This window comes from Medicago truncatula, chromosome 5, assembly GCF_003473485.1.
Source record: "Medicago truncatula cultivar Jemalong A17 chromosome 5, MtrunA17r5.0-ANR, whole genome shotgun sequence".
Taxonomy (NCBI): Eukaryota; Viridiplantae; Streptophyta; class Magnoliopsida; order Fabales; family Fabaceae; genus Medicago; species Medicago truncatula.
Genome location: NC_053046.1, coordinates 37,657,282 through 37,780,400, shown reverse-complemented (window position 1 = coordinate 37,780,400; position 123,119 = coordinate 37,657,282). Strand labels below are relative to the sequence as shown.

The 123,119-nt window shown below is 31.6% G+C and overlaps 12 protein-coding genes and 2 long non-coding RNA genes across 16 annotated transcripts; 6 read left to right on the top strand and 8 right to left on the bottom strand.

Moving 5' to 3' along the window:
* Positions 1 to 3,036: 3,036 nt before the first annotated feature.
* On the bottom strand, positions 3,037 to 5,201 carry LOC11435063 (GDSL esterase/lipase At4g26790). The gene is made up of 3 exons (XM_003616787.4): positions 4,751 to 5,201; positions 4,140 to 4,632; positions 3,037 to 3,516 (listed from the first exon to the last, which is right to left on the bottom strand). Exons 1-3 carry the CDS (start codon positions 5,117 to 5,119, stop codon positions 3,323 to 3,325), a joined length of 1,056 nt encoding a protein of 351 aa, XP_003616835.1. The 5' UTR covers positions 5,120 to 5,201; the 3' UTR covers positions 3,037 to 3,322.
* Positions 5,202 to 8,004: 2,803 nt separating this feature from the next.
* On the bottom strand, positions 8,005 to 17,831 carry LOC11434104 (GDSL esterase/lipase At4g26790). 2 transcript variants are annotated; one of them, XM_024783691.2, is made up of 3 exons: positions 17,378 to 17,831; positions 15,035 to 15,524; positions 8,005 to 8,430 (listed from the first exon to the last, which is right to left on the bottom strand). In XM_024783691.2, the coding sequence occupies exons 1-3, from the start codon at positions 17,750 to 17,752 to the stop codon at positions 8,222 to 8,224; spliced, it is 1,074 nt and encodes a 357-aa protein (XP_024639459.1). In that variant the 5' UTR covers positions 17,753 to 17,831; the 3' UTR covers positions 8,005 to 8,221. The 2 variants fall into 2 exon arrangements, with proteins under 2 accessions (XP_024639459.1, XP_003616833.1); XM_003616785.4 differs by having other exon boundaries at positions 8,016 to 8,415; positions 17,378 to 17,830.
* A 9,326-nt stretch (positions 17,832 to 27,157) lies between these two features.
* Positions 27,158 to 31,299, bottom strand: LOC11420754 (protein-tyrosine-phosphatase IBR5). The gene is made up of 5 exons (XM_003616782.4): positions 30,687 to 31,299; positions 28,855 to 28,954; positions 28,523 to 28,580; positions 28,200 to 28,306; positions 27,158 to 27,759 (listed from the first exon to the last, which is right to left on the bottom strand). Exons 1-5 carry the CDS (start codon positions 30,921 to 30,923, stop codon positions 27,449 to 27,451), a joined length of 813 nt encoding a protein of 270 aa, XP_003616830.1. The 5' UTR covers positions 30,924 to 31,299; the 3' UTR covers positions 27,158 to 27,448.
* Positions 31,300 to 33,500: 2,201 nt separating this feature from the next.
* Positions 33,501 to 37,535, bottom strand: LOC11431230 (tRNase Z TRZ2, chloroplastic). Its single transcript, XM_003616780.4, has 8 exons — positions 37,033 to 37,535; positions 36,072 to 36,234; positions 35,928 to 35,998; positions 35,414 to 35,509; positions 35,228 to 35,341; positions 34,615 to 34,683; positions 34,199 to 34,273; positions 33,501 to 33,818 (listed from the first exon to the last, which is right to left on the bottom strand). The coding sequence occupies exons 1-8, from the start codon at positions 37,426 to 37,428 to the stop codon at positions 33,729 to 33,731; spliced, it is 1,074 nt and encodes a 357-aa protein (XP_003616828.1). The 5' UTR covers positions 37,429 to 37,535; the 3' UTR covers positions 33,501 to 33,728.
* Positions 37,536 to 38,736: 1,201 nt separating this feature from the next.
* Positions 38,737 to 43,212, bottom strand: LOC11430477 (putative BPI/LBP family protein At1g04970). Its single transcript, XM_003616779.4, has 6 exons — positions 42,682 to 43,212; positions 41,326 to 41,465; positions 40,852 to 41,206; positions 40,410 to 40,658; positions 39,716 to 39,841; positions 38,737 to 39,152 (listed from the first exon to the last, which is right to left on the bottom strand). Exons 1-6 carry the CDS (start codon positions 43,099 to 43,101, stop codon positions 38,958 to 38,960), a joined length of 1,485 nt encoding a protein of 494 aa, XP_003616827.2. The 5' UTR covers positions 43,102 to 43,212; the 3' UTR covers positions 38,737 to 38,957.
* A 1,374-nt stretch (positions 43,213 to 44,586) lies between these two features.
* Positions 44,587 to 48,507, bottom strand: LOC11431170 (protein IQ-DOMAIN 1). The gene is made up of 6 exons (XM_003616778.4): positions 48,307 to 48,507; positions 47,795 to 48,082; positions 46,817 to 47,026; positions 46,209 to 46,322; positions 45,676 to 46,065; positions 44,587 to 45,010 (listed from the first exon to the last, which is right to left on the bottom strand). Exons 1-6 carry the CDS (start codon positions 48,373 to 48,375, stop codon positions 44,888 to 44,890), a joined length of 1,194 nt encoding a protein of 397 aa, XP_003616826.1. The 5' UTR covers positions 48,376 to 48,507; the 3' UTR covers positions 44,587 to 44,887.
* A 1,826-nt stretch (positions 48,508 to 50,333) lies between these two features.
* LOC11423092 (uncharacterized) lies at positions 50,334 to 52,482 on the top strand. 2 transcript variants are annotated; one of them, XR_003012195.2, is made up of 2 exons: positions 50,334 to 51,241; positions 52,050 to 52,185. XR_003012195.2 is itself a non-coding variant. In XM_003616777.4 (2 exons), the coding sequence occupies exons 1-2, from the start codon at positions 51,868 to 51,870 to the stop codon at positions 52,289 to 52,291; spliced, it is 333 nt and encodes a 110-aa protein (XP_003616825.1). In that variant the 5' UTR covers positions 51,800 to 51,867; the 3' UTR covers positions 52,292 to 52,482. The 2 variants fall into 2 exon arrangements, 1 of the variants encoding a protein (XP_003616825.1); XM_003616777.4 differs by lacking the exon at positions 50,334 to 51,241 and adding an exon at positions 51,800 to 51,958 and having other exon boundaries at positions 52,050 to 52,482.
* Positions 52,483 to 52,667: 185 nt separating this feature from the next.
* Positions 52,668 to 53,429, bottom strand: LOC11434103 (heavy metal-associated isoprenylated plant protein 47). The gene is made up of 3 exons (XM_003616776.3): positions 53,370 to 53,429; positions 53,198 to 53,273; positions 52,668 to 53,008 (listed from the first exon to the last, which is right to left on the bottom strand). The coding sequence occupies exons 1-3, from the start codon at positions 53,373 to 53,375 to the stop codon at positions 52,686 to 52,688; spliced, it is 405 nt and encodes a 134-aa protein (XP_003616824.1). The 5' UTR covers positions 53,376 to 53,429; the 3' UTR covers positions 52,668 to 52,685.
* Positions 53,430 to 63,291: 9,862 nt separating this feature from the next.
* On the bottom strand, positions 63,292 to 63,998 carry LOC112421700 (uncharacterized). Its single transcript, XR_003011909.2, has 2 exons — positions 63,659 to 63,998; positions 63,292 to 63,539 (listed from the first exon to the last, which is right to left on the bottom strand). It is a non-coding gene; the product is annotated as an uncharacterized lncRNA (long non-coding RNA).
* Positions 63,999 to 68,082: 4,084 nt separating this feature from the next.
* LOC120580513 (uncharacterized) lies at positions 68,083 to 68,647 on the top strand. Its single transcript, XR_005646245.1, has 2 exons — positions 68,083 to 68,141; positions 68,224 to 68,647. It is a non-coding gene; the product is annotated as an uncharacterized lncRNA (long non-coding RNA).
* Positions 68,648 to 74,558: 5,911 nt separating this feature from the next.
* Positions 74,559 to 76,528, top strand: LOC11434102 (DNA topoisomerase 6 subunit A). The gene is made up of 2 exons (XM_003616769.3): positions 74,559 to 75,147; positions 75,515 to 76,528. Exons 1-2 carry the CDS (start codon positions 74,941 to 74,943, stop codon positions 76,133 to 76,135), a joined length of 828 nt encoding a protein of 275 aa, XP_003616817.1. The 5' UTR covers positions 74,559 to 74,940; the 3' UTR covers positions 76,136 to 76,528.
* Positions 76,529 to 88,066: 11,538 nt separating this feature from the next.
* On the top strand, positions 88,067 to 89,154 carry LOC11425580 (abscisic acid and environmental stress-inducible protein). The gene is made up of 2 exons (XM_003616767.4): positions 88,067 to 88,231; positions 88,479 to 89,154. Exons 1-2 carry the CDS (start codon positions 88,120 to 88,122, stop codon positions 88,895 to 88,897), a joined length of 531 nt encoding a protein of 176 aa, XP_003616815.1. The 5' UTR covers positions 88,067 to 88,119; the 3' UTR covers positions 88,898 to 89,154.
* A 16,056-nt stretch (positions 89,155 to 105,210) lies between these two features.
* LOC11431229 (abscisic acid and environmental stress-inducible protein) lies at positions 105,211 to 106,109 on the top strand. Its single transcript, XM_003616764.4, has 2 exons — positions 105,211 to 105,374; positions 105,490 to 106,109. The coding sequence occupies exons 1-2, from the start codon at positions 105,263 to 105,265 to the stop codon at positions 105,858 to 105,860; spliced, it is 483 nt and encodes a 160-aa protein (XP_003616812.1). The 5' UTR covers positions 105,211 to 105,262; the 3' UTR covers positions 105,861 to 106,109.
* A 6,904-nt stretch (positions 106,110 to 113,013) lies between these two features.
* Positions 113,014 to 113,983, top strand: LOC11431169 (cold and drought-regulated protein CORA). Its single transcript, XM_003616763.4, has 2 exons — positions 113,014 to 113,167; positions 113,284 to 113,983. The coding sequence occupies exons 1-2, from the start codon at positions 113,059 to 113,061 to the stop codon at positions 113,661 to 113,663; spliced, it is 489 nt and encodes a 162-aa protein (XP_003616811.1). The 5' UTR covers positions 113,014 to 113,058; the 3' UTR covers positions 113,664 to 113,983.
* Positions 113,984 to 123,119: the final 9,136 nt, after the last annotated feature.

The window sequence follows — 123,119 nt, the reverse complement described above, 5'->3', positions numbered from 1 at the left end:
GTTGATTAGTTTTTTTTTTATTTTTTATTTTTTAATTAGGTGCGTTTTTGTGAAAAAGTATCTATAAAACATCTTATAACTAGAAAGGGACCTATAAATATGGAGACAAAAAATTTATACGAGGAGATGGATATTTTAAGTAGTCAAGTAGATATCGGGGTTGAGAAATGATATTTGTACAACCACTTTGTGATAATTTTTAGACAACTTTCTCTCTTATACTCATATTTTATTTTTACTCTCTTTTCCTTTTTCTCTCTCCATTGTTTTTGACCAATAAAAAGAGAAAAAATGAAGGTTGTCAAATAGGTTGTACAAAATGGTTGTTCAAATATCATTGCTCTATCGAGGTTAGGTTTTCTTAGTTAGATTCGTTTGTTGCTTTTCGATCCCCTATTTGCTCTTAATCCAGCAAAACAACATTCACGAGTCTTTCAAAACACAAAAAATTATTTTTTGAATGATTTGAACATTTGTGAGGGGTCAAGAAGGCAACCGCTAGTGAGATTTTATACTTCATTTTAGAGATAGATTTAGAATTCTGCTCATTATTTAAATGATTCCGTTCATTCCCAAAGTAAATGTCCATATTACCCCTGTGTGAGTTAACTTACGCTGCGTGAATTAACTCACGCTAGTTATAATTATGCAAAAATGACATTGAAATCCCAACGTGAATTAACTCACCTTAGTTTTCATGGCTTGATTTTTGTTTCAATTGGCACTTTAATTTTTGTTGATTGCTGGTCCATATCTTTTCACATTTTACTATTCCCCTACATGCCAGTGGATAATATATTAAGTAGGTTCCAACATTCATGGCCTCCCACATATTGGTTTCTTAGCCATCGACTTTTTTTTTATATTTTTTTTTTTTATGCAAAATGGTGGAAGCTTTTGTTAATTAATTTGAAAGTGAAGCATCATAGATAGTGTAGAGCACAATCGATTTAATGCTCTATTTTCTTGTTAGTGTGTGTTTGGATATTTCAAAAAGTTGCAGTGCTACCTTACGTTGGATAAAAGCTAGTAATCGGAGCTTTAGGAAATTGCGGTGAAAATGGTCTTAAACTTAAGGTAGCGGTGAGCTACTGGGTTACCAAACACCCACTTAATTTTATTGCTAATCCAAGATAGGGCCACATGACGCATGTTATATATATATACTAAGAACCCATGCCAGAAGTTTGTAGGGCTTTATATATTAAACCAGTTCAATTGTGTTGCCAAGGGTTTATTACCAAGGGGAATTATAAAAATGTGATGATAAGTGCCAAAACATAGCAATTGTTTTCTGACAAAAATTAAAATGCCACAACTTTTGTATGATATTGAAACAACATGACAAAATGCAAGCTAAAACTAACGTGAGTTAACTCATGCAAATTTAACACTAGTGCAAGTTAACATGTGTAGGGATATTTTGAACTTTTATTTTAGAAATAAGCGGAACCATTTAAGTAATGAGCAGAATTCATAGATTTACGTGTCAAAAGCAAACTTACGTTGAGTTTGATTATGCTTTGAAGATTTTCCTTTTTTCTTATTGGGCTTGGGTTATATCCACCCTTGTCTGTGTTTATAGCTTGGGCTATTTCTATTTTAACCGCAATCTTGCTACCAACAAGAAGACTGCTCTTGAGGCACCTATCAATACTCACAAACAGTTATTATTGTTTACTAAACGGCCATTAACTATTGTTTGCTTTAAACGGATGATAGTTACCACTCAACACTTTTTAAATCGGTGTAATCAATTTAAAATGTATCTTTAACGGTAATTAATTGTCGTTGCGGTGCATTTTAGGTAATTTATGGTGTAAAGTAGATTATGACCAAATAATATATCTAATGAAGAGTTACATCACTATGTTATTTGATGAAATCAATGTGAGTTCAACATTTTGAAAATGGATCTTACTTAAAGTGGTTGGACCTACGTTGATTTCATTTATTAAGAGAAAATGTTGAAAAGAGGATATTTGATAATGGGGGAGGATGGTGGCGAGTTTTACCCTTCCAATCCCCGTCACTGATTCTCATATACTTACATGTTACCCTACCCATACCCAACGGGGATGAGAAATTGAATCTCATCTCCGTCCTAAACAGGTTCGGGTATCCCCACCCCATCCCCGTACACGCAGTGAATATATATATATATTTTTAATGCAAAAAGAGAGAAACAGAGGGTATGAAATGTGGAAGGAGAATAGAGAACTCGAGTGAGTGGAGACACCCATTGACATCTTGACTACATGAATGAAATGGTTTAGGATTTGAGTTTTTATTTATATAAAAAGAGTAATCAAGTAATTTTCAACATTGCGGACGGATTTAGGTATGGGTTTAAACTGGGTATCTATATCCTTGTTATCCATCCGTACCCGTGTTTTAATCAGGAAAAACTCAAACTCATATCTAAACTCGTTCAAAATAGATAAAATCCATCAAATTAAAATGGGTTTAGACGGATAACCACGGAAATAGATTTTGATGTCATGCATACACTACACATCTAATTAATAATATATCTAGTCTAGTTATTTAAAGTATAAAAAGCTGAAATTAACAAATTTTGAACAATCAATGATTGGTCTCCACAAAAAAAACTAGTACTACCTATTCAGCACCCACAAAAAGTGGAACTGTAACTACAAGTATATATGCTATAGTTTATTACCGTCAATTGCAGCTCCATCATAACTCAAGTCCATAATGCATGAAAAATGTAGCAATAATTACTCCATCACATGGAATTGTAGTTTTGATGAAATGCTATTACATGGCCATTATCAAAGTATGGAGTTGCATTTGTTTAGCCATATTGAGTGTATTAAGCACTCCTAATTTGGTACCTCCGTCTATATTAAGTGATACAGTTAACTCTGTCATATATATCAATGCACAATTTTCATCTTAAATATCTTGAATAATCTATTAGAAAAAATTATGAAAATTTGATATTTTGAAAATAAATCAAACATCTCATATGCTATAATTTGTCTTTACATACTAGTAAAAAAATATTGTCAAAACATATTATTTGAATAGTATACATCTTCAAATTAAGTCATTTAAAATGCAATGAAGGGAGTATTATAGTATATGCAATCCGAAGAGATTGTTTGCGAGAGTTATGAAAACAACTTATAATATGTTTATTAGTTATTTTCAATTTATTTTCATAAACTCTCTAAAACAACTTTTATAGATAGCTTACAGTTAATACAAAAACAATTCGACTTTAGCTCTTTTTTTTTATTTTTTTATTATTGAAATAGTTTTAAAAAAACAATACATAATAAAGAAAATGAATGAATCACCCAAAAGCTGCTAGAAGTTTGGGGATTAAATAATTTGAGATAATACGATTTGTCTTCTCAGTAGGATGAAATGCATCCCAAAACATGTACTTGCTTGCATCTTTGCATGTCATTAGATTCATTTTATTGCATAAGTAGCTCATCTCAATTGTTCCAGTGGAACAACATGCCTTCTCTACCTCCTCAATTCCTACAAATTATATACACCATACTATCAATGTCATGATCTATGAAGCACGGACACGGATACCGGACACCGACACGTCGACACAGATAATAATATGAGAAAGGCTAAAATATGGTTTTAGTCCCTGCAAATATGCCTCGTTTTGGTTTTAGTCCCTGTAAAAAAAAATTTGTTTTTGGTCCTGCAAAATTTTTTGTTTTTGAAAATAGTCCCTAGGGACTATTTTCAAAAACAAAAAATTTTGCAGGGACCTTTTAATTTTTAAAAACAAAATATTTTGCAGGGACCAAAAACTACAAAATTGGTTCAGTTATAATGTGCCACGTATGCAAATCATCACAAAAGTGGGATCAGGGACTATTTTCAAAAACAAAAAATTTTGCAGGGGCCAAAAACAATTTTTTTTTACAGGGACTAAAACCAAAACGAGACATATTTGCAGGGACTAAAACCATATTTTAGCCTATGAGAAAATGATATAATTTAGTATAATTATATGTGTCGTGTCGGTGTCGACACCGATGCGTATCCGACACGGGATACGCCTAATCCAAGAAGTGTCTGTGCTTCGTAGGTCATGATTTTTATGTGTTTTTTTTACTAATTTACAAATAAAGAAAGCATACCATAGAAGGAAGGTCTTGTAATGATATCATTGAAAAGGTCATATACATTTGCTGACAAGGCCTTCAATTGTGGAAGCTCCTTATTTAACTTTGATATCATATTCTCCAATTTGACATTAAATTCCAAAGCCACTATATTGTATTTTTCATAGCAACGATGAAAGCCACCAAAAATATTTATAGCCCTTTCTAATGGAAGACACCCCATAGGAATAAGACCAGTTATGGCTAATTTCCTAGCACCAAGTGAGTATAATTGCCTAATGAAATTCTCAGCAATACCAATTAAATAATCTTGATATTGTGATATTGTGTAACGGAATCTTAGTGTTGTGAAACCATAGTAGTTTCCAAGGAAATCATTGGTTCCTAAACTTATTATGTATAATGCTTCACTTATGATTTCAATTGATTTCTCTTCACCTATATGGGCTTTCAATTTGTCTTGATATTCTTTGTAGAATTCTACTTCCTTCCATAGTGGTATCACATTCTGTGAGATGTTGTCAACCCATGTAATTAGTTTGTTTCATGTTATGAATTTGTATACATGATCATTGAATAATATATTTTATAAAAGAATGTTTCATAGACCATAATTAAACACTTACTAGTATAGCAGAAGTTGCATTATCATATCCAGTTCCAGCAGAGGCAAAGCAAACACCAGTGACAAAATCATCAATAGTATAAGCAGGATCCAAATATGCTGGTATAAGACTCTTAATACCAAAAGCCTCAGAAATGAAATCTGGTGGAATACGGCCGTTTGAAAATCGTCCGGTGGGGCGGCCACCATCGATGTCACGACCGTAAGGTCTAAAATTGCTCTTTAGAAATGTTGATATCATATTGTTGTTTCCAGAATCAACAGAGGAGTCACCAAACACAATTACTGCTGGTACATAATTTTCATTATTGCAAGTCACCATGATCATTTGAGTTATCAATATTAGCCATACGATGCATATGTTCCCCATAATAATAAGATTATGTAATTATTTGGTTTTAATTCTTTTGGAGAAGTTTTATATATGTATCGGGTCAGTCCAATAATTTTTAAAAATAAATGAGAGCAAAAGCAAAATTTAATATATGTAGCCTCTTTTTTTTTTTTCTACATGTGAGACATTTTTGTTTATAAAATATAATGAAAAATATTTTTTCATTATATTTTTTCGTTGGTATGTATGTGGCTTTTAACGTGTCTGAGTATACATAAAAATATTTTAATTTCTCAACAATGGTTTCATGGCCCTTGACCAATTTTTCAAGGTGTAAAATGTTATTAAATATCAATTTAATTTTTTTTTGAAAGGATTAAATATCAATTTAATGGACATACATAAATTAATTTTAAACTACATGTGAGAGATGCACGTTTTTTTTTTATATAATATCAATTTTAAAATATAGTTATGGAAGTAGAATGATTTGAACTCCGCGAATTCGAGTTACTGTTAAAAAGACAAATCTAAAGAGCACTGATACACACACATACCACCATAGGTGACATACACAATTATACCACCACATACAATTGTGACATTTGTCACGTGGTTCCCACATATAAAAAACTCAGCATTGTTGTTTCTCACTCTCTCTCTTCTGTCTCTTTCCTTCACCATCTCTTCTCCCTCTTTTCCTCACCACCGTCAGCCAAAACCCCACCCACCTCTCTCATGACCATCCACCGACCGGTGACCACCCACCTCCACCGTTGCCACCGTTGTTTGCAACCACTACAACCTACCTCTTCCTTCTTTCTTTCAGTGAAACATTCTGTAAGTAGTTAGGACAAAATGAAAGCACAACCACGTAAAGGGAACGGACAGATGGCTCCAGATCCTAGCATCAGGGAACCACGACGTGGAATGAGAGTAAAAATTACCAACAGAAGTTCACCACAGACTTTGGTAAATAGGCCACTGATTGACAATGATAGGTGTGGAATATTTTGGATGAAAATCAAGTCTCTTTCTCTCTCTGAGCTTAGTGTTTTCTTCTTAGTCTATTTGTACCTTCATTCTTCAATTGGCTCTGCCAAATTCATGTATTAGCATTCCATTTTTCAATTGTACTGTTAAATTTCAATTGTACTGTTAAATTGAAGAAATTAAGTACAATTTGCTTATCAATTACCCAATTACTTCCCTGTTTGTTTTTCTGATTTTCTAAAAACATAACACATTCACGTCATCTTTCCCCTTCCACCTACCTCTTCCTTCTTTCTCTCACCACCCACCGCCACCGCCGTCTCCATCCTCACTCACCATAGCCACCGCTGTTTTGCAACCCATTTATGTCTCTGTTCCGATTTGCAGATTTGTGTTACTTTTGTTGTGGATTTACATTCTTTTTTCCAAATCTAATGTGTGAAAGGGATGGCCGGAGAAGAAATGGGTAGAGAGAGGGAGACTCTGGCGACGGCAACAAGGTGGAGTGGGGCGGAGAAGAAACAGAGTTCTGTGAGTGAGAAAGTTGAGAGAGCGTCTTTTTTGTACAGAGAAAAAGAGTTAAGTAAAAAAAAAAAAAAAATAATGCCACGTGGGCAGTGGTATAAAGGGTGGATGAAAATGCGTTGTCAACGTATATTTTTCCAATCTAAATTCGGATGTTATGAATTAGTGTCATTAAAGGGAAATAAATTTAAATTCAAGAATAAGCACCTTGGGCTTTTTCTCAAGCTGGGTTTTCCTTTGAAAATTGCTTTTTTCCCCAACAAATTTGCTGATTCCCACCCGAAAGTTCTAAAAATAACCCCACGTAAGTTAACTCACATTCGGTACAAACCAACGTGAATTAGCTCACGTTGAATTCTGTTATAGAACTGCATATGCAGAACACAGAAGCCATTGTGTTTCAAACTCAGCTAAATCGAATTTTCTCCCAAATTGTGCAAATTTTATCAAACTCAACCAAATCAATTTCAACTTCTATTTCAATTAAAAGTAAGTGATATTATAATAAATAGACATTGACTTTTTTTTTTAATTTAAATGTTAGATTTTTTTATTTTATTTTTTTATAAAAGTTGTGGAATCTTAAAGTTGTAGGGTTAATTTGCATGTTAGATTTTTGCTTGGCAAAGATGAAATTAGTTAGAAATTGTACTTTAGATGTTGATTAAAGTAAGTTTCACTCAAATGTGGTAGTTTAGAGATTAAAATCACATAATGAACTCGTAATGTTTATGTTGAACTATAGATGTTTGATAAGATGTCTCAATGAAAGTTTGATTGATTTTTTCATTGTTTTATGTTTGTGAAGATATGTCTGACAGACCAAACAAACAGAGACTTGGCAAGGAGATGATGACCATGAGAGCACAGGCAGATAGGCAGGCTGCACGCCCTCCTATTAGAAGGGGACTCAGCGGCGGACGTCAGAGGGGGGAGGGGACGTCGTCCCAGATAATGGCCCTACACAACATCATGAGGAAACTCAACATGAGCAGCCGCAACATCAAGGGTGAGGCTGAGCAGCAAGCGGTGCCAGAGTTTGCACGTGGATGTTATTTTTGGAAGTTTGGGGGTAAAGTTGTTTGGGAGAAGAGCAATTTTATTTTTCTTTTGCTAATTTGTAAGCACAGACAACTTGGGTCCATTTTTTTTTTTCCATTTGGTTCTAGGCATGTTAATATAAGACGAGGGTTTTAGAAGGTTTTGGAGAATTTTTTAACGTGTTAAACGTCTTTCAAGCTATATAATTTGAAATTTGTAGTACGTGCGAGAAACCTGTTGGGTGAAAAAGTAAAGGATCTTAATACAAGGGTCATTCTAACATAATGCAAATCTGATTCAAGCCCTTGGAAGTGTGTTTAGAAAAACAAAATTGTAATGTGGGCGACAGTGAGAGAAAAGAGTAAGAAGAAAATTCAATGCTAAAAGCCACCCAACCATGCATATTAGTGGTAGCAAACTCAAGCAAATACTTCTGTTATTAAATACAAAGATCAAATGTGGTCTAAGACTAGATGGTTCACAATTAAGTTGTTTCTTTGTTACAACAATTTAATCATAATATAAAAGTCGACCAAATATATATTAAATGTCCAAATTAATTCAAAGGGAATGGATGGATCATCTAAAAGCTGCAAAAAGTTTAGGGATTAAATAATTTGCAGCTATGAGGTTTGTCTTTTCGGTAGGATGAAATGCATCCCAAAACACATATTTGCTTGCATCTTTGCATGTTAGTGGATTCTTCTCACTGCATAAGTAGCTCATCTCAAATGTTCCAGTGGAACAACATGCCTTCTCTACCTCCTCAAATCCTGCAAAAATATGTACTGTCCATATTATCAATGATTCAATGCCATACTTTAATGTGTTTTTCTTTGACTAATTTGAAAGTCAACTACTAATCCAATTTCATATAACTTACAATTTAGAGCAACAAGAAAAAGTTATATGAAATTACTTTTGGTTTGACAATAAAAAGCTTACTTGAATTGCCATTGACAAATTATATAGATTAATAGATGAAAATTGTTTGAAACTTTAAGGATGACAAACATCAGCCGCTAAAAGTAGAAGTACACGCACAATCCTCCTTGTTGTAACATAACAAGAGAAAATAAATATGGGCGTCTTAAAACTCAACACATTTTTTTTTATTTGCTAAACTGGTACTGATTAGGTCACCATCTAGGTTGTAAGATAAGGGTTGAGAAATTTTATTTTTGAGTAATGATATTTGAACAACAATTTTTTACAACTATCATGACAACTTCTTTTTCCTATCTTTCTATTGGTTAAAAACAATGGAGAGAGAAAAAGGATGAGAGAGAATAAAAACATAATGTGAGTATGAAAGAGAGAGTTGTCAAAAAGTTGTCACAAAATAGTTATACAAATATCATTTCTCTTTATTTTTTAGGGTAGTGTTAGGCGATGTTCACATTTTGATCAAATTTTAGATATCAATCCACCACTAACCACCTATCAAGGTGGTCCACCGTAACACTAACCTTTTTTGTGACGCGGCTACTAACCACTTTTTATCATGAGAAGGTAGTTACGAGTTAGACCATTTATAATGGTAAATCAAATTCAACAACCCTCAACATTCACTTTTTCAATTTCCAATACTCCACATCATTTTCTCTCTCTTAATTCAACACCCATTCAATTTTTATTTCTCCAATGGTTTTTTCATTTAACACTCTACCCCACCACCTTTTATTTCTTATTCTTATTTAATTTTATATTTTTGTTTTTATAATTACATAAAATTACAATTATCGATTATAATTAAATTAAAATTGAGAAACACTTAACATTTTTTTTTTTTGTAAAAACAAAATTTATTTAAATAATTTATTTTTATTTTCTTAACTTAAATTTGGGGTGTTGAATTGATTGTTAGTGGGATCCATTTCACTAAATAAAGACTAAAACTTCAAAAGAAAAGTTAATAGAAAGCTAATAATAAATTAAGAGAGTTAAAAACTTGGTTTTTTTTCTTGTGTCCAAATCAAATGATCCAAGTCTCTATTTATAGAGAAAAAAAATCACGAATTTTGGTAAAAAAAAAATAAAAAAAAAATTATTTTGCAATGAAATAATTGAATCCAAAATATTAAGATGATAAAAATCCAAGCAGCCAATCGAAACCAGCCACGTGGCCCCCTGCGTCAGAATTCAACATGTTTAATTCTTTCATCTACTCTTACCTCCACATCATTTTTTTTACCATTTTCAACACCCACATACAATGGTTTCAACGTATTGAAGCTTGGTTTCAATAAGTCATTGCACTTGGTCTTAGAGCATCTTATATGACTATTTTTTTAATTAGGAATCCATTTTGCGGTTAATACACTACAACTAAATAATCTCTACAATGTCACATCATACTTACACAACTCATACATGTTTTGCTTAAATAAGAAACAATTATGCAACAATATATTAAGCAACTCACACTTTCATTACATATTATATACAGGGGTTCAAACCCCGAATACTCTATTTTTCCACAATTAAATTGTGTGAGTTCTAGGCTCTAGCCACTAGGCTACTTGACAAAAAAAAAGTACTAAAAACATTCTCTTTTCAACATTCTTTCGAACACTCACTCTTTTATTGAGTGAAACAATGTAGGTTTCACACTTTGAAAAGATATCATACATAATATTGTAGAACTACATAATATTAAAGTGAGTGTTGAAAATAGAGTGTTTCAAAACTCCTATTCATTATAGGGCACGTTTGTTTTGGATTTTTTTTGAAAACAAATATATTTATTGATCTAAAAAATCACTTTTTTATTTTTGTAGTGTTTGTTTTAGATTTTTTATAAAATCCATTTTGTTAAAAAAAAAAAAAAATCATTTTTAGCCTCAAAATGAAAAGTTATTTTAAGTAGCTTTTTCAAAATCTATTTTTTTTTTAAACATAAGGAACTCAAGTGTAAGAGCTTCAAATCTTTAAAAAATGATTTTTATGATAGTAAAGAAACAAAAATAGCTTTAGATTTTTTTAAAAATCTCTATAAAAAAAATCTCTAGATTCTTTTAATTCAAAATCTATTTTTTTTTTAAACTGAAACAAACACACCCAAAATATTTAAAAATATATTAAACCCCATCACATAATGTATTGGTTGTTGGAGGTTGAGGAAAGGAAACAAATTTTCATCCCCATTAGCATCATATCTTAATTAAGATATTTCAACAAGTCATGTGCAACACACTTTACCACCTCTTATTCTTAAGAAAATATAAGGTACATGTTCATCATGATAAACTCTATATAATACCAAATTGGAGATGCTCTTAGGATTAGGATGCATGCTAAAAGAGGGTTCACCTCACTTTTTTTTTCCTTCTTTTTCCTCTTCTTATAAATGATTAGGATGCTAATGGTTCTTGGATTTTGAACCTAATTTAACTTGACAAATTTGATATCATATATGAGTTTTGATATATGTAGCATAAAATTGACTTATAAGTGAGTTTTTTTGTTCAATTTATAGTGAATGCTTAGGCAAATTAATCACATACTAGGCTCTCAATAATAGTAAAAACAATGACACTTTGTATGCATAAACACTTGAGCTTGTCTGCTAGAGAGGTGGCCTAGATAAATTTAATTCTATTGATGCCCAAAAATAAAAGCATACCTAATAAAACTTGAGTAGGGTACAACATTTATAAACTTTCCTTGCTGGCCACGTTTATAAATTTCAGCTAGTAGCTCTGAAGAACAGTAAATACAAACAGATCTTTTTCATGTTGATATTCACTGTATTTCAAAGTCATAGAGCAAAGGCCAAAGGCCAGGGGCTAGTAGTTTTCATGGACCACCATCTTAAGTTTAGGGCAAACCTACCTCGTGAAAAGGACGATAATTTGAAAACCACATGAATTGAACAAATCAGAGGACATCAAAATTAACACTCTTATGAATATTATTATGAGTGGATGTTCATTCCCTGACATTTTTTATTCATATGATTCTCATTAGTGGGTAGATATTTATTTATTTATATATTTTCAAGTAGTTTAGATGCTAGAATTTTACCTTTTTTTTTTTGAAGGATGCTAGAACTTTACCTATTAGGTGAATAAAAGGGGAATACAAGGCTCGAACTCTTACCCATGCAAATTGTGATGTTCTTACCCGCAAGGACACGGTGAATAGATACTTATTAGTTATTAGGGTTAATTAAGTTTTTAGTCCTTATAAATATTCACAGTTTTGTTTTTAGTCCCTAAAAAATAAAATCACACTTTTTAGTCCCTGTGACATTTTCCTTAAGCATTTTAGGGACTAAAACTGCTGATCTAAAAATTTTATAGGGACTAAAAATGCTGATGGAAAATTTTGTAGGGACTAAAAATGTTGATGGAAAATTTTATAGGGACTAAAAAGTGTGATTTTATTTTGTAGGGACTAAAAACAAAACTGTGAATATTTATAAGGACTAAAAACTTATTTAACCCTAGTTATTATTACTAGTGTGGTTTTTATTGTGATTGGTCCATTTAAAAATATTGCAAAATTATTTTATTTATTTTTTACAAATTAGCTCTCAATTTTTAAAAATTCATAAAAGCTGTCTGACTAAGTTTAAAAATTAATTTTTATTACTCTATTAAAAAATAAAGGAAAATCAAATGAAGCATTTTTTTTTTTTTTTTGGTAGATAGACGAAATGGCAAAGCCATTATAAACTCACACACACAAGTGGAGGTACCGGGGTTCGAACCCCGGTCATGGCATCCGGCCTAACAATTTCGGCATTTTGCCAGTTGAGCTAGGACTTCTGGATCATTTTAATTGTTTAAAATGTAACCTTTTTAGAATTTATTTATTGTAGTCAAGAACCTTTTTCGAATTTTATATTACAATATAAGAATATCAAGAAATATGAAATAAAAAGATGTAAAAAGTAAATATTCAGCAAGTTAAATTTTCTACAGTTTATTTTTGTAAAAAAAGAACGTTTATTTTGGAACTTTACCAAAATCAAATTATGTGAAATTTATTATTGCACACAATTGGGCATTAAATCAAAGGTCCTACCCCTGATCATCGCTGCCGGAATTTTCAGCACTATATGATTAGCTGTATGTATCCACAGGATAGCTGTGCTGCATTGATTGTGCAATTAACTTGGGGTATGTTTTGTTAAGACCGAATTTTGGAGGTGTAGAATTGATTCTAACATGTTTGATGGATAATACTTATGTGACATTGTGGTTGGTGACATTAGTGACATAATCAACCACAATGTTACAAGTGTACAAAACAACAAAAAATATTGTGAAAGAAAAGGAAGAAAGCCACATGTGACATTTGTGGTTGACCAATGTCTGTTGTGTGCAAGTGTGAGTTATATGTCCCACATCGGATAGAAAAGTAAAAGTTGAACACCTTATAAGTGAGATGACCCGTAAACCCATTGCCTTAAGGTTTTTGGTAAGAGTGTGGCGTCTCTCTCTTGTGTGGTTGTTCTATCCTCGATGTGGAAGGTCCCCCGAGCTCCCCTCAATGACCCAACAATGTCATTGAGGTAAGATTTGTTGTTCTTTCATTCTAAAATTGATTTTAATTTAACTAGTTTTACAAACACATTATTTTTAGTCGAAATCAATGTTAACTAAAATCAATTCTCTCCGGCTGATAACCAAACACATTCTTAAGATTCGAGGAGAGCCAACATATCAATGGATCGTTGGTGTATTTGAGATTAGGGGTGTTCAAAACCGAACCAATTCAATATAAAAACCAGAAATCAAACCAATCCAAACCGAAACTGCAAAAAACCGCATTTGGTTCAGATGTATTCAGATCAATTTTTAACTCAACCACATGGTTTGGTTCAGTTTGCGGTTTTGATTTTACCAACCGAACCAAACCAATCCAAACCACAATATAAGAAAAACACTATATATCACTTGGACCAATACTCATAAAAACTCAATGGAAACTTTGATACAATGACATATTTTTTCTCTTGTTAAGTGTCTTCTTGTTTTTTCTTTCAAAAATGTATTTATGTACTACTTGAACTCTTAGAGAATGATAAAATATTTAGTCTTTTGTATTTCTTACAAAATATGATTACTTTTGGTCTGCGTTTAAATTTGGTCTACGTAGTTGGGAACATTGTTGGATGAAAATAAAATTGTAATAATGTATGAAATTTAGAAAATTGCTGAAAATATGTTGTGTTTTAGCTTTTTAATTTGATTTTAATGTTGGGAAAAAAATTATTGTCTAATAAAACTGCACCAACCGATCCAATCCAAACCGCATTGGTTTGGTTTGAATTTTATTTTAAAAGTCAACCAAACCGAACCAAACCGCATACTTATTCATCTTACGGTTCGGATAACTTTTAACCTCAAAACCAAATCAAACGGCACCGCGAACACCCCTACTTGAGATATCGATAGGAATGTTATTGAAAACAACTAAACTAATAGTAGTTTAGGGTTATGCTAGTTTAATTTTCTTTATTGACATTCTAACCAAGTCCTAATGACATTTGATGTCATTTGATCATATCCTATTCTAAAAGGATAAACGATAATAATAATTTTGTTAAGGAAGAATGTGAAAATGTTATATGGATAAAAAATGTAAAAGCTTTTTTAAAAATATTGAAAAATCAATTTGCAAATATAATTATAGACAAAAAGTAAAATATATATCTAGTTAAGTCGATAAGTGTTAGGGATGCTAAATATGTGTTGGAATAAGAAGTGTATGTAAGAATCTCATATTAAATGAAAAATTGAATGTTGAGTGACATGTAAGTGAGATGAGTCGTATATCTAATGTCTGAAGATTTTCGGTGAAGATGTAATATCCAATTTCACTTGTGTGGTGGTTTAAAGGTCAATGTATTGATGATACTTTGGACCTCCTCGTGACTTAACAATGATATCAAGATCAATGGTTCAACCAACTCTTGTATAGAAAGTCTTCTTAACAATGGTGGTCAGACGATGTGTCCTAACGACAGACGACGATGCGTATGTGAATGAAAAAGTTTCCGCTTGGAAGGAAACATACATATCCATGGATGGACTGAAATTTGATAAAGAGATTGTTGATATATCAAATGTGAATAAGAGTCTTACGCTGAAAGAAAAAATGGATGTTCAACAACATAAAAGTAAAATAACCAATATACCTAATACATTTTGGACAAAGATGTGATATTAACAATGGACGTATGTAGTTGCTCAAAACCATGTGTGATGACCCAACTAGATCAACATCATTTTTTTTAACCTATGTGTGAGTTTGTGTATATTTGTGTCATAGTCATAGCCAAGAAAGAGAAGTGCAGCATATAACATACCATAATAAGATGTAGAATGAGCACAAACACATATGATATATATGTTGTGAGAACAAATAAAGAAAACATACCATAGAAGGAAGGTCTTGTAATGATATCATTGACAATCTCATATGCATTTGCCGACAAAGCCTTCAATTGTGGTAACTCCTTATTTAGCTTTGATATCATATTCTCCAACTTGGCATTAAATTGCAAAGCCACTCTATTGTATTTTTCATTGCAAGCATGGTCACCAAAAATATTTGTAGCCCTTTCTAATGGGAGACACCCAATAGGAACAAGACCAGTTATAGATAATTTCCTAGCACCAAGTGAGTGTAATTTTCTAACGAAATCCTCAGCAATATCCACTAGAAAATCTTGATATTGTGATACGGTGAAATGAAGTTGTCTTGTTGGGAAAATATAGTAATTTTCAAGGAAATCATTTGTTCCTAAGCTTATTAGGTATAATGCCTCACTTATGATTTCATTTGCTTTCTTTTTACCAACATGGACTCTCAATTTTTCTTGGTATTCTTTGAAGAACTCTATTTCCTTCCATAGCGGTATCACATTCTGTAGAAAAGTTGACATCCAATGTTAATTAATTAATTGGTTTATTATGAAAATAAAATAAGTCACCACTTTAGAAATAAATAAATAATATATCACATATCAATATCAGCTTATATTGTTTTTGGTTTTTTGAAACGAAAAATTACTATTTATATTTTTTACGTTTGAAGTCGAGATCGAATCATTAACCTCTTTATCGCTCTATATTTTAACTCCATACTCAACTCAACCACCAAATCATCCTTATATACACATTTTTTTTTACTAAAATCCTTATATCCACTTATCACCTATTGTATTTATTTATCAATGAACATTCACAATTCAAATAGAAGAGAAATCAATTTTTTTAATTATATTATATTTGAAACTAAAAATATTAACTTACGCTAATCTTAATATGTTAGCATTGAAAAGGAAATAGTCATGTCACATACTTCGATGGTTAGAAATCAGCACATATTTTTTTTATATATCTTTTAACCATAATAATACTTTTCTATAAATTTGTCTCTCAACACTACATGGTATCACCTTGTCATGTCTAAAGGTGGCATCTCCATTAGTTGTCATGAATAACGTCTTAAATTTCCTTCTTAGTTAAACAACCTTGCTTGTCCGTAGGTTTCAATGAGTGAATTCTCATCACATAGAAAGATATTAAAAAATTGGTAGATAGACAGGTAGAGAAACATAAGGAGATAGGTGGATTGCCTAAAAAAAAGGAAATGGAGTAGATGGTCAAATTTGAGAGTGAAAGGAACTTTACAATGAAACCATTGGTTCACTATTTTATTGAGTTTCAAAATGCTAATAATTGTGTCAAACTAAGGATTTGGATCCTCTCATGTTGCACATCCTGCCATAATCTTAACCATTCATTAACTTTTTTCTCTCTTTTCTTTACTGTTAGTTTTGCTTTTTATGTATCAATCAACCATTAAATTGAAAAAGGAGAGATGGCTGAACCAAAAGGGCAGGAGAGGATCCAAATCCGTCAAACCAAATATGACTCACTACCAAAAAAACCAAATAGGACATAATTATGAAACCAAATTTACACACACACTACCTATGTCCTTTTTTTACAATTACAACCTATAATTGTGCTTGAAAATAGGACATTTATATCTTTTCTTGTACTTTCTATAGGCTCCTTTTATTTATATTTTTAATTGAGAACTGCTATATCCAACGAAAATTGCATCACGAATGAATCACAAGAATTGCGACAACCAATTGAATTTGTTCATGAGCAGAAAAAATGTTGGTTGGGCTGTTAAGTTAGCATTAAACATTTTGCCACGTGCTTTTGGGATGATTTCGTTGTCTAATATCTCGCTATAAATATCTTTTCTCTTTTTAATTACATAAGTTATTTCGTTACCAACCTATCTCTAATTATGTTATATATTTTCATGCAATTTGTAATAAATATTATGGGTAAAACATAAATCTTAACAAGGATAATCTTGTAAAACAATGTCAATTAACAATTAATTTGATATTGTTATCAACTTTTTTTTAAGTTTTCCATTAATTTGTTTTGGGCTCTAATAATCCTTGAATACAGGTGATGACTGATGACAATGTGAAATTTTATTTAAGACATCATGCACATAAAATAAGGGAAGGATTAAATAAAAAATGGACAGTATAAAGTAGAGAGAACACATTATCCTCGTGAGCTTAACTTAATTGGTAGGAATATTGTATAATATATGCTGGGGCCGGAGTTCGAACCACGGACACCCCACCTCTCCATATTTAAAATGTGTGAGCTCCAGTCACTATGTTACTTGACAAAAAAAAAAAAAATTGAGAACACAGTCCAACACAAATAAAGAACTTACTAGTACATCAGAAGTTGCATTATCATATCCAGTTCCAGCAGAAGCAAAGCAAACACCAGTGACAAAATCATCAATGGTATAAGCAGGATCCAAGTATGCCGGTATATTGCGCTTAACGCCAAAAGCTTCGGCGATGAAGTCCGGTGGAGTACGACCGTTACAAAACCGTCCGGTAGGGCGGCCACCTTCGAAGTCACGGCCGTAAGGTTTAAAATTGCTCTTGAGAAGTGTAGCTATCCTATTATTGTTTCCAGAATCCACAGAAGAATCACCAAAGACAATTACTGCTGGTACATGATTTTTAGTCTTGCAAGTCACCATGATAATTTGGGTTATCAATATTAACCATGCTATGCATATGCATATAAGCCTCATGATAATAATGAAGTAATAATATTATGTACTATTTTTATTTTAACTCTTTTGGAGAAGCTATTCTGGCTTACACAGAAGGTTTAATATATGTATATATAGTAGTTGTTCAAGGTTAGTTAAATGTGATTAATGCGCAAGGAAAGTTTGGTTGGAGTTTTTAATGACCAGTTTGTATGTGGTTTTTATTGTTTCTTCTAGGTATGACTATAAACATTTAATTTCTTGTCAATGTCTCATCGCCCTTCACCATTTTTTAAGGTATGAAATGTTATGAAATACTACCTCCGATCCTATTTATAAGAGAAATTTAGGTCAACAAAAGTGAATGTATTTGGACTGAATTTTTAACTAGATACATCAACTTTTGTTGACCCAAAATTCTCTTATAAATAGGACCGGAGGGAGTATGATTTAATAGATAAGTTAAATTAGTTTTAAATATTCTCCCTACCAGATGACATACTTTTACATTGAATCTTTTCTCTCACATCCTTAAGCAATAAGCACTTGGCTATTAGACTGAACTCTAATGTCAATGAAGATTGATGTTCTCAAATCAAATGGTGCTAGGAAACAACAAAAAAAAATACTAATATAACCTCATCGGCAGTTAACTGTCGATGAGTTTTAACCGACGACCGATGGAATTTGTGGTTAACATTGTCATTTACTTTGTTTCTTAGCATTGTTTGGAGTATAGACAACAATAATCAATGTCAATTGAATTTGTTGAAAAACACATGAGAGTTTGAATTGGGCTTTCAAAATCTTTTCTTTTTAAAAAACTTAGTTAGCTTTTATTTTTTCCACCATATTGCATTTGAGAAATGATATTTGAACAACCTTTTTTGATAATTTTTGTGACAACTTAATCTTTCATATTCACATTTGTTTTTACTTTCTCTCTCTATTGCTTAGGTTTTTGTGTCAATACCTTAATTTCTTTGTGTAGTTTGGTTGTCCAACAAGTTGTCCCAACAAAGGGTTGTTCAAATAACATTCCTCATTGCATTCCTCATTGGATTATAAAATCTGAAAAGTTCTTTAACAGTTAGAACCTAGAGCACCTTGAAGATGTTTGTGTATTCTCTGTAAAACTAAATTTTAGATTTTATAATCTGAAACCCTTTTAGTCATTTCGGATTATATAATCTGAAATGTGTCCAACAACCCAGAAAAGTCTAACTTTGTAGTAAAAGAGATATATTTCAGATTATATAATCCAGAATGTCATAAAACATTTCAGATTATATAATCTGAAATGTATCAGTAAGGGACAAAACCTTGTTTTTTGGTTGAGACATGCATATGGTAAAAAATTGATTTCAAATGATATAAACATGGTACAAAATAAATACTTACATTAAAAATGATAAGAAACAACACAATTTTCAAACATTAAATTTAAAACTAAAATTATCCAAAGGTTACAAACCAAGTGTTCAGACATAAAATTCAAAATTAATGATTATCCAAAGGATACAACACCATAAAACTAAAAGTAAGCCCTACCATCCCCACCCCCAATAGCACGCCTACGGCAATAAACCTGCTCCCTATGAACCTCCTCCAGGATTGCTTCCAAATGACACCATTGTTCAGACCCTTGCTCCCCCACACCAATGGCCATTATGACATAGACATGGTCTCTGATACGACCCAACTTTTCGGTCAGCACAAGTACCCTTGTTCTCCATCCTGCTCACCATCAATCTTATAAAGGATCTCCTGCTTGGGTGGCCTCGGGACATGAACAACCTCGTCCGGAAGAATGGTATGTGGATGTGAGATAGAATAAAACCATCTGATGTATCCTTGTGACGTCTCCACACCAGTCATAGCTGCGAGCACAAAGTACTAAGGTGTCAGCATATGATCAACATGGTGCGCATAACGAAAGATTATCTCCGTTAAGATCGTCCGAGGAGATGCATTCTCGCATGAATGTCTGGGGATGGTCTGAACATACCCAAATTGGAAAAGCACCCGCTCCGGCAGATATCTCACCCTACGAGAACTGTATCTGAGCCATCCAGAGTAAAGGTCGACTCACTCGAACAGACGTGTCTGATGGTGTTCAATATACGAGGACATGATAACACCTGCCAGATCTAGCTGATCTAAATGCTTTTTGTATTTGTCTGGTAAAGACAAACCCCTAATTAAGCAATAGATGCATCAAGGCACATGGATGTTGATGGTCCAAATATCCACTTCATGCATCTCTGACGCCCATACCCTTGAAGTGCTTAAAGACCCAAGCTTGCAACAAAATCAACAACATATAAATATAAAAACAATTAAGACATCTAGATGAATAAACAGGCAGTCCATTATTATTTATTTACTTATACCTGCACTAAAGATAAGTATCCTCACAGATATTTAGTCTTATAATGGTAGACATTGTTAAGTTTTTTGTACAGGTGTGTAAGTGCATCAGTTCCCCATGCATAATATCACTTGTAATAATAAAAAAAAGTATATAATATTTTGACTATAATGTAGGAATTTGGTTAAGGACCGAGATGTGAAAATTGGCTATTTTTAGTTTACACGTGTAAATATTACTCCATCCGTTTCAAAATACATGTCCATTTTAGAAAAATTGCAGTAATCAAGAAACCAAATAAATTTTGTTATTTTTGATGAAAATATGTGTGTGTTTTCTATAATACCTTTAACCATTTATTATTTCATTTTATTTTTTTCTCTCTCTACAATAAATATGCAAGGGTATTATTGACAAGACAATACTTAATGTTGCATTGAAACTTGAAAGTGACAAGTATTGTGAAACAAAATTATTCTCTAAAATGGACAAGTATTATGAAACGGAGGGAGTACTAACTAATTTTGACTATAATGTAATTATGATCAATAATATTTTTGTGACGAGTATATTAAATGTGTAAGAGAATCATCCAATTTAATTTGATTCAGTCATGTGATTCAACAAATTTGTTGAATTACACGACTAAATCAAATTAAATTGGATGGCCGTGTAATTTAATGTATTTTACATGACTAAGTCAAATTAAATTGGATGACCGTGTAATTTAATGTATTTTACATGACTAAGTCGCCAGTGGCGGATCTTGATTTATTTTCTTAGGGGTACCAAACAGTTATGGAATATATATTAAAATGATTCAAATAATAGCAATAGAAGTCAAGTGCTCTAGTGGTATGTATTGCTTCAAAAATACCTGGTTGGTGCAGGTTTGAGTGCCATGTGGGACGTTATTTTTTGGATAAAAGATTAAAAATACATCAGAATATAAAAAAAGACACTTTCAAAGGGTTGAACATGCGACTTTCAACATATAGAGGCACCACTACAACCACTGAGAATTTATTATAAGTATGGGCATAATGCTATCAATATAGTAAATTCAGGGGATGCCATGACACCTGTCTGCCCTTGAGAAGATCTGCCCCTGTAAGTCGCGATTTATAACTTTTTTTTTTTTTATAAATTGAAAACATGAGAACGGATCCCCGACCCGGTTATTGTTGGTTCAAGAGATTAGGCATCAAGGGTTGTCAATTCCACAAGCACTATTTTTTTTAAGCAATGATGGGGTGCATAGGAGTTTCCTACCGCAACACCCAAATCATATATTAAGAAAGAAAAAAGTATAAAATAAAGGGGGACATAAACCGAAATTCTCTCAATAAAAATAAACCGAAACTCTGAACGACGAAAAAAAGAAAACAAAAAAAAATCAAATCTTCAGTTGTAAATCTTTGAGAGCACCTACCCTAAACAAGTAGCATAATTCCCTTTTTTAGCTTCAACCTGGAGCTTTTGCTTCATTCAATTTATCCTAATTTATGCTACCCCATGATTCCATAAGTACTATTAAGCTATAGTAACAAATAGCTAACATAAAACAGAGACATCAATCCTAATCCTAATAAATTGAAATCTACTTATTTGTAAGGGAGACGAGAAACTAGTTCCAGAAGCCATGCAAGCAAACACATCCACGTAGACAATGTAACAGCCTAATAAATTTATGATTTTTTGACCCTTTTTTTTTCTTCTTAAATAAATAATTAATTTTAAGATATATTAATTCTAAACTATTTCCTTTTTATATATGTATACCATTATAAATGCATGTATACAAGTGTGTGTACAAATATTTAATACCATTTATATTTGATAAGACTTCTAAAATAAAATATTAAATGAGTCTTGATAATTTTTATTTTTTTCTTCTTATAAATATGACTCACTATTTGTAAATTGAATTAGAGAATAGGATGATGGTGGCAAGAAATATGATCAAAATATATTGAATAAACCATCAATTTAATTATATACTATCATTTTCTCCCTAATTTTGTCCAAAAATCATACAAATATACTAAGTAATTTCCCTAAAAAAAAAAAAAAAAGTAGTCCCCTAAACTATATAAAATATACACATTTAGTCCTTAGAGTTTATAAAAACTGGTCAACTTAGACGCCCTAATATCTTAATAGTAGAGATCAATTAAATCGACAAATTTCATATGCTTTTAGGGGCTAAATTAGAGAGAGTGATGGTTTATTAAATTCTTCTCTATTTGTATTTTTGAGTGTGTAGATGAATCATTGTTGTCATCAATAAACATGTGCTTTATACACTTAAAAAAATCAAAACATCTAATTTATTGTAAAAATAAACTTCTAATTCATTTTAAGAAGGGACTAAGGGAAGATAATTCCTACTCAATTTTTGTATGCAACTTGAATCGAAGTTAATTAATTATTCCTAACTCTTTGTCTATAAACCACATGCATAATTTAGGGACTAGATTGTGAAATCAAACAACCCGCATTCAAGACCTATAATGAGATGCAATACACATGTGTGTGCATACATGTGCACACTAATAATATAGAACTTCTCACTTTCCCCTTTAAAATTGATGTTTTGAAGTGGAATGAATTGAATTAGGTATAGAAAATTAACATAGAAATATATGAAAGTTATCACTTTTTTTTTTTATTTTTTTTTTAATAAAAATGGGGGGAGGAGACATTATTATTAAAAACAACGGTATTATTTCTTAAAAAAAAAAAAAAACGGTATTATTAACCATTTTACTTCTGGTTGAGATTTGACATTTGAAGTTACAAAGTTGAGTTTTTACATCAAACGGTACTTTACGATTACAAAGTTATCTTAAAACATTATGGAAAATAAGCCCTTGCTTGAGCAACTCAAAATATCTAGGTTAGACAAAAACTCAACAAAGATGAGGCCAAAAGCTTGCCAAAGGTAAGTTGAGGATGAACAATCTCTAATACAACGACGAAGTGATTCCTCAGAAGGAGCAAAGTTCCGATGATTTATAAGAGACATGGTAGGGGACATGGTTGTTATAAGCCAGCCTAACAAGAAATTTGATTTTTTCTGGTAGACGAAGGTGCCAAATCCAAGACCAAGATATGGTGGCGGCATTTGCCCCATGCTTTTACAAGAACCAAGAAAAACCAGCTCTAGTTCTTGCAACTCTTTCAATTACAAGTGAAATCTATTGTAATATTTCCTTATACAAATTCAATTCTTTTCTTTTTTCAGATTCATTTTCCTATCTTTAATTTAGAAATAAGACAGCAATGACAATGATGTATATATGATCATCAATCAAATACTAACTACCCGGATGCTACGTTCATTTATAAAGGGGTACAAATTTGACCAAAAATTAAGTAAATTTGATACAAACAATTATTTGATAGGCAGTACAGTGAGCTGGTTGTGATTCATTTAATTTGTTGAGCAAGTTTGTTATACTATCCCCTAAAAAAAACATTGTTATACTGTGGAAAGAATAACGAAAGTTATTTTCTATTTGATTTGATTTGATAGTATAATTATTGTTATTTGACATTTTTGATTATTGTTGTTATACCAATTATTGCATTGATGCTTTAATAAATGTCTAGATGTAACAATAAAGAGACCAATATTAGAGACTCATTAAGATATTATAACTTCAGAAATTAATTTTAGATACCGATTGTGTTTGGATAAACGGTAGAGACTAGAGAGTAATTCAAGTGATTTAAACATGGAGAAGTGGGGTATCTGGGGTTCGAACCCCAACCAATACATATTTTATGTATTGTCCATACCCACTAAGCTAAATTCACGATAATTCAAGTGATTGAATTTAGATATTATCAATTTTTGTTTTATTTTTTGCGGTATCTTCTACCTACGACCAACCGTGGAGATTGATTTCTTTTGAGAACTTGAAGCACATTATTTAATAGTATTCTCTTGCAAATGGTGGATATCTATATGCATGAACCGTTAATATTGAATACATTAGTTCATAAGTTATAGTTTAATTGATAAAAATGTCAAAATTGTTGGATAAGATATCAAGTTATGATGGGAATTCGAATTTCAACCGTCCCCTCTACTTATATGTATGAGTTTCAAAAGTTATTTGTTATTTTGTCTATCTATAAAAATTAAAAAATTTAAATAAACTATTATTAAAAGAAGGATAGGATGCATGACCATATGGAGCAAAGACTTATGTATGAAGTCACATGTCTAAATTTAAAGCATTTAGGAACACTTATATAAATAAAATAAAAAGTAAAATGAGAACACTCAATTTTTTTTCTTTTTATTGAAGTGTTTAAAGCATTCATGTGTGTAAACCTAAGTAATTAATATTTGTATTTACTGATTTTTCAAATTTTGTAAATTAGTTGGCCTGCAATTTTAGTCAAAAGAGTAACAAGTGGCACCCATGTACATGATTTGAATTCTTGTTAGGATCCAATTTTTCTGCACTAAAGTGATTTTTACTAGAGTTGCAAATAACTAGTTAGTTATCATTACACGTGTAAACTAAAAATAGCCAATTTTCACATCTCAGTCCATAACCAAATTCCTACATTATAGTCAAAATCTTATAATACACATAATTTTTTATTATTTATTAAAAATGATATTACCTTAAGACTAGTTCTAATTAGTCTAACAAGCAAACACGTTCCTAACCATAACTTTAATTTCTCCAAAAATAGTAAACAAACTCTCTTTAAATTCTCAACATTCACTCATCTAACAAGCTAGCATAGCATATTCTCAACATTCTCAACAATCTCAACAAAAGTAGTGAAAAAAAGTAAGTAACAATATCAATATGGCAATGAATGCAAAAACAATGATTGTGTTTGGTTTTGGAATGCTTCTTGTAACATTTTGGTGCATGAAAGTAACTGAAGCACATGATGCTGCACATGCTGGATGTAACAGCAAACATTCAGATGCAGGTGAAGAATGCACAGATGAAGATGATTCTCTTGGATTATATTCTGATGTTGATGACACTTTTAGAACTGCAAAGAAACATATTAAAGCTCATATTCATGAAGGAATGGTTGGTGATCATGATGATTCTCCTGATGTTGCACACAACAATGTTAATGTGTTGGGACATTGATTTGTTTGGATCATGATGATGATGGTGTTTGAGGAGAGGTTTTTTTCTGCAAGTGATGAGTTGGGTTTAATTTAGAATAATCAGTTGCATTTAGTTGCAAATCTTAGAGTTCCATTTTTGATGTGTTTTTTGTTTTGTTTCCCATCTTTATTGTTATGCAGAATTCATTTTAATTTAGTTAAATTCCATTTATTTTTGCCTAAGAAGTTTATATATTCAACAAAAAAAAAGAAGTGATCATAACAAGTATGCTTAATTACATATGTTTTCCCAACTATAGAAGTATACTTTGAATTTGTCACAAAAAACATACAATTTTGTCTTATAATTAATAAGACCTATCAAACATGTATCATATCCGGATAAGATTTGTGTCTTTTTTATTTGGTAATTTGAAAAGTATGTTATAAAGGTAATTTAAATCGTTACGGAATATATATTCTGAGTACATGTTAGAAACTATCCAACACGAATTGGTATCAGATACATATCAGACACCAATACTCGTCCATTTTAAAGAATATATGCGTCGAGTAAAGTTTGATCCGTAAAAAATAATTTAGTTGGTCAGCTCATGATCTTGTGAGTTGTGTCCTAGTTTAACTTGGCTAAGAATATTATTTATTACTTCACCTGGGTAGGGTTTGTCCCAAATAGAACTCCATGGCCAATCTTTTCAGCTGGTTGCTATTTCTAATAACCATACTTTCACTTTTTTTGGGGAACATACTTTAACTTTAAGATCTGCTCACCATCTTATGATCGAGAAAAATGTTGTGTACACCCTTTATGATGCATACACTTTGAGATAAAGAAAAAAGTTGTAATAAACACAAAATTGATCATCAAATAATTAAACTACATATCTTAAAATAATGTTAAGCTCACCGAGTGATTTGTAAAAATTAATAAACAATAGACCAAAAAAATTCTATTTGTATTTTTGGGAAATTGACGTTGCAAATGAGCAAGTTGTTAGATGCAAAATGATCATTCGGTATTATCTATCCTAGATATTTTATGTTCCTTCGGTACAAGACTGTTACTTTTCGTGGCTACCCATGTCCATGAGAAGATACGAGAAGATCTTTCTTTTATGGTGGCCGGGATTTGAACCTCTGAGTTACGAGAACATCAATGAGAAAATCTGCCCATGTATTCATTCATTAATTAAAAAACAACAACAATGATTGGTTCAACCGATAAGAATTTGATTCATTCAAAAGCTAATACGTCATAAAGAGAAAAAAAAATTAATTGGGAAAGAGAACCGATTTTGTGTTCTCATCAAATTATTCGATAGAAATTAATCACCACTAAAAAAATTTCACATATCAGTAATTTCTATTAATAAACAATAAGAACTTTGAGAAGTGGCAAAAAGAAAAAAAATCCATTTTGATCAGAAAAGGTATATGATTAAAACAGAAGCCAGCTTCAAGTTTCATATAAAATACCTTTAAACAAATAAAGTTCAAGCATTACAAATTTTTGGAAGCTAAGATTAAAAAATGGTGACATCTTTTGGTCGTTTAATAATGTGCATTGATTAGTCCTTTTGGAGGGATAAATGTTGTACTTTTTCCTCTATTGGCTAAAAATTCAATCAAAATCGAATTAAATAATTAATCGGTGAAACTTCTCATCCAAACTATAAACATTAGTTTCATTTTTAAATTTACCATTCAAACTTCATTATTACACTTTTTACCATATTGAGGTTGGGAGATAATTTCACTACCAAAACAAAAAACACATTTTTTCTGTAACTTTGACAAGAAAATCAATTCTGAAAAAGTATCACAGAAAAACCCATCCAGCCAACTATTGCACGCATTAGTTCAAGGTCATCGCGCTTCTCCGCAGAAATCAATATTTTCAAACAAACACTTAATGTGGTGGTCGCTTGCCGCAGCCAAATTTTGCAAAAGACAGAAATGATCTAATTTTGTATACTTTTATAATAGAATTTGTAGCATAAAAGAACTGGATAATGTTTAGTGCACAATGCCCCACTAAAAGATGCTGTACTCAATACTACAACCATAGTGATTGACAACTAAGAAAATATTTGAAATGAAAATGAGAAAAAGAACTATAGAATTGACAAGTTCCACTTATGATTATAGCACCTTGACATGAAACATGGCAAACTTGGTGTACCTTAACACAAAGCCAAAAATCGTCAAGTAGCTTAATCACACATAGGTGTTGCTGCTGGTTAGAGAATCAAGATCCATCCATCTGAATATCAGTAACATTAGGATTAGATGGATTTGTATTAAAAGGACTATTTCCAGTGACATTCTGACCGGCACCGAATGTGAAATTGGTAGGAGCTATGTCAGAGGGTGCTCGGGAGAAAATTGAAGGAGTTGTAGTGCAGCCGAAGGCAGGAAGTGGAGCTATATCATTTGTCTTTGGGAAGCCAAAGCTAAGATGTGGCCCTGCTGCAGGTGAGAAAACAACAGGCAGCTGCAGACTGCTTCCCACTGATCCAAATAGCTTTTTTTCGTACTCCTGTAGTTGCTGGTGGGCACCTGCATTAATAAAATATGGATGGATTCAGAAAGATGGGGTTCAATAATCACAGTTAAAAGCAACCAAAGCCTGAAATGATTCACTCTGATCATCACACAAATTTTAACGGGTTTGGCTCGTTTAAAGTGAGGAATCATAGATGAGCTGAAGAAATATTAATCCTTGATGATTTTTACGACACGCTTTAAAGGAATCAAACCCTTTCAACAAGTGTTTACTGTTACTACCAAAATCACATTTGTATTCCATTATAGTAATATAGTACTTCCATCGCTAAATATAAGACTCAAGAAATTCTTCTGTTATAGAACTCCTTTCATATTTTAAACATTCAACCACATCAAATTTCTTTACTATCCCCAGTTATTTTTAAATCTCTTATAAACCATTAATAAAAACTATGACTAAAAAACAAATTTAATACTACCAATTTTCATACCTTCAGACAATTCAACGGCAGGTCTACGTTCCTTTACCCACTGATAACTCTGTGTTAGTCTCCATCCTCTAGACTTCATCAGGTAGCCAATCACAACAGCTGGGGACCTACCAGAGATACATACATGTAACTCAGAGAGAACTACAATATTATATACTACCTAATATTGCCACTGCATCCCAATTTGCAAGACTGGTGTCAACTATAATAATTATTCTTTTAATGTTGTTTGCGCCATCACTAACTAATTCAATCTAATTAGTGTCAAATGTCACTGCCATGCTTCTAGTTATATCATATCATATATTGGAGCAATATCTTACCTACTCTTTCCTGACATGCAATGAACCAGAACACGCTCCTTGTCCCTCTCACATTGCTCTGCAGAATAATAATGCAGCATTGGTTTTGATTTCAATGAAGGAACAGTGTATAAAAGAGACACTTAGTTTCTAAATCACGAACAAGAACATTGTGAATGAAAAGATACATTATTAAAGATCAATGCTATCAATTATGGATGAAAACAAATGAAGATACTAACTGATGTTTCAGCAGCATGTCTTATAAAAATTGTAAAACAACTACAAGTTATAAAGGCACCTTTAGCATTGATCAAGACATGTAAATTTTTAGCAGAGAAAAAGGAACATACCCAGAAACTGGTTTGCTTCCTCAAATTGGAAACTTTTGTCATCTGGGAGGCAGTGATAGGTAAATGAGTTCTTGTAGAGATTTTGACAAGAAGGGACAGTCTGCACAAACAGGAAATGCAAAGATATATCAAAATAAACACTCAAGAAGTTTGTAAGAGCAGATTCCAAGTACAACCTCCAAGGAACAAAAGAAATAAAGTGGCCATTATCAGTCAAATTCCGCAAAGAACAATTATGTTGAGCTTTTCAAACACGGAGTTTCTATAACATGCAGAGTGGAAAGAACGCCACACCAAAACACATTATAGAATTTAACTTATTTGTTCTATTTTTTTATACCACCACCCATCCAAAATAACTCTCTTCCCACAAACAAACAGACAGAAATTAAGTTATAAGTTCCATTTCATTTTTCACTCAAAATACCTAAACCAGTCCAGCCACTTCAGTGTTGTCAATCGCAGATCACAAAAAATTGAGGTTTGTTTAAATTTTGCTACGCTAGATTGCGATAGTGCTGTTATAGCCATTAGTTAATAATAAATTGTACTAAATAGTATATTGTGGAACAAAAGCGACTGTTCAAATTCAGCTGCACAGTAAGGCAGCTATTTGACAACACAGAAATCGATTCACCAAAGATACAATATCAATCCCATTTGTCCTTGATCCTTGTATATACATTTAGTAGGCCAAATTAACCTAACAATGTGCCTTTTGTGAGAAAAATTAGTTTACAAGATCCCTAGCATAGGAGATAATATGACTGACAAAATCCACATTGTAGGACCTCACTCCGAACAAATTTGTGTCAATTAGAGGTTTGATATGATCAATGTGGTCAAATAGCGGCCTTTTGTTGCTAAATAGCGTCTATAGCAGAATTTAATCAAACCCTATTTCGCACACAATTTAATACAGAATGTTGTCAAGTAGCGGCTATAGCATAATTTGATTAAACTCTATTTTCCGCAATCCACGGTTAACAACATTAAATATAGCAGAATTTGATCAAACTCAATTTTCCGGGATCCACGGTTGACAACACTAAATCTAAAACAATCCACAACAATCCAAATGCATAAACGCAATCTCACCACATTAGACCAATCAAGAAACCCATAAATTCACTACAAAATATCAAAAAACATGCTAGCAGAATTTGATCAAACCATATTTTCCACGACCCACAATTCACAATGCTAAATCTAAAACAATACACAACAATCCAAATGCACACGCAATCCCGCCACATTAAACCAATCAAAACACCCATATTTTCATAACAAAACATCAAAAAACAAACATCATCATCATCACAAAAAGGCCATTGAATAAACACAATCTGAATTATCAATTCAAAGAAATATAATATAAAAAGCCAAAACAAAACATAGTGTAGTGGACTTTAAAACAACAACAACCAAGCCTTATCTCACTAAGTGGGGTCGGCTACATGGATCAAATTATACCGTAATGATCTAATACAAACCATATTTGGATGCAACTCATTAATCTCTAAGTGTAGCGGAATTTGAACGAATTAATATTTGTCAAATAGTGATTATGGCATTGCGGCGTATCAGAATTTGATCAAACCCTATTTTCGGCGATCCATAATTGACAACCCTAAATCTAAAACAATACACAACAAACCAAATGCACAAACACAATCATACCACATTAAACCAATCAACACACACATGATTTCACAACAAAACATAAAAAAACAATCATAAACATCACAAAAAAGCAATCGTTGAATAAACAGAATCTAAATCATCAATCCAATCAATCAAAGAAACATAAATATAAAAACCACGAGTCTTACATTGAGGATACGTGAAATCCCCTGAGTTTTGAGAAGCTCAGACCGTGAAGCATTATCATAGCTTCCCAAGTAAAGAAACTCCGGCAAGATCACAGAAGGAAAAGCACTAACTTGCAACGAAGTTTTCTCCGATCCAATCGGAACACTATGACCACAAATCCCACACACTTCACCTTCTTCAACTTTGTGATAGTGCCCACATACCCCACAAGGGTTTTCCCTCTCTCTTTTCCTCATTATCAAACCGACCCAGATCAAGAAACAACGAGTTTGAATCAAATCAACGCTAAAAATCAAATCTTTTCACGATTCAAAGAACGACCCAGATGAAAAAAAAAAAGATTTTTAGAAGATTAAAGAAAAGGGTTTTGAAGAGGATCAAGAAAGAGGTTAGTTTTGTTGTTTTACAAGGTAGTGAGAAATAAGGTTTGTGTCGTCAATCGTCAATGAAATTATAATGATTTTAATTTGATTGATTGATTGTGATTGTAAATTATAGAGATAGAGATAGAGACGAATGAAAGAAGTGAAAAAACGGTGAAACCTAGTTTTTTGGTTTTTTGTTATTGTGAGTAAAAAAAGATTGAATATTTGAAGGGATTGTTCTAGGTTATGCACGTGAGAGGTGAATGAGTGAATGATCTATGGTTTTTTATAGTCCTAGATCCAGTGTTGTACTTTGTACCAAAACTAGTGTAACACTCAATGTACTTTTAAATTTGAAACAAATAAAGTTTGATATGATTTTAATATAAAGTTTAAATCAAATCTAATTATAATTCTTGAGTCAAATCAATTTTGATTAATTTTATTTTTATTGTGGAAATTACACATGAATATTTATGGTCTTAGAGACATTACTTTTGTAATTTTGATTAATTTTATTTTTATTGTCGTTAAAAAAAAAATTATGACAAAATTAATCATCGTAAATACAATATTCATGGACTTACCGACATTACTTTGTTATGCATAACCATTTGACTTCTATGTAGAGGGTCAACAACCTTTGATTTTAGGAAGTTAAAAGTGTCAAATGCAATGTCATAAAAATATGTTGATCGTTTAGAACAAGTTTACTCATGTTTGGGCAATTTGCTTAAATTATAAGAGTTGTTTGTCCCACCATAAAAGCTCATGTCCCCGATCCCACAAATGGTGAAACACTACTCAAATGTTGACATAAGTGTCAATCTTCAATCAAGCGGGAATAAATACATGATATAGAATTTTTTTCACATTTTAAGTTTAATGTTCATTATGATAGAGATAGATTGCGGTCTTTATTCGAGAAAGCAAACACGTGTTAGTAGACAATAAAGTAAGGTCATCATATGAGTTTTCCTCATTTGTTTAGAGCACTTGCTTAGGTAATTTGGACAATGATTATTTATTTATTTATTTGGTGGAAGGAAAGACTAATGAACAAGGTCTAGCGACATATTTCTCAGAGATTAGAAATTGCTAAAAGACTAACACTAGAAGGGGATAAATCAAAAACTTGCCAAATAAAATGACCTCTAAGAGTAAAAACGCATCCACACAAATGTTAGTTTCACGATAAATATGTGAGACACAAATATTCCATCCGGGAAGATCAAGAGAAATGGCCTCATTAGCAAAAGGCCTAAGACGGGAAGAAGTGAATCTTTTTTGAATCATACAGATAGTATGACTAAAATCAATTTCTAACATAATATTTTCAACTATTTTGAACTAAGGGATAAAGATTGGAGGTCCTCGATTTAAACCCGAGGCGAAGGAGAAACAAATTAATGACTATTAACATTTGCCATTAAAAAAACTCTCCTACATAATGTTTAATTTAGCTACAAATAATTTCTTGAGGAATATAACCTATTTAGGTCTTTGGAAGCTATTTTTCGGAGTCTTTGCAAGCATCAGAATCTTAAGCTTTGGAAGGATGAACGAGAACTGTGTGCAAATGTTGTGGATAGAGCAGACCACCTTATAGAAGATTAAGATTGACAATCTGTTAATATCTCTCAAAGTGGCAACACCCAACAAAATGCTCCTTCAGGCCCGCAAGCAGGGAGCATGATTCCATTGTCTTCCTCCTCAGGTGCAGCAGTTGGTGCGCATTGACAACGACTACAACAAGGTAGAATGAAATGCAATATAGATGCTTCTTTTTCACATGTTTGGAACTGTACAGGTATCAGTGTGTGTGTGTATGATGATGGAGCTTTTGTGTTGGCCAAAATTATGAGTCTATCAACCTTATGCCCCGTCTCTATGGGGGAAGCTTTGGGGTTGTTCTATGGGCCAGAGTGGTTAAGCGACATGCATATGGATAATGTCGAGCGACAGGCATATGTATAATGTCGATTTCGTGGTGGACTCCAAAACAAGAAATGATGCTTATCACTCCAACTTGTTTGATGTTTCAGCGTTCGAACATATTACTAGAGTGCAAAAGGCTTTTTAATTCCAAGTTTACAAACTCCCGGGTCAAATTCAACAAGCGACAAGCAAATGAAGTAGCTCATGCTCTAGCAGGAGAGCCTGCATTATCAGCTAGTCGCACTATTTATTTTAGAGAAATGATATTTGTATAACCATTTTGTGACAACTTTCTGACAACTTTCTCTCTCATACTCACATGATGCTATTATCCTCTCTCTTCCTTTTTCTCTCTCCATTGTTTTCAATCAATAAAAATAGAGAAAAACAAGGTTGTCATCAAAGTTGTCATTAGATGGATGTACAAATATCATTGCTCTTTATTTTAATATTCCCCATTGTATTAACGATATTATTATAAATGAAATGATATAAACATCTTTTCTTTAAAAAAAAAAAAACCTATTTAGGTCTAAATCATTGTTTTGGACCAAATTCATCTAAATTTAGATAACATCTCTAGCGCTGAACTAATTGTAATTACATTACAGTTACAATTCACTGGTTTACAAGAAACAATAATATCAGTAACATTCTTTTTCATAAACTGGTTACATTCTTTCTCTAGGTGCTCATTGATACACGGATAATGGCGCAACTTCTGTCGACTTTGAAAACCTATGTGTACTGTGATTTGAAGCCTTCTGTAAGTGGAACCACTTTTGCTGAAGTCTTGGACTGCAATTCTGATGCAGCTTGACGAATATCCTGCAGTTGAAGTGCTTCTTTTATTCAATGATTTGTTAAAAAAAAGCACTTAACATCATTGCAAAATGCAAAATTAAGGTGGTGCTACTAGAGGTTAATGGTTATGCCCAATGTCAATCGCAAAAAATAACGATTTGTTCAAATTCTGCTATGTTATGGTGTTATAATAGCAATTTGTTCAAAATAGTGCATTGCAGAACAATAACAATTTGTTCAAAATCCATTGCGCAAAAGTACTATAGCGGCCCTATAGCCGCTGTTTGACAACATTGGTTATGCCCTCTCCAAGAGTTTTACATCTAAATCGTATCATGCACATATGACCCATTTGAGGGATGCAAATCTATTGAATTACTATTGAAAGAAAACTATAACAGTACCTCTATATTGTATCTCGATGAAAAATGAGTCAACAGAACTGTTTTGTTGCGAATCCACTGAGCATTTTCAATGAGCTACATAATCAATCATGTTTACAACATCAGGAAGCGTGAAATTGTCAGAGCGTGTATGAAGTTCTAGGTTTTTTTATCTTGAAATGGCATGAGGTGAATTCATACACAGTATGTCATAATCATAATATGGATAATCAGCTATATACTTGGTTGAACTATAATGTAAAAAAAAACTTTAGGTGGCAACAAAAAGCTGTTGATAATAAGATATAGCTTTAAATTGAATGTAGACACTTAAGTAAAACGGGGAAGGGCGTGCGTGAGAGAGGTAAAAATTCATCCTTGTGCGCCTTGGTTTTGTCTACAAAGTAGCCATAAAATAATGAAAGATATCACGTTACCTCAGATATATGGGTATGACCATGTTGGCGTGCATGCTCTACTGTGGTTGAATCATCTAGGAAAGTTGCCTGTTATAATTGTTGACAATTGAATCAATCAAACAATGGTAATAGAGAGGAATAGGGAGGAAATAAGAAATCATGGTCACAACGTTTTAGTCACACGACAACAACTCCAACTGTTATGCCAAGGCTCCCAATTCTTATCCCTAAATTATCAAATCATTCTAACACCATGAACATGAAAACTATAATCTCATTCTTTTTGCTACTTTTGTTTTTCTTTCGAAAGTCTACAATAACTAAGTACAAATGAAAAGGCTCAACAGAAAATTCCCACAGCAACACGTCAACTGGTATACATGAGCCGCTTAAAGGACAAGTCTCCAACTTGAGAGAAAATGTTAAATTATAAATCTGTTTAATTTGTGAAATGAGAAAAACTTGAAGGCTGTTTTCTATAACCTCTTACATGGTGATATATATTAAGATGTTTCCCCATACTTGATTTCTTAACATCTATTTCTATGGATTTCAGGTGATCATGTTGCAACTTTAAGTACGCTAAACTCAGTCAATATTGTAACCATTCTATTAAAAGACTGTGTTGTACCTCGGTTATAAGAACTTTTGCTCTCAATGCATCGGCATTAAGTGGGTCAAGCATAAAATCTGATGTTGTATCCCCAGTGAAGGCTACCTCAGGAGATAATATAGTGTCTGTAATCTAGAAACAACAGTTCATTAAAAATAAAGATAAACAAATTCAAATCAGAATCGAGTTTGCGATATTACAGACCTCAACACCTGACTTTTTTAGTTTCTCAATTTGTTTCCCGTTCAGGTGACTGTATTGTTTCCTCAGCTTTTTCCTGATTGAGTAGACTATATAACCCTGAAAAACATAACTAGGTTTGCATTATGATCCATGTAACCAAGAGATCTGCAAAGCACTATGTTGCTGTCAATGGCAGAAGGCCAAAAATCCGCTGTATAACACACCCAGTCTATGGCGCCGGTATGGTGGGCATCTCTTCACAAATTTCCTATGGCGGTTATAAATTAAAAACATCTGCCGCAGCACCCATTTGACAACATATCCATTGTCACATACATGGACAAAACACAATCATATGTTTCATGGACAAAACACAAGGATGGAATTTCTTAACAAAATTTCAGACTGAAAGTATCTAGCATCACAAGACAATACTAAAGATGAAAACACAATTGTAGCCCAAAACCACTAATTTGGGCCATGGACTTTGTTTGAAAATGCTTTTGCACAAGAAGGTGTGTTCAAATATTGATACCTGGCTTGGTATAACATGTTGTGTTCTGAATGGTCGAACAACAAGGTCATTCCGTATTTCATATGTCTCCCCTGAAATGAAAATTGACAAATCATTTCCTCAAAGATAACCCCTGACCACAAAAGAAAGACAAATGACACATACCGACATCCAAAGCAACCAATTCACAATTCAGTTCAACTTGGCCCAATGTCTTGTGAACGTCAAGCAATTTCTGAACATCGTCTTTGATGCATGGAGGTACAAATACTGTGGGAGGCTTCAAATTATATAAACCACGACTTCCTATATACATTGGCAGCCCTCCCTAAATCATTCAAAATCATCACAAGCTTATATTAAATTTACACTCATCAGTCATACAAAGAAATATAGAATGCTAAAACTCACGAAAAAAAGTACTAGGATGTCAAACAACATTTACAACAATACACAGGGATTAAGAATTTGAAAACCGAAAAGAAAGGCCAGCACTAGATTACCTGAGTTGTACATGATATGATAACCTATCAATGTCAAATCTTTTTAGAACTATAAATAGGCCTTTGTTCTAGTAGAAATAGTTACTTTCTTTACCAAGATCGATAAGAATCTATTATGAATTTGACTTTTCAATCAATAAAAATAGAGAAATCTGCATCTGTAGAGTTCTCTTTGTAGCAGGATTCATACATTGTGGATCTACTATAGGCCTTTCCACGCGAATTTTCATCAATAATCAACATAGAGACAGTTGGGATAAACTTCTCTAGAAACACTTCTGAAACTAAGTGTTAAAAGAATTATCCAATAAATGATATTTTTTCACTACAAAATTTCTTGCATAAGTTGAAGTTAGCTTCTACACCTTAATTTCTTCAAAACCTCTAACATCTACACATATTTCAATAAAATGTACTACATATAAGCTGCATTTCCTTCCTTTATTCATCTAAGTCAAAATTAGCTTCAATGTCTTAAGTTTTTCACTCTTATTTAATCTAAAAGTTAAGAAAAAAAATAGTTTTGTCAAGTTCCTCTACGCTACAATCCAATAGCACTGCTATAGCCTCTATTAATTTAAATCATTATTGGTAGTTACGAAAAGTTGGGAAGTTAAACTTACAATGTGATCAAGATGAGCATGAGTGATAAAAACAAAATTCTGATGAATAGCTCTAGTGGGACATCTTCCAATATCAAAAGCACATTTAAACTCAGGAATAATAATACAAGTCTCATGTCCACCAATTGAAACTCCTTCAATTGAATATCCTTCCAAGTCCAAACCTTTACGTTGAACCTGTGATTTCGCAACTCGGTACTGTTCTTCGTAATCGATTGCTTTGCTTATTTCGGATAAATAACCTGACCCTTTAAGGGAATTGGTTGGGAAGGAAAGTTGTTGTTTTGGAGAGGGAATTGTGTGGTGAAATGGGAAAATTTGTGGGGGTTTGAAGGTGGGGTTTGTGAGAGGAATTTGCATTTGTGTGGTGAAATGGCGAAGGGGGAGAATTGCCATGGATTGGAGAGGTTGAAGGAAGGAAAGGGTTTAAGAGTGGGTTTTGCGAACTGTCTTTGAGACAAGACAGTGATGAATGATTGATGGTTGTGTTGTGTTGTAGGGGAAGATAAGGTTAATGTTTTCTCTTTTAAATTGTTTTTTAAACAAAATATATTTATTTGTAAAAAAAAAAAATGAATATTTTGGAAAACTTATCATTTCCAAATTTTAACAAAATTATATTTTTAATCACATTATGGTTTTTTTAGAATTTTTAAAAAGTTCTTTAATATTTTTTTTAATCTAAAATTTAAAGCTATTAGGATTAGTTTTATTCTAATATATATATTTTTAAAAATAAGGAGGTAACACATAAAAACGTGTGTTTTTGCTAATCAATTCGCATATGAAAAGTGTTCATGGCGACTTATGTGATACAACAAATGGGTAGTGAAATGGCAAAGGTGAAGAGTTGTCATGGGACATTGAGCATAATTGTTTTGTTTAGCGACGTGGTGGCTTATATCATAATTGCGCAATATTTGTGCGATGGAAGCTTCCTCTTAAGAAATGGGTGAAGCTCAACCATGGTGGAACCAGCAAACTAGACATGTAGAAGGCGAAGTGTGGGGGCTTCGTTGTGTGATCATGTTTGTTGGTAGGTTAAGGGCGCATTCACCGTATTGGTGCGGGGGAATAATGTTGTTGGTACCCAAGATGACTAAGCATATGTTAGGATTCACGTCCAGTGAAGGAAAACGTCTGTTCACATTCATTTTTACCATGGTAACAAGAAGCTACAAAGTGTAGCTTCATGAGAAATGCACCTTTGCAATTGGGGTATCCAAGCTTGTGATTGAGAGTGGCCAATGGCACCTGTTGATATGGACACTAGGAGGGATTCTAATTTGTAAACTATTCCCACCTTAGTCAAGCGCATCCAGAGATTCATGAATTTGGAGTGGTAAATTGAAGTTAAAGTTGAGCTCATTAGAACTTATGGATCAAAACCCAACTAAATCCTCACACTCTCATACAATGATCAACCCAATGCTTTATAATATCAAGAAAAATCAAATTCATTTTAAGGTAAACTCATTTTAGAGAAATCAAATTATAAAATGTTTAATGCACTTGTTTAAGTTTTTAAAGAAAGAAACCAATATCCAAACCAAAGTTTTTTTAGACAATAACCACAGTCTAGTTTTTTTTTTTTTTTTTTTTTCCAGTATCTTGAATATTGAAACGTAAACAAAAATTTAAACCAATTCAGATGTGCAGACTAAGTTATAATGTTCATGACTAAACTCTCCAATTACATGAGAATTCATGCAGCAAGTACTTGTATAGTTGTATTAATGCCTGTATTTTATACATCTAGATCTAGGCATGATGGTTGCCTCTCATTACCTAAAAAATTAACAAATAACAGAAGATAGCATAAGGAGACATATCATCTTGATTTCTTTCTTTTTTTTGGTCAAGATATCATCTTGATTTCTATCTTCAAATATTTACAAATGCATCAAAAAACACATTTTATCTACTCAATGAGATTGTAAGAAATGTTTGTTTGATTCTGCAAATGATACATCACTACAAACTGCGACTCTTGACGATGACAAGATTATCTCTGCATCTTGTAAGGTGAAACCATGAATAATGGGCAAGGGTAACCCTTTACTTAGATGTGCATTTGCATATGGCAAGAAGACTGTTTCGATAATCGTCCACATAACTGGCTGCAGTGAAAAAGAATAAAACACCCTTCATCAATGAGACTTCTTAAAATTAAGAAGTTTATTCACAATAGTCATGTTTGGATAAAAAACTTATTTAAACGTTTATAACATAAGTATTTATCATATAAGTGTTTATGTATAGCTATTTCTATAACAAACGATATTATCAAATCAAACTGTTCTCATATAAGCTATAAGCTGATTCCATAAGCTATCCTAGAGAGCTTGTGGAAATAAGTTAAAAACAGCTTCTGGACATGTCATAAGATGTTTCCATAAAATCTCTCAATCTCATAAGTGCTTATGTTAGTAGATAAGCTCAAACAAGCCAATTCAAACATACCCTATGTGTGTTAGGATTGAACAACTATCCACCGAAAGCATAAAGAAATTTTACACAGAAATTCAATCATATCTCAACGTATTGAAATTTAAACACAGGTTTTAAGAAGTAAAATTAAAACGTGAACTTATGATGATTTATGATTGGACGACTTAATATTTTTATTCATTGTTCGTATATATTATTATACTCTGTGTTACATGTAACAACATAAACCTACCTGAATAAGGAACATTCGCAGATTGCCAATGTTGCTCCATTTCAATGACATTCCAAAGTCACCCAATCTGATGGTACCGACGAGGTTATTTCCATTTATTTTGACCAAACCTGAAGCTTGAATCATCTGTGGAAACAAGATGGAATATAGCAATAGTGATGTTAAAGATCAAAAAGAAATGACAACTTATTGTAAGGTGTACAAAGACAGGAATAAAGATATGATACGATGAATTTTGCAGACTTTGCATTTTGAATAAACAGTGTCTGGATAAACTTACATAATTATGATATGTTAGTAAGTCTTTTGAAAAACAACTAGCAGCACTGAATTCAAAAACTAACTAAACATCTAATCTTTTAAACTCGGTCTTCTAGAGCAAGTGTTGTCAACCGCAGATCGCAGAAAATAGTGTTTGTGCTATTTATGCTATGCTATAATACTATGGCGCTACAATAGCCAGTAATTGACAACAACTTGTACTAACTAGCATATCGTAAAACAATTGACAACACTGTCTTGAATCGAGCTTCTTGTTCCATCCACGCTAGCCCATATAATTCATCATAATCAAAATTACATTGAGGTATGGTAACATCAAAGTAATATATTCAGAGAATCAGAATGGCGAAGGAAAAAACATACACATAGATTATGGCAAAAAATGAAGTTCATTAAATATCAAAGATCTTACCAATGAGATGCATGCCACTGGTATTACTTTATCTTCTTCCAAAACATCAATTGTTAAATCTGCAAATATTTCAACACCAGCTTTCTGATCTGAAATCTCCACAACCGGAGGAGAAGACAAAGATATATTCAAGTTCATTTCATGATTTGGGTATTTCCTGTACAATTGAGGAATAATAAATCTCCATCCTGCAGTGTTCAATAGAGATTGATCTGGTATTTTGTCCACAATCCAATGCATAAATTTCGCCTGAACATCGAAATAATTTCTCATTTAACACAATCCAATGACATAGTAAAAAAATATTATGTTGAGAAAATTCATGCTTTAAACGAATGTTTTAAAATCCAAACCAGACATCAAATAGACAAGAACTCTGGATCATGGTTCGGTTCAGTTTTTAAAACACTGTTTAAGACCATGATCAAACATCAAAACTTACATCATAATACAAGGATGATGCAGAGTTGAAAACAGCCTCGTCTAAAGAGATTGCTAGCATTTTCGATGAATTTGTGCATAGAATTGGAAGTTTTGAGTTCTTGTGCCAGAGGTTAGGAATAGGCAGGGAATCATTTCTTTTTATAAATAACCCATTCGTTTCAAACCCAATCGACGAATCACTTAGTAAAACATTGTTGACAAAAGTTACATTCAACGAAGAGTGATCATCGACCGGAACCTCCTTCGGAAGACTTTTCAAATACGAGTCCAGCCTTGTAATACCTTCTCCAAGTTTCTTGGTGATAGCATTTTCTACTGCTGATCCAATATTCCCTTCAAAAGCATCAAGAATCCTGTTAGATATGAGTCAAAACTAAAAGTCAAAACACCATAAAATCGTTTTGTGCTACATAAAAGTGACACATGAAAATATGAAATGAGCTAGAATCTAATATGATTACTACTGCCATACCCTTGATAAAGCCAAGATGCACCTCCGTCCAATTTTATTGAAATATCTTTAACAGAAGAATCACAGTCCTTAAGTTTGAGATCCAAATATCCTTCCTGGTTCTCCAATCCCAATTTAAGTTCAACTTTCATGCCTTCAACCTTTCCAAAATCAGCACTTATCAAATTCCCTTTTCATTACATTTTTATGAAGAAAATGAACAAGTAGAAACAAAAATAATATTTGCAAGAGCTCAAATTCGCAAGAATGATCACAGATATTGAATAACTCAACAACAAAAGAAAAATAACTTTATAAAAAATGAACACCATATATGAATAACATTATCCATACTTAGTGCAGCAATACAATTTATCATTAAACAAGTAGACAATGGTAGGGATCCAGATTCGCTACACAGTTACATATTTTAATTTATCTCGGTCATCGATTTGAAATCGGTCGACTCACATTACACTTTCACCGAATCATCTTTACCATTGGTTTGAGATCGGACGGCTAATATAAAAAAAATGTGTCACACTCACACATTTACTGCTTCTTACAAAAAAAAAGTGTCAAACTCTTTTCAGTTTTTCAGTTTATTACCAAAAGCTCTTCAGAATAACTTATAAAAACAACTTATAGCTTATATGAAAACAGGTTGACTTTATTTTATCTTTTGATAAACAAATAGCTTACACATAAGCACTTATATGATAAGTTCTTACGATAAGTTCTCATATTCACAAGAATAATCACAGATATTGAGTAATTCACCAGCACAAGAAAATTAACTTTATGTAAAAATAAGTAAAAGGTGAATCCCATTACCCATATATAAGTTAAATTATCCATATTTAGTGCAGCAATATACTTTATCATTCAATAAGTTGACATTGGTAGGGATCCAGATTCCAGGTATAAGAAAAAATGTGCCGATACACACATCAATTATTCTCAGCCATTGATTGACATTGCTCGGCTCACATTACACATTTACCAAATCATCTTTAAATCGTATTCACCACTGATTTAAGATCAGACGGCCCAGATCAATAAATGTGTCATACATTTACTGCTTATTACATGTTCATAAGCTTACGAAACAAGCTTATAGCTTATACGAAAACAGTTTGACCCTACTTATCTTTTGTTAAAAAGATAGCTTATACATAAGCACTTATATGATGACACTTACAATTATACTATAAGCACTTAATTAAGTAGTTTATTCTATCCGGGCCTAAACCACAATCATAAATAGATTATGTTTCTATTAGCAACACAATTTTTCTACATATCTAAACACAATTCTACACATATACATACAAACCCAAAATCAAAAACACAAACAATGGATCATATTTTTCATACCTGAACTTGTGCTGAACCTTGATCAGAAACCTTAACAGGACCAAACCAAATACTACTATACTCATAAGACCAATCCAAACTCATATTACAACTAACCCCAGAAGCTAAAATCTCAATTCCATTCTCACCAGGCTTGACATTAGAAGAATCAACATCAATTTCATATATTGTGATATTAGAAAGCACAAAGTAAACACTACCCAACATTGGAATTCTTGTACCCTTTTCAATATTGGGTAATTGGAGTGAAACTATTGAAGAAATTGCCTTTTGAGTGAGTATGTTTTTCACGAAATTAAGGCCGTTTTGGGTGATTAATAGGGATATGAAAGCTTGGTTTTGGGGTTGAGGTTGAGATTGTGATTGCGTGGGAATGAAGGAAGAGGTGAATAGTAGGAGAAGGAAGAAGAAAGGTTGCATTTTGATTTGTAGGTTGTGGAAATTGAGGTTGTTGGTTCATTGGTTGCAAAGACAACAACGTAGGGGAAGTTGTACGAGGAAACATAGGAAAGAAAGGTAACTTGCCAAATACTCGTAACACTGGACGATGATGATGTCAAAAGTCCAAATTGCCCATCCTTCTCAATTTCAATTGTCACCATTTGCTTTTGCTTGGATTATAAGGCAAGGTTGAAAATTTAGGATTATTATTACTTTTTTTAAAACTCGGTATCTATTTCAAATCGATTAATTCAAGGGGACCAATCTCACCGTCCACTTCAGGAGGCTTCATTTAAAACCAAAGTAAAATTCTGTATGAACTTATCCATCGAAATTGGGGCATCAGGCGAAATACCTAAGAACTTAAAAGGGAGCAACTCTAAGATCTCAAACCAACTATTAAGCCGACCCGACAGTGCCTAACTAATGTGTATGGAGATTGATTACACAGATTTCAAAATTATTTTATTATGTTTGGTTCTTTTAACAAGTGTAGTTGCCATAAGAATAATTGTTACAAAACCTATGTTTAATAGTTTTTGGGCATCGTTTTGAGCCATCATGATTTCCTTAATGCCTCAATTTGTGGATTTAATAAATAAAAATTGTAGCTTTAATAAAACACATGAAGATAATTTTTAGTCACATCTCAAAATATTTTAGTTACACCTAATTTTAATTAAAATAAATTGATAATATTGAAATTGTTGTTGTTCATATAACTTAATTTTATGTATCTTTTATACATAATATGAGTTCACCTAAGCTACATAAATTCATTATACATACAAAGAAATGTAAAACCGTTTATGTAGGTCATGTAAACTCGTTTAAGTTAACTTTATGTATCATTTAGGTTGTGTAATGGTTTGAATCTTTTAAGCAATTTGAGGTGCTTAAAGTTTCAAATGACATAAGAAGCTTTCTTTTCTCCTAAGTTAAGGTTTTTTTTCTTCTAGTTCACTATTTCTTAAGGAAATCGAAGGAATCTATAGGGAAGTAGAAATCTTGGCGAAGATTGCTGAAGGATATCATAGGATTGAAGATTTAAATGATTTAGGTGTCGAGTTCATGGATTTCAGACTTAGATCAAGTTCGAGGTGATCTTGTGCAAGTAGTTTAGGGTCTTGGTGATCTTTTGTGTTAAATAGTCTCAAGCTTCATTAATTACTTGTAATCAAACCTTTTAGCACACTGTGCAAACATTCAATCATAGTGGAAGATCGTAGATTTTCTACGAAGAGTAGATGTACCCATAACGAGGAAGATTAGGGAAACCGCTAGAAGGGTCTTGATGATATTTTCCTTGAGACCTTTCTTTAGGGCCCACTGTAGGTACTATTTTAAGTCTATTGTAAGCAAAGTTTGATATTGTTATTCAGCATCATCTCTCTCACTTATGCAGCTAATTGTGAATGTATCGTTTTTATGGCTTAAGAAAAAAAATAGTATTTGAAAAGCAAATGATTAGAACAACCATCTCATTCCATGCACTTAATATTATGTACTGTACTGAATAGAAGTTATACAAATAGAATAATGGAATTACAATCTACAAGAAAATCCAACCATTATAATTACATCTTAATATTAGAGACACAAGTTAAATTTATTTGACATATTAATGTAGGAACTTTGAAGTCACTCATTACTAGAAGCTCTGAGGGTGCTAAATGTAATTTTTGCTCTGCTTCCCACTCAATACTAGTAGACACACATATTTAGTTGACTTTATTTGGTAGATTTAATTACAAGAGTCAAGAAGTCACTCATTAGAAGTTTTGAGTGTGCTTATTGTCATTTGACTCATTTCTGTCTTGCTTACTTCTTGCTTTGGTTTTTGCTTAATATCCTTGTTAGCATTGCTTGAGCCATCTTTCATGCTTACCTGAAACAACATAAAAATGATTTGTATAATATGTTAGTTGACATATACTAGCAAGAGAAGCAATATAGAAGCACATGGACTTCGATTTCGTGCAATAACTACGTCATTCGGTTTCTCATCTCAACCGGCCGATTTCAAATCAACAATCGATTTACTTCAAAACTAATTTTGTTATGGTATAATCTGAGTCGTCTGATCTTATAATGACGACCGAAATCATTTAATGTGTGAAACTGCGTAGAGTTCCAATTGCAGGCGATCCGGGTCCATGACATCAACATTTTTTATGTCTTTAGGACCACACCATGACCACAATTGCGGTCACATCAATACTAGAGATCACGACACAACCACAACCACAATCGTGGCTTAATACCTGTTTTACGATACACTATGAAGCATGAACACAAATATCGACACTAAACAAGACACTAACACAATAATTTAAGAAAATTAAAGCGATTGAATGTAACACTAACATATGTACTAGACACGTTTTCAATCTGAAGCGTCATGATTCATAGATGATACATAACTCTAACGATTAGACTATGATCTATTTAAAAGTAATTGAGGAAGCAATCTTCAATTTCACAAACATAAAGAATGTGCTATGTTTTAGCCTTGATTTGGATGTTTTATGAAATTAATGAAGAGATTCTAACCTTTGGATGTTCATCATGAAACTGATAACTTGGCACAGTTTTCCTCCTAGACACAGTTCTCCTAGCTTTAAAATTAGTCTTTCTTGTTGGTGATTTGAAGCTGCTAACTTTTTCTTCTTGTGAAACTACTGAATAGTTATCAAAATGAAGTGGCACTTCATTTGATCCACAACTCTCTTTTTCTTCACCACCAGAAGCATCTAAAAATCTTGTCTTTATAGTAAATTTGTGATGATCAGTGTTGAAATTTTCATACTGCTTCATTGCATGGCTTTCAACTGATGAAGTGTCTTGAAGCCGAGTCGCCATCCATCTTTCAAGCCAACTCCAACTCATATTTTGTTCCCTGTTGTTATGTTTTGCTAATTTTCTCTTCGAACATATTCGTAGCTGCAACAACGAGGATTAGTATTTTACAACCGTTTACTATGTCAAACTCTTACGACTAAGTTAACGCCTCATGAACCGTTTTAGAGACTAAATCAATGATTCGCTTTATTATTTTGCATATTGAAATAGCTTTTGCTACTTACCTGTTGTGAGAAAGCATAAGCCAGTGCTCTTTCTCTCCTTGTTGCTGCCTCCATTCTGTCTTGCATCCTCATTTTCGAAACATTGCTACTCAAAGTGCTGTCATCCCAATCTTCCTGAAAAATTTCAATGTTATTAGATATCAAATTACCTTATGTCACACTTCCTCCGTCATATATTATACTTCGTCTAAGTTTTGACGCATAAATTAAGAAATATAATTAATATATACTTCGTCTATATTGTATAATTAATTAAGAAAAGTGGCCTAGTGGAAGATTAAATTTCCAACATCATTATCACATTTGAAGTTTAAAACACTTCTGGCAGAACCAAGAATCTTCTTTACATATTTTTAACCACTCTTCTATTATTTTTCTTTTGTTTTCTGATAAAATGTTAACCACTCTTTTATTTAATAATAATATATGAAGTTTAAACTTTAAAGTATGTTCTGGAAAATGCCATAACTGATAATTCTTTGTGATTGATTTGTCATTGTCTTTTGAATTTATTCACTTGAGCATATTCCAAGTTTTATTTTATAATAATTTTCTCTTTTAACCAAAATCATGACCTAGTTCAGAAAGTAACATGTGTTATGTCATACCTTTTGCTTTATTGCTCTAGTTCTATTCCTGTGCTGAAAACTGTTGTAAATGCTCACTTTTTCTCCTTTAAATGAGAAAACTTCAGTGGAATTCCCTGTTTGTACTTCAACTGATGTAGCCATAGATTTTCTATCTGGACTTTCTGCTGCTAAATTGAGCTTCTCTTCACCATTTTCTGAGCTTATGGTGTCTTCATTTTTACACCTCAACTGAAATATGTAGCACATATATACCAGTTATGTAAATGTAAATAAGAAACAAATACATATTTTTTATGCATGGCTTAGACATACTATGAATTACATGAATATATATAAAGTACATCTTTATGGTCTATAATTTTGTAGCTAGTAGCTATTGACATTTTTGCAATTTAAAATTAAAAAAAAAATGAAGGATGGAAATGGGAAAATAAAGGGGTAGAGTAAAAATTGACATTGTTTTGCTCTCTCTATGCAATTTTTACTCATTTTACCACACATTCGTTGATCTCAACAAAAGGTTTTAAATTGTGGTCGGGTCGTGATATTACAAAAAATGACGGTCAAACATGGTTTACATGACATGACTTCAATTATAATCACAATGCAGTTGCGGAAACATAAGAAACCCTGACATCGCAGTTATAATCTCAACAGCATACCATCTTTTTGAAGAATTTAATTGATACCACCGACAATGTGATGATTTTTTACACTGTCAATCTATTATAACCGTTGGATCTTTAAAAATAATTGACTTCAATCATATTTACCATAAAAAGTCATATAAATGATAGTAATTTGTGATGGATTGACAGTGTAAAATGTTTTAAGTTGCATGGTCAAAATTAATCTATTTTTGAAACCTTTTGGCATCACAAGCAAACTTTAAAGGAAAACTCATGAAAATTTGAACCAACTTTTTCTTGGAATGAGGTATATCTTTTAATGTGAATAATCCAATTGAAGTAATCCATTAATGATTAGTGAACTAACCTTGAAACTTCTATATGCTGATTGAATAATAATAGCTGCTTCTTCTTCATTCAATGATTTGGAGTTACAATTTGATCTATTGTCTATTACATTCTCAACAGTTTCTTCACTCTTTGTTTCTTCTTTATCACTCAACAAATCTTCTTGTATGGACTGTGTAACTGTGACTTCTGTGCTCTTAAATGATGCTGAATCTTCTTCTGCAAGGACTGAATTGAATTCATTGCCACACAAGTATGATTTAACTGATATCCATCTTCTATTTTCGGAAGAATTTCGTCTCATTATCTGCTAGCATGAACAAAGAATGAGAACATAATTGGAACTATAAAGTTTAGCAAACAATTGTGGTCTGCGACCGCATGTCTTTGTGGCCTCAACGCACTAGCGTTGAGGTTACTATGTCACATTTGACTGCGATTCTCAGTAAAATCAAAGATTGTTGCGATATAAAACAAATGCTTCTTGAAGAGAAGAAACAAAGAGAGAAGCAATAGAAATTGAGGACTTACTTTTCTTTCATGAGAACCAACATGATTTCTTGAGAAGACATTTCTTACCAACCCAACAGTGAAACCCATCAAAGCTTAACCAATTCCAAAAGAGCAAAAAAGTTTCACAAGTTTCACAATGACATTGTCCTCAACTATATAATATATATGTCAATGCATGTATGATATAGTGGTTGTTATATTACTAGAATTGGATAAAGTATAAAAGTCAAGTAACATTCTTACTTGAACTAACAATAATTGACATTAAAATAAAGTTAGTTGTTTTAAAAATTACACTAAACTAATTACTTTACGCATCCATGAAGTGTCAGCTAAGTGGTAAGAATCAAACTTCGTAACCTCAAGGTACGAAGTTTAAATCCCATTCGAGACAATTGTAATTTGACCATCAGTATCACTTTTATTTGATCAAGTAGTAGAATAAGTGGGGTTCCAGGGATCGAACCTCCGCTCCTACATATATTATGCAATGTTCCTGCCATCTGAGCTAGCTCACATAGACGTGTCACTTTAATTAAGAAACATTTTTCTTACCCAATTTTTAAAAAATGAACTTTACTTTATACTAAAAATAAAATTAATCACATGTGCTCAGAAGAAATAAGTATTGATCATGATCTGTATGCAGGGGAGTGCAAAGCTGGAATGGTACCACTTAATCAGAAAATAATAGAAAGAAAAAAGGGATGGATTTGAGTGCAATGTTTTTATTGCTTTTGCATCATATATATACTTTTTGCACATGGTTTGTAGTGGATAGGCTTTCATAAAGTTTGCTTGTTACTGGGGTTATGTCTATTCCTTTTTAGTTACTATGTCTTTTGTCAATGTGGTATCTTTTTCTATTTTCTTATGCTACTTTAGTTTGATCTCAATGGCTTTGTGGACAGGTAAGGAAGCTATAAAAAAAATTATAAGGATTCTTCATTATCAATTTTCAAATGCTTTTGCAGGTTGTGTATATTTTTTATTATTATTTGGGATGAATTTAAGTAAAGGGTTATGGTACAATGTGTAAAATGCTCATGAGTGAAGTAAAGAACTCGTTGGTATTTTTCCATAAAAAAATTTCACTCGCCACAATTCGTCATGAGTGAAGTGAAGTTCGATTTTTTAGTTGAACAATTTTTTTTTATCAGATTTTACTTATCTTGCGGTCAAACTCAAGAATTTTTTTTTTTTTTTGAAACTGCGAAATATTATTCACGTCGAGAATGTGCAAGACGCACAAAACTCGCGGCCAAACTCAAGATTAATAGGCCTCAATCTCTTAGAAATTGAAGAGGTAACAAAAAAAAAAATCCCTTCATAACTTCTTCCATTGGATGTTATATAGTGTGGTACAATAATTAAACATGTCCCATTACAGATTTATCCCACATCAATGTTAGTTCAGTAGACAATAATTTGTATATGAAATTTACACTACATCAAAGATAAATTGGTTGCTAATTGCAACTGTGCAATAACTAATTAATGACAAATTAATCCTTGAGAGCCCTTAAGTTTTATTGGTAAATTAGTCCATGATGTGAAGGCATTGATGTGAGCCCTAAGATCACCATGGACATTCAACTAATATGTCCACGTTATAGTTTCTAACGGTTAAAATGAGATAATATTATTTGTCTCCGTGAGCATATGCAGAGGTCGGAGTTTGAACATCGAACATCTATTTATTTACTTTAAAAGTGAATACTAGTCACCAAACTACTTGACAAAAAAATATATTCTTTTGATCTATATTAAGTAACGTTTTACAATTTCGATGATGTATTTACGAATTCGTAAAAAAGAAAAACTATTTTATGCTTACAATTTCAATAACCAATTTGCATACGCAAATTTTTTAAAAATATGTGTCCCTCCAACATACCTAATTTTTTAGTTATAATATTTTATTTGAAATCTTCTGCATAATAATAACTCACCCTTTTAATTTGCATCTAAGTGGCACAGATATATATTATATTATAGAAAATAAACCTCTTCATGCTCTCGATTCAGGTTCTTCAAGTATTTGGATCATGAATAAACATCTACTTTAGTTTTTGAATGTGTGAGATATAGTCACTATAGTCTATGCACGTATCAAAATGTATTTGTCCTTTTACATATACCAAAGAACAAATAAATTTTGTTATTTTGAAACAATTATTTCTTTTTTACCTATAATATCCTTAATAAATTACTCTCATTTATCCATTTCATCTCTTCAATAAATACTTAAGAGTGTTTTTGATAAAGCAATAGCATATGCTGCATTGAAATTTGATAATGATAAGTAAATAGAAACTTTTCTATAAAAGCTACAAATAATAAGGAAAAGAGGGAGTAGGACATAGTTAATTTCTTAGTCCTAGACATTATCACTGGGCTTCCTACCTATTCATCGATAAAATGAGGTCTAATGGGCCTCAATCACATGGTGATTGAAAATTGCTCTTTAGCACCTATGGTTTGCTCACATGAATCTCGATTGAGCTACAAAACTAAAAAAATATGAATTTCATTGAAATTTTTGTTTGTGCAGTTTCTTGATTTGGATTAAGGTTGTTTAGTTGTTGGTTTATGCTTGATTTTTGGTGGTAATGAATTGTTTTCTAGAGTTGTAAACTTGTACGTAATTCTTAACTGCAATTTGCTAGTTAACTACCATAACAAACAATATGTAATCATGGAGGTATAGTTAACTACCATTCACGATAAATCTTGTATTTACACACACTTAAATATAGGTCTATTCTTGGGACGACAATTGACTATTATTTAGAAGCAAACAATAGTTAATCGTCGTTGGGATATTTTCATCAATTCGAGGTACCTATGATGCCTAAAGAGCAATTTTCAATGGGAGTTAACACCAAATTAGGCGTACAATTGCCTCGACGCCAAGAGGTTTTCTTTTTTTGGTAGAGCTCGACGCCAAGAGGTAAGCCTTATTTTCATGCTTTATCTTTGATTTGATTTTTTAGAAAACAATTATTTTCTTGAGGTTAACGTATTTGTTTTATCTTTTGAAAAAGGAAAATTTGGTTTTTAAGAAGAGCGAAAGGACTTAAACTTCCGAAATAACTTGATTAATTGGTTTCATAATATTTATTCACTATATTTCTCAAAGGTTATGATCAACATTTTCTTGTTTGTGAAAACATTCGTGGATTTTTTTTATTCGTGACAAATACCATTTCTCACCATGTTTTCCTCAAATTATAATCAAATATCTTAGTTACTTTCTGGTTGCCATTGTCTGAAAATCTTTCTTACCTCAATTGGCAACCATGCTCTAATTTAACCTTTCAATGGCTCAATAGATAATAATGACTCATTATCATTGCAACCAGCTAGCCAAACATTATATTTTGTGTTTGTTTTGCCGTGCAATTTATGTTATCTTTTTCATGGTACAACATATTATTTTTAATCAAGCTATTTTTGTTATTGGAGTAAAAAAAATCTCTCTTGTTCTTCTTATATTTTATCTTGTCCCATGATCATTATATAAATAGCTATCATTTGTATTCATATTTCAAAACAAAGTCTTAATTTATAGCAAGAATGAAAATCAAGATGTTTATGTTCTTGTACTTTTGTGCACTGCTTCTTATCTCCGTTGTTGCAATTGAGCTTTCTAAAAATGAGAAACAATGTATGTGTGTCTATAACTATATCTATGTCAAGTATGCACAATTTCTTTCTTCTTTTAAATTTCACAAAATTAATTGTTTATTAAATTGCAGCCGGCGAAGCAAAAGAATCAAAGACAAACATCGAGGTAGATGGCAAAGTACGTTGGTCAGGCGGAAGAGCAACATGGCGAAGCGGAAGTGGAAATCAAAACGAGGGTCACAATTCTATCATAAACTATTCTGACAATGGAAAAGCGGGCAACAATGAAAATCAGGGCAGCGGTGGAAGCGGGGATAGCGGTGGAAATAGAAATTTGGGATGCATGTCAAACGTACATGGTGAAAAACTATAACAAAATGCTGTGTGTTCTTAAAATAGCCTAAAAATGCATCATCACCTTTTACATGAAGATGTTGTTTGGAATGATTATTAATATTAGTTAGGTTAGTAAGTTGGTTAGAAAACTAAGAAATTTGTTATCACAACAAACTATATAAACATGATCATTTATTGTGTAATTTACAACATTTTCTCTTCTTTTCATTCAGAATGTCGTTAATGAAGGATAATTTTGTAAAATCATTCATAATTTCTCTTCTGATTTCACCCAAATACATCGTACTTTTCGTGCTAACTACTAATCATGTAATGATCTCTTCGTAACATAAAAAACCATATCAAATTAAGAAACTTAAATTCTTTAAATTTAAACATTAAAATGTTGATCATAGTAACACATTATATTTTCATTGGATAGAGCAACTACTAGGGTATGGCTCATGATCAACTATGTAATACAAGGGACAAGGTGGAGGATAATTTTTCTCACAATTACAAACAACCGATGAATTTTCTGTTGAATTTATGGTTACTTCAACATCTTTTTCTTCCTCTTTAGCTTCATCACCTTCATAACTAGCAGAAACGTTTGCATCTTCAACACTTAAAAGATTAACATAACAAAATTTCTTTCTCAACTTTTTAGTCAAACAAACACAGTCTATTTGATAATCTCCAATTACTACTACTTGGTCTCTGCTTTCACCTTCTAATGACACTGAAATCACACCTATTGGATCATACATAACAATGTAATTATTGTGTTAATTCAAAATTAATTTTGAAATGAAGAATATAAAGAATATTAAATATGTAGTTATGTACGTTGCTACAATTGGATATTGAATTATTATTTTTTGCTTGAATATGAAGTTACAAATAAAATTGATTATTGGAAGTGAATTAATGTTACATGTACCTTGAAAGGCAGCAGCAATTTTCAAAGCTTTGCTTCTAAATTTGTCACTCTCCATATGCATCTGGATAACTATTTTCTGTGGTAATTAATTGAAGAGATTATTATTGAAAGACAATGTATAGATATACAATATATGTAAATGCTAATAGTTATTAAATCATATAGTTCTCACCTTCATATTAGCACTAGCCACTAAATTTTTCTATGCTTTGAGGTTAAGGTGCAATTCATAGACATTGAATGCTATAATACATATATAAATACCAATGTAAATCAACTAATAAGTGATTTTTTTTTTGAGCAATCAAAAAATAAGTGATTATCTATATTATATTTATTGACCAAGGTCAATATCTTGCGCGTATGCATACAAATGGTTGGTTTTGGAATTTCAAATTTAACTTTTTTCTCTTATTCCATTTTTACACTAATGGTGGGAAATTAGGTGTTCTTTATAGTGTTAAAATATTGTGTGTTTGGTAGGAAATACATTGTTTTCCTTTTATGTCCCATTCCCGGTAATTGTTGTTAACAAAAGCATTTTGTCCCGTAAGAATATCCTAAATAGGGTTTCATTGTGAGTTTCAAACGTACTGTGCAACCGTTCTATAATTTTTGTTATCATTTGAGCACATCTTTCTTGAATAATAATATCTCATTGCAAATAAGTTTCGAACATACATCAAGCATGATATATTTTTCAGTTCCAAAGATAAGAATCTCGGAACAAAGAAATGCTAAAAAAAAACAAGATGACTCAAGTGAGGATATCAAAATTTCAAATGAGTACACGGACATAATTGATTTTTCAATTTTGAGTCTTGCTAATAAATGCCCTTAAGATAATATGTTGATAAGTTTTATGTATTACTTTTCAAGTTTCAATATGTTGGAGCATCAATTCCAAAACAAAATTTCTTTTTGGGTAGTGTTAACTTGTGCCCTTAAGACACATGTTAAGAAATCCAAAAGAATAAATATTCTCTAAAATTTTGTGCATTCAATTTATTAAAAGTTAAAGATTAAATGCAATGCACACACTCCAATAAACTATTTCTATATTTGATACATTAACTTGTGCCCTCAGGGCACAACTTAACATTTCCCTTTCTTTTTTAGACTTCTTAACAAGTGCCTTAAAACACTTGTTAGCATTTCTCATAAATTTTAGATCAATACTAATCATGTTATGAATGCAATGTTATGGAACGGAAATACAGTCAACATTGCCAATATTTTTGCATATAGTATTGTTGTGTACAAGTGTGAGTTATATGTCCCACATCAGATAGAAAAGTGGACGTAAGTGAGAGGATCCATAAACGCATTGCCTTAAGATTTTGGATAAGAGTGTGCTGTCTCTCTCACTTGTGTGGCTGTTCTTGCTCACCTAGATGTGGGTGATCCACCGGGCTCCCTTCGTGACCCAACAATGGTATCAGAGCCCGGTTCAACAAATGGTACGACCGACTTCTTATGTCGAAAGTCTTCCTGACATGGTGTTCAGGCGGTAGGTTCCGTTTGTGACCCAACAATGGTATCAGAGCCCCCTTCAACGAAAAGTATGATTGGCTCCTTGTGTCGAAAGTCTTCATGATATGGTGTTCAGGCGGCAGGTTCCATTGTGAAGAAAGCAACAATGACGGCGGCAGGTTCCGTTGCGAAGAAAGCAGCAATGACAGCACAAGCAAGTATTTACACAAAAAAAATGAAGAGTGAACATTGTAGAGATCAATAAGGGTTCTAAGTTGGCGAGTGGATCATCCGCCAACATGCTCAATTGTTCATATTATCCTATATTAGCGGAAAGACGGACACTCGCGATTGAAAATTATGCACGGTGTTTTTTTTATGATTATTTTAATTTTGATTAAAAGTAAAAATATAAATGATTTTTGCTTTCAAATTATAACAAATCAAACTACCCATGATTATCTATTTCAATGATACCAATAATATAAGAAAAAAAATATAATGTAAATTCTCTTTTTCAACGAGAAAAGGTTGTTTAACGGTATAATTGGGATAATGAAAAAGTAAGTAAAGATAAACTAATATAGTTTGTTACATTGTTACACTTTTTAAAGGATAAAGAAAAAATTGGACATATATATTCTCATATCGTGCTGGTTATAATTTTATTTTAATATTTAAATTTACTCTTATCTATTTTGTTAGATGTCTTATTTGTGTTGAAAGTTGAGTGTAATTTTGAAAATACTATTTTCTTTATATATATTATAGATTATATACTTTGAATCTATATTAATAATTCAATATTTTAATTTGGTTCATGCACAATCTTAGTTTTCTTTTAAAACTTAATATGTTCTCATTTAAGCAAATACACCTTCTCATATTATTATTATTATTATTTTATTATTATTATTATTATTATTATTATTATTATTATTATTTTTGAATGAATATAGTATAATATTATTATATTCTTTTTTTTAATTTGGTTCATGCACAAACTTATTATTCTTTTAAAATTTAATATGTACTCGTTAAAGGAAATAATATTATTAATATTTTCCTCAAAAGAAGACGGGGTGACAAAAAAGAGATGGTATAATATTATTATATTTATGTTTTTTTTTAATTTGGTTCATGAACAAGCTTATAATTCTTTTAAAAGTTAATACATACATATTTAGGAAATTAAATTAATTATAATTTTTTAAAAGGAAGATATTTTTTTTTTTTGAAAGATTAAAAGGAAGTTAATTATTACTACTTTTTTAATTCAAATAATTATCAAGCAAAAAAGTAAATATATATGTATTATACCCTCTAAAAAAATAGTATACTTATTTTTGTAGAAATAATTTAATATTATTTTAAAAAATAAATTAACTGAGATAAATTGTAGATTATTCAATTTAAATGTAATTGATTTTAGGCTTATTTATAATTTTGGCCCCTCTATTTTCACTCACTCACATAATTGATATGAGAAGTTCACTTGGGCTGGTCTCGTGGCGTTCTTAGGACCTTAAAGTTGCTTCTCTCAAGGTCTTCGATTCTCTCCAATGCAAATTTTGATAAGCTAGTTTGGCTTATTTTAAAAATTATGATATGAGAATACCATAGTTAATAATTTTATTTCAAAAATAATTTAACTGAATTAATATTCTTTTTATTTGACTTGTGCATTTTAATTTCAAAAGTTTAAGTTTAATAATTTATTTAATGTGATTAAATATAAGAATATTTAAAAAAAACTAAATGCATACTAATATTGTATTGAAATAAAAATTAAATTTTAAAAGTTTTACAATATTAACTATCATGTGCACCGAGCAGGTCAAACTGACATTAATGATAATATTTGTTGAAAATCTAAAAAGAAATGGAATCAATTGAGGTTATAAATACCATGCTGAAAAAACATAGATTTATCATCACAAACACATAACTCCTCCTTCACTGAGGACTCCTCACAATCTACCTTCAACTCTCAACTCTAATGGAGACCGGTCCCAAACGTCGTCGATTTTACAAGTCACAGTCAACCATTTGCCTAGATGATCTATCTTCAGATGCAAATGTTGCTCATGTGAATACTAATGATCAAAGAATCATTGAGAAACCAACCTCAAACTTTGTTAAGGCGCCACTAGGTCAACGATTATTCTCACTGGGTTTCCCAGCCTTAGACGCTCCGACCAAAAGGACATCACCAGCATTGCCAGAGGGATTCCTACATGCTTGTCGCTGGTGTAGGAAAAAGATTGAGAAGGACAGATATATGTATGGGTATGTATTATTTCTCTTCTCTTTCTTCTTCCCATATTTCATAGATTTACAACATTAGTCATGCATATATCTAAAAGGTGAACACCAATATAAAAGGCATACATGACGAATATTAATTAAAGCAAAAAATTTCAAATTCTCCAGCTAAACATTAGATTCACATTTTTTCAATGGATTGGATTTTGTATTTTGAATCCCCAAAAAAACAAATAATATTTATATATGTGTGTGTATTTATATATGAATTATTGTCTTCAACATGATTATATACAGATACACATACAATCATATTGATGAGTGGTGTTTATAAACTTCTTATATGCATGCATGTCAACTGACCCATTAATTTTAACATTGCAGTGTCTTTTCTGCATTTTGCTCTCTTAAATGTCGAGAAAATCAAATGATAGCGGATGGTTATATGGTAGAAATATGTTCCACATCGGGTTCAATTGCAGAGGAAACTGGAGGTATCAAGAATAAATAATTCAATGAAGGATTTTGAAAGTATTGATTAGTTTGCAAGTTCATATGCTATAATTTCAAAACTACTTACAAAAACTTTGTGATGGCGGTTACAAAAGCCTTTTTTTTGTTATTGTTATTTTTGTATCTTCGGTTGAGAATTATTTATCTTATTTGTTGATTGAAGTTCTGATTTGGCATGTATTGAGAATTAAATGTTGGATCTTATTATGCTTGTACTCAATTAATGAGTCATTTGGTCACTTAGGTTCTATATTTTTTTAAAAAGCCGTAGAATTTTAGAAAAAAGACATGTTGCTAAAAAATATATTAAAGATTGGACAATAGATTCATTTTTGTTTTCTTTGCTAACATGTAGGGATGACAATGAACCGAATTAACTCGAATAAAGTCCGAGACTTGATTCGATAATAGATTCATTGAACTTGGTTCATGAACCAAATGAGTCGAACTTGATTTAAAAATTAAGTTAATTTGTTAAATAAATGAGCTGAACTTGAGCTATGTATAGTTTGATTCGTTTGGTTCATGAACCAGCTCGATATAAAAAATACAAAAGAATTATATATATATATATATATATATATATATATATATATATATAATATAATTTCTTTTGTATTTTTTTATTTAATTAAATAAACGTGGAAGTTATTCTTTCTTGTACATAGCACATTTACATTAGTGAGGCTAGCTAGCTAGTTGTAAGAGAGAAAAATAGCGTGTAAATTAGTCCCACATTGGAAGCTTTGAGGATAGCAGGGAGCATAAGTGTCTATAAAAGACTCCTTTTGGTCCTATTTATAAAAAAATTTAGATCAACAAAAGTTGATGATGTATCTGGTTAAAAATTTGAGTCAGATACATTAACTTTTGCTGACCTAACATTTTTTTATAAATAGGATCGGAGAAAACAGTAGCCTATGACTCAACGTACCGTATAGCAAAAGATTAATAATGCTATGACAAACTTATAGTATAGTTTTTCTTACTTATGTGGTCTTGAGGCCCATAGGAAGTATTATTGTGTTAATTAAACTAAGTTTGTTTTTTGGTTTATAGTTTTTTTTTGTTCATTTGATTCGAGCTATCAAGTTGAACCGAGTTGTTCACGAGCTTGAATCGAGTCGAGTTCAACCTGAAAAAAAGTTTGTAGCGAACTTGAGTCGAGTTTTGAGCTGATTCAATTTTTAACGAGTCGAGTCGTGTTGAATCAAAGTTCGACTGGGTTCGACTCATTTCCAGACCTACTAATAGTTAGAGTCTTTAGTCACACAAGTAGGCGCCCTAACTTATCATACAACTTAGATCTTTTTCGCTCACTATATGACTAATTTTTTAGGCAACAAAAGAACCCCATCATCATCATCATAAATTGGGTAATTGCTACAAACTTGTCATTTGATAGTAGGAATGATATTTGACATTGCACATACATCATACATCAAACTAGGAAACTTCATAACTCCCTTATGCATCTTCTACATACAAGTTCAATCCAAGTTGGTAACAATATCTACAAGGTTTTCAATGTTTTATATACAAAAAATCCAACTAACAACTTTGCATTTAAAACAAAAAATTCATACATATGCTTAGCATTTACAATTTTGTATTTTTTGAATTGTTTATCAAATATTTCATCGTCTATTAGAAATCGTAAGTATAATGTTGTATGATAATTTATTTTTGCTTACGTTTAAGTGTGAAGAAAGCAGCAATGACGGCGGCATGTTCTGTTGTGAAGAAAGCAGCAATGACGGTACAAGCAAGTGTTTACGGATGAAAAAGCTTCCGCTTGAGGGGAGGAACACGATGAATTGATGGATTTACAATTGAGGGGGAGTGTTGTATGAAAGTGTGAGTTATATGTCTCACATTGGATAGAAAAATGGAAGTTGAACATTTTATAAGTGAGAGGACCAATAAACCCATTATCTTAAGGTTTTGGGTAAGAGTGTGGTGTCTCTCTCACTTGTGCGGCTGCTTTGGCCTGAATGTGGGTGGTCCCCGGACTCCCCTCTTGACCGACAACTTGTGTCGAAAGTCTTCCTGACATGGTGTTCAGGCGACAAGTTTCGTTGCAAAGAAAGCAACAATATAAGTACAAGAAAGTATTTGCGAACGAAAGAGCTTCCGCTTGAGGTGGGATAACGATGAATTGATGGACTCACACTTGAGGGAGAGTGTTGTGCGCAAGTGTGAGTTATATGTCCCACATCAGATAGAAAAGTTGAGGTTGAACACTCTTTAAATGAGAGGACCCATAAACCAATTGCCTTAAGGTTTTGGGTAAGAGTGTGTCATCTCTCTCATTTGTGTGGTTGCTCCATCCTAAATATGGATGGTCTCCCGGACTTCCCTCGTGATCCAACAGTGATAAAACTCTTAGAAAGAGTTTGAGCATGGAGAATACCTAATTTACATAAAAAAAAAAAAAATTACAAAGCTTAACATTTTTTTTTTACGATATAAAACTTGACATGTTCAAAAATATTGATAAAACAAACTATTGCTTGACATGTTCAAAAATATTGATAAAACAAACTATTGATTTTGAAGAGAAATATTGACTTGATTTGAATTCCATATATTTTTCATTTTTGATTAGTTTGATAATAGTGCATGACATATATGAAGGATTAGTTAAACATATTTGTATGACTCATTTGACGGTTATAATAATTATATAAAACCCATTATCTTTCAAAAAGAATTATATAAAACTCATTAAAATAATTATTTTTTTCGGGGAATAAGTCACTTTATTTATTCAAATAATCGAGATGCATGTTGTATGAATCCAATTTTATTCCTTATCATTTTATCCTTTTTTAAGAAGCTACAATGGTATATATTAACAAAACCAAAGGCGCCTCCTTAACATAAGGTATACTAAAAAGACCTTTCAAGAGTATAAAGTGTCAGCCAAAGGCGCCTCCTTATCTTTTTATCCTTTATTTATATAAATTTTGTCTAACATACATAAGTAAATTGATTTTGCATTATACACATGCGTCTTTTTATCATTACATTAAAATTGGTCTCATTTGTATACCATAAAATTGATCATTTTTATATACTAACTTCGTTACGAACTAGAAAACTTCTTATACAAAAAAAGAAAAGAAGTAGAAAACTTAATTTAGTGCCAGTTTGGGTCCGTGTTGAGCCAAAAAAGAGCTTTTACTTTTTCCACCCTGTCATGTACACGTGCGTCCCATTTTTCTCGAAAACACTGTCTGTTCGGATTCTAAAATCCAAAACAGATTGTTAGGTATTTTCAAATTTTAGAATCTGAAATAGAACAAACTACATTTATTGTGTTGCATTTGATATCAAAGGTCTCTGTTGAGCACTGTAGAATCCCTGCATAAACTGCAAAGTAATTGTAGGGACTCTATGTACAATTAGCAGTGACTATGACATCATAAACTCTCCTAAATACTAAAAAAAAAGTTGAAGAAAAAGTAAGAAATGATGAGAAATGAAAAATGAATGAAATTGTTGAACCATGCAATTCTATTTATAGCCTTAAACCAGTCATAGATTATAACTACAGTGAAAGGAAATATTTTCCATGCTCGGACCAGCCAAAATTACATTAAACACACCACAAACCGCCCAAACCTTGTGTGACACACCACACTCCACATAATCTGGGAGGTTTCATATTTTACAATCCGAATCTGTATTAATATTTTCATATTCTAAAATCCAAACAACACCAAATTGTGTTTAAGCAGCTTAAAACAACACAATAACATAAGTGATGAATCTTCTAGGAAGGTGTTCAAGCAGGTGCTTTTGTACTTGATTCAGCTGATCTGCCAACTGATATATTTCGATCAGCAGGTCAACTGGATCAAGTTCTCAAGAACTTCTTCGGAATCAGATCTGCAACATAATAATGAAAGATAAGGTATTTCAAGAGGATTGTTTTGAGTTAGATGTTGCCTTACCAACTTACAAATTTATATTGCAAGGCAACAATATCTAGCTCATAGCAACATCTTGGTGTTCATATTGTTTGAAAGATTTTTCAGAGTTTTTTTAATGTGTTTTACAGCAAATGAAGCGAGCACAATTATTTATAGAGGTTTATGTGCGTTGTGGACCATAGAAACTGTAGATTCAATATGGACCACACAAAAACTTGTGTTGAATTGGTTCGGATTATATAATTCGAACTTGACTTGCACCCTATATATCTTGGTATATTTTCTATCTATGTGTTCATATCTTTGGAAAGATTTTTCAGAGTTTAAATGAACATCTTTGGCGTAAAGTTCAACAGATAAATTTTTGACTGCATGATGAAGATCTTCTAGGAGAAGTCGTGTTCATAAACTGACCATAGATATATTGATTTTAACAACATAATTCAACAACATAAAACACGTAATAAAATAAAACATAATAGATCACGAATCAGCTAAACTAATTTCTTCGTCTAGTTCCTCCAGTAGAGCCCAGTTCTCTTCGTAGTTCCTAGGTTGGATCAAACTTTTCTGAATTTCTTCAACAGATTTGACCAACGAAGCGTCCAACTCGATCAGTCCTTTAGTATTGTACTGACCAAATATCGAGAACATGGTTCTCACATCGTCTTCGTTCCCGAGTTTCATCCGGAAGAACCGCAGAATTCCAATTTAGTCGGTGTTTGGACGTCGATAGTCAACATCATTCACCCTCTTTGTGTCTCTCTGGGTTAGTTGAAAGTTGATTTAATCCAACTAATCCTTCAACTTAAAGAGCGTGACATCAGTGTGAATTCTGAACATATGGAGTGATTTTCTCTCATTGTAGTAAATTGCAGCTAGCATGGTGTTAGGATCGATGACAGAAATTTCCATGGTTTTTTTTGTGTAGTTTACTGCTTATGAAAACATACACACTTATTTATAGAAGTTCCCGAGCTTTGTGGACCACATAAATTGTCGGTGCAATGTAGACCAAAAAAAAAATCATGTACATAAGATTTTTGGATTGTATAACCTGAAGTATCCATCACCCTACAAAGTGTGAAGTTTCTCTCATTTTCACCCATTATTGAAGAATTTCAGATTATATAATCTAAAAAACTTTGAAAATATTCGGATTATATTATACGAAATTGGTCAGTTTGAGTACAAGATTGACCATCAAGGTCTCTTTCGCCTTAGCAAGAAAAACAAACCTTATCCCCAACACCCCCCACCCCGCCATCCTTTTTCTCTTGTATACTATAAATATTACCAAAATTCCGGTATTTGAAAACATATTTTGAAAACTAAAAACAAAAAGTGTTCCAAACAAACCCTAAGTGACCAAAATCGTGGATTAAAAATTGGGTTAATGGTGCTTTACCCCCTGTAATATAGGTCATTTTTTGTTTTCCTTCCTGTAAAATATTTTTTTTGATTTAACCCCCTGTAAATTTTTTTTTTTTTTTGGAATACCTCCTAATAGGTCATAAAAAAATATTTTACAGGAGAAAAAACAAAAAATGACCTATATTACACGGGGTAAAACACCATTAACCACTACTACAAAATACCCCCTTTAATAGCACTCATTTTGGCTCTTAATAGCGCTTCTCAAGCGCTAAGAAAGCCCCCGCTATAATAGGTCAGGAGCCTATAATAGCGCTTTCCAAACGCTATTAAATAGCAATACGTCAATAGCGCTTTCAGAAAAGCGCTAATATAGCCTTATTCTAGTGCTATTAAAGTAGCTTTTCTAACAGTTATTTCTTAGCACTTTCTGAGAAGCGCTATCGTAGCCTTTCTACTCAAATAGGGGTTTCTTAGCGTTTTACTGAAAGCGCTAATAAAAGTTGTGTTTTTTTTTTAATTTGTAACCAAAAATGCTATAATAAGATACTGAAATATGAATATAGCAAATTACATTCATGATAATCTCATTACAAATTGATCATAAACTTAATTATGAATGTCATAATACTAGTCAATCCACAATTGCCAATAAAAAAAAGCTCCTAAAAGCAGCCACAATTACCAACAAAAAAACACCTAAATTTAAGAGGACTCGTGACAAGCTATATAGTCCAGCACAACTAATTACGGTTTAAGTCTATCAGCAATATAGTCTCCTGTGTCATATAATATGAAACAAAAAATTAATTAACATAGAATTTTCATCACAACCAATTACGATTTAAAATAACTCAATTAAAAAACGCAAATGAAAATTGTTGAAAATGAAACTCACTAAGATACTCGACCATAAAGGTTGCCCGAATAGAATACGGCGCAATTTCCCCAAGAAAAGGAAAACCCAAGCAAGAAAATCTAGAGCTATGACGATCAATGCACAGAAAAATCTACTAAATTGAGTTCCATAGCACAGCCCCTTCACAGCCAAAACAAGAAACCAAACCGGCAGCCCCTAAACCTCCAAACAGCAGCTAAAAACAAATACAAAAACCTGTCAAAAGTCTCACAACATCAGCAGCCACATCCAAGATAAAATGTTGTCATAACAGCAGCCGAAAATCAGTCCTACAGACGCCAAGGACTGACATTACAGCTGCTGCACCAGCCTTGCAGAACAGCCATCACTGCCAACACCAAACCAACCACGAGTTAGCCAAAACACGAACTACCTCAACAAACACTCACGGGAGCACCAACACCACTCATAATACATACATGCCGGGACATTAAATCTCCCTAACACCCACCTCCAAGACAAAACTTTCACCTCCTCCACTAACCATCATCACTTAAATCTGTCATATGTACTATCTCTATTTTTCATCAATGTTATTTGTACTATTCCCAAGCTGAAGCAGAAAAAGAGGAGGCATGAAAATTCTGTAATAGGATTCAGGGCCTTCATATTTAAGAGCTTAATATATAAGAAAAATTAAATGTATCTTGAATTACATTTCATTATCTTGTCACATGAGAACATGATTTAAAAAGTACTAGTAATAGTAATACTATAAAAGGGACATATAATTGCTCATATGTATAAATCATTTTTACATTGAGTACATGCTAATCAAAATCTTATAAATATATGATTACTTAAGGAAATGTGTACCTGGAGTTTCTCACACAATTCCAATGTGCTCCAAGATGACTCGTCTATTGGTATGTTTGGATCGAAATCAGCTCTTACTCTAACAGATGAAGATGACGAGGCTAACACAACTCGAACAAGGGCTGGATTCTTTTAACAAATTTTTCTTAGCGCTTTTTTGAAAGTGCTATAACAGGTCTATGAGTTGCCTTTTTAATAGCATTTATCCATAAGTGCTATTAAAATTGTGCTATTAAAGGCCAAAATTGTAGTAGTGAACCCTTCAAAATTCAGAGGACCAAAATCCAAAAAAATAATCATGCGCCGATTAGTTAGAGCGCTTTACAGAAAAAGTCTTTTGGACCTTCAAAACCTGATCAAATGATCTAAATTAATGTTTATGTAACATTCATTATTTTTATCTAACTAAACTTTTATACTAGTGATCGCATTTACAATAAAATTTGTCCCATTATTTTAATTATGATAATGAGAACCAACTGATATGATTTGTTTTTTTTTAATGAATCAAGTATCTTCCGACACAACTCTGAAAATTAATTTTTCGAATTTGTTGGAGTTAAATGAGCCACAAACTTTCCTAAAAGTTTTACGATGTCATGTAGAAGCCTTCAAAATTTTAGGAATACTTTATCGATCATTTGAGTCCCACAAAATTAAAGGAATTTTTTTTCAAATAATTTAGTTGTTAAAAATCAACTCTTAAAGTAAATAAATGAGGAGTCCAATGTTTGAATCCCGACTCATGCATTATAATATAATATCTCTATCTATTGAGTTATGTTTACGGAATATTTAAGAATTAGTTTATACGGTTGCACTTGCAAACAGAGAATAACTGATGTATAAAAAAACCTTCATTATTTAATAAATGGTTACTCCTTTTCTTTCATTTATAATTTCTTTCTAATTTATGTGAATTTTTTTTTTCCAAGATATGTGAACTAATTTATTGTAATAGTTTTTGTGTGATGGCGATACTAAGTTATTTATGAGGAGACATAAAACAGTGAGTCAGTGACTCAAGTTGCCTTCATTGACTGACTTAGTGACTTAGATGGACCATCAAGTCTCCTTACTTAGGTCCCGGTTAACCCGGGTTTTTTTTTTTCAGCTTCTCTACGTTTAATTTTAATATTGTTTAATTATCACAACTTTGCTAATATTTTTATTCACGCTGTCATTGATTAACACCAAATATTTTTATTCCCTTGGTTCAACCTTACAAATATATACACACATTAAAGTTTAGAATAATACTTTACGTTCGTCTGTTTATTTTTTTTGTTACACTAATGCGTATAATTTTTTTTTAGTGTTGCATATTACGTTCGTCTGCCTCAGTGAAAGAATTGTGGAGCCGAAGAATATATATGTAATATGTATATGGTGTGTGTATATATAAAGAGAATAGTTGGTTTTTTCTTTTTCAATTATACTCTATAAAAAAATTTATTATAAGAATACCATATTTTTGGTGTCATTCAAAAAGATAAGAATTCATATTATATGATATTATATTTGTTACATTGTTGATGTCATTGAAAAAGATATGTTTAGTTTTTTTAATAAGAAAAATATATATGCATAGTTTGTTACAATATAAATGTGCAAAATATATATAAGTATAATTTTTTTTGGCATTTATACTTGTACTTTTAATTAAAATCAAAATTTTATAAAAATAATTATACGTATTACACAACACTAAAAAAAATATATGCATTAACGTAACAAAAAAAAAAACAAACAGACGGACATAAAATATTACTTTAATCGCTAATATGTGTATATATTTTCGAGGTTGAAGAAAGGGAATAAAAATATTTGGTGTCTTTAATGACAACGTGAATAAAAATATGTGATAATTAAACGATATTGAAATTAAATATATAAGTGATAAAAAGATAATAAATTCCTTCAAAAATAATAAAATTAAATGGACCCTCCTTAAAAAAAAAAAAGACCGGTTAAAAAAAAAATTAAATGGAAGAAGAAAAGATATTGAAATATAATTATTAAAAAAAAAGTTTCCTAGCGTGGTTTGAAGAGAGGTGCTTGTGAAATAAATTGTCGAGAAGTAAGTTTTGTACATTATTTTGCCAAACAACTTTTAACTTTAAAATAATTTTAAAACTAAAAAAATAACAAAACCAAACAGCTTTAACTTCTTTCTTAAACGACTTTATTTTAACTTTGTTTTAAAGGAGCTTTTAGACCGTAAAAAAGCCTAGCCAAATGGTACCATATAATATTTGGGAGAGTTTCCACAAAAAAAATATTTGAAAGATTTTCAGAAAAAAAACATTGAGAGTTCCAAAAAAAATAAAAATTGAAAGAGTTTCTAAAAAAACAAAAAGAAAATATTTGAGAAGCTTTAATTGAGGTAGAAAAAGAAAAATAAAAAATTAAGGTAGTTTTCCATAAAATATATAAATTCAATTATTATCGTCGGTGGGATTCGAACAACAGACCTTAAGCTAGAAACTCTGAATAAATATAATATTAAAGATGCTCTAATTGAATGACACCTAGGCAATTTCTACTGAGAATGCACGAAAGAGCTCCGTGGGAATCTCGTAATATACTAGTAATTTAAAAAAAATTGAAACTGTATATTTTTGGCCCTTTGGATAACCGTTGGATACATCTAATCTCTATCGGCTAGAGAGAGAGACACGAGCGGGAATTAAAGTGAAAGAAAAACCCTAGTAGAATTGAAATTGAGAAGAGAAGAGAAGAGAAATTTGGACGATGGCACACTTCTTCACTTTCGATATGCGGTTTGAAGGAGAAGGATATCGCGAGGAGGACCCGCCTACGGAGGAGGATCATGAAGAGCTAAAGAAAACCAGAGAATCTATCATCAAGGCACTGCACGAGGAGGATATCAGGTCCAATGAAAGTATACCCGATTCCGATGATGATGAACAAGATTTTCAAGAAATAAAAGATCCTCGACAGGTATATATGCATGCATATTTCAATTTCTTTCTAATAATCTGTTTAAAATCGATAATGCTGGCGCAGGACGCTGCTGCTACTGCTCATGCAGTAAACAAGGTTTTGGAAGAACTTATTCAGTCAACTGCATCAAAGAAGATTTGTGACGTTCATCATCTTGATCGACAAATTCTAACAAAAGTGTTGGGGAATTTGAAGGATTCCATTGCTCAAGAAACCTTGAATCAACTTCAGGTATAGTAAGTATAGTTCTATTCAAAATCACTTGTTTCATGTCAATCCATCCAAGTGATTTTGACTTATGTTTTGTTCAGTTACCTGCATCAAAGAAGATTTGTTATGCGCACAATGATGATGAAAAGTCTCTGAAGAATTTGATTACTCAAGAAACTTCTATTAACTTGCACAACGTTTCTGACAGGTATGGTCTTGTATTTTTATTATCCATATGGTACGTTGATCAAAATCAGTTCTTATGGTTCTTTAATGTTCAACCTCGGGTAACTCAAACTGCAGTGAGAGAAAAAGTTCAACTTGTTTGTCATGTTAACATATCAACCAATGGCCCCCAATATATATATTAATTTTCAGTTCTAACTTAATTTTCTTGATTTCTCATATATAGGGAGATGCTGGAGGTGTTGATCTAGGTAGCCAAGCTGAAGCTGGAGGTGTAATCATGGTAATCATTCTTGATTTCTCATATACTTTGTTAAATGCTTTTTTCACTATATTAATCATTTGATATTTTATTGTATTTATAGGATATTGTTGAAGGAGTTTGTTCGACCAAAGATGACATCAATGCTAATGACTCGGTGGATACTCATACTCCCACAAGCAAGACTTTGGGAAAAAGGCCTAATGAGAGTGGTGACTATGCTGATGGGGGTGGTTTGTCTGCAACAAATAAAATTCAGAAGCTTGCCAGTATGGAAAAATTGGATTAATGTGTTTATGTTTGTCCTATTTTGATGTGTTTACCGTTGTCTGTTGCCGTATTTTATTATATTTCTGTCATATTGAACTCAGTTTTCTATGTTTTAATGTGTTTGTGTCTTAATTGAGTCAGTTTTACTATGCTTTATTGCGATGTGAAACATTATTTTGTTATGATGTGAAACATTATTTGTTGTGGCCATTTTCTTTTGATCTGAATTAATTTACCTTTCTGAGTTTGGAACCTTATCATATGTATTTTTTTTTTATCTTCAGTATTTTCATTTTTCAATCAAGCATATCAATGTAATGGATAACATGATTCTTAAGAAAAACGAAAGTTTCCAGCCATTCGAAATACATTGTCTCTACTCTTCTTAACATTAATACATCTAATGTTTGTATGCTTTCTAATATATGGAGTTAAAAGAAAAAAAGTTATGTTTTGGTCCTTTAAATATATGACCGTTAGTCACAATATAGTCTTCTCCTTTAATTTTTAACACCAAATGTATTAGGTGAATCAAAATTGCATATAGTCCATCATAAATCTCAATAGAGTAGGGCTAGGGACACATCTTCTAGCACTCTTTTAACACACACGAATCATAATTAGCCATGTCATTCAATTTTAATTTTTCTTTACGGGTTAATCGAAAGTACAAGTTGCCTAAACAACAATTTTTTTTAATATTTTTTAAAAATAAACTGTAAATCGTCGGTTCTCTTTCTCCCCATTGTTCCAGGGCTTCTTCCTTCTAATTTGTCCATGGCTCCTTCCCATTCGATCTGTCCATGGCTCTTTGACTCTTTCTGATTTGTATTGTGCAAGCTCGGCATCTTTCTCGCAAGGTACAACTTGGAGTGATGTGGAGTTTTACTTTGGCTAATTTCTGTGGGCCGTGGTTTTTTTAGTTTTGAAACTTGCTCTTTAGGCTCCCCTATATATCCCCAGGCTCCCCTAAAACCTGAAAATATCTCTGATTTTGGCCTTAGTTAGCTTTGGATTGTAAATACCGAAATGCTACTGTCAAAAGTTCTCTGAAATATCTCTGATTCATTTTGCAGTGAAAATATTACTTTTTAAAAGTTCATTACACAAATTCAATGACATTTTTGTTATTCTTAAATTCTTTAACTAATATCCCAAAAGCTAAAATAATTTTCACTTTAGAAGTTATGAATGTGATTCGTTGGAATGTCATTATTGCTTACTTATGTTATTGTTATTCCTTCGTATGAGTAAGCGGACTATGATAATCTTTTTAATCTATTTTAAAAATAAAATTAGAGAAAAGGAAAATGAATTTTTTTATAATTTTTGTGCCACTAGTATTTGGTTCACTGGACCACATAATTTGGTTTCAGCCCCCACCCTATCACAATTGCGGGGGATCGAATTGTGGTTCTCCCTACCAAGTCCAACGTCAATCGCCAACTAACTATTGGTAAAAAAGTAATTTGCGTTTAGATATATTGATATAAAAGTAAATTAAACAATAAATTAAAGTGTAAAAATAACATTTAAACTATGGGACTAATCACGTTTCTTCTTTTGATCTTCGATCCCGAATAAGCACCTCAAGGTTTTGGATCCTTTATGGTATTAATCATTAAATCGACAATAGAGCATCTATTTCTTTTTTTTTACCAGACTAAACTACTTCTAAAATAGATAATTCCATGAATCAAAATTGAGTTCTTTTTTTAAGAAAAGTCATATTGTCAACCGTTCCAATACATCTATTATTTGTGACATACATATCAATCTTTATTAAGGACTATTATGGTCATTTTCTTTGCAATTATTGATGATTGGTAGTACTACTATTTTTACATTCTAGTCACTAATGTTGTAGTCATAAAGTTCAATTCTCGATTATTATTTTTGAAGCAACCAAACACACCCTTTGTGACCAAGTTATTTGATATTTTTGGAGTCAGCTTAGTGGACCCCTTCCCTCGCAAAACCATGCGATCACTACCAGAAATAGTAACAAACTCTCTTTCGTTCATTTTCCTTCCGTGTTCTTTCATTTTTGTCTTCACTCTTCACTGCAAAATGAACTTGTAGAACCTTCTCTCTCTTCCCTTGCATCTTCCATTTCTTGCTCCACTACTTATATTGTAGCAACAAGAACAAGGTAACATCAAACCATCAGCTCCTTATAGTGTAAGCATCTCAACAATTTCTCTTTATTTTTCATGCATTTTAAACATTTATATTGATCTTGGTGTTTATCGTTTGATTTTGCTTCTGAAAATGTAATGTATTGTGTTTGACCTACATATTTTTCATTTGAGCTGCTAAATGTGTACTTTTTTTTTGTCAGACTAAATGTGTATTTATATGTTCAATCTAGAAACATTTGCATTTGTTTTGTAATTATTTGATGAATGAATTTGACCTTGAATTTTTCAAAGGAATCTTGTTATTTATTTATTTCACATGTTTTTATAAGGTGTTTTTAATTTCTGATGATTTCCTGTTCCTAAAGTTGAATAATGGATGTTAAATGTAACACCCCGTTTTTCCAACTTGAAAATTTCACATATAAATTAGAGTATTTCAACATAAACGAAATGTCACACTCCTTTTCATAAAATCATAAACGGAATAAATTCACTATTTATTGTCCAACTTAAACATCATATCATTTATTACTTCGCAGCGGAAATTATTTCAACGTTGAAAACAACCTCGGCACCAAGGCCTCAACATAAAATCTCTTAAAGTTATTCCAACAACATGTTCTTGAAAGTTCATAAAATAATACGTAAGGAATAGAAAACAACAACAAAATTCACATTCCGTTACATATCAGAGCACCTAAGACACACGTGAGAGAAGATCCACTCACAAGTGCAACTATTCTTGATCACATGCAAGTTACCCAATTGTGAGGGCAGCATTTCCAACCAGAAATGGTGAGAATTCACATTCAATAATAATAAGCATATAATTCATCAACAACATTTAACAACTTAAATTTCATCAATTAATAACATTAGCTCTTCTTATAATACTTCATTAATAACTCAACCAACTTCTAATCATCATTAACTTCATATTCATCACATTATATTCAACATCATATAACACATAACAATCAGATCATAAACATCTTCATATAACGACATAATCATCACATCATAAACATCATCTTATAACAACATAAACAACACATCATAAACATCATCTCATAACGACATAAACAACAACGATTAATAAATATTAATACTTCGCTTAGTTCTTTATTAACAACTCATTGACAAATGACAACTTAACGACAACGACAATGCGACTTCTACAACTTAAACTCAACATATGCAACTTCAACTTCTTAATCATGCATGTGGTACCAACCAAGACATCAAACCCTCAACATAAAGAGCATAAATACACTCATAGGGCATCAACCCCTCACATAAGAGCAAAATCTCACAGAGCATCAAGCCCTCAACATATACAACAAAAGCTCACAGTGCATCAAGCCCTCAACTTCAAATGAATATGCATGGACTCAACGACTTACAACTTAGACAACTTCAACAACTCATATGACTCCAATATCTTGGAACAACAACTTACAACTTGACAACTTTGACTAACATATGCAACTTAATGATTTAATAATCAATAACAACAGAGACAGCAACGTACAACAACTTGAATCATGGCAACATTAATAATAATCACTTGGATGGTATAATAACGTTATTTCTATATCATACGATATTCACATAATATATGTACCTCAAATTATTCAACAACAACATTCATATAATATATGTATTTCAAATTATTCAACAACAACATTCATATAATATATGTACTTCAAATTATCCAACAAAAATATTCACGTCAAACCAATTAGATCCATCACAACATAGGTTAAATACTCTTAAACCCCCTTAATTAAACTCCTAGTACTTCTAGTTTTGAGGTTTGAAATTATTCTCTAAGTTTTGGATTGACTTAGAAACGGTTATGCTGAATTTTCATAAAATTTCACTAAGACCTCCTTGGAGCATTTTCATCATATCTCAAAAACCTTTTCAAGTCAAACCAAAGCCACTGGAAAGCTAACATAAATATCTAAAACTCTCATAGTTACACCAAAGGCCAATTCAAAACAGAAACGTGTGAAAAAGACGCAAGAACATGAAACAGGGTATGTTGTCACTAGGCAATTTTGCTAATAGCGAAAAGTTAGCTAATAGCGAAATTGTTACAGAGGGATTCGCCAATAGCGAACTTCTAGCGAGTTCTTCCCCTACTGTTACGATTTCTACACATTTTTCACCCAAAAAACCCAAATTTGATCTACCTAAATCCCAAATTTGATAGGAAACTTAACCTATGATTATTCTACAACCTAAACACCAATTATTACCTTAATTCATCAGATTACCTACTCTTTCAACAATCAAATTGCAATTCAAAAACCCTAACTTCTTTTTAAAACTCTTACTTCTTTTCATAACCCTAACTTCATTAACATCTTAATTTCATCAATCAATTCTACAATTAAAACAACCAATTACAACTTCTAAACATAATTCCCAAATTTCCAAAACTACAACCTACCACCTGTTAAATCCATTTTCAGAATCATACAACTTAGAATTAGAGAAAGTTAGTCTCACCCTTACCTTAAATTAATCGACGAAGGACTCTACCGCTTTCTCTCATCTGACTCTTCTCTTCTCTTGATTTTCTCCCTTTTTCTCCAAAAACAGGTTTCACGTAATCCTTATTTTCTAATTCTAACTCTCCCCTTTTATATAAATCCTTAACCTACTTATTTTCTCTTATTTCCAAATCTGCCCTCAAAGTCTCAATATTCTATTCTAATATATATATATATATATATATATATATATATATATATATATATATATATATATATATATATATAATATAAAATATTTCTATAACAAATATATTTTTATAATATATATATTTCTACACCAAATAAGAAATATATTTCTACACCAGATAACATATATATTTCTACACCAAATAACAATTGTATTTCTACACCAGATAACATATATATTTCTACACCAAATAACATTTATATTTCTACACCAGATAATATATATATTTTACTAATAAATACCTACATATAATATAACAAAATATCACTCATCAAAATAAATCGACTAAATTATAAAAAGACACAATAAAATAAATAAATAATAAAATAGGGCGTTACATTAGGTCTTCTGATTAGCTGAAATTTTGTGATACTGATGACGTGGTACTTTTTTCTCACCTAGGTTTTTGATGAATCTTGTTACATTAATCTGACTATTGTATGATTTTTAATGGATTTATCTGTGATTTGCAGCTACTGTATACTTTTTTTTATTTCAAATAATGTGGTGTTTGAGAATAAATCCCAATACTGTTTTGATAACTTTGCAGACTCTCACTGTTACCTCTCTGCAAGCGGCGTCATGCTTCCTCATTCCACTCCTTCACGTCTTCCAAAAGGTGAAAACCTCGAAATTTCTAATCAGGAAATAAAAACCATTTTAGATACAGTGAAGGAAAATCTTCAATTCCTCCCCCCAAAACAAGTACCGCAAGGTCGCAGCATTACACAAGTAGAAAAGGATGTCAATTCTAAAACATTGTTAGAGAAATTTTTAGCTGAGGCAAATAAGTTTAATTCTTTTCAGACAATGTCAAACGCACCCTTTGTGACCAAGTTATTTGCTATTTTTGGAGTCAGCTTAGTGGACCCTTTCCCTCACAAAACCATGTGATCATTACCAGAAATAGTAACAAACTCTCTTTCGTTCATTTTCCCCCTCCGTGTTCTTTCGTTTTTGTCTTCACTCTTCACTGCAAAATGAAGTTGTAGAACCTTTTCTCTCTTTCCTTGCATCTTCCATTTCTTGCTCCACTCCTTATATTGTAGCAACAAGAACAAGATAACATCAAACCATCAGTTCCTTGTAGTGTAAGCATCTCAACAATTTCTCTTTATTTTCATGCATTTTAAACATTTATATTGATCTTGGTGTTTATCGTTTGATTTTGCTTCTGAAACTGTTAGGTATTGTGTTTGACCTACAAATTTTTCATTTGAGCTGCTAAATGTGTACTTTTTTTTTTGTCAGGCTAAAGGTGTATTTATATGTTCAATCTAGAAACGTTTGCATTTGTTTTGTAATTATTTGATGAATGAATTTGATCTAGAATTTTTCAAAGGAATCTTGTTATTTATTTATTTCACATGATTTTATAAGGTGTTTTTAATTTCTGATGATTTCCTGTTCCTAAAGTTGAATAATGGATGTTAAGTCTTCTGGTAAGCTGAAATTTTGTGATACTGATGACGTGGTACTTTTTTCTCGCCAAGGTTTTTGATGAATCTTGTTACATTAATCTGACTATTGTATGATTTTTAATGGATTTATCTGTGATTTGCAACTACTGTATACTTTTTTTTATTTCAAAATAATGTGGTGTTTGAGAATAAATCCCAATACTGTTTGAGGCAAAGAAGTTTAATTCTTTTCGGACAATGTCAAACGCCACTTCCTTGCAAGTTTATGTGGATGAATTTGACCGTTACATGCTTAAGGCAAAAGCATTCAAGCTAGAAGATGAAAAAATATTCGACCATATCCTAAATCATCTTACCTTGATCATATATTTGTTGAAAGACAATTCCTACTCCACAAAAAGAGAATTCTACTACTCAGACAAGGAATTATTTGAGTACAAGCAGGTAAAATATCAATTAATTCCATTTTTCTCTTGCATGTTTCCATTTCTTGTTATCAATTGAAGTGTGTGTCCATAAGTGTGCTGCTGTTTGGTTTTTGCTGTTTTTTGTTCTTAGCTTCTCAGATTTTGCTAGTTGGCGTAGAGGGGTTGTTGTTGTTAGTTGTTTGGCCTCTGTTCTGTTTTTCTGTTGTGTATTGTGCATCTTGGTTGCCTAATTTTTTGTTTTTGTTCCCCTTATTTAGGGGCTGTGTAACAACTCCAGCAAATACACCTTGTGTTTGTTTGGTGATATATCTAATAAATTGCTTTTGCTGCTCAAAAAAAAAAAAAAAGAGATTGAAGTGTGTCATTTATTTGTTTTTTTACAGGAAAATTCTGATGAGGCACTTGAACATATTGCATTGTTACTTTACTGCTGCAAGGATTGTTTACCAGTATACGCCGACAATCGTGGTAAGGTTGTTGGCGAGTTACAATTTGAATACGGAGGTTTGGAAATAGATTGTAGAAAAACGGATCTGCTTGGGCATCCGATCCCACTCCGTGTTGATTGCATGACAAAAATGACGAAGAGGGAAGCACTCTTCATTTTGTTGGTTGAAAGTGTTGCCACACTTGTAAGCCTTCATTCGGCTGGATTTGAGCAGCGCTTCCCGTGTATCATAGTCGCTGGATCCGGGGTACCGGATGTTTGCAGCAGAAAATTAGTGAGGAAGCTAAGTTTGGATTTAAAGTTGCCGGTATTGGCACTTGTTGATGGAGATTTATACGGATTCCGCATATTAACAATCTATAACAAGGGGTCCCAAAAAATGGCGTACGACAGTGAAAACTTAACAACTCCCAACATTTATTGGTTGGGAGTTAGGCCATGTGATGCAGACCACTACGATATACCTTCAGGTTGTATAAAACAATTGAGCCCAACGGAGTTGAAATCGGTGAAAAGCTTGATGGCAAAACCTTTTATGAAGAATCACCCTGATTGAGATGTAGAGTTAGAAAAAATGTGGGAAACAAAAACAAAAATTGACATAAAGGCGGAAAATAAAGTTGGTATGAAATGGTTTGCTGAGACATATTTACCAGCTAAATAGAAACGAAAAGATTGGATAATATAAGCAGAATAGAAATGAGAGCTGATTTGTTGAAAACTGAAAAGGGATTAGAAAAAGTTGGATATGAAATTCCACCGTTGAAGCTCATTTCTTCCATCTCCATTGAAGATTACTCTCATTTCCTTGAAGATTCATGATGAAGACTGGTACTTTAGATGATTTTGATTATGATGTAATTGATCAATGTAATTGAGTTTAGAATCTTTTGAATTGTATGGATATTATGATCATTCAATCAATCTTGAGTTTAATAATTTTCATAAATTGATCACTTATGAGTTGATTTTATTTACTTTGATTTGTACTTGATCTGATGCAGGGAAGCCAAGATACTTAAAAGATGTGAAGGCTATTATGATATTCAAACAACCTCATGCATTTTGTTTTTGAGCTTGAGTTAATTCTGCCAACCCTGGTTCAAAGAAAGGATTCAATTCCCAATATATTATGATCTTTACTAATTGTATAACACTTGATGTTTCAGATTTTTTTTGCTGCTAAATGGAAACTAATTTATGTATCGAAAGGTGATATATAGAAGATTGCAGAACTTCTAACTATCACATATTATTTACTAATTAGTTTACACTATATATATTCACTTCCAAACGACTATGTCTTAAAATTAAACCTGAACCAAAATTTTTAATACCAATAGTAGTGATTCCTTGCCTACTATCTCGTATTTATAGGCGAAACCTTGCATAAATATGCATGAAGAGTGGTGATTCATTGAGAATAGTACTATGTTGAACTGCTATTTTGCTCTCATTCATCAACTGATAGTTTTCTTTTATAAGCTTATCGATCGATAGTTGATAGCAGCCTTATCATCATATCATAAGTTAACTTGTCAATTCTGTAGTTCTTTTTTATCTTCATTTTAAATGATTTCTTAGTTATCAATCACAATGGTTGTAGTGTTGAGTTACAACAAGTTTTACATTATCCAGTTTTTTTTATTATTACTAATTATATCTATAAAACTATACAAAATTAGACTCCATTTTAGTCTCTTGCAAAATTTGGCCAAGTTGAACCGTCTAAGTATTTGTCTAAAAAAACATTGATTTCTGCGGTAGAGAAGCGCAGTGACTTTGAACTTATGTGTGTGATAAGTGCAAAACCAACAACATTAAGTATGGCCTAACTTGAGAGGCAAGTATGAGAAAGTGTGGCCTAATTTCGATGAGATGGAGTTTTGGTTATATGAAATGGTTCCAAAAATTGATGTATGGTCACAATGTTGGGTGGTACCAGGTCTGAGATTAATGAACAGCACCAGCTATGTTCCAATTAATTTGAGTGATGAGAAAGAGAATGGTGAATAACTGAATATATTGTTGCTGTTACTTACAGTAGTCTCTGTAGGTTTAATTATAAGCTGGTAAAGTTTGGTCGTTGATTTGAAAAATTGGTGTACCGGAACGTGTCAGATGTTTCATCGAGTTAGTATGTTATAAGAGATTACTTACTAACTTGAAGAAATCTCGGATGTATTTTCATAAGTTGTATTGCAGATTGCGATTGTTCTCTAACTTTAGACGATAGGGATGGTGGAAGGAGCGAGAAGTTTTCTTTTGGGTTTATGTTAAGAATTGGATAGAGCTAAATTTGAGTAAAAACAATGCGATCAAAATTTCGTGATTTTCTGTATGGGCTATAGTTAGTCACTCTTTGTGGCAATGGAGGAACAAAGGAATTTCACGTCAAAGGTTTTGTTCGACTTCATGCGCCCTGAGGATTCGAGGCAGTGAATCTGCATATTGACTCACAGGTAGTGCTTCATAATATGAAGATTGGAAGTGACAGTACTACTGTTGCTCGGAATACGTAGCTTCAGCGAATCAGGAGCTTATTTGAGTTGGATTAAGAGGTCAAGATTTGTTACTCATATTGTGAAGCAAACTCTTGACTAGGAGGCGAGACCAGAGGTCAAGGATGAAGCACCAGCAGGATCAAGAGTAGTAGTATTTTATGTTTAAGATATATTTTCATAACTTGGTGTATATTTTCATGACATTTGGCCGTTTCGTTGTATTTTCATGACATTTGTTGTTACTTTGTTTCGACGACATATATTTATGGCAATTGTTCATTTCCGTATCATATTTTCAATTTCAATTATGTTGGTAATTTTCTTTGATTGACTTTATGATTTGGCATTGAAACAATGTGTTTACAATGTGTAAAAACACATGTAACAGGTTCTGCCTCAAGAGGTTCTGCCATTTTATGGTTTCAGGACGCCTCGACAGTTAACTACCGAGGAAAAATGAAACCGGCGGCAGTTAACTGCCGAGAAAAACCTCGGTAGTTAACTGCAGCCAATATCCACAAAATTCGACAATTGACTGCAGAAGGACATTTAGGTAAATTACTCGTGTGTCTTAGTCAAACCAAATGTATCAACAACAATTCTCTTGAACTTAATACACACATAGATGTCATGTCATTAGTTTATGCATAATAAGTCATTACAAGTATTGATATTCCTTTAGTTTGTGTCAAACCTGTTTATGCAAAATTACAAGTACTTGTATACAATAAATATTACCAAAATTTAGGTATTTGGAAAAATTAAGTGACCGCAACCGTGGATTAAAAATTCAGAGGACCAAAATCCAAAAATTTATTAAAAGGATGGACTCAAATTGCAATTAAGTCAAAAAATAAATAAATAATGCACCGATTATTTAGAGCTTTACAGAAAAAGTCTTTTGGGTCTTCAAAACCTGATCAAATATCTAAATTAATTTTTATGTAATATTCATTATATTTATCTAATTAAACTTTTATACTAATGATCGAATTTACAAGAAAATTTGTCCCATAATAATTGTCATTTCTATTTTAATTATGATAATGAGAACCAACTAATATGATTTGTTTCTTTTCCTTCAAAAAAGAAATATGATTTGTTTTTTTGAATGAATCGAGTATCTTCCGATACAACTCTGAAAATTAATTTTTTGAATTAGTTGGATTTAAATGAACGACAAACTTTTCTAAAAGTTTTACGATGTCTTGTTCCCAAACTCTTAGTCATGTAGAAGCCTTCAAAATTTTAGGGATATTTTATCGATCATTTGGGTCCCACAAAATTAAAGGATTTTTTTTCAAGTAATTTAGTTGTTAAAAATCAACACTTGAAGTAAATAAATGAGGAGTTCAATGTTTGAATCCCGACTCATGCATTATAATATGTCATTTGAATTAAGTTCACGGAATACTTAAGAATTAATTTATACGGTTGCACTTGCAAACGAAGAATAACTAATGTATAAAAAAACCTTAATTATTTTTTTTTGAGGGAACCTTCATTATTTAATAAATGGTTACTCTTTTTCTTTCATTTATAATTTCTATCTAATTTATGTGAAATATTTTTTTTTCAAGATATGTGAAATAATTTATTGTAATCATTTTTGTGTGATGACGATACTAAGTTATTTATGAGGAGACATAAAACAGTGAGTCATAGACTCAAGTTGCCTTCATTGACTTACTTAGTGACTTAGATGGACCATCAAGTGTACTTACTTAGACTCTAGTGGCCTCCGCTGTTAACTCATTTGTCATTACAATTAGGTTTAAGAGTAGCTTTAATCCCCTAATTATCAGGAAGTTGTGATTTTGATCTCCTAACGAAATAAAATATAATCTAGCCCTTTAAGTAGTATCCCTTTTGCAGTTTTGATCCCCATGTCAATTTTGACCAATTCAACGCTGATGTGGATGCCACATGTGTACTTTTTTTATTTAAAAATAAATTACAATGCCACGTGTGTAATACTTTAATTAAAAATAAATAAATAAATAAAATAAAAATATTTTTTAATAAAAAATAATTATAAAAAAATAAAAAATTACACAAGTGGCATCCACGTTAACGTTGAATTGGTCAAAATTGTACTGGGGCCAAAACTGCAAAAGGGGCAGTAGTTAGGGGGCTGATTGTATTTTATTTTGTTAGGGGACCAAAATCGCAACTTCCTGATACTTAAGGTCAAAACTGTTGTTAAGTCTTACAATTATTCATTGCCAACTTTTACCCCTTATTCCTCCTTTACTATATATAAACATATTTTCTTAAAAAAAGTACATATAAACATCTACTTGATTAAATATAAGTCTATTTTTAAATTACTAGATACATTTATTTATTGCTTCTTTTCTAAATAAGATCATTTTCCTAATAAATAAAAAGAAAAAAGGAAATCTAACAAGTGTGCTAATAACATTATTTACAAAAAAAAAATAAAAATAGACGAAGGTTATAATAGTTAAAATCTATACTTTTCACTAACCTGTTTTTTTCAATACAAGGTTAGTGATTAAATATACCTTGTAGAAATTTGTGAAATATTATTAAATACAATATACTAATATTAGAAATATAAACAATAAATAGGAGGTAAAAAGTTTTTTAAACAATATCTATAACTCAAATATCGTGACATTTTTCCATATATAGGAACATATTTTATTAAAAAAAAATTATAATAAAGATTGGATGAAATCTCCTAAAAAAGACTGGATGAAGTATTAGTTAGATAGTATAATTGTGTGGGAGGAGGAGTTGTTAGATGAGTGTAGGACTTTACTACGTACTGACAGTTCATTTGCAGGACACTAATTCAGATGCTTGGCAGTGGCATCTGGACCCTATAGGAGGTTACTCTGTTCGTGGCGTTTATGAGTTGTTGACATCTAATGAGCATGTTCACGTCCCTCCAACATGGATTTAATATGGCATACGTAGGTTTTTTTGAAGGTCTCTGTTTTTGCTTGACGAATGCTTTGTGATAGATTACCATCGAAGAGAAATTTGGTGACTCGCAGTGTCATTTCTCCAGAGGCTCGCTATTGTGTGGCGGGTTGTGGTCATCTATAAGACGCACAACATGTGTTTCTTCTGTGTCCTCATTTCGCTTCCATCAGGGTTTGATGGTGTCGACACTCAGGCTATTCACGATCACTTCCATCAGTTTATTTATTACACAGGTGGTCTGAAAGTGCGACGTAATTTCCTTCATCTCATATGGCTTTTGTGGAATGAAAGAAAATAGGTTTCTTTTGTTTTCGGTATCCAAATGTGGTGGTCGAATCCCCTAATACGTTTGGCTAACATTGTTCTATTGTTACTCTCTGGACAACTTGTATTTTTAGTAGTCTTTTTGGCACACTTTGTACCGAAGGAATTACTGTGATCTTGTTAATATAATTCATTTTGGCTTATAAAAAAAAAAAAAAGTTAGATAGTACAATTAAAAAAACAAAAAAAGCAACGATTTATTGAAAAATTTCTTTACAAAAAGTGAATAATTTTGAGAGCAATGGAGTAGGATAGGATGTAATAAGACTGATAATAACGTTTGTTAAAGTCAAATGCATGTGGAACTTGTACGTTTGCGTGGCGGGCGTGCCACTTGCGAATTTCACCGCAAAACAACGTCGATTTTATTCAAGAAAAATAAAATAAAAAATCGAGATTATTTAATGCCTGGATATATCGTCAAAGTGTAAGTGTGAAATGAATTAATTGGTGCACCTAATCTGTCCTGTATTTTGAATTCTTCTCGGTTCTTTGTTGTCACATTTGAATGGTCTATTAGTTGCAGTGGCAAGTGGCAACGACCATATAGTCAATCGATTCTCTTGTTTAAAGAAATCTTATCTCATCCTATAAAACAAGTGTAAGACATGTTTTTGGGTCATCATCCTCAAATTTTCAAAGAAAATACCTTAAGGATTTATAGTTTAAAACATAGAAATTTGAAGAAAAGTTAAATTGTATTGCATTAATGTAAAAGGTGGTTCGATAAATCAGATTGCATCCATTATATATGACCTTTTTCACTAGACGCTGGTACTTCGAGTTTTAGAATTCTATAAGTGATTTACGACCTATTTTTTATATGAAAAACTATTATTTATACATAGTGACAACAACTGCAAAAAGCTAACTGCCATGAACTGCACTTCTTCCATCGAAAACTCCATGTCCCCCACGTCTTCAATAAGAAATCTGCGGCTTTTGAATTTGAATTATTTTTCCTTCGACAGCAACTACTTAGCTTTGACTAAACTTTTTTATGGAGTAAATAGTCAATTTCCCTCCTGAAATTGTAAGTTTCGTCAATTACCCCCCTGAAATTAACAAAACTTCAATTACCCCCTGAAATTGCATAACGTTAATCAATTTACCCCTCCGTCAAATTTTTCTGTTAACTGTTTACGATTATGATCAAATACCCCCCTGAAATTTTGCACTTATGTGCAAAATGCCCCCTAAACTTAAAAATTTAGATTTTTTTTCTTACCAAAAATCATACATTTAGTTCTTCAAGTAGTATATTGTACCTATTGTCATAAAAATTCTATTCACAAGAAAATGAATGAATATATGCCAAAGAAATCATGGTTTTGTCATGTGCAGCCTTTTCATTCATATTTCATATTTATCAACAAACCATATTTCTTCTTCCTTCTGCAGATATTAACCTATGGACACACAATTATCAAAGACTTGTGTACTTTATGACTGCATACTCTAACATAATTACCAACTTGTGTAAAAAAAAGTCTTCTATATATGTATATATTTAAAACACATGAGAGTAACATACCTTCCATAAAGATTTATTTGACCAATAGCTGCATAAACATACATTCCATACATATTTATATGATCAATAATTGTTAATTTGTTTGCTTTTAATATCTTTTGAGTCAAGCATAAAAAAAAAAAAAGAATTTTCAAGTTTGTGGGGCATTTTGCACATAAGTGCAAAATTTCAGGGGGGTATTTGATCATAATCATAAACAGTTAACAGAAAAATTTGACGGAGGGGGTAAATTGATTAACGTTATGCAATTTCAGGGGGGTAATTGAAGTTTTGTTAATTTCAGGGGGGTAATTGACGAAACCTACAATTTCAGGAGGGAAATTGACTATTTACTCCTTCTTTATGCTTTGCCTCTTGTCGAACTTCAAAACTCTTGAACTCTTCCAAATGTTAAGTCCCAGACTCTGTCGAAATCTTCATGCTAGAAATGATATTTTTAATTCTTGAAAGAACAAAAGGTCAACTCATTGACTGCATTAATTGAACCTGTCAAAATTGCACGCTAACAAATTGCCCCCAAAAATGTCATTTTTCGACTTGAAAACATGAAGGAGAAAATTGACATTTTTTAAAAACTCTAAGTATTCTTTCGAGACGGACGCCATGCTAATTATTACTTTCAAGAATGGTCTTTTCAATTTTTCTTTCAATGCACAACTTCAAGAATTTAGTGGGCCACCAATTTGTAGTTGAAAAGTTAGCGGGGTCTTTCCATTTGCCCTAAGGCACCAAGTGTCACTTGTTAACTCTTCATCTTCACCTCCTTCACATTTTCCCATTTCTCATCATTGTAGCACCTCCTTTCTGAATATTTTGTAGATTTATTTTTCTCGAAACTTTCAACTTCTAACTAACTAAAAAAACTGCCACTTCTCTCAAACCATGTGGCGGTTATTGAACAGGGAAAAAACGAAAGGCTTTGTTTCATCCACTACTTTCATTGCTTATAAAACTCACTTTTATGTTCATTCCTTAGCTCATCTTCCATTTCGAAAAAAGGAAATCTGCACTTTTCTTCTTCCTGTTAAAGAAAGAAACATTTTTGCAAAAATGGAATGACTTTCAAAAGATATTTTGCTCATTATTGTCAAGCCAATACCATCAGGCCAACTCAAGTGGGTTTAAGAGGAACATCCTATTCCAAATTGCATTAGAGTTATCAGATTCCAAGACATTAACTGACGATATCATGTAGTTATAAGTACTTGTAAGTTACAAGTTGTGACATTGTATTTTTTGGAAACATGTAAATACCAAAACCATCTGTCATGACTATTAAACTACAAAACAATATTTGTTAAAATATTACTACACTCTCTAACATAATCCTCTTTCGAAGCTAACAATTGACGTCTCTACTTCCACGCTTGACCTTCCCTCCCCCATCTAAGAGAATACATTTCAGCCATCGTTGCCATTTTATTAACAGCTAAGTCAAAAAGGCGACTAAATCAAATATTCAACACCACCCCATCAATCCACTTATCCCACCAAAATAAAATTTGTGAACTATCCCCTACCCCTTGCCAAATATTATCTTCAAACCACCGGCATACTCCCACACCTACCCCTTCTTTAAAACTAATCAAATTATTCCACCAAATTGAGTTTAATCTGCCCCTATCCATGAGACATCCTCCTAACTCGCCATATCTAACGACTAAAACTTTATACCGCAAACTACTAGTCTCAATCTTCACCCTCCAGCACCATTTACCAAGTAACACCAAATTAAATTCCCTAGTCCTCCGAACCCCAACTCTCCTTTCGCCTTATTAGAACAAATAGTATCCCAATTTATCCATGAAATTTTTCTAACTTCCTCACCCCCTCCTAAAAGAAACAGTTAAAAATAGATTAAATAGATGAAATGATACCCGAGGGAGCCTTGCAAAAGGAAAGAAATATGACCAGAAGAGAGGACAAGATTAAGTTTAGAAGAACCAAACGGCCATCCAAAGAGAGGTTTCTACTCTTCCAACCCGTTAACCTTGATTTAATACGATCAAGCAAAGGACATCAAAAATTCAACTTGCGAGAGTCCCACCAATTGATAGTCCCAAATAAATAAAGCAAAGGCGACCCATTTTAAAATTTAGGACAAAAGCTGCCTCTGCTATCCAAGAATAATCAAGTATAATATAAATAATAAAATATATTTTACCCTTAAAAAATTTAATTTAATAAAATATAGGACGTATATGGTAACGAAAAGCAAGGCATTTGGCATAGACATGGCAACGGGGCGGGGCGGAGGCGGGTTTAAGCGTCCCTGCCCCTGCTTCCGCCGTTAAATACAGGGTGGGGGCGGCTGGGTGTGGACAGGTGCGGGTTTTGTTGCCATGTCTAATTTGGCATAATGACTAAATACATTTTTTGAGACCGCCTAGTTGAACCATATCCCCATGATCAGTTTCCTTAACCGCCAGGACGCACATCAATTATAGTTTGTATTTTTTTTTGTTTGGGATCCGAACCCTGAACCTTATATATATATTATCCGTACCAACTGAGTTAAGCTCATGATGACCAAATATAGTTTATATGCGCACAATATAATATACTCTTAATATAATATATGGATATACTTATTAAAAATGTTTTCTTTTTTAGTTTGGGTGAACCATGACTCATCCATGCTCATGAGAAGATCCTCCTTGAAGGTATATAGTTTATAAGATATAGTATATACATCAGTTCTTTAATAAAAAGGAAAATTAAAAATAATATTTACAGATGAATAAAGCGCATTCAACAACAATACTCTTGAAAAAGTTTAGATGATACCATATAATGATCTCTTGCTATAATATACTCTTAATATAATATATGGATATACTTATTAGGGAGCCCCTAATATGGACCCTTTATTTTAAGGTCCATCCATGGACCTTGCAAATTGAGTGGCAATAGTGGGTAGACACACCCCTTCTAGTTTATATGGGAACATCAATTTTTTTTCCTTTATTTCTTCTTCAACTAGCAATGTACATTCTCCTTCCACGTGAATCATTCGCACAACAAATCCCTTACTCACTTTTTCTTCCCAAATTCAATTCCATCATTCACGCAATGATTTAATTAAATTCAGTGTTAACAAACTTCATCATCCAAAAGTAAGCAACATCTAAAGAAGAAATAGCACATTCTGCAACAAAGCTTTCATTGCAACAATAGCATATGGACTAAACAGAAAATGACAGGCTTCAATTTATTTTCGACAAACAGAATTGTAAATGCCAACACTATTATTGCAACCATTAACTCTTGCCAACAAAACAACCACCATAAACATCTTCACCATATAGACTTCATCCAAACCTGGAATCCAGTTTAATTGGAATAAAATTTTATAGTAGTGTTTTCTCATATTAAAGGACTCGACCTTGGAAGTTCTGCAAAGAGAACATCATGAATGGTGGTTCTGAAATCGGTGGGGGGAAAGGTGACCAGATATAAGGGCAGCAAATATAAGGATTTTAGAATTTTGGAGATTGACGTTCAACAAAGATTTATGAATTGCTGAAATTCGGATGATTATTTTTCTTCTTTTATGGAAACGACATACCCAAGAATCAAAATTCACATATTTACATGGAATGAAGTTGTACAGTAAGAGTTGAAGAAGAAATGGATGACCAAAATTAGGAAAGTAATTTGTTCCGGTGTAAACTTGAAAGTGTATTACCCATTGTTCAAAGGAGGGTGTACAGTGCATTACCCATTATTGCCGGTCAATTAACAAGGACCATGAGTGGACCTTAAAATAAGGGGTCCATATTAGGGGCTTCCTACTTATTAAAAATGTTTTCTTTTTTAGTTTGGGTGAACCATGACTCATCCATGCTCATGAGAAGATCCTCCCTTGAAGGTATATAGTTTATAAGATATATCATATACATCAGTTCTTTAATAAAAAGGAAAATTAAAAATAATATTTACAGATGAATAAATTAAGCATTCAACAACAATACTCTTGAAAAAGTTTAGATGATACCTTATAATGATCTCTTGCTAATTATTTATGGAAAAAATATTATGAATGTGTATGGATTAGTTTTATTTTCTTTTAGGGATGTGTGTGGATTAGTTGGGATGTTACATATCTCCATGAGATGAGAGATAGCTAGTATGAACCACTAGTATGCTTCGGGTGCTCTCACTTTTAACCAATAGCAAGTAGAAACCTGGATCATTTTCATAGCCTCCGATCTTTACTAGTACTCATAATGAATAACAATGGAGTATTCAAAATCATCAAACTACTCCCTTCCTTCCTTTTCTAGTGTTTATTTTGCAGAAAATTTGTGGTCCCATTCAATTGTGATTTTCAAAGTTCATTATTTTTTGGAAAGAGAGAAACATATGAAATAATATATTAAATATAGAGTAGTGCTAATAACACTTTCTTTTCAACAATCTCTCGGACATTCACTTTTTTATTGGTTTAAAGAAGGTGTGTCTCACCCTTTAAAAATGTGTTCTACTTGAAGTGGTGAGACGTACATTAATTTCATCCAATTAAAAGAGTAAGTGTTAGAGAGAATGTTTAAAAGAGAATGTCTCTAGCATTCTTCTTAAATTTATAAAGTTATTATAGTAAAAATATACAAATTATTGTATCAAAAGTAGTCATGTATATTGATTGTCTTGGTTTATCTAGATGTTAAAAAACGACAATTAAAAAGAAACGGGGTAATAGTGTTTACAAGCTTTGTCCGATCATTTCTTTTTTATACATGGATTTTTTTATTGTGTCAATATGCATAAACGAACAATATTTTTTATAAAATTTTGATTAAAATTAAAAATAAAAATATTTTTTATTTAAATATTGTAAGAAATTATATTTATATTTTTCAGTAACTCTAACAAATATAGTAAATATAATATAAATTCTTATCTTTCTAATAGATAACATTTCTGTTAGAACTAAAATAATTACCCGAAAATTACATATTTCAAAACCACACATATTATATATATATATATATATATATATATATATATATATAGTATAGATTGATTATGATTAGTATCAAAATTATCAAACTATACTTCAAAATTTATAGATAAGATTGAATTTATATACACCAGCTATCTTCAACTACCAAGTAAAGGTCCCTACATACCACTCTTTCCCTCCATTATATATAGAGCACACTTCTTACTAGTTTTCTCATCGTTCACTACCAAATATTACATTTGAACAGATATTGAACAATGGATTCGAAAAAGGCAATCCTCATCCTAGGCCTCTTGGCTATGGTTCTTCTTATTTCCTCAGAAGTGTCCGCTAGGGACTTAACTGAAACTTCCTCTGATGCCAAAAAGGGTGAGTTATATATTATTTCTCTCTCTATATATATTCATGAGCATTTATATATTTTATTAATTCTTTTCTACATAATTATATTTAATATCTATCATATAATTATACATTTAACTGTTTAGCTTTATAAAATAAGTATCAAATAAGAAGTTTTTGAGCATTGTAAAAATATTCAAACATTACAGCGATGTGATTTGATCATTCTTATATGTATATAAAATGTAATCGTTCATATATATTATGTTTGCAGAGGTTGTTGAAAAGACTAATGAAGTAAACGATGCCAAATATGGTGGTGGCGGTAATTACCACAATGGCGGTGGCCATTACTATGGAGGTGGTTCTCACCACGGTGGAGGTGGTTCTCACCACGGTGGAGGTGGTTGTCATTACTATTGCCATGGCCATTGCTGCTCATATGCTGAATTTGTTGCCGTCCAAACTGAGGAAAAGACTAATGAAGTAAATGATGCCAAATATGGTGGTGGTGGTTATCACAATGGTGGTGGTAATTACCACAATGGTGGTGGACATTACTATGGAGGTGGTTCTCACGGTGGAGGTGGTTCTCACCATGGTGGAGGTGGTTGCCATTACTATTGCCATGGCCATTGCTGCTCACATGCTGAATTTGTTGCCGTGCAAGCTGAGGACAAAACTCAGAATTGATCATAATGCTATGATCATGTTATGATGCACTCTTTCTTAATAATAAATTTCATGAATAAATAATGTTTGTGAGTTGATAAAAAATGGCATGCATAGATAGACATCAATCTCAGTTGCTGTCATCTATCTTGTCACTATATAGTAAAGATATTCCAGGAGTGAAAATCATGTATAAATTTGCATCAATCTATGTATCTGTGATGGGGATGAGCTTTTGCAAGAAGTGGTGAATGTGTATTATATCATTGTTGTTATTACTTTAATTTGGTTTTTAAGAAAATTGACCGATTATAAAGTTCATAACATTTTTTTTTTTGAGGGAGTAAAATTCATAACATAAAACTTCTTAATACATATTTGTAACATATTGTTATTTTTTAGATAAAATTCACTAAAATTTCTAAAAATTGTTGTTGTTTGCAAGTGTGAGTTATATGTCCCACATCGGATAAAAGAGTAAAGGTTGAACACCTTATAAGTAAGAGGACCAATAAACACATTACCTTTAGGTTTTGGATAAGAGTGTGGTGTCTCTCTTGCTTGTGTGGTTGTTCTAGCCTCGATGTGGACGGTCCCTCGGCTCCTCCAGTAACCCAACAAAAATATGCTTATATAAAATATAAAACTTTTATAAATTGGGTCATGTTAGGGCATAAGTTAAGGAACTTAAAATAGAATTAAGTAATAAATTTTTGGGAAATTATACATTCATTGTATTAAAAATTTGAAAATTAAACATAGAAACTTTTTCTTGGGAATTGTACATTCATTGTATTAAAAGTTTGAAAATTTATATTTTCAATGCTAAAGTTGTCTTTTTATTCCATTTTTAGTTTATTAACTTGTACCCTATTTGTGCCCTTAGGGCACAAGTTAACATGACCCTAAATTTTTTTGTTGATAAAATAACTTTTGAAACTTTCAAGAGATTGAATGCTCAATTTTCAAGGAGAAACTTCTACTTTTTGTTCCTTAATTTATGCCCTAACCTTATAAAATTATAATCATATATCTATATATAAAATAGAAACAATAAACATATATATGACCAATGTTTTAAATAACGGACGCGATCGCGATCGCGTATAGGATTTTGCGATTTCAACTGTTACGGATGTTGCACTACGGATTACGGTTGTCACGGTGTGAATTAATCATAACATTGCAAAATTCTTAAATGATGATAGTAAAGTAAATAACATAAACTAGAGATAGATTTTGAGTTCTAAACTAGATGAGGAACCAACATTATGATTAAATATGTACTAAAAATATGATTTTCATCTATCTTAATTGAAAAAATATCCATATTCTATGACAATTGTCATAAACGACATTTCTTGCGGCCGCAATGGTGTTTCATCGCAGTTGAAACGACGTTTCGTTGTGATTTTTGTTCACTCTATAAAAACGGTAAAAAACGATAACATCGGCTACCTATACCTTATTGTCACGGAATTTTTCCCGATAACAGCCCATTTTTTAAAACCTTGTATATGACTAAACCTATACTTTGAGGAAGGTGGATGGCTCAACAGACTTCATGGGGAAGCTAGGCGCGAGTTCTTAGAGCCACCATGAATTGTTATTAAATTTTTTCAGCACATGCATTATAAACACATGAAAGATAACACTGGATACAATATATACGACTCTAATCATAAATCGAACAATGAGCAAATTTTAGAACAAGTCTCTTCCACATCGGTCCAATAAAAAAACATACAAATAAAATAAATGTTTTTCATTAATATAAATGATTAACGGTATATTTCAATATTCAGACATTAAATTAATTTGAGTATTTACGAAAAAATTAATTTTTTTTTTGGACAAATTTACAAAATTAAATTTGACTACGCTAATCTAAATTAAAATCCATATATATCCCACACAATATTCTGTGGTTTGTGAAATTTCAACCAATATAAAAAAAAAGGTGTGTTATATAAAATTTTGGGTTAAATTTGTTTTGTTCTTGTAAATATTCTAAATTTCCGTTGTTATTAAGTTAAGTGAGTATTAAAATTAGAAATATGAAAGTGAAAATCGAACTTGACATAGTGTCTGTTACTAGGGAAAAATGGATATGCATTGACACTCTAAAATCACTTTAGAGTGTCATCCAATTATAATTCTTGTTTTCTCCATGTCATATCAAATCAATTTAATTGAATTATTATTTAAAATAAATTCAAAAAAACGGCTAGGCTCTACCCTATTCATCCTCTACACGATACGATTTGTAATTGTTGGCTTCTTCCGTCAACCTTTTTTTTCTTGATCATAACTTAAACTCCGTAAAAATGGACAGAACTTTTTACATAATTTGATTGAAATCATGTCCCTTTATGCTTTTGTGTTTGTTTGATCACCCATAATAAAAACCTGGTCAAGCTTGAATACAATTTCTTAAGAATGGACACTCGACTACTCCAACAACTATGGATTTGGTGGAAATCATGGTAGAGGTTGGTCTCATTCTTTGTTTTTGAGGATTCATCCTTCATAGTAACCATATTTTCCAAAAAATAATTGGCTACAAAATGAATCTAATTTTGCACAATCAAGTTTCGGCTTTGAAATGGATTTTCAATAATAAAAACCAAAAATTTACAACCATCTGAACAAACTCTAAATTTTTATCAAACATACATACGAGTAGGAATATTATTCACAAAAATCTTAATCCTAAATATATTATTCAATGGAATGTAATTTCTAACTTGAAACTCTACTAGCTTACTTAGAAAGAGGGTCAAGATAGGGTGAGTTTTTATCGTATTTTCTTTTTATTATGTGTTCGGAAGGAATGGCGACACTAATAAAAATGCAAAAAGGAATGGTCCGTGGAGTGAAGGTAATATGATGAGTTCCTACTATTTGTCATGTTTTTTTTTGGGCAAATGGCAACTTATTTTTTAGAGCCAATGAAATTGAAACACATATACTAAAAGGAATCTTAGATAGATATGCAAATACTTATGGGCAAATGATTAAGAAGTAAAAATATGAGATTTTCTTTAGTAGAAATATTCCTCCACGCTCTCTAATATTTTACAAGTGCCAAAGTGCATGGGCTCCGGAAAATATCTTGGGCTCCAATCTATGATAGGTAGAAGCGAAAAATCGATCTTTAACTACATTAAGAATCGGTTGTGGAAGCTTAATTCTTGTTGGAATAGTAAGAAGCTCTCTCGAACAGGAAAGGAGAGTTCATTAAATCAGTTGCTCAAGCTATCCCTTCTTATTGTATTAGTGTATTTCTATTACATCATTCCTTTGCAGAAAAGATGATTGAAAAAATATTACACTCTTTTCAAAGCTATATACCTGTTTAATAGGGATTTTTTGGGAGTGTCTTTTAGGACATAATCCTATCTTTGTTTGATGTAGAATTTGGTCTTCTCAACAATGTCAACATAATCCTATATTTTTGTTTTTTTTTTTAGGGTTTTGGTCTAGTCTCCCCTCTTCTTGTATATATTTTTTCTCTTTATTAATAAATTTTTAGAGTTTAGCGGACAGAGGACGGTGGTTTTCCAGGATGTCAACCTAATTGGGACGTCGGTGTTACCTCCTGATGTTTGTCTTTCTCACTGCTTAGCAAAAAAAAAAGAATATTGTCGAAGGGAGGGTTATGTTATATATATCTACTGTATGTACCAATTTTTTAGCTACATACAAATTTAGTACACCTATTGATACAAACTCTAGAAGTTTGAATACTAACCTTCTTTGGAATTTATTTAGTGAGATAGATGTACATGAAGTTCTCAACATTCCGTGAACTAATCTTGCAAGAAAGGATGCAATAATATGAAGATTCGTCAAGAAAAGGTCTATATTTAGTCAAAAGTGCTTATTGAGTTTGTGTTGACATTATCATAAATAGGGATGATTAATTAGAAACGGGAAAGAGATTGGAACAAGATGTGGTCACTTCCCATCCCTCCGAAGGTTAAACATTTTATGTGGCCTCTTGGTGTTAGGGGATAACAGTTTTTGTTAGGGTTTCTGTGTTGATGACTTGGATTAGAAGAAACAGTTTGGTGATAGAGAGAATAATAGATTGAAAAATTAAGAGAATTAATGAATTGTGAAAAATTGCATTGTTTATTCATAATGGGATACACTATATATATACAAAGATGTTCACTGTTACTTGTGTATCAAGTAACAAACAGAAAGTAACTAACTAGCTAAAATATAGGTAAATCAGTTAGTTACTTGAGAGACAAGTAACTAACCCTAACTAACAAACAAACATGATTAAGGTTTGAATTACACACTAATACTTGGGAGGGATTAACTACCTGATTGACAGAGGCTAACTAGCAAGTGTATTGAATGTCAGTCAAATAGCGTGGTTTGTCAATCCTACACTGAATATAATTGACATTTGTTCTTATGTTGATGGTGTTAATTTGTTGGCGAAAATTGAACTTGTGTCCTTCGTTGGAAGGATTAATGGAAGATACCGCAGGCTTCAATGATGTGTTGCTAGATTATGGAAACAGATGAGTCAAAATTAATTAGTGAACTTTGCCATGTCTGCTTGGAGCTTATAGAAGAAACACAATCTTGAACTTTGCGAGAATAAGCATGAAACACAATCTTGAACTCTGGGAGAAAAAGCAAGAAACATGTATGCTTGTCCTTTGAAATGTTGGAGTTTGTTGTGTGAACTTGAATGGTTGAACTCGTTAGAGCATCACTTCATGGTATTAGAAACGCTGCAAAATGGTGGTTGATGATAATAACAAAAATAAATTAAATCACTCAAAGTACGGTATGATCTTCCAAGATTGTAAAATTATTCTCATGAATCACAACAGGTACAAAGTTGTGTTGACTAGGCATCAAACAAATTGTAGCACTCATACTCTTGCACGAACATTTCTATCTTATGCTTCACACAATCTTTATAATATAATTTCAAATTAGGTTGCTACTATTCTTATTAACGAAGAGCCATAAGAGTGGCAAAGCAAGTCAAAATTTTATGAGGGGGACAGATATATAGAAAAAGTAAAATATACTTTTACGAATCTTATCTTGACAATTTTTCATTGTTAACATAACTCTTTATTTAGTCACAATAGAGACTAAAAGTGCCAAAACAAGATAAATATATTTATGTATCAATGATAATTTTATCTTCTATATTTCTACTAATAATTTTCATAAGTAAACTTATTTGGAATATTTAAATCTGTATTATTATACTCCCTCCGTCCCAAATTGTATGACGTTTTGAGCATTTCACACATATTAAGAAATGTAATTAATTTTGTGTGAAAAATGAATATTATGAATTGTTTTACAAAATTGTCCTTAGTAAATGATATGGGAAAGATAAATGAATGACTTGGAAGAAGAGAAAGTAGTAAATAATTAAGGATATAATAGAAAAAATAACATTAATGCTTCATTGGTATTGTAAAACGACATACAATTTGGGACAAATTTTTTTTCCAAAACGACATACAATTGCACTGGAAAGTGTACAGTTATGACTTTAACATATGTTTGATTTGTATTTTCAATACATAATTTCTTTTTGTGGGTTCCTTAAACAATGTTCTTATAGCACTTGTTAGCAAGACCCTTATTAACCAAGGGCATTTGTTAACATTTCCCTATTTTTATTATACAAGCTTCGAACCTCTGATATCTATGTGTATTTACCATGTTTCTTCAAATTGAACTAAAATAATCAAAGCAATGTTAATTTTAAGGGTAATGTTAACGAGTGTCCCTGACAGACTAGTTAAGCACTCAAAGTGGTAAGATTTTACGAAAGTTTTGTACATTTATTGCATTGAAAATTGAAGTCTTGAACTTTTTTAAAGAATAATTTCTTTATTAAAAATGCTTAAAGAGTGTCCCGTGAACATTGATTTCAATCATAAAAATCGATTACATTTTTGGGTTAATTAAGTTCTTAACCCCTATAAATATTCACGGTTTTGATTTTAGTTCCTATAAAATAAAATCACACTTTTTAGTCCCTGTGAAATTTTCCCTAAGCATTTTAGAGACCAAAAATGTTGATGGAAATTTTTGATAGGGTCTAAAAATGCTGACAAAAAATTTTATAGGAACTAAAAGCGCTAACGAAAAATAGGGACTAAAAAATGTAATTTATTTTTATAAGGACTAAAAACAAAACTGCAGCTATTTATAGGATAAAAAATTTAAGGCTGAAGTGCACTTTTTCCCCCCTAACTTTTAAAAACTTGCAATTTTGACCCCCTAAGTACAAAAACTACAATTTTGGTCCCCTAAGATTTAGTCCCTTTGCAACTTTGATCCTTTTTGTCAATTTTGACCGGTCAATGCCTACGTGGCATGCCACGTGTGTAATTAATAAATTAAAAAAATTAAAAAATCATATAATCATTTTTTAAATTAAATAAATGAAAAATAAAATTAAAAAATTAAAAAAATCAGGAAAAATAAAATAAAAATACAAGCAGATGAAGAAGGAGAGGCACATATCATCTTCCCCCATCACAAGTACCACCATCCATCATCTTCTAATATTCATTATCACCATTCATCCTCATCACCAACACATATCATCTACAAACTCTTCACTTTCTTGTTCTTTTTGTTCTAGTCCATTTTCATGAAGATATATACTATATAACTGATCAAACGTTTTGTAAGTTGTAGTGAAATTAAGCTCATGAATTAATAAATGAAAAAAGACCTTGAAACATGAGTGAAGAAGATTCTCAAGTTGGAGATGGTGGCTGATGTAGTGGAGGTAAGCGGCTGTGATGATAGAGGCTGGAACACATCCAAATCTACTGTTATATTTCCAATTCCACACACAAACTTTTTCACCAACAATTCCCGACATTACTATTCTTACATAGCTAGCGGTGCTACATGTTTCATTGTTCTCTTCTCTCATTTTTTCATCTTTTGTATTTAAGATAATTAATAAGAGTTATGGAAATTTAATTTTTCTTACAAAAGATACAAAAACAAACAAAAGTTTAAAAGCAGGTAAAATAAAAAACCAACAGAAGAAACCAAATTGGGTAGAAAAAAGAAACACCACAAAAAGAAGTTGGATGACGGCTGCGATAGAGGCATTGTTGAATAAGAAGGAGGAGGTGTCACCGCCGATGGTGGTCGGAGGAGAGTGACAGTGGGTGTTTTGAGAGGAAGAGATGATGAAGAAGAAGAAATAAAAGATTGAGGGATTTGAATTTTATTTTTAATTTTTATCCTATTTTTTTTTTTTAATTTCATTTTTCATTAATTTGATTTAAAAAATGATTATATGGTTTTTTTAATTTTTAATTCATTAATTACATCCGTGGCATGCCATATAGGCATTGACCGGTCAAAATTGACAAAAATGATCAAAGTTGCAAAGGGGTTAAATCTTAGGGGGCCAAAATTATAGTTTTTGTACTTAAGAGGTCAAAATTGTAAGTTTTTTAAAGTTAGGGGTGGAAAAATGCACTTTAGTCAAAATTTAATTAACCCTACATTTTTTTTAAGGAAAAATCCATTGCTTTTAATGCCTCAATATTGTCAAAGTGTCAATGTGGAAGAATTAATTGACTGGGGACACCAAAGGACACGTGTAGTATTTTGTGAATTCTTCTCACTTCCCTGTTATCACATATGAGTGGTCTATTAGTTGCCGGGGCAACAACTAGACCCTTCTCTGGTCTAAATATAGATAGCATCAATCAATAAAATCAACTGAAAATTCTCATCCCGTCAATATTATAAGTTAATTTTTTTTTTTTTTTCATATTGATTAAATAATCAATGTATTTTATTTATATAGATCAGATACAATAATCATCTAATAAAGTTTTTTTAAAAAAAACAGTTATTCAATGAATCTTAAAAATAAATTATGTTTATTTTTTTTTTACCAACAGGAAATTATTTTGCAAAACAAGAAATTATCTTTAAGAAGAAATTATGTTTATAATTATGGAGAATGTGTACTATATTATTTTGCAAAACAAGTGTTACTCTATATCTATAAAAAAAAATGACTGGTGCTAGTCACACCCCAAAAAAAATTAGTTACACCTAAATTTATTTAAATTTTTACAATAATACCAAAATTGTCCTTTTCATGTAAATTTTTAAAAATCCATCTTTTATGATCATTCTGAACCCTTACCCCCTTTCATCCACAAATCACCATAGATGTGCAACCAATATTTGAATCAACATCTTTGTTATTGATTTGTACTATATTCATAAAGATTAGTGAATTTCATGAATTTCATTTTCAATGAGTTTCTATTTGTTTATTGTTTGTTTTGGTATGAGATATGTTCAATTTAGGTTAGTGTAAATTAAGTTTACTTATGTTCAATTTAGGTTAATGTAAATTTAGTTTACTTATGTCAATGTAAATTAAGTTTACTTATTATGTTCAATCTAGGTTAATGTAAATTTAGTTAACTTTACGTTCAATCTAGATTAGTGTAAATTCAGTTTACATGTATATAAGAGGTTAGTGTAAACTCAGTTTACTCAATCTAAGTTAATGTAAATTAAGTTTACTTATGTTCAATCTAGGTTAATGTAAATTCAGTTTACTTATGTTCAATCTAGGTTAATGTAAATTCAGTTTACTTATGTTCAATTTAGGTTAATGTAAATTTAGTTTACTTATGTCAATGTAAATTTAGTTTACTTATGTTCAATCTAGGTTAATGTAAATTTAGTTTACTTACGTTCAATCTAGATATAAGAGGTTAGTGTAAATTCAGTTTACTCAATCTAGGTTAATGTAAATTAAGTTTACTTATGTTCAGTATGTAAATTCAGTTTACTTATTCAATTTAGGTTAATGTAAATTTAGTTTACTTATGTTCAATGTAAATTAAGTTTACTTATGTTCAATGTAAATTAAGTTTACTTATGTTCAATTTAGGTTAATGTAAATTTAGTTTACTTATGTTCAACTTAGGGGTATATTAGTCATTCTGGGGTGTAACTTGTTTTTTTTGGGGTGTGACTAGCACCAGTCAAAAAAAATAAGCCGTTTTATGCATATTTTTTCTTTTCAATTATATTCTTAAACAAATTTGATTATAAAAATACTATTTTGTTGAAATCATTCAAAAAAATAAAAATAAATTTATTATATTTTTGTTAACATTGAAAAAGATAATTATAGTTTGTTACAATATAAAATTGAAAAATATCTATTATCTATACCTATAATTTTAATCAAGATCAATATAATTGTAATTAAAATTCTATAAAAACTATTTTTCGTAATTTATATGCGGGTAATAGTTTAAATGCTAGTAACAATCTTATTATCTTTATGAAAAAAAAAATACTGACCCAAGTTCACTTATAAAGTAGAAAAGGCATGATTAAAAATTGTTCAGCTATGATTCAAACTTGAGGCCTTCCAAATGATTTGTCATTTTATTGTAAGACCTCATAAAAATATTTATAACACCTCAATTTTAATAAAATTATGTATAAAAAATCACAAAATAAATTCATGATAAAAACAATGGTTACTACTTAGTGGCTTTAAGTATTGTGAGACAAATCCCTACAAAAAAAAAAAGTATTTTGAGACAAATAATTTTTCTCAAATGATTTTATTTCATTATATACTCAATCCAACTTAAATAAGTTTTATAATAATAGTAACTTACCATATTGAATTTTGTTAAAAATATTTGGTTCTAGACAACTCTTTAAACAAGAGTATCTATAAGCACAAGATTTGTGGGTTGATCGAAAACACTCCTATAAAGACATCAATCATTATCATATGCTAAAATTGCCATTGATGAAGGAAACATGAACCTCTAAATATTTATGGCTATGCCTATGGATGGTTCCACATGATTGAATTCGAGGACCATGTCCACGTACTGAATGAGTTATCCTTACAATGATTGAAGGAAAGTCTTTTGTGGCGGCTTTGTAACTTTCATATAAGGAAAAGGAAGATTGGTTAGATAAGAGAAATGAAATTTGAATATTCATTTTATGATAAATTTTTCATATATTAACATTATTTTTTATTTCATTTTTATATTGCTTTAGTTTTTGTGTAAATATTTTTTTTGTAAATTATGGTTGCTTTATAAGTGTTTAATTAAATGGTTGTTCAAAAAACACTCATTTATAGATAAATTGACTACAATGGATGAATTTAGTCCCTTTGGTCCTTAATATAAGAAAGTTTTTTTAAAAAAAAAAAATTGGTCATTTTTAAAAGAAAATGTCACATAGTTATTGCTTAAAAGACTTTTCTACCCCTTATTTAATAATTGTATTTCTATTATTAGTGAATGTATTTAATGTTTCACAACTTCCATTAAAGGTATATTTGTAAAAAAAATTAAAAAGTTACAACACGTATAGTTCATCGATCATTATTATAAAGGAAATGTTAATCAGTGTCCTTGAGAAAGTAGTTAAAGAAACTAAAGAAGGAAATTATATAGTATTAATTGAATTAAAATTGTGAAATTAATCCATAAAAAGTAAAAAAAAAATATAATTAAGTAATAACTTCATTTTCTAGTATCCTTAACGGTTAGCATTACATCTCATAAATAATTTATGGGTCTTTCTAACCAGTGTCTTCCGGTTAATGGTTAATGAATCTACAAATAGAAATTTTGTTTTGAAAATATAAGATGTTACTTTTGATCAAATAATGTTTACACAACTTTTTTATGAAAACTTATTATTTTAGATGTTTAACCAATGTTTTTGAGACAATAGTTAACATTCTCCATAATTTATTATAAATTGAGTTATAAGAAGAAATGAGAGGATTTAATTTGGTATTTTCGTCTTGCCCAAGAGACACTAAACATTTGTGTGGCTTTCAATTTTCATTGTTACGTTTGTTATTTTATTTCCATATAGCATTGAGCAGATATTTCAAGGTATCTTTATGGTTTAGGTCATTAAAGTGTGGGTTTAGCTTTGTGAGGGTGAAAATTGAGTTTTGTAGAATTGATTTTTGATTAAAATTGAGTTGAAAGTAACTTGATTTATGTTTGAATACATGCTTGTTTGATTCTTATCAATTTATACTATTTAGATAGTTTAGAATAATTTTTTTTAAATGTATAACAATCAAAATTCATTTTAATTATATATAAATATAGAAAAGTTGTTGGAGTACAAAAGTATAAATAAAGTACAACGATCACCGTGAAATTTTGGAGTTGATTCTCATTCGATGGAAATGTTATTTGTACTAGTTTGACTACAAATGAATTTTGTAAGATGTTAACAAGTGTCCTTATGACATTTGCTTAGAAATTTAAAGTGAAATTTTAATAATCTTAAAAATTGTATATTCAATTATTTTTATTTTTGAATCTTTAACAAGTACCCTAAAAGTATTTGTTAGTCTAACTCATAAATTTTAATGCCAAAAATTGTGTCAAATTAGACATTGCCAAGCATGCCACTTACTTATCACTAAATCATACTCCCTCCGTTCCTTTTTAATTATCATATTTTGACTTTTTACACAAACCAAAACATTAAATGTATTTCACTACTTTTGATACAATAACTTATGGTTTGCCTATAATATCCTTAATTATTTAATATTATATTTCTTAAATTTATCTCTCTGCAATAAATTACTAAGGGCATTATAAGAAAAACAACATTTAATGTTACATTGAACTTTGAAAATGACACTTAATTAGAAACAAAAAAATTATATAAAATGACATGTATAAAGGAACGGAGGGAGTAACATCATAATAGAGTCGGCAACAATGTTTTAAAAAAAAATTGTTATCATTGTTTGGATGAGTAGATCATGTGAATCATAATATTTTTCAAAAATTGCAATGCTATTTGGATATATTTTTGCTAACATTAAATGCTCATAACTGCAAATTTGTACCTATAGAAGAAAATAGAGAAACATTTAATGCATAAATTTTGTTAGATTTGATGAAAAAGAAAAACTGAACTAAGTGGGTGACTCTCATTATCGTTTGTTGCTGGCAATTTAATTTAGCACAAGTACATCAGTTGAATATTCAAAATATCTTAAAAATCATTTACTTGTTATTGTGACATGAGCAGTAAGGACAAAGGACATAGGGAGGGTAGTCGAGGGTCCCCATGGTCCCTTCCTCCCTTAACATGTTGACTTAAATATATTTTCAGTCTTTTATCTTTTATTAAAAATACATTTTGATGCTTTATCTTAATTTTATCATATTTTGGTAATTTATTTATATTTTTAAAAAGATTTAGGATTTAGTCTTTTAATCATAAATTATAACATCAGTGACAGAATTTTAATACGTGGCATGAGAAAAGCCTAAAATTTATATTTTTCAAGGTGAATGACTAAAATTTATATTTAAGGTGAATAGTTTAGGCTTTAAGGAAAATTTTAGGCTTTTGGTTTTAGAAAAGGAAATTAGTTTAGTTACCAGAGACAGACATTATTATATGCAGATGTTAGAGTTCTAACTCTAGACACTCAACTCATTCACCTTAAAAAATATAAATTTTAGTCACTATACTACTTGATAAAAAAGAAGGAAAGACACTGTTGTTTGTTCGGAATAGTGAAAAAGATTGTTGAAATCGAAAACAAGAACATAAATATTAGAAGGAGATTTTATTGAGACGTCCTTTTAAAAAAAGGATTTGACGCACTCCTTTAGAGGAGATTAGATTGCTACAATACAATTGACAAACCGGAAGCCACGTGGATTTATAGTTTTCAACTTTCTCTAATTTTTAAAAAGATACCAATTTTTAAAAAATAGAGAAAAAATATTTTTTTTTTTTGACAAAAAAGGACCAAAATAAGATAAATAACCAAAATACATTTGTTGTAAAAGATAAAAGACTAAAAATATATTTAAGCCTAATGTATATATGCAAACCTAGATTCAAATACGCCTACGACCCCTATGAATATATAATTTTTTTTCTTATAATTTTTGTTTGGGTTGTTTTGTTATTATAAATAGACTTGAAACATTGTTCTGCTCCTGCAACCGTCCAAGGGATCTACACATTGCATATCGGAGATATAAACCATTTTGTAAGGAATCAAAATAAATATATGCAAGTTAGAATGTGAAGTTTAAAAAACATGTTCATGTGACACTATATATCATTGCTCGATAGATCTATCTCTTTGATGACTATGTGTCAAAAAAAATCTCTTTGATGACTTCAAGTCAATTTTTTTTTTTATTGCTACATTTGTTTTAAACGCTTAATTTTTCATATGAGCTACCATACGAAAGTTTGCTCGATTACTCAGTTTCAACCTATCTATACTTGATCTTTCAAAAATAAAAATAAAAACCTATCTATACTTGATGTCCTTCTTTCACACCAAACACATAAACAAAAAAAATTAATAAGTTATTGAGAAATTAGTTAATCTAAACATATATACACATACCAAGTGAGAGTGAAGAGAGACAATAACAAGATATTAAAATACAAAGTGAATAAAGATGATAAAAAGGAGAAGATAAGGTACATTTAATATCTTTCGTTAATCTTATATTGCGGTGAAACTCTGAAATGAACCTCATGAGATCACCTTTTAATTCAGGCCAAAACTCCTTTATAAAACTAAAATTAATGTCATCCGGGCCCAGAATTTTTAAAACTGTCACAATCCCAGACTGCAACTTTCCCTTCCTCTAGACTAAAATCCTTAATCAAATTCACTCCATCCATAGGCAATATAGTATGAAAATGAAGATCATCCACAAGTGGTCTATCAACATTACCCGCCTTAAAATGAGCCACAAAATGAGAAAAAATTGCAGTACACACATTAGACACTCCTTCCACCCGAGCGCCTTCAACAATAATAGAATTAAGATTATTGCCCTGCCGATGATGACTAGAAGTAATGCCATGAAAAAACTTATAGTTCGAATCTCTTTCTTTTAGCAAAAGTAGCCTAGATTATTGCCAACAAATACTAGTATTTATACGAGATAAAAACTATAAATCACCCATCAGCCCACGTAACTCCTCAGACTCGCATCCGAAAACAACTCAATTTCCCCTTTACAATCTAACAAAGCTATTCTCTCCTTAATAGCAGAAATCCTCCCTGACAAATTTTGAACATGATTATTATTCTATAGTTTAAGCGCCGATTTGATCAACTTAAACTTCTCCTTAAGCACGTAACCACCCAAACCATCAACCTGAAAAGACCTCCACTGATCACAAACAAACTACTTAGTACTTGGAATCTCTAACCAACACTTCAACATATGCGGTTGTTTGGGCCCCCAATTTTGTCATCAACGAAACAACACAATAGGATAATGATCTGATAACCTCTAATTTGAGCCATCTGAAAACATTTAGTCTAAGTCAAACACCAAGCTCCAGATAACAGGAATCTATCCAGGTGGCTCATGTTTCTACCGTCTCTCTAATACCGAGTATATGCATGACCCCCAAGAGGGAGACCAACTAAGAAATTCTCCTCAATAAATCTAGTAAAAGGATCAATGTCTTCATAATGTACTACTTCCCTAATTGATTTCCTTTCTTCCATACACCGAACCACATTAAAATCACCACACACACAAAAGTTCTTCCCCTCCCATACACCAAGACTTGCAAATAACTTGTCAAATAAAAATTTCTTATCTACATTATCACATGGATCATATATATTTGCCAAATAAAATTTGTAATTATATATTATTAGTAAGAAACATACCATGGGATCCAGAACATGCTCAAAATTGTACGATGACTACACCTCCAACAAAAACAACCCCGCACAGTTTATAAACAACCTGACGCTCCTACCGAAGGACGATAAGAATACTCATACCACCTCAAATTAAAGACCAATAACATCTTTTTTAAAAATATTCAAAAAGTTACATTAATTAATGATTGCATTGAATTTGATGTTTTTTCAATATTTTTTTTTATGATAAAAATCGGAGAGAGTACTCTCTTGCCAATTCTTTTATTTAGTTGGGATCTATGTATCTCCATGAGATGAGATAGCAGTTATGAACCACCAGTAGTATTCTTTCAATAGTTTGTCGCTTTCAGCCAATTGCAAATATAATCCTACTTCACTTTCATAGCCTCCGATTTTTACTATTCCCTTTCGTTTGAAAGATATCTCATGTTAGTTTGTCCACTATTTTTATTGTGTTAAGACATTCAAACGACAGTTATATGAAATTTTGATTGTATTTAAAATTAAAATTATAGATATTTTGTATTTTTATATTGTGATAAACTTCAATTTTATTTTCCGATGACACCTATAATATAACAAAGGGTAAAATATGCTTTTCATCCCTGCAATTATAGGCCGTTTGATTTTTCATCCATGAGCTTACTAATCCTCCCATTTTGCCCCTGTAATTACTAATCATTTGAAAGTTCGTCCCTCTCCCCGGATAATCACTGCCACGTCATCAAATTAGCAAAATGGCATGGGAATTGACAAAAATACCCCTGACTTATTTTTAAAAATTTAAAAATCTGAAAATAATTTTAAAAAATTAAAAAATATAATTTTTTGAAATATGAAAAAAATATAAAATTATATAATTTTTTAAAATCTGAATATATAATTTCGAAAATTATTAAAAAATCTGATTTTTTTTAAAGATTTTTTTAAAATTCAGAATATTAATTTCGAAAAAATCTGATTATATATTTTTTAAAATTATGTGAAAAATTATTTCATTTTTTTTCGAAAAAGTTATTTTCAAAATATTTTTATAATTTTTTTATTTTTTAAAATTATTTTCAGATTTTTTAATTTATAAAAACAATTTTCAGAATTTTAAAAATAGATCAGGGGTATTTTTGTCAATTCCCATGCCATTTTGCTAATTTGATGATGTGGCAGTGATTATCTGGGAAGAGGGACGAACTTTCAAATGATTAGTAATTACAAGGGCAAAATGGGAGGATTAGTAAGCTCAGGGATGAAAAATCAAACGGCCTATAATTGCAGGGATGAAAAGCATATTTTACCCTATAACAAATATAGTATAAATTCATATATTTTTAAATGACGTCAATAATATAACATTTTTATAGGCAATTTTGTAAGAGTATAATTGAAAGTGAAAAAATCATCCTAAAACCATGCATTTTTGTTGTACATAGTATAGATTATGAATAGTATCAAAATTACCAAACAATATTTCAAAATTTATAGATAAGATTGAATTTATACTCACTAGCTACCTTCCCAACTACCAAGTAAAGGTCCTTACATCTCCCTCTCCTTCCCTCCATTATATATAGAGCATACTTCTTACTAGTTTTCTCATCGTTCACTACCAAATATTACATTTGAACAGATATTGAACAATGGATTCGAAAAAGGCAATCCTCATCCTAGGCCTCTTGGCTATGGTTCTTCTTATTTCTTCAGAAGTCTCAGCCAGGGACTTAACTGAAACTACCTCTGATGCCAAAAAGGGTCAGCTATATATTATTTTTCTTTATATATATATATTCTCACGAGCATTTTCTATATTTTTTTAAATTCTTTTCATATATGATATATTATATATATATGTGTGCTGTGTTTGCAGAAGTTGTTGAAAAGACTAATGAAGTAAATGATGCCAAATATGGTGGTGGTTACAATGGTGGAGGTTACAACCACGGTGGTGGTTACAATGGAGGAGGTTACAACCACGGTGGGGGTGGATACAACAATGGTGGAGGTTACAACCACGGTGGTGGTGGATACAACAATGGTGGTGGATACAACCATGGTGGAGGTGGTTACAACGGTGGTGGCTACAACCATGGTGGAGGCGGTTACAATGGTGGTGGCTACAACCATGGTGGAGGCGGTTACAACCACGGTGGAGGTGGTTGCCAATACCATTGCCATGGCAGGTGCTGCTCGCATGCTGAATTTGTTGCCATGCAAGCTAAGGACAATACTCAAAACTGATCATAATGCTATGATCATGCATGATGCACTCTTTCTAGTACTAAATTCCATGAATAAATAATGTTGTGTGTTGATCAAAAAAAGGCACAACAATTTCAAGTTGTTGTGTATTATCTATCTTGTCACTATATGTAATATAGATATTTCATTAGTGGAAATCATGTATAAATTTGCAACAATCTATGTATTTTGTGACGATGATGAGCGTTTCCAAAAAATGAATGTGTTATCATGTGTATTACGTTGTTATTACTTTCTCTCGTTTTAAATTTATGGATGAGATATCTAAGAAAATTGACCGATCAAAAAATTTGTAGCATAAAACTTCTTAATACATATTTTTAATAATTTAGTTTTTTAGATAAAATTCACAATTTTTATATGGGTGGGAAACAAAATTAGTACTTGAAATTTACAAACATTCAGACACGGCACATTAAACACATAGGTTGAACCTGTTGGTGTATAAAATTCATATGGACAATAGTAATTGGTGTATATAATTTATTTAGTGGATCCAATTTGTATTCTAACTATTCGAAATATTGTAAAAAATGCAAACCTTTTATAAAACTATACAGTGACCATTAGCACATCTAAGTTGACATGGACAATACAATGCGCTCTCTCTCTCTATATATAATATATATATATATATATATATATATATATATATATATATATATATATATATATATATATATAATAAAAATAAAAATAAAGTATTTTTTTTAAGAGACAAACAAATGATTTCCATTGATACCAACTTAGCATGAACTATACACACCTTTTTGATAGGCAAGAATTACCGTATACTGTCGAGTTTGGTAACACAAGCTTGTGACTTAAGTAGGCGCATTAAGATGTTGGAAGGTACTCCCTCCATTTTTAAATATAAGCAAAATTGACCTTTTAAGTTCATTCAATTACCATATACTCCTACATACATATGCATGCATTAATGGTTCTTCGGATCCCATTCAAACTACCGTTTATTATAAGGAGCTTAATGGGACCCGTTGATATTTCCATTTGAGTTTTTTTTTTATTTATTTATGCTTTCTCATTTTTTTTAGAGCAACGTATATTATTTATTCAAAAAATTATATTTAATATTAAATATACAAGTTTCAATACAAAATTTCTATTTTAAACTTTTTAATATGTGCAATTTTGCACATGATGGAATAAGTCTTTATTATTATTATTATTATTATTATGAAAGGAGTATCCATATACAAATAAGTAAGCAATAATGTTTGATGGACACTCTAATAGTTGACGTACATCCCAAAAGAGTGAAAGAGACAATTGAGAGTGATGTGATATATTAATGAAATGATATGATGATACACATATAGATAAAATGATATGTTGAATGAGTTTTAAGAATCTAGGGTATGTGAATTTTTTTGTTGATAACTAATTAGCAAAAAACAAAAACAAAACAGTAACCTCTCCTTAAACACTCTAACGGTGCCACCCATTAGGATCAGACAAAAATTCATTCCAATTCTCAAAGAAGAGTGCATCAATCAAAGCGCTTTTGTACAAACATTGTTTAAACATAAAGAGAAAGCAAGAACGGAGCTTAGCAGGAGGGATGAATGAAAAATTTGAAACATAAGGAAATATGAGTCGCAAAAGCACTTCATGACTTAAATCAAGTTGTGGTGGTGGTGGGGGAGAAAGTAGCAAGTATTCAAATTGGATGGAACCGTTCATCAATGATTGAAAATGTTTCATCACGTACGATCAAACGATACAACTTTCCATTAACAAATCTAACATATCAAATTGCACCCCTAAAAAAGCAATTGTCTCATTGTCACGTCGTGCTACGAATACATGTCATAATGCTCAAGAAATGAAGCAAAACAAACCATTGAGTATCATATGAAAAATCCTTTAGACTTTCACCTCACCTCTAAGTTGCAAGTCAGGGGGTATACCATCTGTAAATCGAGTTCTAAATCGGGTTTAAACTAAAATCGTATCATAAAAAAAATCAAATATATCTACATCGGGTAAAATTCAAAAATTTTCACTTCAATACTCTTAGACCAATTGTCCACTGCATGACCAAGGGCTAGGGGGATAATCTACCAGTATGGGCCTAAAAGGTCCAAGCTAGTCATTCATTAAGGAATTCAAGCAAATTAGGCCAGGCTAGTCATTCATTAAGGAGTCCAAGCAAATTAGCTCTTCAGGAATAACATAGGAAGATCTAACAAATGGACCAAGTCAAAGAACATCAAGATTACCACCTAAATGTGACATGTGGCATAAAATATGACTAATCTCTTATACCACCTTGTCATAACTAACACCTCGGAATGATGTCTGATACACATCAACACCTCCACAAGATAAAAAAAAGCCACTTGGTAGATCGACATAAGCGCCTACACGCTCTAGTTCCTCTAAGCATAACAAACATTTAGTTAGCTACGAGATCGATCCTATATATTCGTACCTTATCTAAACTGCATAGATGAGCACATCTACCTCGGATTATGTTACACTCGGATATACATGTGTCACTCGTAATTACAAGATTCTGGAAAGTTCGTTACTATGATATCCAAATTAGCCTCGTAACAAACCATCTTGAAGATAAGGAAATTAGATTGCAACCAACAAGGAGTCTGTCATCATATCAACCATTATAAATAGGGGGCACCTTCCCTTGGTACGATGAACTTCATATCATTCCAATTTTATCACACTCATACTCATATACAATATATGTATGCTCTTTGTTTGTACCTCGTCTGACTTGAGCATCAAAGTATCTTACGGAAGCACCCCCTCCCCTGCATATTAAAGAAGGTGCAGAAGAAGGAGTGTATGACCAACCACAAATGAGTAACACTCCCTGATTTTGCGGTAAATCCTCATTGTTCGTACAAAAACAGAAACAAATGGACTTGAAGAGCAATCTAGGACTCGATTCAAGTCCTTACAAGAGAGTTTAGTTGATATGTATTTGTGTGTCCAAGTAATTGCAATCTTATGTGATTATAGTGAGAAAAAAAAATCTCTCTTGTGTGAAGGGACATAACGTAATCCCAAATTGTGGGATGAACTAGGAAAAATATGTGTCATTCTTTTCTCTTATCTCTGATCATCTTTTGCATTCTATGATTGATTTTTTTTTTTTATAGTAAAAATTCTATGAATGGTTTTTAACTTAAAAAAAATTCTTAAGAAATACTACACAATTCAACCTCCTTTGATGTTTTTCTCACAACCACGAGTCAGCAACGTACGTCAATCAAAATGATCGTATGACGTATCTAGTCATGATTCGTTTAGCTCAATTAGCAACCCATTTGACATGAAGGACCAATTATCTTAACAAGGTTTTTTCTAGATTACCTTTGAAAAATGGTGGGTAATTTATCCACCAACCAATCATAATGAGCAATTTATTGGTGGGGTCAAGATAGTTTATGGATACCACTTTAAAAAGTGAATATTTATTGGTTAGAATAAATTACCCACCATTTTTTCATGGTACCCTAGTTGTCACCTCTTAACAATCATTTCGTACGGATTAAAATTACTATTAAAATTATGCAGGACTAAAATTGAAATCTCGTATTTTTATATTGATTAAAAACATATTTTAGAAATGAATCTCAATTGAAACAATTTCAGTTTTTCTCAATTATTATTACATCTTAAAGAGAGATTTTCACTTAATTCATTTCCTCCTAAACAGATACTGCACCACAGAAACAGATTCTAAATTATGGAGTATCAAACTAATGAGAACAAACACGTGATCTAATCCAAGATTGATAATGTTTGCTAAAGTCAAATGCATGTGGAACTTGTACAATTACGTGGCGTGCCACTTGCGAATCTCACCAAAAAACAATGTCGATTTTAGAAATGAATTAATTGAATGGGGGCACCAAACGTCCTATCCTAGTTTTTTTTTTTTTTGGAAAGAAAATGACCTATCCAAGTGTTCTGTGAATTCTTCTCACTTCCTTGTAAATATGGAATCAACCATTCATTTGAAAACTAAAATCTTGTTATCTCATTTGAAAAATGTTTTGTATACCCTTTAATACAAAGAGGAAAATAAATAAATATTATATGCTATATTGTTTATGATGAGGTGTAAGAATCAAACCAATAACTCGTAGAATGCAAACATTCAATGCAAATAAACTAAATTGGTGTTTTTTTATGCTCATGTATGTATAACCTGAACCACACACACTAATCAAATTTGATCACTATTGTTTGAATATCGGTTTCAGAACATTTAAAACAAATCACCTGTAAATCGAACCAAAATATTATATTTTATCACTAATTATTTATATTTCATACTATATCTCTTTTTAAACAAGGAAAAATAAAACATATTACTACCAAAACAAACATTCTTCCTATCAAAACAAAACATAAAGAAATTAACCATTACCCAAGCAAACAAAAGATAAAATCCACCAACTATGATAACCTAAAACAAAATTAGCATATAAATTTGCCTTCAACAACCAAAAAGAAAACAACTTAAGTTTATCCGAAAGTTGAAGGATTGCTTTTTCCTTATTGTTAAATATCATGCCCTATTAATAGTTTTATATTACAAATATGTTAATTTCATGTATTTTTTAGTCATTATATTTTATTTTTTTTCATTGTAACTAAGTCTGCGTTAGACTTGATCACTGATTTTCAACATAAGGATTTCCACCCTCTTGCAACTTATATTCCCTCATTAGGAAGTCCATTTGTCTTTTTTGGTTGGTTTTCTTTAATCATACTTTAAGAGAAGACAACTAATGTGTTGATTGATTGATAAGTGTAAAGAATGTCGACACTACGAAGTTATGGGTGTCCCCTCTTAAAGAGTTGGATCTCGTCTTACTTGGTGGTGTCTTTGGGGTGTTTAGACAACGAATTATTTAGTTTTTTTTTCTTTTGTGTCTTTGATTTCCCTCTGATAAAAAAAATAATGTTAAAAAATCTATAATATTCTTAAAGAAAACTTAATTTTTTAAAATTTATAAAAAATATTAAATTTTAAAATATCAACCAAACTGATTATTTGAGGCAAGCTAGCCCATTTTTAATCACTTAACTTTCATTTGGATTTAATACAAAATTGTAAAATCCAAGTCAAAACAAATTAGGGATGGCAATGGGTACCCAATGGATAGGGTACTATAGTGTCCATCCCCATACCCAGATTTGTAAGAAAACCCATACTCATGCCCGTACCCTTGTGGGCAACAACTTTAGTGCCCTTCCCCATACTCTATGGGTACCTAAGTGTCCATACCCGCACCCATTACCAGCACTTTAGCTATGAAAAAGGAATAAAAACATCACAATTGAAATAAAACTATGGTCCAATAAAAAAACATCTAAAATATCCCTAAACAATTGTACATCGGCAAGATGAAGTTGTTATTGTATTAAGTAGTTTTTTTATTTAGGTTTGAGTTTAGGCTTAAATAGCAAAATAAATTAATTAATTATACACCAAAAATAAATAATTATTTAAAATATTATATAAATATGTATATGCGGGGTTGTGGGGCTGGGTAGTATAGTACTTTTACCCGTGCCCATATTGATAACAATTTGTGGGTATTACCCGGACCCGTGTCCATACCCAAGAAAGCGGAGTTTTACCCTATCCATTGTGAATTTTATTTTTTTTGTGGGTATCCATTAGGTGAGTCCAATTGCCATCCCTAAAACAAATTAATTATTCTTACTTGGTTTGAATATATGGTCGTAAAAAACCGAACCAAACGAAAGCTTTCCACTCATAGCCGAGGGATTCTAGGAATTTGAGCTGTATTAAGCTTTTAACTTATGTTTTTCCTACTCCCCTCAGAAAAACTTATGTTTTTCTTACTATTTAGAGTAATTAAAGAACCTATGGTTGAGAAACATAGTTTGTTTCTTAATTTGTGTAATCATTTCAAGCAAATATAATTATAAGATGTTAAAGGCTACTTCATCTAGTCTTATTTATAATAAACATTCATATCATCAATAAAATGTGATATGTATCTAATTGAAAGGAGTGGTATTCAACAACACTGTTCTTTAAAAAGTTTAGAGTGACCTCTGTAATACTCTTTTGCTAATTTTGTTTAGTTATAGAAAACATATTTTGAATTTGTTTGGATAAGTTTGAATGTATGTATCTCCATGGGATGAGATAGTTAGTACGAACCAATAGCATGCTTTCAAAACGTCACTTTCAGCCAATAGCAAGTAGACCTAACTCATCACCATTTTCATAGCCTTCGATCTTTACAACTCTCTCAATTATGAAATTATTTGACTATGTCTATTATTCACTTAGTATATGTTAGTTTTTTTTTTTTTTTTTTTTTTTTTTTTTTTTTTTTTTTTACTATTATATAAAGACAAATGATAATATATAAGATATTTTTTTATTTGTCTCAATGAATATTTTTAAAATATCAATTTCTTTTTATATTTTTTGTTAATACATAAATAAATAATACTTCCTCCGTCTCATAATGACTGAACTTTTTGTAAAAAAATATTGTCTTAAAATAATTGATTCATTTCATTTTTCAATACAATATTAATTATTTTTTTTCTTCTAATTATAATTCTAATTAATACTACTTTCATCACTTTTAATTCAATATATTATACTTTGCATTTATGATAGTGGAGAATGCACCAATACATAACAAAAACACTTATAATCATTTTTTTATCTCCTTCATTTATACATTTTTCTTAATATGTGTGAAATGAGCAACTGACTCAGTTTATCTAGGATGAAGAGAGTATTAAAGATCAAAGATGTGCATTGATATGCTTAAAACAATCGACAAGATCATTTATTTTGGATCGAAGGAAGTAGTCAAAATAAATGGTATCGAAATCATCAAACAACTATATTAGTTTAAAATTTATAGATATATACACTATTCGATCACTATTATAAATAAAATTTCATTTTTTTTGATTAATTGTATAAAAGATGTATATAGTTTATAATATAAACTAGATACATTGAGAATCTAAAAAGTAATGAATTAATACACACTAGCTACCATCTCAACTACCAAGTAAAGGTCCCCTACTTCACTCCTCCATTATATATAGAGCACACTTCTTACTTAGTTTTATCATAGTTCACTACTAAATATCACATTTGAATAAAGTTTGAACAATGGATTCAAAAAAGGCAATCCTCATGCTAGGCCTCTTGGCTATGGCTCTTATTTCCTCAGTGATGTCCGCAAGGGACTTAACTGAAACTTCCACTGATGCCAAAAAGGGTGAGCTATATATTATTTTTCTTTATAAATACTTTCACAAGCATTTTCTATATTTTTTAAATTCTTTTCTAGTTAATTATAAATAAAGTAATGATTCATATATATTGTGTTTGCAGAAGTTGTAGAAAAGACTAATGAAGTAAACGATGCCAAATATGGAGGCTACAACCATGGTGGTTATAACCACGGTGGTGGTTACAATGGTGGAGGTTATAACCACGGTGGTGGTTACCACAACGGTGGTGGTTACCACAACGGTGGAGGTGGTTACCACAACGGTGGAGGTGGTTACAATGGTGGTGGAGGCCACGGAGGTCACGGTGGTTACAATCGTGGAGGAGGTCATGGTGGTCGCGGTGCTGCTGAATCTGTTGCCGTGCAAACTGAGGAAAAGACTAATGAAGTAAATGATGCCAGAAATGGTGGTGGAGGTGGTAGTTTCAACAAAGGTGGAGCTAGTTACAACCATGGACGAGGTAGTTACCACCACGGTTGAGGTGGTTACAACCATGGTGGAGGTGGACACGGTGGAGGAGGCCACGGTAGTCACGGTGCCGAGCAAACTGAGGACAAAACTCAAAACTGATCATAATGATATCTATCTTCATGCACCATGCACTCTTTCTCAGTAATATATTTCATGAATAAAAATAATGTTGTGTGTTGATATAATGGTGTATTTATCTATCTTGCCACTATATAGTATAGATAGATATTTCTTCGGGAGAAATCATGTATAAATTTGCATCAGACTATGTATTTGTAATGATGATAAGCTTTTCCAAAAAATGATGAATGTGTTATCTTGTCTTATTACCTCTCTTTTTAAATTTATGGATGAGATTTCTATAATTCACTGGTAAAAAAAATACATAGCATAAAACTTTTTTAATCAGGACCGTTCCAACACATATTGATGCTCAACGCGAAATCTAAATTGAAGCATTTTAAGTTATTACTAGTTTGTACAAAAAAGAAATTATTAATTATATATTTATTTTACAAAAATTATATTTTTATTCAAAGTGATTTCTATTTTTTTGGATGCAAAATTATTATAATCGGTTTAGTTTAACATTTCTTTTTGAATCAACAATAAAACAAATTCAAATTTGCAGACACAACAATTATATGAATTGTTAACATTATATTCTATAACCAATATACACATCTGGAAAAAAACCAAGTCTTTCTATAAAATTAAGCAAATCAATTGCTATATCATTCGACAACTTGTATTATTTCTCTTAAATTTTTTATTTCCATAAATAAATATGAGATTCGCTAAAAAAAAAAAAGTACCATGCATAATAGGTAAAAAAAAAATAAAAAATCAAGGCCTTAAGCAAATGCCTGGTTTGCCTATAGCTTGGGTCGGCCCTGTTCTTAATACATATTTTTAATATATCATAATTTTTCGGTTAAAGTTCACAATTTTTATGAGTAGAAAGCAAAATTAGTATTTAAAATTTACAAAATTCACGCAATGTGACACATGTTACATTAATGATTTTGTGTTTGTCGGTAAGATTTTAGATGTGGAGGAATTGGTTCTGAAGACCCAGTTCTCTTTGTGTTATTGGTTCTTTTTTTTTATAAGTCCCACCTTGGTTCGCCTTGCTCTCACTATGAGTGAGTGGTGGAAGCAATTCTCTACTTGAGCCGGTAGTTGCTGTGTGGGGGGCTTGTCTGGATGCTTATGTGTCTTTCTCTTTGGCTTTCAGTTATAATTGTTTTTAATGCTTTTTTATCCGATTATGAATGTTTATAAACTGATTTTGGTCTCGATGACCATTAACCTTAGCTTTGGGGCTTGAGCTAACTGCTTTGTGATAATAATTTGGCATACAATCAAGCCTTCAATTGATATAGTTTCATATAAGACATTAGGGGGTCGTAACAAGAGAAAAAGATTAGTGATCTAGAAATTAACTTAACTATTTTGATCAAATGTCGTGAAACTAAACTATTGGAACAATTGCAATCAAGGGGGTGAGTTTCTATGTAATTAAGAGAAGCAGATCTATCATGACCTAATCAGTGTCTTACCTATTTCTTTAAAGAACAGTTAATCCAACCATTGCCAAGTGAAACACCCCCCAATTGTATATATCCAAACTATTATTGTAGTAGTTAAATTGAGATTTCACAATCTACATCGATACTAACTTATAAATTTTACTACTTAACGACAATTTAGTACACTTTCTAATGACAAACATCACTTTTCCATGAACATGCCGAAATTTGAGAGAGAGAGAGAGAGAGAGAGAGAGAGAGAGAGAGAGAGAGAGAGAGAGAGAGAGAGAGAGAGAGAGAGAGAGAGAGAGAGAGAGAGAGAGAGAGAGAGAGAGAGAGAGAGAGAGAGAGAGAGAGAGAGAGAGAGAGAGAGAGAGAGAGAGAGAGAGAGAGAGAGAGAGAGAGAGAGAGAGAGAGAGAGAGAGAGAGAGAGAGAGAGAGAGAGAGAGAGAGAGAGAGAGAGAGATTTCTAACTGTTTCGTTATATTATAAAAGCTTATTCTCGACGATGAACCATTTGTGTCATCATGCTCAAGCTTTAGAGATTAATTTCAAGTTATTGGAAGCAGTTATGATTTTGGTAGAAAATGATTCTCTTATGATTTTAATTGTAGAATTTGGGTTTTGGAATTTTTTTTGACCTTCACAATGGTGTTGGTGTAGCATCGGAGAGCGATGAAGAGTGTTTTGCTAGAATGATTAAGACATTGTTGTGCAAAGTAACGACGAAGTGATCTCTATTTCTTTTGTCGGTAGTGCTTGAAAAATTCCTCACACCCAGTATTGTGAAAAATTAATCAAACTCATATATGTGCTGTGATACTCTCATATTGTTCATGGAATTAGGTAGAAGAAATTGGGAATTAGGGATTCGAGAATTATGTTTTTTTTTTTTTTTTATTTCATGATTTTTTTTTTAAATAAACATATGATACTTTAAATTAAAAAAGTATGAATTGATGAATCAGAGTGGGTTTTAAAACAATGTCTCTAAAGTTTCAAATGATTTCCGTTGATACCAACTTAGCATGAACTATACACACCTTTTTGATAGGCAAGAATTACCATATACTGTCGAGTTTGGTAACACAAGCTTGTGATTTAAGTAGGCGCATTAAAATGTTTGAAGGTACTCCCTTCATTTTTAAATATAAGTAAAATTGATTTTTTAAGTTCATTCAATTACCATATACTCCTACATATATATGCATGCATTAATGGTTGTTCGGATCCCATCAAAACTACCGTTTATTATAAGGAGCTTAATGGGACCCGTTGATGTTTCCATTTGAGTTTTTTTATTTATTTATGCTTTCGCATTCTTTTTTAGAGCAACGTATATTATTATTCAAAAAATTATATTTAATATTAAACGTATAAGTTTCAATACAAAATTTCTATTTTAAATATTTTAATATGTGCAATTTTGCACATGATGAAAAAAGTCTTTATTATTATTAATTATTATTATTATTATGAAAGGAGTATCCATATACAAATAAGTAAGCAATAATGTTTGATGGACACTCTAATAGTTGACGTACATCCCAAAAGAGTGAAAGAGACAATTGAGAGTGATGTGATAGATTAATGAAATGATATGATGATACACATATAGATAAAATGATATGTTGAATGAGTTTTAAGAATCTAGGGTATGTGAATTTTTTTGTTGATAACTAATTAGCAAAAAAAAAAAAAAAACAGTAACCTCTCCTTAAACACTCTAACGGTGCCACCCATTAGGATCAGACAAAAATTCATTCCAATTCTCAAAGAAGAGTGCATCAATCAAAGCGCTTTTGTACAAACATTGTTTAAACATAAAGAGAAAGCAAGAACGGAGCTCAGCTGGAGGGATGAATGAAAAATTTGAAACATAAGGAAATATGAGTCGCAAAAGCACTTCATGACTTAAATCAAGTTGTGGTGGTGGTGGGGGAGAAAGTAGCAAGTATTCAAATTGGATGGAACCGTTCATCAATGATTGGAAATGTTTCATCAAGTACGATCAAACGATACAACTTTCCATTAACAAATCTAACATATCAAATTGCACCCATAAAAAAGCAATTGTCTCATTGTCACGTCGTGCTTCGAATACACGTCATAATGCTCAAGAAATGAGGCAAAGAAAACCATTGAGTATCATATGAAAAATCCTTTAGACTTTCACCTCACCTCTAAGTTGCAAGTCATGGGGTATACCATCTGTAAATCGAGTTCTAAATCGGGTTTAAACTAAAATCGTATCATCAAAAAAATCAAATATATCTACATCGGATAAAATTCAAAAATTTTCACTTCAATACTCTTAGACCAATTGTCCACTGCATGACCAAGGGCTAGGGGGATAATGTACCAGTATGGGCCTAAAAGGTCCAAGCCAGTCATTCATTAAGGAATCCAAGCAAATTAGGCCAGGCTAGTCATTCGTTAAGGAGTCCAAGCAAATTAGCTCTTCAAGAATAACATAGGAAGATCTAACAAATGGACCAAGTCAAAGAATATCAAGATTACCACCTAAATGTGACATGTGGCATAAAATATGACTTAATCTCTCATACCACCTTGTCATAACTAACACCTCGGAATGATGTCTGATACACATCAACACTTCCACGAGATAAAAAAGAGCCACTTGATAGACCGACATAAGCGCCTATACACGCTTTAGCTCCTCTAAGAATAAAAAACATTTAGTTAGCTACGAGATCGATCCTATATATTCGTACCTTATCTAAACTGCATAGATGAGCACATCTACCTCGGATTATGTTACACTCGGATATACATGTGTCACTCGTAATTACAAGATTCTGGGAGGTTCGTTACTATGATATCCAAATTAGCCTCGTAACAAACCATCTTGAAGATAAGGAAATTAGATTGCAACCAACAAGGAGTCTATCATCATATCAACCATTATAAATAGGGGGCACCTGCCCTTGGTACGATGAACTTCATATCATTCCAATTTTATCACACTCATACTCATATACAATGCATGTATGCTCTTGGTTTGTACCTCGTCTGACTTGAGCATCAAAGTATCTTACGCAAGCACCCCCTCCCATGCATATTAAAGAAGGTGCAGAAGAAGGAGTGTACGACCAACCACAAATGAGTAACACTCCCTGATTTTGCGGTAAATCCCCATTGTTCGTACAAAAACACAAACAAATGGACTTGAAGAGCAATCTAGGACTCGATTCAAGTCCTTACAAGAGAGTTTAGTTGATATGTATTTGTGAGTCGAACGAACTAACTGATTTTTTGAATATATAAAATGTAAAAAAAAAAGGCACATTCACCGCTCTTTGAGTCTAAAGTGTAAATAACTATCAATCTTATTTGTAAATTCTAAATTTAGAAGTCCTCAAGGTAAGACATGAAATCTTAGATTTGTGTGTCCAAGTAATTGTAATCTTATGTGATTATAGTGAGAGAAAAAAAAATCTCTGTTGTGTGAGGGGACATAACGTAATCCCAAATTGTGGGATGAACCGGGGAAAATATGTGTCATTCTTTTCTCTTATCTCTGATTATCTTTTGCATTCTATGATTGATTTTTTTTTGGTAAAAATTCTATGAATGGTTTTTAACTTAAAATTTCTAAGAAATACTACACAATTCAACCTCCTTTGATGTTTTTCTTACAACCAAGAGTCAGCAACTTACGTCAATCAAAATGATTGCATGGCGTATCTAGTCATGATTCGTTTAGCTCAATTAGCAACCCATTTGACATGAAGGACCAATTATCTTAACAATCATTTCGGTACGGATTAAAATTACTATTAAAATTATGCAGGACTAAAATTGAAATCTCGTATTTTTATATGAATTAAAAACATATTTTACCCAAAAAAAAAAAAAAAATTACAAGTTACAACCATCATAATGGAGAAATGAATCTCAATTGAAACAATTTCAGTTTTTCTCAATTATTATTACATCTTAAAGAGAGATTTTCACTTAATTCATTTCCTCCTAAACAGATACTGCACCACAAAAACATATTCTAAATTATGGAGTATCAAACTAATGAGAACAAACACGTGATCTAATCTAAGATTGATAATGTTTGCTAAAGTCAAATGCATGTGGAACTTGTACAATTACGTGGCGTGCCACTTGCAAATCTCACCAAAAAACAATGTCGATTTTAATCATAAAAAATAAAATAAAAAATCGAATGCATATATATTGTCAAAGTGTCGGTGTGAAATGAATTAATTGAATGGGGGCACCAAACGTCCTATCCTAGTTTTTTTTTTTTTTGGAAAGAAAATGACCTATCCAAGTGTTCTGTGAATTCTTCTCACTTCCTTGTGTTATTAATTACATGGGCAACAACTAGCCCCTTCTCTAAATATGGAATCAACCATTCATTTGAAAACTAAAATCTTGTTATCTCATTTGAAAAATGTTTTGTATACCCTTTAATACAAAGAGGAAAATAAATAAATATTATATGCTATATTGTTTATGATGAGGTGTAAGAATCAAACCAATAACTCGTAGAATGCAAACATTCAATGCAAATAAACTAAATTGGTGTTTTTTATGCTCATGTATGTATAACCTGAATCACACACACTAATCAAATTTGATCACTATTGTTTGAATATCGTTTTCAGATCATTTAAAACAAATCACCTGTAAATCGAACCAAAATATTATATTTTATCACTAATTATTTATATTTCATACTATATCTCTTTTTAAACAAGGAAAAATAAAACATATTACTACCAAAACAAACATTTTCCTATCAAAACAAAACATAAAGAAATTAACCATTACCCAAGCAAACAAAAGAGAAAATCCATCAACTATGATAACCTAAAATAAAATTAGCATATAAATTTGCCTTCAACCACCAAAAAGAAAACAACTTAAGTTTATCCGGAAGTTGAAGGATTGATTTTTCCTTATTGTTAAATATCATGCCCTATTAATAGTTTTATATTACAAATATGTTAATTTCATGTATTTTTTAGTCATTATATTTTATCTTTTTTCATTGTAACTGTATACTTATTTTAATAGTATAAGAATAACTAAGTCAGCGTTAGACTTGATCACTGATTTCCATCATAAGGATTTCCATCCTCATGCAACTTATATTCCCTCATTAGGAAGTCCATTTGTCTTTTTTGGTTGGTTTTCTTTAATCATACTTTAAGAGAAGACATCTAATGTGTTGATTGATTGATAATTAAGTGTAAAGAATGTCGACGTCACGAAGTTATGGGATTCCTGTAACGACCCAATTTTATTTAATTATTATTGGTTGATTTAAAGTCTTTTTATATATGATTTTAAATAATTATTGTTGATTATGTGGTGTGTTATATTTTATTAAATGTGTTATTTTACTATTTAATAGAATAAGTGGGAATTTAGAATATTTGGAGTTCAAGGGGCTGATTTAGAAATAAGGAGAGTTGTGTGGGATTAAGCGGAAATAGAAGAAGTTGAATTAGGTTTAGAAAAGAAAAGAGGGAAGTCAGAAAACATTTTCACGTGGAAGCAGCTTTTTGGGAGAAAAACCAAGAGGGAGCCAATAGTATCCAAGAGAAGATCGTGTAGAGCTTTGTTCATCAATCTAAGGTAAGGGTGAGGCTAACTCTCAATGATTATAGTTTGTATAATTCTGATTTTGATTTAGCAAGGGGTTGTGGTTAAATTTGAGAATTGGGATTAGGTTTTGATTATTGACTTTTGAATGAAAAGTGTAGAAACCATATAATGGAACGGTGAAAAGAGTGGTTAATCGGGTAGGTTAGTGATGGATTAACGTTTCAATGATAGGGTAATCATATGGTGATGATTATGGATGATTTTGGAGAGTTTAGGGTTAAAAAACGGAGTCAAGGAGGCTCCCATGGTAGAAAATCGCAGAAAAATCTGTAATATCAGCATGTATGATGCTGTCAAAATCGTGAGGCGATCCCAGTGATCGTGAGGCGATTTTGACAGAAAATCTGTAAATTTCAGTATGTCTGATGCTTACCCTGTTTCATGTTCTTCCGTCTTTTTCACACGTTTCTGTTTTGAGTTGACCTTTGGTGTAAACATGAAAGTTGTAGATAATTTTGTTAGCTTTCCAATGGCTTTGGTTTCACTTGAAAATGATTTTTTGTTTTTGAGATATGATGAAAATACTCCAAGGAGGTCTTAGTGAAATCTTATGAAAATTCAGTATAACCGTTTCTAAGTTAATCCAAAACTTATGGGATAATTCCAAAGCTCAAAACTAGAAGTACTATGAGTTCAATTAGGGTGTTTAAGAGTATGTAACTTATGTTGTGAGTCGACCCTTGGGGTTGGAATGAAGTTGTTAATGATTATAATGAGGTTCAGAGAGGATGAACAAGATGATTAATAATGATGATTTACTTTGATGATTAAATGTGAAAATATTTATATATTGTGAAAGACGTTGATATGAAATTGTAATTGTTATATATGATGATTATTATTAATGTTGACTTGCTGCATATTATTTAATGGTGTTGTCTTGCGGTTGTGACATATTAATATCATGAAGATCTAATGTTGGTATAAGTTGTAAGCGTTGTTGGGTTGTACGTTGCCGAATAAGTCATAAGTATGTTATGCAAATTGTCGATGTTGTCATCATCGTTGGTGTTGTTGTTGATGTCGTAGTTGTAGCCATCGTTGGTGATTGTTTATGTCAGGTGTTTTATAAGAGGTGGTGTACTCTTACATTGTTGTTTATAAGAGGTGGTGTACTCTTACATTGTTGTTTATAAGAGGTGGTGTACTACTCTTACTTGGTCGTTTTATAAGAAGTGGTGTACTCTTACTTTGTCGTTTTTTTTTATAAGAGGTGGTGTACTCTTACTTGGTCGTTTTATAAGAGGTGGTGTACTCTTACTTTGTCGTTTTTTTTATAAGAGGTGGTGTACTCTTACTTGGTCGTTTTATAAGAGATGGTGTACTCTTACGTTGTTGTTTATAAGAGGTGGTGTACTCTTACGTTGTTTATGTTGATGATTATGACGATGTTATGATGATTGTTTATAGTGTTGAATGAGAGGCTGTTTTGATGTTACATGATGTTATCTATGAGTTGTTAAATGTACTTAATGATGATTATGTTAAGTTGATAAGTTGTTCCTTATTCATGTTTTGCTAATGAGATGGTTGATGAATAATTATTGTTATGAATTGATAACGTTGATGCATAGTGGCTAAGTTGTCTTCTATTCATGAGTACTAAGGGGATGTTAAGAAAAATTATTATTGGGTGGATTTGATGATGTCTATGTTGTTAACTGTAATTGATGAATTATATGCTTATTATTATTGTTTGAGAGATCTCACCCCTTCTGCTTGAAAATGTTGCCCTTCGTATGGGTAACTTGCAGGTAATGAAGCTTAGTAGGAGAGGTGGCTCAAGTGTCTTAGGGCTCTGATACGTAACAGGATGGGAAATTGTTACGATGTTTATCATTCCTTTATGTATCAATTTTGAAACATGTTGTTAGAGCTTTTATTGTCGTTGAATTAATTCTGCTACAAAGTTTTGATTAATACGTGTCGCGTCATTTTTCAGAGATCAAGGCTATTTGATTAGATTTTTGACTCGCTAATTATTTCACGACTGAACATTTTATTTTTTAAGAAAAAGGTGAAAAAAGTTCAAAACACCCCATATTGAGAGATTTAGGGTTCGGGGGTAAGTCGCCATTTCTGTGCTCGCGATTTTTGGATATCAAACCATTAATTGATTTGAATCGTCAATCTTTGAACTCTCGATTTTTATTCTTGGGAAGGGAAAAAATGAGTAAAAACCCTTTTCGAGACTTTGGATTCGGGGGTTGGTTATGCGAAGGGAAGGTGCTAGCATCCTAAGCATCTACGGTATTCCGTAGGAACCTCTTACCTAGATTATCTT

Bases quoted from the DNA above. Each gene is read 5' to 3' on its own strand.
- LOC11435063 (XM_003616787.4), bottom strand. From the start codon at position 5,119: ATGGGGAACATATGCATCGTATGGCTAATATTGATAACTCAAATGATC. The intron at 4,633-4,750 runs GTAAGTGTTTAA...AACATCTCACAG, and splicing joins ATGCAACTTCTGCTATACTA to AATGTGATACCACTATGGAA. The intron at 3,517-4,139 runs GTATGCTTTCTT...TATAATTTGTAG, and splicing joins TACAAGACCTTCCTTCTATG to GAATTGAGGAGGTAGAGAAG.
- LOC11434104 (XM_024783691.2), bottom strand. From the start codon at position 17,752: ATGAGGCTTATATGCATATGCATAGCATGGTTAATATTGATAACCCAA. The intron at 15,525-17,377 runs GTAAGTTCTTTA...ACTTTTCTACAG, and splicing joins ATGCAACTTCTGATGTACTA to AATGTGATACCGCTATGGAA. The intron at 8,431-15,034 runs GTATGTTTTCTT...TAATATGGACAG, and splicing joins TACAAGACCTTCCTTCTATG to TACATATTTTTGCAGGATTT.
- LOC11420754 (XM_003616782.4), bottom strand. From the start codon at position 30,923: ATGAGGAAAAGAGAGAGGGAAAACCCTTGTGGGGTATGTGGGCACTAT. The intron at 28,955-30,686 runs GTAAGACTCGTG...CTGTTTGTGCAG, and splicing joins GGATTTCACGTATCCTCAAT to ACTGTCCCTTCTTGTCAAAA. The intron at 27,760-28,199 runs GTATGAAAATTG...TTATTAATGCAG, and splicing joins TGCCGTTGAATTGTCTGAAG to GTGCCCACCAGCAACTACAG.
- LOC11431230 (XM_003616780.4), bottom strand. From the start codon at position 37,428: ATGGCAATTCTCCCCCTTCGCCATTTCACCACACAAATGCAAATTCCT. The intron at 36,235-37,032 runs GTAAGTTTAACT...TGAATGATTTAG, and splicing joins ATGCTCATCTTGATCACATT to GGAGGGCTGCCAATGTATAT. The intron at 35,342-35,413 runs GTCTGTAATATC...TGTTGTTTCTAG, and splicing joins TAAAAAAGTCAGGTGTTGAG to ATTACAGACACTATATTATC.
- LOC11430477 (XM_003616779.4), bottom strand. From the start codon at position 43,101: ATGCAACCTTTCTTCTTCCTTCTCCTACTATTCACCTCTTCCTTCATT. The intron at 41,207-41,325 runs GTATGGCAGTAG...CATATCTAACAG, and splicing joins GCATCTTGGCTTTATCAAGG to GATTCTTGATGCTTTTGAAG. The intron at 40,659-40,851 runs GTAAGTTTTGAT...TTCGATGTTCAG, and splicing joins CATCATCCTTGTATTATGAT to GCGAAATTTATGCATTGGAT.
- LOC11431170 (XM_003616778.4), bottom strand. From the start codon at position 48,375: ATGGGTTTCACTGTTGGGTTGGTAAGAAATGTCTTCTCAAGAAATCAT. The intron at 48,083-48,306 runs GTAAGTCCTCAA...TCATGCTAGCAG, and splicing joins TTGGTTCTCATGAAAGAAAA to ATAATGAGACGAAATTCTTC. The intron at 47,027-47,794 runs GTTAGTTCACTA...TACATATTTCAG, and splicing joins CAGCATATAGAAGTTTCAAG to TTGAGGTGTAAAAATGAAGA.
- LOC11423092 (XM_003616777.4), top strand. From the start codon at position 51,868: ATGAAAATCAAGATGTTTATGTTCTTGTACTTTTGTGCACTGCTTCTT. The intron at 51,959-52,049 runs GTATGTGTGTCT...ATTAAATTGCAG, and splicing joins TTCTAAAAATGAGAAACAAT to CCGGCGAAGCAAAAGAATCA.
- LOC11434103 (XM_003616776.3), bottom strand. The intron at 53,009-53,197 runs GTACATGTAACA...ATGATCCAATAG, and splicing joins AATTGCTGCTGCCTTTCAAG to GTGTGATTTCAGTGTCATTA.
- LOC11434102 (XM_003616769.3), top strand. From the start codon at position 74,941: ATGTCAAACGCCACTTCCTTGCAAGTTTATGTGGATGAATTTGACCGT. The intron at 75,148-75,514 runs GTAAAATATCAA...GTTTTTTTACAG, and splicing joins AATTATTTGAGTACAAGCAG to GAAAATTCTGATGAGGCACT.
- LOC11425580 (XM_003616767.4), top strand. From the start codon at position 88,120: ATGGATTCGAAAAAGGCAATCCTCATCCTAGGCCTCTTGGCTATGGTT. The intron at 88,232-88,478 runs GTGAGTTATATA...TTATGTTTGCAG, and splicing joins TTCCTCTGATGCCAAAAAGG to AGGTTGTTGAAAAGACTAAT.
- LOC11431229 (XM_003616764.4), top strand. From the start codon at position 105,263: ATGGATTCGAAAAAGGCAATCCTCATCCTAGGCCTCTTGGCTATGGTT. The intron at 105,375-105,489 runs GTCAGCTATATA...CTGTGTTTGCAG, and splicing joins TACCTCTGATGCCAAAAAGG to AAGTTGTTGAAAAGACTAAT.
- LOC11431169 (XM_003616763.4), top strand. From the start codon at position 113,059: ATGGATTCAAAAAAGGCAATCCTCATGCTAGGCCTCTTGGCTATGGCT. The intron at 113,168-113,283 runs GTGAGCTATATA...TTGTGTTTGCAG, and splicing joins TTCCACTGATGCCAAAAAGG to AAGTTGTAGAAAAGACTAAT.